The following is a 126,570-nucleotide window of genomic DNA, read 5'->3' on the forward strand; positions in this document are numbered from 1 at the left end:
ATAAAGGACACTCTTTCGAGGATGCCAATGTTCACATTTTGGACAGAGAGGACAGATGGTTTGAAAGAGGAGTGAAAGAAGCCATCTATGTCCACTGTGAGCGACCATCTTTGAACAGAGGTGGGGGTTTATGACACCAACTCTCTGCCATCTATAATCCAGTTTTGAGATCCCTTCCCAGACGCCTTAACGCCCACTCACATCCTGGGCCATCTGACCTCAGGAATTCGCATGATAAGGTGGGGCCAGGTTTCACAATGAACACACCCGAAACTCTGGCTGATTGGGACCCACACCCAGTTTCACACCTTGGCCCAGGCGATTAGAGGATCATCAGGGGGTCCTTTTGTCCCTCTGTGGGGGGATACTCCCACTAGGTTTATATCTGGGACTCTCCACCATTTGACCTTAGAACTGAAGAAGCTTCTCGGATGAGAGGTGAAACGTCTTCAAGTAACTTAAAGAAGTCCAGACGCTTTTCTTTGCAAGCTCCTTTGACTACGATGACCTGGATGACTGAGAACCTTCACAGACATAAATATTGCACAGTGGTGATAGTAGTTGTGCAATCTCTGTATAGAGTAAAGTCCTTGGATAGCAGAAATCAACTGTCGAACTGTGTCGTCAGTGCATGTGTGAGTTCAGGGTGGCCTTTGGGAAGAATGTAATTGTGAGTCTGTGGGTCTTTGTGCTGATACACCTGCAACACTTCCCTGAGGGAAGCAGGTTGAACAGGTCAAAACCAGGGTGGGAGCTGTCTTTGATGATGTTTGGTGCTCTGCTGAGGCAACGGGAGGAATAAATGTCCATCAGGGAGGGGAGAGGGCAGCTGATGATCTCCTGTGCTGCCTTGACTACACTCTAAAGCCTCGCTCCATCTGCCTTGGTGCAGATGCCGTACCATACTGTGATGCAGTATGTTAACAACTCTCAATGGAAAACATGCTTTGAAAGCTCAGGTAGAGTAGAAATGTCCTGTAACCTGTTAATTTACAAAGACAGGTGAAACCAAAGATCTCAAATTTAGACTCATCAGGCCAAAGCACAGATTTCCACTGGTCTAATTGCGTTTCTTAGCCCAAACAAATTTCTTCTGCCTGTTGCTTTTCCTTAGTATTGTTTTTGAGCCTCAATTTGACCATAAAAGGCTGTTTCACACAGTTTGCTCTGAACAGTTAATGTGGAGATGTGTCTGCTACTGTAACTATGTGTGGCATTTATCTGGGCTCTAATCTGAGGTGCTGTCAACTTGCGATTTCTGAGGCTGGTAACTCAAATTAATTTATCCTCAGCAGCAGAGGTGACTCTTAGTCTTCCTTCCCTGGGACGGTCCTCATGTGCGCCAGTTTCGTTATGGCGCTTGATGGTTTTTGCGACTGCACTTGGGGACACATTCAAAATTTTAGCGATTTAACGGACTGCCTGACTGTCAGTTCTTAAAGTAATGACGGACTGTCATTTCCCTTTACTTAGCTGATTGGTTCTTGCCATAATATGAATTCTACCTGTAAGCTGTTTACCAACCTGACTTCTACAAAAAACAACTGATGGTCCCAACCCCGTGAAGAAGGCAAGAAATTACACAAATGAACCCTGACAAAGCACACCAGTGAAGCAAAACCATTTCAGGTGACTACATCATGAAGCTCATTGAGGGAAGGCCAAAGGTTTGCAGCGCAGTCAACAAAGAAAACAGTGACTACTTTGAGGAAGCTATATTATAAGACATATTTAGAGTAATGTATAATTTTTTCTTTGCTACATAATTCCATATATCTAGCTTAATATTGTGGCATGTTGGGGGAGCAGCTCATTCTCTCCCATCATGCCTTGGGATATGTGCTGCTGTTTAGATGTTCTTGTTTTATTGTTTATGGTTACGTTACTTTTAACTGTTATCTTGAATGTTGTGTTTATACTGCGGTACAAATTCACTGACATTTATTGTTTTATAGAAAGAATGCAGTACATAAGTACATAAGTGAGTTCTGTTATGCTGTTATTGACCCTCGTAGCACCAGCAGGTTTTTAATAAAGAGCTCCACCTACCCTACCAGCTTGGGGTCAAACAGCAAGCTTAACCTCTTTGTGGAGCATCTTTGTTAAGGTTCCTCTGCATGCCACAATATGTTTGGTATCTTTTGTTTGTATCTACAATGTAGAAACTATTAAAAATAAAGAAGAGAAATGAGAAAGTGTCCAAAATTTTGACTTGTAGTGTAAACAGTGTTTTCATGCATTGGTAAAATGAGTAACATGCATTACTCATGCAAACATAAAAAACACTCACAGAGCATCCAGTATGATATGACCTCTGCCCTATACAAAATCTGAAAAAGGGACATTGCACCATATTTGTTTTTTTATGACACCTCAAGGCTTATCTTTACTGTAGAGGACAGTTTGAGCTGGAAAATGAAAGCGTCAATAGATAAAACTTTGCCATAGGCCCAAAGACACATAGTCACAGTTTCATAGTTTTGTATGCAGATTTAATAAGTCTCTAGATCAGGGGTCGGCAACCTTTCTGATGATGAGTGCCATCTAAAATTTCCTCAGAAGTCAATGTGCCATATGATTGCATTGGCAACAAATTTAATAACGCTCTATATGAACAGTTACACACTATATAGAACAACTTTATAGAATTATATTTGTTCGCAGTTAGTACTTATCAGCTATTTTGAACAATGATAATGACAATGATAAGAAAAATAGACTGGGCCAATATGGGATGTTTGTTAATACAGAGATACACATGTTAATGTGATCTCTGGTCTCCCACTCAGAGGCACAGGTCTCTGAGTGTCCAGCATTCAGACGACTACCTGAGGACACTCATATGAGAGAAAAACTGCTCACACAGATATGTAGAGCCAAATACTGTCAATAAGGCCTCTGCAATGTTCTGAAGACAGTTAACCTTGTCAGGTAGTGATGTCCAGCAGGTGAAAATGCAAACTCCATGAACACACACAGCTGCGTTCGTAGTTCTGTAAACTCTGACCCCCACAGAGTCAAGCTTTTTTTTTTCAATCAGCTGCATTTCGATGTCCAGCCAGTTAATGCGAGACAAATCCAGCTGCTCATTAAAGCTTTCTGGTTTGACCAGATGCTGCGCCGAGCTCACAGCTCCTGAAGCATTTGAAGTGTCGGAATGTGGAAATTTCAACATCGCTTGAAAAAACTGCCAGCAAGCAACGTCCCTCTTACATGTAGGCTAAGTTATTTTTAGCCAATTACAAGTTGAATGTGGTAGTTGGGGTTGTTAGCTAAGATACCATCATTAAGAAGCGACACAACTAATGTGTCTTTGTGAACTAATTTGCGATGGGCACCGCTGGCTCGACCATTTTTTTTTAATGCACCTTCTCAGATTAATTCACTGCATGTCGTGCCCAGGGCTGAACTGGGACAAAAAATTGGCCCGGCCATTTAGATTAGATACCAGCCCACCAGGTATTATAGGAGAAGCCATAAAGCCTTTGAATGAAAACAAACACTGACGTGACAGTGATCTACACTGTCTTGTTGGTATATGTAGGATTTCTATACATTTTACATCAGATAAAAACTTTGGTTGTAAGATTCGGATAATTATTTATTAAAAGCGAGACATTTTAAATGAGAATAAGAAAGAAAAGTATTTCTTTGTGCCCCCCTCTCCCTGTTAATGCCCTGCCTGGTCCCCTCGCAAAACTTTGCTAGACCCGCCCCTGCACAGTTACCACCTGTCAGCTATGTAGAAAAGGATCCTGGTGTTATTTGTCTCTCAGAAACAGTTCATAAATTCCCTTCAACTCATTCATGTCACCTAAAAGGTAAACCTGTTTCTCCATCACCTGTTCAGCTCTGATGATTCAGTAAGGACATCTCCAGGTTTCATCTTCATGTTTCCAATAAATTGAACTGTCTGACCTTTCTGTGTATACCACATCTATAACTAGATGTAAGATCACTTCAAGATGCTGCTATGCAATAGGAGAGTCAGATGCCTCTATCTCACATATAGTGAGTTAAAGAGAGAAAAAGATTTTGCTTTGTCTCTTTAACCCTGATTTGATGTTGTTACAAATACGCATAATGTTTATAGCATAAAATGGGGGGAAAAAATGGGTTCTTAATTAAACCCACCAAAAAGACAAGGATGACTTTGTCAAATGTTCTGAAACACTGGGAATTAGAGGTGGAAATTATGCTGAAATGAGCATTTATTGCCTTTATGTAGTCTCTCAAAATACAACTAACTGTGCCTCACTGAAGCCAAGCACAGAGGAGCTGAGCACCACATCAGAGCAACTAAATAATATCCTGTTTTTTACTATCATAATGTCACCAGAGCTCACTCAGCTTCTGACTTTTGCTTTTGGACCACATTTCGGTCAGAGACATGCTCAGTTTACAACTTTGCAGGTTTATTTCACTGACCACAAATATGGTTCATCTGTTTTGGAAAACAAGTAACAGAGTACCGGTTGACCACGCTGAGTCCATTTTAAAGCTGCAGGAGCTTTTTTTCTTGTAGCAACATTCATATATGTGTAAAAAGGCAAAGCAAGTGCAACTCAAAGCAGATGATTAAATACACAAACTGCAACAAAATATAAACAAGCACTTATCAGGGCTGACTGAAACTTATCTTTTTCAGTCAGCCCTGTCTGCAACCTGTAAGAAATTAAAAAGTACAGTATAAAAAACATTATTCTAAATGAACAATATTTTAAAATAAGGAAACAGTGTGTTTTACTGCATATTACACATTGAGCTTCAGGTGGCCTTTTTGATGCAAGATATTAGTTTTTCTTAGTTTATGTAGTAAAATCATTGTTTAATACTACACGTTATATCAGCATTTTATGTCAGCATTATCTAACACAAAAGCTTGGGAGTGAGTATAGCTCATGAGATGAGAAACTATAGATAATCCACTGGCATGTAATTACATGGGAGCATCTATATTATCAAACCCAAATTCATCAATCTTAATCACACATTGCTTATTATCTGAATGCAGCACATCAGGCATCACAGCCCACAGTCTTACCAACTGTATCGTAGAATAGATCCTCTGCTATAGGCTGGTAGATTCCTGCTGAAGGCATCTTTGTGTTGGTTCCTGCGTCTGATTCTTTAACAGGTGAAATTAGATATGTCATTAACCCAAGCTTTTAGTTCATTTACTTAAATAACTTGAATAAACAGTTATATCACTCAGACCAGTAGTCTCAAACAAATAGCCAGCAGGCCAGAATTGGCCCGGCAAAAGAATCCAATGTCACAGTCTGAACAGCTTTGGAAAATATGAAGGAAGGAATACATTTTTGGACTTTTAATATTTTTTTTTAAAGAATTTTATAGCTTTTCTTTCTGATAAAGACCTCACCCACAGCCATTCATTCCACACCAAAAGAGTTAAGTATTAAATTGACAATTTACTCTCTCTCCCCCCCCCCTTTTTTTTTATAGCCACAAAAAATATGTTTTGTAAATAAGGTACAGTCTGGACAGTGATCTACCAGAAATGTTTATGTAATTTTACATATTTATTATGCAAATTGAGATGTGCTGTTGAAATTGGACTTCTTTATATTATATTAAGATATCTCAGGGATTAAACATCTTTAATTTACCAGAAAGTTTCACTCATCTGGCCCACTTAAAATCAAAGTGAGCTGTATGTGGCCCTCAATGCAAAATGAGTTTGAAATCCCTGACTAAGGCAAATTACTGGGTGATGTTTTTAATATCTCAGTCCACTGATTAAAATGGCTTTGAATTAGAATCAGTCTCACCTTGTGGTTGAGTGTCCCTTATGGCGTAGATGTAGTGAACAGGTCTAGAGGGCAATAAACCATCATCTTCTGATGGGGTGGGACAGTGGAAGTGAAGGGATAGAATAAAGTTACGTTGAAACCAAACACACCATTGTTTTTCTTGTGACATTACCAATAAGTTTGATGTGTCACATGGCCCTCTTCCTATTGAAAAAACAAAAGTTGTATCCAAGATGGCCGACTTCTAAATGGCCACCATGGTCACCACCCATCTTGAGGAGTTTGCCCCCTCACATATAATAATGTGCCACAAACAGGACTTTAATATCACCAACCATTCCCATGTTATTACGGTGTATCCATATAAATGGCCCACCCTGTACATGAATGTGAGATGAAGTTACCTGGAGTTACTCATACATGTTTTAAACTAAAGATAATAAAAGCAACAAGGAGCCTTTCACAGCTCTTTGTGGGCATATGTACTACATCCACAAATCTCCCCTTTGATCATCCTTTTTTCCCCTGGCAGCTCCATGCAATATATCCACTACCCTTCCTCTGAATATGTCCAAACCATCCCAGCCTTGACTGGAAAAAAAAAAAGTCATAATTTCGTTTGATGATTATTGATTTCTGCAGCTACAGTTGGATGGTTGGGGAATAGTGAGATGCTTTTCATGTCAAAATGGACCAAAATCTCTGAGGAATGTAACAGAGGGTGCACTATTTTTTTCCCCCTAACTTTGCAGTAATTGAATCATGTCTTAATTTCAGCCCAACTCTAGAGTGCATCATGAAACATTGTTTCTTTCTTTTTTCAGTTGTGAAAAAAAAAAACAAGAAACATGTTACATGCAGTTTGTCACTGTACACATGTGGATGACACTTTTATGGATTTATCATGATTTAGGTCACATAATTAAACAATTTTAATGACTAGAAAATATTGTTTGGCATTTATTGGTGTTACGTCCCCACAAATAAGGTCTAGGGGAAGGTGTGGAGCAATAACAAACAGGAAAAAATGAAGAGGAAACCAAACAGAGGTGTTTAGCCCATATTAAGGTTTTATTTGAAATAATCTGAACACAAAGAGACTGCAACAACGCTTTATCAATAAGTCAAAAAAGGAAAATGGTCACAACAACAAAGAAAACAACAAACTAAGATGCACTTTCGAAGGCCCACAGGCCCACCCCGTCGCTAGCTGCAGCAAGCTCTACTGCTGTTGAGGCCCACAAGTAGTGAGGTGAGTAGTAATATACCTGCACTTTTTCCCCCCCACCCTGCGCGTCCATGTGAGTGCATGTACGCGTGTACTGGCTTTGCACGTGAGTTCAGGGGTCATGTGAGTTCATAAGTGTTTAATTGCGTTTTATTTAATGAAACCATTATGTGTTTTAATTAAACTGTTTTTAAGGATTGTATAGGTCTCAGCGCTCTGTTATTTAGACATAGATGATTTAATTTAACTAGTTTAGGAGCATTTCACTTTCTTTAGCGCTCTGAAAGACACAGAGGCTAATAGTTTTTAAACAGAGTACCACAAACAACATGTATTCCTTTAGAAATAAACTTTTCTTGTGATACATCTAAAACCACATATTCACACCTAGCCACACTAGCACTGTATCAACCCCCTACAATTATCTAGTAGCCACACTCTGTAACAGTAAGACTCAATTACACACAGGGGGTTACAGGTAGGGCCCCATGTGAAGCTCACCTCTCCTCTCTCTTGAATCTGGTAGAGACTGGCTTTAAATAGGGCCATCAATTTCCCTCCAATTGCCCAGCCAGTACCACTCACTCAAACTGAGGGATCTAAAACTCTACACAGATGATCTAAAAACACAAAACCTCTACACACTTCTAATATGCACATTTACACAACTAAATGGCAGTATTAACGAAAGGAAAAACATTCAACAAATCCCTTTAAACCTTAACACCAACAAAAGGAAGCATCTCTATGGAAAAAGAAACCCCTCCACTTGGTTTGACCTGCTGATGTCATATGTGACATCATCAGGACTTTAAAATGAGGAAATGCCAGGCGGGTGTTTCCCCACACCTGACCCTCATGAAGACTGAAGAGACAAACAAAGTAAGTATGAACAAATGACTTAATCTGTAACATAATAAAATATAAAGAAACATGTAACTGAGTATTTGCCTTAATTTGCAGAATGTTTGATTTGCCGGCAACAAAACGCTTACACAAACAAGCCCAGGATAGTGAGTGAAGCAATGTTATTTGACAAATAGCAAATCATAGCAAATACATAGAAACAGAATAATGTGTACAATGTGCAAAAAAAAAAAGGCAAACACATATGGGACAAATGGAGAGCATTACAACTGCTCCTCCACTTTGTCACACCCCAAAGGTCAGCAAAACAAGTCAGAAAACATTAAAAGAGGCTTCCTTATCAAGAGCATCCCAGCACACACATCCCAACTGTACCTCCATAGTTTACACCTTTTTCATTGCAAACTGCTCCTTTATCTCACCATGTCAGAGGTCAACTGAAACCATGTCCAACTGAACCTCCAAAGGGTTTTCCACCTTTTTTTCTTTACACCCTACTCTTTTATCTCTACCGGGAGACAATGACACCTCCTAGTGACTAACTGTACCTCTATAGTTTCCACCTTTTTCATTACAAACTGCTCTTTTATCTGTCAATTACACTTTCTACTGACCAACTGAACCTCCAAAGGTTTTTCCGCCTTTTTTCTTTACATCCTACTCTTTTATCTCTGCATCTCAGAGGTCAACTGAAACCAGCCCCACCTATATAAAAACACCCTAATCAGACACTGTATTTTTCCTCACTACTACAAAACAGCCCTCGCGAGCAGAACGGTCAGCAAAGCTAACAGTGGTTTTTTTTTTTTTTTTTGTTTTTAAATAGTCACCCGCTCACACAAACCAGTTTATTTCTACTATGTCTCATTGTTTTAGAAACAACCTGTTACCTGTTTCTCATATAGTAACATTTAAAATGTATGTTTCTGTCTCATTCTACAGGATCACAGGCAGGTCAAACTACACCTCTAAAAAACACAAGGTATACACAGTGTTACACACATTTTAAATATAAGTATGTTTTGTTTAAACCATGTATTAACTGTGCTTTTCCCCCGGGCACAGGGTCAATAAGCTGTCCAGAAAAACCTACAGAAGCGGGGGCGATAAGACCAAACCTTACGTTAGGTATGTATACAAGTCTCAGTATACATGTCAACCAATTTAAAGGAAAAAAGTTTAAATAATTACAAATGTTCTAATACACCAGGCCTGAGACAGAATACAGTGCGTGTCGAGAACCGGGACCATCCGGAATAACACAGACCAAAGTGTGAGTATAGTCATAAATAAATCAAAAGACCCAAGCATATCTGGTTTTTGAAATGATACTGTGTGTGTGTGTGTGTGTGTGTGTGTGTGCATATATATTTATGTTTTTAACACACGTCTATCTCCACAGCAATCACACAACCCCTTCCCATGAGGTGGACCATGAAGACCCCTTGATGCTTTTGGAATATTTACGTGATATTCAACTCCCAGAACAACAACAACAACAAGAAAAACCACAAGCTTTGTGCAACAGAGGAGACTCAGAGCCATTCTTCATCACCAGCCCGTACATACCCCCGAGTGAGTGCCTGCCTTGTGATTTCAGCGATGTTTTTGAGTACAGTCTATCAGATTTCAATATAGTTGACATACCCATCATGCCAGAATGTCTCAGAAACAACAGTGATTCAGACATAGGTTTTGAAGAAGGCTGCATAACAGACTCTCAAATATCACAGGCATATGACGCATACTTAAATGCTACAAGCACCTCTACTTCTGAACAGAGTCATTCTGCTTCAAAAAACGATATACTATCTTTGATCGATGCTCTCCAAAATCAACAAGCAGCACAGGGGGACTTGCAAGAAATAGCAGGTGCTCTAACTGGTATCACCCAGGCAATACACAATACCTGGGGTTTAGTAGTAGCAGATTTTTAAATCGTTGACTTTTAAAATCCACACCATGGACCCACTCCGTAAATTATTCAAACACAATAATGGTACCTCCACTCGGCTAAATGGTTTGACTTTGAGGCTTTTAAGCAGTGGGCTGCGCAAATAATAAACAATGCAAAATTTTGCATGCAAGACTTAGTAGTGTCGCTGTAGCAGACAGTCTTGTGTCTAACGCACGTCCTTGCCCAACTCATTCTGAACCTGATGCTGTTTATATTGATGCTGCTGATCATGTAACCGATTCACATCCGGATTTGCCTGTTGCCACGGCTTCCGCTGCTGCAGGGACTGTTGTTACTCAGGCTACCACTGACTGTCTTATTACTGAGGCTTCTGTCACACCTGATCGGGGGTGTGCACCTAGCGTACATACGTATCTGGGTGCTGCTGCAGCTGCTGCTGACGCATCACCACACAACCCCTCAAACAATGGAAATTCCTTAAGTGTTAACCATTCACAAACAGGTGCTGCAGTAGTCGAGCCCATTGTTCAGTTTGGGTCTAGCAGTCACAGTCAACTTAGCATTAGAGAGATACCTAATTTCAACGCCCGAGACTTGCGTGAGCGCCTTGATTTTAGGGACATAAGTCTTGATGATCCTGAACAAGTGCCAGAAAGAGTTAGAAACTGCTTAGCCAATGTGATAGAGCTGTGGCTGGATCTCAGCAAGGCTGTGTTCTGAATGTGGTCCTGCGTGGGCCCTCGTTGGCTTCTGATGTTCAAGCTGTTTTAAATCCTGATGATCAGTATGACCTTGACCTGTTTCTCAACCAAATAGCTCAAGTTATGCAAAGTAATGACGAATCTATCGGTGATGATGAATTAGAGTTTATTGTCACGGTTGCGCAAAACAGTAGCGATGGTGCTCGCTTAAAACTGACAAACATCCCTTATGATGAGATTCTCTCAAAGAAGGGTAAACATTTGTACACACCAAACAACACACACAACAATTTGTGCTTCTCCCTTTGCATAGCACATTCATTAAATTCAACATCCCCTGAGCATGAAAAACTTGCTACTGCTAAACAGTTAAATGCTCAAGTAGGTCTATGCACTACAGTCAGTGTCATTCTCTGATGCCGGCAAATTTGAGAAACACCTAAACATTAAGATAGTAATCTATTGTCACGCAGCAGGGCGTAAACGTCTGCATAGTTTTTCACACATGATGAGCCAAACCCAAACACTGTAATGATGTACCTGCACAATGAACATTATCACCTGATTGAAAAGCCATCAGGTTTTCTCGGGGCATCCTATGTGTGTAATTTCTGTTACAACACATAGGAAGCACCGCTCTATCACAGCTGTAAATATAGATGCAACATATGTTTCACACTCTGTCACCACCACAGCGGTCCCACCGTAAAATGCAGTGACTGTAACCACATCTGCAAATCACAACACTGTTACCAACAACACAAATTACCAGAAATAAAACACAACATGGTCCCATGTGACAATATGAAGCATTGCATGAGTTGTGGTGTCACATATAAAGAATCAAAGAAATCACCACACAGATGTGTCCAGCCTAAATGTGAGCACTGACGCGAGCCTAAATTAGCCGGGGACTCTGAGCATCAGTGTTTCATACAGCCTGTTGAACAACAGAACCCTTGTGATAAATATATTTTATATGATTTTGAGACACGGTATCACAATGGCAGACATGAGGCCAACTTTGTGTGTGTGTCTGATCTGAAGGGTAACAAGTTCACATTTAATACATTAAAATGTGTGGAGGCGTTTGTGCAGCATTACAGACGTCCAAGGTTTCGGGGGTGCACATTCATAGCACATAATGCATCTGGCTTTGATAACTACATACTTCTGGAGTACTTTGTCAAGCAGGGCATAACACCTACCGTTACAATGAGAGGGAGTCGTGTGATTTTGATGCATGACAGGGACTATGACCAGCGGTGGATTGATTCGTTCAGCTTTTTGCCCATGGGCCTTGCCAAAATACCCTCTGCTTTAAGTTTTCATGACCTGCAGAAAGGCCATTTCCCACACAGATTCAACACGAGGGATAATGAGTATTATGTTGGTCCGTACCCAGCTCCATCCTTCTATGGCTATGAGCGCATGTCTGAAAGTGGTAAGGCGAGTTTCATGGTACCAGACCGCCTCACAGAACCCCTTTGATTTTCAGGCTGAACTCAGGCGCTACTGTGTTAAAGATGTTGATGTCTTGCGTAAAGCATGCACCATATATCGTGACACTCTACTGGGTTGTACACAAGTTAATCCATTCACGTATACCACCCTGGCTGCATTCAGTATGGGTGTGTATAAAACACTGTTTCTGCCTAGAGACACGCTCGCTCTCATGTATGATGGTGCATACGCTGAGCAGAATAAGATGTTTTCAAACGTCTCTATTGAATGGCTGTCCCACACTACCAACACAGTGATAAAACATGCTCTCAGAGGAGGCAAACAGAGGGTTGGGCCGTATTTTGTGGATGGCTTTGACCCCACAAGTAACACGGCTTATGAATTTGCAGGATATTTTCACCACGGCTGTGTTAAATGCTACCCCGAGAGTGAAGCTAATCCTGTCAGCAAAGCATCCTATGGACTGCTGCATCGTATGTTTGTGACAAAGTGGATGTACTGAGATCACAACACAGTTTGAGCGTTGTCGTGATGTGGGAATGCAAATGGCTGCCTTGAAGCAGACAGACCCTGCGGTTGCGGTTTTCATGCACACATACAGAAAGCTGGAACGTCTGAATCCCCAAGACGCCCTTTTTGGCAGTCGCACAAATACTCTAAAACTGTACCACAAGGTTGCATGTGATGAAAAAATATTTTACTACGACTTCACCAGTCTCTATCCCACAGTGCAATCTAAAAAAGATTATCCTGTAGGACAACCTCAAATCACTTACATCAACTTTGACAGGCTAGAAAATTATTTTGGTTTTGTTAAATGCACAGTACTGCCTCCAAGAGGTCTTTTTCACCCCGTCCTTCCCTACAGGTGCCACGGTAAACTGATGTTTCCGCTCTGCAACATGTGCGCTGAAGACCAGAACCAGCACACAGCATGCGGGCACAGTGGGTCTCATTTGAGCTTGAAAAAGCTGTTGAGAAAGGATACCGGATTGTTTCTATTGATGAGGTGTGGCACTTCCCCAACAAGATTGACACATTGTTTAAAGACTATGTGAAAGCTTTTCTAAAACTTACACAGGAGGCCTCAGGGTATCCAGAACATGTGAAAACACCTGACGAACAGCAGAAGTTCATAGACGAGTATTATGAGAAGGAGGGAATAATGCTGGATCCGTCCAAGATATGTGTAAATAAAGCTGTTCGAAACTGTAACAAGCTGTTGCTAAACTCGCTATGGGGTCGTTTCAGTATGAGATCAAATATGGCGTCATCTGAGCTCATCACAGGCCCTTCCAGGTTTAGCCAGCTAATGTTCAGTGACCAGTACGATGTGCGGCAGTTTTGTTTCATCTCTGACGACGTCGCCATGGTGAAGTGGCGGAACGCTGATGGTAGAGCATCCCGCGTGAAGGATGTTAATGTCCTTGTGGGGGCCATGAAGACTGCACACGCCAGACTCATGCTGTATGATTTGTTAGACAACTTGCAGCAGCGTGTGCTGTATTGTGATACAGACAGCGTCATTTTCACAGCACGCCCTGGCGACTGGATGCCTCTTCTAGGCCCTTTTCTGGGGGATCTCACCAGCGAATTAGACTCTGGAAAGGGAGGTGTGGAGGATCACATAGTAGAATTTGTTTCCGGTGGGCCAAAATGCTACGCGTATCACAAATCGCTGGGCAAGACCCAGGTCAACTGTAAAGGTGTAACACTGAACGCACTAAACTCCAAAGTTGTCACCCACAAATCCTTGAAAGGTTTAGTCCACAAGTTTGTAGCCAATCAGACATCAGACGCACACCTAGTGGCTGTGTCTGATAATATCAAACGCGATAAAAAGAAGCTTCATTTGAAGAATGAAACCGTTGTGAAGAAGCTTAAAGTTGTCTACAACAAGCGCCATGTGCTCCCAGACTATACTACACAACCTTATGGATTTTAAATTAGATCAGGGGTTTGACGTCAGGTTGCAGCACCCGTTCAGCATGGTGGTCAGCGGTCCCAGTAACTGCGGCAAGACTTTTTTTTTTTTTTTTTTTTTTTTGTCAAAAATGTCATTGAAAATGCTTCCAGGATTATTTCACACAGCATTGATAACATTGTGTGTATATATACTCATGCTGGCAGCCACTATATGACCAACTTCTTAAGATAAGAGACATAAACTTTGTTAACGGTATACCTGAATCTCTGGCTGATGACACCCTTCTGCCTACAGACAAGAACAATTTGTTAATTATAGACGATGTAATGAACAATGCTGCTAACAATTTAGAAGTACAAAATGTGTTCACAAAGTATGTGCATCATAGGAATTTTAGTTGTATATATCTGGTTCAGAATTTGTTTATTCAAGGAAAATCCAGTAGAACCATTTCCTTGAACACTAACTACCTAATATTGTTTAAAAATCCTAGAGATAAATATCAAATCATGCTTTTAGGTAGACAAATGTTTCCTGGTAATACTAAATATTTTATAGAAGCGTTTAACGATGCCACATCCACAACATACGGGTATCTTTTAATAGACTATAAAGCCAACACCCCAGACTATTTAAGACTCAGAACAAATTTATTGTTGGTTGTTTATATCCCAAAACAAAAAACAGTGAAGAGGTGAAAGGATGTCATCATGCATGCGGAGGAATCTGTCTCTGTTGGAGATGATATACAAGTCTCCACCGGCTCTACGCAGAGTTATTATTAGCAATGCAAACTTGGATTTCATCAATGCATTGTGTGAGATAGCCTTTAACGTATTGCAAGGTAACATTCCACTGACAAAACAGCAGTAAACAGCTAAAAAAGAAAAGACAGCAGGCTCAGAATGACTTGGACAAGGAGATGCTTCAAGTGTTATAAGAATCAGACATAGATGTGTATGACAAAGCTAAAAAATATGGCGATATTCTCCAAAGATACCTAACACTTGTGAGACAAGGGGCCCGTGAAAAGAGTGTATTGTCTTTATCACTACCGGAACAGTTTAACACAGATGTGCAAGTCCCTCCTGCGGACACCCCTCCTGTTTATGGTGATGTTGGGGTGAAGGATTTTATTGCAGAGAATGTATTGACACACATACCTAAAAGGAGTAGGAGGAATGCAGAACTCATTCTATCAGCTCTGAACCGTTCGCCAGACTTAATTTCTTACAATGACAAAGGCAAAATTGTTGTTGATAAACCCACCATCCCGGGTTCGCACATTTATGACCTGATTAAAGCCGTCACAACCACACATACACCTTCTGAGGGTTTCAGACCCATAGGCTGGACAGAGTTTTTAAAGGCTGTTTCAGATTTAAATATACCGTTATCAGCATACCGGCATACGCAAGACCATTGCCTTGTATAAAACCGATCACACGCTGACTGAAGACCCTGTGTTTTTTTTGTTTTTTTTGTTTGTTTTGTTTTTTTAAAACACACACCAAAAAAGCACACACCGGGCATCCCACTGCATGATAGTACATTAAAGAAAAAAATAAAGAATAAAAAAATAAATTAAAGAGTGGTCCTGTTGAGTGGTTGGATTTTTGAATTCAGACTATTTCTTATCACAGCTGTAATGTTTTTTTTCTGCCAAAAATATTGACTGATTGTTGTTTTTCTACTGTAATTTTTTTTTTTCACTAACTGCTGCGGCTAGATTGTTTTCTTTTATTACAGTTAATATATGTTTGCTTTTATTACAGTTAATATATGTTTTCTTTTATTACAGGTTAATGTTTGTTTTCTTTTCAATGTTAAATATGTTTTTCTATTATTAATGTATAATGTTTGATTTCCTTATTACTCTTGAAGCATGTATGATGTGACTGTATAACATATGCAACAATTTTTGATAATAAATACCATTGACTCGATTAAATCATGCTCTCATATTGTCTTTTATTATAGCCACTAGTACATATCAGTATCCGCGTTGCGCACACACACATAATCGCTGCATACTGCCACAGGTTCTATGTTCTATGTTGTTGACAAAGCGACACACCATAGCATCGTTACAAGTTAAATTAGTAGAATACATGTTAAGCACATGTGAATAAGATACACCATTTTGGGCATTGTAGAAGGGTGAGTGTTTACAATAGCCATAGCCGGGAGTCTTTGAAGCTGTGCAAGGGGTAGCTGATCGCAGGCTAACACACCTAGAAAATTTATGTTTTTATTGATAATCCTGCCGATCACAAATGTTAGTTCTATAGTGTTCGTGACAGTCTTTGTTGTCTCAATAGTAATCCAAGAGCACCTATCTCATGTTAGATATTTCAATGACTGAATCAAATACGGAATAGCACAAGATGTTCATTGTGCGGGGTAGTGGGTTTCTGAAATGGGTTTCAAGCCTCACGTTCCCAGTTTTAATTAACGATACATTGCCTGAATGTCCTTCGTCAGCTTCCAGATTGAAACCGAATAAAGTATAACCGTTACCAAAATCGCGAGTTATGGCCAGTGGTCTGTCCTTTAAATGTCTTCCAGTGGTTTGTATCAGCTGATAGAATTCTCTGGTATACTGTTTTCTCTGGAAATTTGGCTGGAACGGTTTAGCAGGATAAGCCTGACCATCAGCATATAAAGAAATGAATTCTATACCGGTGACACTTCCTGTGTAAGCTTCGTTATCAATGAATGCAATGATGACAAATTTAGGTATAAATAAATTGTCATTAGTTGATATTCTTGCCCCAGCCAGTATGGAGAAAGTCTTTAAAGATACTGTCTATAGTGTATTTTGCGTTTGCGTGGTGCAATGCCTTGCTGTGCGCAAGTCTGACGCTCGGTGAGACGCTTACTTTTTTGACAAACAGACTGGCTGAGACAATTTTAACTCTGTACGCATTGTCATCCGCTGTCATGAGAGCAAATTCATCTTTAGAGCGCACAAATTTCAGCGACAGGTCGATTCCATTAAGTAATAGTTTTTCTTGAAAAAAACAGGTCTGCATGCACAGGCGCTATCAATTCAACAATGCTGCTTTTTGTGGTATATTTGCTCTGTTTTTACACATTCTCCAGATTGGCTGTGTAACAGTGCCATTTAGAATATGTCAAACGCTGTAGTTTTTGAATGACTGGCTCTGGGTCTTTTCACTCCGCGCGACGATGTCAGTTTGCTGGGTCTCCTGGCGGGTTTTGTGGTTTTACGCTTTTTAGACATAGTGTTTCCTGTGGGTGGGGTCTTTGAAGTATTGGGCATATACACATACACTCCGTTACCATCCTGCTTAGTGGTTGCGGGTTTGGTTATGTTGGATACGACATCAGACACTATGCCTGACGCGGCAGTTTTTAGGTGGGGTTTGACTATACTGACTCCTTTTTTTTTTTTTTAAACAGCAGTACTGCAAATCTAAACAAGCTGCGGAACAAGCCTCCCAGTCCAGCCCCATACTGCATGCTGGTGCCGATATACCCTCCAAGCTCTCCCCCAGCCTGATTCAGATAATACCGTACATATTTTGCTTCATCTGTGTTGTAGACAACCATCCTTTCTTTTTTAAAAATGCTGTCTTATCGGACGGAAGTGTAGCTTGACAAACACCTTACCGTATAAAAAGGGTATGTGTTGATTCTGGTCGTCTTTAAAATCAATTTCTATGTCGTTGATTAATGTCTTTGACACGGGTGTGTAGTGTGGGCTGTCAAATTGCAAAATGGCTACGCGCCGGTCATCGTCTGTGATATTTATAGCCCTAAATAGTCACGCATGGGCGTCACCCACAAGTTGGTAATCAGCGATATCTGCATAAATAAACATGTTGTATTTTCCGCCGTATATGTCTGCAGGATGTGGAGCGTATGTGTTTTTATAACGAAGTACAAACGGTTCTTCTGTTTTGAATCCTAGGATTTCTGCCAGTCTCCCTCTAAATGTGAGAACACTGCCTCTAGGCCCCATAACACTGACATAGTTACTAACTGGGCTGTACTGTGTTTTAATGTCACCCGCGGCTGGATGCTGTTGGCATTTAAAATTAAATTATTTTATTATCTGCTCCACAGAGGTATAATGACCCACAGACAGCTCAATCATCGTTACGGATAGGGCGTCATCTTTGACTGGATTATAAATTTCTACTCGCGAATCTGGGTGTGGAAAAGACAGCCAAGTGCGTGGGTACTGTATCTCTATAACAGCAACCTCATACAGATGATTCAAAACAATAGGTTTTGCTAGCTTTGTTATAAAATTAGATATCTTATTGCCTGGGTAAACATGAGCCGATGCATTCGAGAAGCAGCTCACATAAAAGCCTGCCTTGTTGTTCTTTTTATCCATCCTTCTTTTCTCTGTCTCTGCACTGTGCTGAATGAATGACTGCAGAGCTGTGTTGTCTGGTTAATCACGCATCGATGATGTCTTTTTCTGGAATCCATGAATTAAAGCTTGCGGGCCATCCTAACCATTTTACTAGAGCCATCTTTTTCCGGGCCACTTTTTTCTAGCCAATATGCTTTCAATTTTAAATATTTTGGTTTTATCAACAATCACGCGTTGTATTTCAGGCTCATAAAACGTACCTCTTTGTTGAGAAATGTTTGATGTTATATCGCTTCATTAGCTGTTTAAAGGTTGTATTATAAAGCTCTTTACCTTCATCTGTTTGTAGTTTCATAGGGATCCTTCCATCAGTAAGTATATCCTCAAAAGCGGCTGATACAGCAGTCCCTGTCTTGTTTGTGAGGCATCTAACCCATGCATATTTTGAGAATACATCTATACATGTTAGCAGGTATCTAACATTATCAATATCTGCCATATATTCAGACATATCAACCAGATCGGCTTGAAACTGTTTGTCGATCCCATTGACCAATACTCTATTTCTGGGAAAGTGGATCCTAACTGGTTTATGGAGTGTGTAAGTGTCATCTCGTTCTAAATAATGTTTGACCTGAGATAATGAGGGTTTTACACCTGTTGCCTCACAGGCAGCTATATGTAGCTTATTTAAACTGGCCAAGCCTGCAGGATGGGCCGGATCATGATAAATTTTAGACAAGGTGTTTTCCATGATGTATGCAAGACACAAATGACTAAAATGTTGGTGTTAACATGTCTTTTTATTTCATTCACACAGACAATGAATACTGAACAGCATACATTAAACCAGGTGTCTCCCAGCCCAGTAGTTACCAATCATGTGAAGCATGGCTGGTTTAACACAACAGGCATAACGACTTGCTTCTAGCAGTTGTGCAATACTGTCGTTAATTGTGTATACTATATGTTGTGATGATCTCAGTTCGGTCATGGTGTGTTCTGCAAGCCTGCAGAATTGTGTTCCAGTCCCATCGACTGTGTATGAGCGTACAAACAGGTGAATGGCTGGGATGAATCGGTCTGTCTGCAGCCTTATCATCACATCGTCATATTAGGTGTGAAAGAAATACTCTGGCAATTCAAGCAAGCAGCTGTGTTGCACCTGACTGGGATGAGCTGTTTGACATCCGTAGCATGTATCCTGTAGAAAGTCATTTAGCGCCAACATCAGTAGGTGGTGGGTTGCAAGCTTGATGTCGATTACTGTTTCCTCACACAGACCTGATCCTGTTGCATCCTGCAACAATTGTGGAGAGGGGGGAGGAGTTGGTGGAGTCTGGATTAGCAGCGCTGGCGGTGGGGAGTCTGGCGAGTCTGAGAGGTCCCACGTTTGCATGTCTCCCTCTGTAAAATGAAAACAATAAAAAGAGGTTATAATTTGTTGCATAGATACGCACGCACGCACGCACACACACTTAACCTACCATTTGGTTTATTTAGTTGTGAGACGGCCTTATGATTTTAGGTTTGCACAGGGTAGAAGGCAAGCCAGTCTTCGGACAAGTTGCAAAATCATCAAAAACAAGGCGTTTTCTAATACCCTCGTACACAGTGTTGAGACTATCCCTCTTGATGGTGTCGTCAATCTGGCTAAACAGATGCAGCATAGCTCTCCAGTCGCACCACTGTATAAAAAACATGTCCTTAAACCATGTAGTGCGCTCTTCTATGCTTAGAGGGTATGGATTTAACCTCCAGTTTTCAACCCCTCTGGCAGCAATAAGACTTTCCCTGTCATCACATACACTGAGAAAAATAAAGTCATCGGGCTGCGGTTGCAGCGATCAGCCTCGACCCTGTAAAGCTCAGGGCCTGTTGGACTGTTCCACTGGGAAACATACAGCATCTCTGGGAAGCCCACATTGTCCAAGTCCACACAAACAATGGTGCGAAAGAGTTTCCAGTTTTTAGTAGACATGACTTGTGATTCCACCCAAAACACTCCCTCACCACAATCTACACGAAGTATAACTGCACCGGTGGTATATTTAATGGTATACACATACCCATTACTGCCTCGATATTCTAACTTAAATTCAGTCCCATCTACGGCGTTTTCACAGCGTTACTTTTTACGATGAGGACTCCGGGTGCATACGCCTGTAGACGTACCTAGAGCGGCTGTGGCTTGGGCGATGTCCTGGCTGCTCGTCATGGTTGATACAGATCTCATCCTGAGCTCCTTAGGTCGAGCTGTTGATGTTCCAAATGGTGAAAGAGCTTTTATATGTATACACGCTAGACCAACCCACTAGGTGGTGTCATTACCATCCGGGGTTGGACATGGTTTCAGTTCACCTCTGACATGGAGAGATAAAGGCCTCGCGAGGAGTCCGTACCACTTGACTGATTCAGGCACTGGCTCGCCCGTCCGCGCCAGATTCGAAAAAAAATGATTGCCCAATCACATTGTGTTGTGGAATTGGATTATGTACGTGTTACACAGTGCTACATAGTTACTTGAGCATTTCTTCTTCGATGGAACCAGCAAGGAAGAGAAGATTTTCCCATCTGGCAACATTTTGATCTCATCTCTCCTAATAAGATATACACAAAGTTATAAATATCAAAAAATGATAGGTACCATCATATAAATAAACAACACTACAGATCCTATAATCTGATTTCTGTCTTTTAGTTTATTAAAAAGTGAAGTTTGTGTCATTATCCAGATGTACATAAGCATGATTACACAGTAACACAATCATACCAAAACTCTGTCCTGATAGTTTCCACTTTCTCTTGAATCAGACATACTGAGACAATATTTGTGATAAATAACCATGAAAACAATTTATTTATTCAGTTTACAGGTTTACACATCACATCATTATAAACACAGAGCCTTTTTCACTTGAATCGTCCACTTGATGGCGCAGTAGAGCAAATGAATCATCACAATGCTTCGAACCATGAGTCGACCAGTTGGATGGAAAGCTTCAGTTCATCACGAGGCTTCATCTCACCATCACTACTCACAAGCCCAAACTACTCACTTGAAGCAGCTACTTTCCCCACTGCTCCCACAACTCCACACTACAGGCAAGACAATCACCCTATTCCCTAGAAAGCAGTGTAAAGACACAGGACAACCACCCCGCAACACACAGTTCTTCCCCAACCTATGTAACCTCTGAGAGGTAATGTTTGGCTGGGTCCAGATGCCAAACGAGGGAAATGAGCAGCAGCTGCGTCCTGGAGAGAGAGCAGACAGAGAAGAGAGAGAGGGGTGGAGCAAGACAGAGGCAGAGAGAGAACAACACCTCACCCACACAAGGGCAATTTCAGGAGGAGCCCTGCTAGGGCCGTAACAAGTAGGCATTATTAAATTCACATATTCACACTTCGTCAGTTGTCTGGTTGACAAATGTTCCCTTTTACAATAACAATAGCGTTCAGAAACAGTCTTACAGGGATGTGAAATGAACAATTTATTTTCTGTGCTTGATTACAAAGAGTGAAATCAGGGAAAAATCTTCTTGTTTACAAATGAAGATCTGGATCAGAACAGAAAACAAATATAAATGAAAAATGTAAAACATTTCCTGTAATGCTGTGAAATGTGAGAAGCTGCTTAGCTTTTCTTTCTTTTTTTTTTTTCTTTTTTTTTTTACAGCTAACATACACATACATACACATGGATTTGCACATATTCATCAACTTTTTGAAATACAGATATCTCTCTTTGCATTCTAGCTCAAGACATTTTGAATTCTCTAACACAGGTCAAAAACCTACAGATGGTATTAGACTTATTTTTGCCATAGTGCGCCGTTGGAAATAGACCCAGATGTAAACTTACAGAAAGCTGAACTTAACTGAAACTAATCTTCATGTCAATTTTGGCAGAAATTCCATAACGCAGTTGGAAAACTGAAAACAGTGCACATGGAACGAAGACTAGAAAATAAATCAGGAAGTAAAAAAACACTGAACAGCTTTCCATGTACACTCAGTTTGCAGTATACAACAGCACCTTTACATTAAACACAGCACTGTTTCAGTTCAGTCCAACTCTTCCCCCAGCAACACATCATTTTTTTCAGGGCAGAGTTAAAGTTGCATACAATTTGCCGCTGAGAGCATATAAGTCAGGAAAACCATCAAATTATTGAACAATAAATGTTTTCTGGTTTTATTATTTCAAACAGCATTTAAACATTTTAAAAAACATCAACATGGACCACAAAGGGCATACTTTTATCCTTTCATTGCTTTATTTGTCATAATTACTGTTACATTTACACCTGGGTGAATTGTTAGCTGTTGTAGCTTTCCCAAAGTGAAGAAGTCCCACCAGCAGCAGCAGCAGCGCCACCATCACCACAGTGAACACAGTCCGTGAGATGAGGTAAATATGGCAGGCAGAGTGGTCTCTCTGAGTCTCTGTGCAGAGATGGTTACATGTGTGAGACACAGCTGAGATTAAGTCTGTTTAACGGATTTAAAAGAAAAAAAATCAAATTTGTGATTAAAATATTATCACACACAACATTTTTGTTAAAGAGCTTTCCTTCATCACCTTGGTTAATTATTGATTATGTGATTATTCACCTTCATATCTGTATATATCACCAAAAGTAATATATCTCCTCATACTGAGTCTCTAAGAAAGCATCTTCTTCTCTGCTTACGTCAACTGAAAACAGGACAACGACCGATATTTATTTAGTGGCTTATTGATTTAAAGGTCTGAACGAGTAACTGAGAAACTTTTGTCACTTTTCTATGATCTCTGTTACTGTTACTGCCTTTATGAATGAAATATAAATCTGAATACACTTGACTTTAAACTCCTTAGTGTGAAAGTGACTGTGACCAGTGAAACCTGTTTTAGTAATTTAAATGAGCAATCTTGTGGAAATACTTCAGAAATGGTACCAATAAATAGACTCAGCAGTTTTTCTTAAAGTGTGGGAAAAGTAATAATTTATATCATGCATGTACATATCTTATTTTAAACATCTTATTTGCATTTTATCACCTGTGACACATGGCAGGGAGACAGACAGCCAGCTCTCTGGTGATTCTCCACCTCCTGAGATCTTGCACTTGTAAAGTCCTTCATCTGCCTTGTAAACTCTGTGGATGGTCATGTTTCCTGTTGAGCTGTTCCCTATGTGATGCCCATATTTATAGAAATCAGCTGCAATATTGGAGGAAATCATCTTGTTTCTGCAGCGCAGCGTCACATCTTTGCCCTCCATCACAGGAACAGCAGGACTCTCCAGGATCACAGAACCAGCTGAATGACATGAGATGAGCTTTATTCGCTATGAAAGTCATTTAAAACAATCATAAAATAATTTTGTCTTCATTCAAACTTACCAGTGACAGAGATGCTGACACTGTTGCTTTTCCTCCCTCCTTCAATCTTACACCAGTGTTGTCCACCATCGTCCAAATAAAGACTTGTCATAATGCACAAGGATCCTTGTGCTGTTTTGTTACCACCGTTGTTACACTGGGATGTTTTCCCTTTTACCTTGTGTACTATGTTTCCATGAAATACTCCCTCGCAGTAAAATCTGACAGTTTCATATTCAAAGAACTGCAACTTGTTTGGAACGACACGAAGAGAAACTGCATTTAGGAAAACGAGAAAAAAAGAGTTTCAGTTTATCGTTGAGTTAGCAAACTTCTGCTCTTTACTGGAACAACAACATGGAAAATAAAAATAGTTTATATTTAGATACACAAAGAAAACATGTTTATCATAACTTTCTCATTAAAAAAGATTCAGAAAATCACAAAATAAGTCAAAATCAATCAGTTTGACTTTTTCGAAATAATTTTCTCTTTCAAACAAAAAAAGCTAACGTTCATATTAGTGAGCAAATTAGTTAAACTCACAAACTTTCCGAGCATGTGCAGACAGCAGGACCATGATGGTCATCACTGGAGAGACAAATACAAGAGACACAAATAAAAAAAAAACATATGTGACTTCACACTTTTTTGACTCGTACAGCTAAAATCTTTCTACATCTCCAAGGTGTCATCACATGTTTCCCCTACATGAAACATTCAAATCACAACATTGTTGACTCTGACAAAGTCTTTATAGTTTAACTTTAATGTAGAGATAAAGACAGTGCTCACACAGTCTGATGCAGAGAGCTCTGATCTCCATGATGTCTTCCTGCAGACTGACCAACAGACTCTTCCTTTGTGGTATATTTGAAACAGCTCTAAATAGTTTTTAGCAGAGCTGCTGTTGTGGTAAGTCACCTGACAGAAAGACAGCCTGATGCTGTTTTAATTACTATTTTTAGATAGTTAATATTCATCTTCGTATTCTTCCTTAAAACACTGATGATTCACATTATTCACACTAATCCTAACATCAGTATACTGAGTTATTTGATTCACACAACTAAATGTTTGGGCAATATTTGCATAGTAGCGTAGTTAAAAATTAAAAATTGAACACTAAAACTTCCCAACTCACTCTTGAGCGGGCATAATCAAACAGTTCATCCCCAATTTTTGATGTGGGAAGTCTTTATTTTCTCTGCCAGGGCTGTCCTTTGTCACTGATTCTGTTCGTAATTTTTTTTGGACAGAATTTCTAGGCATAGCCAAGTGGTGGAAGCCTTTTACTTGGGTGGTCTCAGAATCTCATCTCTGCTTTTCGTGGACGATGTGGTTCTTTTTGCTTCATATAGGTGGTGGCCTCCAGCTTGCACTGGAACGATTCGCTGCCGAGTGTGAAGCGGTGGGAATCAGAAACAGCACCTCGAAATCAGATGTCTCCTGGGCGCCTCGTTGGTGAGGTGTTTTGGGCATGTCCCACCGGGAGGAGGCCCCGGGGCAGACCTAGGACAGGCTGGAGAGATTATATCTCTCAGCTAGCCTGGGAACACCTCAGCATTCCCCCGGACAAGTTGGAGGAGGTGGCTGGGGAGAGGGAGGTCTGGGCTTTTCTGCCTAGGCTGCTGCTCCCAGAAGAAGATGGGGAAAAAAAACATAAAAAGATTATCAAAAAACCTAATGTGCGATATTGAAGACACATATTTCAATATAAGGTAAGTCACACGTGTTTACAAACCTCCCACAGAGTCTGTTGATAGAGAAGCATCAGTACTGTGGGTACTTTGCAGATGTTTATAAAGGCTATGCTTCCTTTGTTATATAATTTAACAAAGGAACAACAGAACTCACCAAGAACACAGAACAAGCTGAGTGAGTTATATTTGTGTTCAATGAGAAACACTTGCCCAGAAAGACAGAAAAGAACATTTAAAAAGTAGATAAATAAATATATATGGAGATTTACACAATTCCCATTCAAGTGAAATATGTTCAGTCCTTGATTTCAGAAATGTTTTCAGTTTTTTTTATTAGTATCTAGTATTTTTGTTCCAATGTTTTCAGAAGGAAATAAGACCAGCAGTTGAAATTACAAGTTACAGCACTGGACCTCCCTGTGAGACCTCCCATCAACGTGTCTTTTAGACCCCATTCCTACAAAACTGCTCAAAGAAGTCCTGCCATTAATTAATTCTTCGATCTTAAATATGATCAACCTATCTCTAATAATCGGCTATGTACCACAGGCCTTCAAGCTGGCTGTAGTTAAACCTTTACTCAAAAAGCCATCTCTAGACCCAGCAGTCTTAGCTAATTATAGGCCAATCTCCAACCTTCCTTTCATATCAAAAATCCTTGAAAGAGTAGTTGTCAAACAGCTAACAGATCATCTGCAGAGGAATGGCTTATTTGAAGAGTTTCAGTCAGGTTTCAGAGCTCATCACAGCACAGAAACAGCTTTAGTGAAGGTTACAAATGATCTTCTTATGGCCTCTGACAGTGGACTCATCTCTGTGCTTGTCCTGCTAGACCTCAGTGCAGCGTTCGATACTGTTGACCATAATATCCTATTAGAGCGATTAGAACATGCTGTAGGTATTACAGGTACTGCACTGCAGTGGTTTGTATCATATCTATCTAATAGACTCCAATTTGTGCATGTAAATGGAGAGTCCTCTTCACACACTGAGGTTAATTATGGAGTTCCACAGGGTTCAGTGCTAGGACCAATTCTGTTTACATTATACATGCTTCCCTTAGGCAGCATCATTAGAAGACATAGCATACATTTTCACTGCTATGCAGATGACACCCAGCTCTATCTGTCCATGAAGCCAGATAACACACACCAATTAGTTAAACTGCAGGAATGTCTTAAAGACATAAAGACCTGGATGGCCGCTAACTTTCTGCTTCTTAATTCAGATAAAACTGAGGTTATTGTACTCGGCCCTGAAAATCTTAGAAATATGGTATCTAACCAGATTCATACTCTGGATGGCATTACCTTGGCCTCCAGTAACGCTGTGAGGAACCTTGGAGTCATTTTTGACCAGGACATGTCCTTCAACGCACATATTAAACAAATATGTAAGACTGCTTTCTTCCATTTGCGCAACATCTCTAAAATTAGAAATATCCTGTCTCAGAGTGACGCTGAAAAACTAGTTCATGCATTTATTACTTCCAGGCTGGACTACTGTAATTCATTATTATCAGGATGTCCAAAAAACTCACTGAAAAGCCTTCAGCTAATCCAAAATGCTGCAGCAAGAGTACTGACAGGGACTAGAAGGAGAGAGCATATTTCTCCTGTTTTGGCTTCCCTTCATTGGCTTCCTGTTAAGTCCAGAATTGAATTCAAAATCCTGCTCCTCACATACAAGGTCTTAAATAATCAGGCCCCATCTTATCTTAATGACCTTGTAGTACCATATCACCCTATTAGAGCACTTCGCTCTCGCTCTGCAGGCCTACTTGTTGTTCCTAGAGTATTTAAAAGTAGAATGGGAGGCAGAGCCTTCAGTTTTCAGGCCCCTCTTCTGTGGAACCAGCTTCCAGTTTGGATTCGGGAGACAGAAACTATCTCTACTTTTAAGATTAGGCTTAAAACTTTCCTTTTTGCTAAAGCATATAGTTAGGGCTGGACCAGGTGACCCTGAATCCTCCCTTAGTTATGCTGCAATAGACGTAGGCTGCCGGGGGATTCCCATGATGCATTGAGTTTTTCCTTTCCAGTCACCTTTCTCACTCACTATGTATTAATAGACCTCTCTGCATTGAATCATATCTGTTATTAACCTCTGTCTCTCTTCCACAGCATGTCTTTTATCCTGTCTTCCTTCTCTCACCCCAACCGGTCGCAGCAGATGGCCGCCCCTCCCTGAGCCTGGTTCTGCCGGAGGTTTCTTCCTGTTAAAAGGGAGTTTTTCCTTCCCACTGTCGCCAAAGTGCTTGCTCATAGGGGGTCATATGATTGTTGGGTTTTTCTCTGTATCTATGAAGCGCCTTGAGGCGACTTTTGTTGTGATTTGGCGCTATATAAATAAAATTGAATTGAATTGAATTGAATTGAATTGAATTGAATTGAATTGAATTGAATTGAATTGAGTGCAGCCATCTGTCATCACTGTCACGGTTCTGGGTCAGTTTTCGACCCAGTATTTTGAGTTTTGATTGATTAGTTTATTTTTGAATGTTTGTGGTGGTTTTGGGCGCTATGAGTATTATAATGATTATTATTATTAGAATTCTATGTTTCTGTTTATTCATGTTTAAGGATTTGTTCTCGGTTGTAGCTCACGTTTAGTTTAGTTCAGGCTCCGTGTGTCATTCTGTCTGTCTCTCAGTGTCAGGTCTGCGTCTTGGTGTAGTGTTCTCGTTTCCTGTTTTATTGTGAAGGTCTGCGTCTCATGTGAGTGTGTTCAGTTTTACCTCTGTCTCGTCTTGTTGATTATTCCCAGCTGTGTCCACCACCTGTGTGTAATTCCCCTGTGTTTCTCTGTGTGTATTTAAGTCGTGTCCTCTGTCATTGTAGTTGCTGGTCCGTCTGTGTATTCACCATGTTTCATCCGTGTGTTCCCTGCTGTCTACCATCGTCTGCCTCTGCTCGCCCTCCTTCATATTCGTGTTCTGGTTTCTGCGCTGTAGTTCAGTTGTTTTCCAGTATAGTTTAGTTTGTCTTCGTTTGCCATATTCCCCTTGCCGTTTATGCAATAAACCACCTTCACACCTTCACGACTGCCTGCGTTTGGATCCTCCTTTTTCCTTTTCCACACGGCTCTTTTCACTCGCCGTGACAATCACAGAGTGGATGACCCCAATCGGGCCGTACAGTTTTTATACTGCGACAATAACAAGTCACTATTATATCTGTCTTCTTCCAGAACCCATCCTGATGTCTCCATAAGAATCCTCTTCATCCATAGCCGACCTCGCCTCATGTCGGCTCCTTCCTGGAATCAGAAAGACAGACACAAAAACATCTCCCCGCCTGTACTTGATCATTTTACTATTACTGCAGCTGAGATCCTTCGGGGTGAACAGGACACTCCTGAGGACGTTTTACGACACCGTGGTGGCGTCTGCTATCTTTTATGCTGTGGTCTGCTGGAGTGGTGGGATGGCAGAGAGGGACAGGGAGAAACTTGACAAACTGGTCAGGAGGGCCAGCTCTGTCCTGGACTGTCCGCTGAAGTCCATCGAGCAGGTTGGGGAGGAGAGGATGTTGTCTAAGCTAACATCCATCATGGACAACACCTCCCACCCCCTGCATGAGACTGCACGAGCACTGAGCAGCTCGTTCAGCAGTAGACTTTTACACCCACAGTGTAGGAAGGAGCGCTACCACAGGTCATTCTTACCAGCAGCTGTCAGACTCTATTTTGTTCATTGTACATTTTATACATAGCCCTGCGCATTTTCTAGATATCTCTGTGCAATTTTTCTATATACATTTCTGTACATTGTTACCTGTATATACAGACTTTAGTTGCTTATGTATACAGGACCACTTTGTGTCTTCCTTTTAGACTTTATATTCCCTTTGCTATAAGAACTGTGTAACACCAAAATTTCTCATCCGTGGGATAATAAAGGTTTATTCTATTCTATTCTATTCTATTCTATTCTATTCTATTCTACTGATTCTAAAATCTAGGTGAGGACATTATGTCTGGACTTCCTGTGGCCCAGAGAATATCCTTATAACCATTATCAAATGTGATGTGTATGCATGCTGCAAAACCCTCTGCGCTACTACATCTACCCTTCAATATTTCAGCCCAGTTATAGTGCTGGACAAAGCTTTTGACCCTCAAACACAGAGCACATATTTTCGTGTGGGTTGTGAGGTACAAAAAGTTTTGTCATTACTTACAGCAACAAAGGGGTAAGGTAACAAAGTCATTTTTTTTTCAAGCACATGTGTACTAAACCTCATTTTAATCAGCGATATCCTCAGGCTATGCAGGTATATTTCACTGTTGACCACAAAGTTGATGTTTCTGATTAGTGGACAACCTCAGTGAGTCCTTTTTAAAACTCTTTTCTTGTAACAGCATTCATACACTTGTAATAGAACAAAGCATATGGAACAAGTTGTTTTAAGTTCAGCCTATAAACAGACAGATGGCTGCTTTTGTTAACATTCAAATTTTATATGTGTTCACAATGATGTGGGTCTGGCATCCAGCTGTACTGTCACGGTTTGCCGAGGCACACTGAAGCTGAAAATGCACAGCTTGTTCAGTTACACAAACAATATGTAAAAGATCTGGGTTATCTGGGTCACTCTCTCAGATGTGACTGTCTTCAGTCTCTTTGTAACCTGTAAGGTCGCAGGAATTGGAGAATAAAAGTTTAAAAAGGGTAGAAACCATTATTTTGATGCATATTACATACTACTACTCACTTCATAGAGCAGTTTCAATTTTTGTCATGATGCATGTTCAGTCATCCAGGTGAATAAATTCCAAAAGGCTAATTCTGGTCATGGTGTTGTGCTTTCTGGATGATTTTAGTCATACCAAGGCCCTTTAGACTTTTATCAGTAATCCTCTTTTGTGTCAGGGGTTGCTGTGTGGACGTGGAGAACAGGGACCCAAACGCAGGACTAGTGGTGAGGATTAAGGGTGTTTATTGTAATTTACGAATGAAGACAGCAGGAGATGGCTGACTGAACTGAACACACGGCAATGACAACATCAATGAGAAGACTGTGAACAGAAGGAAACTAGAACATAATGCACAGAGACTGACAAAGGGCTGACATAATAAAACAGGACGTGTATATATGGGAACTAAAGGTAGAACATTACTAAACTGAAAACACTGGGTCAATGACACAGGAACCCTGACATTTTGTCTGCATCTGAGGCTGAATCTCAGGTGGTTCCTGTAATCAGCGATCTTACATGCTGTTTGTTCATACTGATGTGCCAAACTGGGTTAAAATGGACAGAATCAACCTTTTGGCATGGACATTTCTGAGGTCAGGTGGTATTGTTTCTGGTGGATCAAGCAAACAGTTTCATACTTATATCTTGGAGGCATTGTCTAATATACTGTAACGGACTGGTTTACAAGTTAGTTTTCCTGTTGTTTTGGCATTGGCTATGGCCTACAGTAGCCTTCGTTGCTGTTATTAATAAACAGCCAGTAAACACAATACCAATCGTCTCTGTCTTCTGTCGGAGGGATGCTACAAAACTGTAGTTTTGGATTTTTACAGCTCGTAAGATTGCAAATACAACTATGAGAGCTGCAGAACAACAAGAAATACAGAAAGCTGTCTAAACCTAAGGTCTTAGAAACAGCCAAGAAAAGACTCACACCCTTAGCTAACCATATAGATAGAAGCCAGGGGAATAAACTCTCTCGCTAATGAATCATCCAAGGTGTACTCTTAGTGGCAGGGGAACAATATGAGAACAGAACCAACCCAGCTGAGTAGGATCCAGTAACCATCATAGTGGAAGCTGTCCAAGAAAGAGTCAGGCAGCACCATTCCAGGCTGTTTCATTGACATGGAAGATGTTTCCAGTAATGCTAACTGTACTAGTGCAAACCCACATATGGTAGTGTTAGTGAGGGCCAAGGGTTGCACCCACTTTCTGAAACAATGTGGCGTTTAGAGGTGGATGATGGAGGTTCATCTTTAGATAACAATGGCTGGGATGCTGACTTGCTTCAAATTGTGGGTAACTGGAAGCAAAATCTTTTAAAAATACTGGATTCTTGTTCAAAGGGAACACTCTCATACAGACAGCCTAGCAGTGGTCAATATTGTCTCGACGTTGACTGTGAATGAATGATGGTAACAGTACACCTATATTTCTTGGCTGTCAAACGATTGGTGTCTTTGCTCCACCATTTGACAGCCAGAAGAGGCAGACCCAGACCAGAAGTCCACATTTTGAAAGTCTAAATGATGCTTTGAATAAAAAGAAAAATGATATGAGGGAAGAAACATAAACCACCCACATGTTCATGTTAGCTTCTTAATACTGATACATTTAAAATATAATCCAGTCTAATTTAAATTTTTAAAAAAAGTTCTAGTTTTTTAAACCAGCCATTCCAGTTTGCACAAGACAAATTACTTAGCATCCCACCCCCACATTTACAAATAAAAATTATTTGTAAAAAAATTACAAACCTATTTTAAAACATCTCATCTGCCAACAGAGAAAGTATGACAGGGCCGTTAATATAGTGGTCATTGTAGCAGACTGGCACTTAAATGATGAGAATGGAAGCGTTTTTTTAAGCATGGCAAACATCGCAAATTTACTCAGGCACATTTTGGATACCCTTTAAATTCACTTACATATTCTCATTTTCTGCTGCTACTTTAAAGAAATGCATCTCTGTAATGTCACTTTGTGTTCTGTTAACTCCCCTTGTCTACAGCATCAATATGTCAAATATAAGCTTTTTCATTATGACCCCACTCTGGTCTTTTGTGAGCTATTTCCTTTTTTTCATGTGAAAATCAATCATGATGTGGGGGTGGAAAATTGTGATGTAATAATTAAGAGTAACTAACAGTAAATTAACAGTAACAGATTGTCAAATGTTTACTGTAATTACTTAAGATCAGGCCCAGAGGAACTGAGCACCACCTTCCACCATCAAAATCAAATTCCTTTCTTGGCTTTTCATGGTTTCATTAACTCTCTTTCAGCTCTCTCATGCAGATAGTCTCACCTTTGGCTTTATTGAACAGCTGAGGTTATCTCAGTTCTGGAAGACAAAACAACCTACAACGTATTCTGTCTGTGTACTAAACCACACTTTAATTAAAGATATGCTTTATATCAAACTACAAAATCATATTTTACTCTTGACCACGCAGCTGTTTCAGAAAAGGCAACGCAACACTCAGATTAGCAGTTCACCACAGTGAGTGCCTGTGAGCTGCAACCAGTCTTTTCTTGTAACAGTGTTCATACATATGTGAAAAGACAAAGCAGAAGCCACAAGTTAGTTTTAATTAGATGTAAACGTAGAGAAAAGCAGAACAGTGTCTGTCTTGGTAACTGAATGTTCTAGGTACTTTGAACCACATGGGTCTATTTAACTGAATGCACACAAGCTATAACAGTTTATAGACATGCAAACCAAACTCAGTGTACAATGTGTACAGCTTCTTCAGTTACAAAAAACAATACAGTATAATTCTGGGTTGTTTTCACTCTCTGTTAGTTGAAATTATGTCTTTTTTCAGCTCTCTCAGCAACCTGTAGGACACACAGAAATTACAAAAAATAATATTTTATACATTTATTTTCTTTCTTTACTTTTAATGATGGAAAGAAATTGCTTTGGTGCATATTACACACCAATGTTTAACTTTAGGGTTAAAAACAGAATGAATATATTTGACCTGAAACATTAGTGTTCTTATTGTCTCTGGTGGGTCAAGCATTAATTCTGCATTTGTATTATGATAGGATCATCTTACACATGACTTCTGAAAGGATGAAACCTCACAAAGATATACAGTGGAATCCTGACTTACGAATTTCCCATTTATCAAAAAATTCAAGTTACGAAGGCACTTAACGGCAATATTTCTGCCCATTACGAAAACTTAGGAAAGACCCTCGGGAACTAATTAATTTCATAAGTCGGGGTTCCACTGTGTGTGTGTGTGTATATATATATATATATATATATATATATATATATATATATATATATATATATATATATATATATATGTAGATAGATAGATAGATAGATATATTCGTTATCTATGTTTATTAGTATTTACTGACCATTGCGCATTATCTGAATGTGACAAATCAGGAACTATTATTGCCAATCTTACCTATGATATTATAGAATAGAAGGGATCTGCTAATACAGGTTGGTTGATACATGCTGAGGGCATCCTTGTGATGGGTCCCGGTTCTGCTTCAGCAACAGATGGAATTAAATCAGTTGTTAGCCAAAATGTTTATTTCATAAAACATTTATTTCGCTATATGCAAGGGGCTGCTAACAGGGCCCTCTGCCAACAAAAAAGGGTGAATCTCTAATGGCGTTTCTGCTTTCTATTTGCCTGGCAGTTCCACTTTGATGAGAAGAAAATTCATTAGCCCAAATGGCACACTACCTGTAGGAGATGTCTTAGGGATCAGGTGTAATTTATGTTGGGAGGCGGTAAAGGGCAGTGCCCCTGGTGGTCCCTGGCTAAGGGGCCATGGAATTTCAACTCTCTGGTGGTGAAAGAGCCTGAACTAGTGTGTCAATGCACAGTTTGGGGTTTGTAACCAGTCTCCTGAAAGATGTGCTTGGCTCTGTTCCTCTGTTCCACTATGTAGTTGTCTTCAGTGAAAGGCAGTGTGGAGAGCAGAGTATTCTTTTTATCCTTCTGCCTTACTGATTATCAGAGGGTTTCTTGTTGTTTCAACTGTCATTCAATGTGTAGGTGCAGAGTACCATGCCTTCTTGAAGTTGCTTCTCCACCTGGCAATTCTATTGTCCTACTGAGAGACATCAGTTCTTGTGTGGGCAGTGAGATCTGGAGAGGCATGACTGTGACTCACTCTGAACCAGAGTGGTGTTTTGTTCATGAACTTCTGTGCAAATCACAGTTTGCCCATAAAAAAACGCCATGCTCTAGCATAAGGGATTTCATAATTTGCAGATCCGGGTCGAGACTCATGATCAATTTTTCAGTCATATGATCAGATTTGGGTCTGTATTGTCTGGAAACGTGGGTATTGAGAGAAAGCTATCAACTGATCACCACCTGGTGGTGAGTTGGATTAGTTGGTGGGAAAGGATGCTGTAAAATCCCGCTTTCAGCAGGATTTCAGGAGAAGCTGGGTACACTGAGAGTTCAGTACTTCTGTTGTTCAGGTGACTGTACATTTAATAGGTTGCTGCCCGCCGTGGTGGTAATCCCTGAATTGGGTTCACTGAGTAAGTTTTTATTTCTTTATACAATAATACTAAAAATATTGTGTGTTCTGACCTGTTTGATCCTCAATCAAACTATCTTCCTTTGCTGACTGACAGAGCGATGCTGAAACAGAAGAAGAAAGTAAACAAAAATGTATCATTATTTAGCCATAAAAAATAGATATTGTCCATAATGAATTAATAAATAAATTAGATCCAGACATTACCACACAAGAAAATAAATATTAAGAGAGAAAACACAAGCATAGAAAAGAAAACAAACAAAAAGATACAGCATAAATTACCTTTGTTTTTTCTTACAACAGCATATGTTTCTTTCACTGCATTCACTGTACTGGCTTCTGTTGAAACTGGGGGGAAAAAAAGAACATGCAACGACTATTTCTAAATCATTTAGGTTGCCCCATTTGAATTTAGCTTAAGTCACTTTAATCCCTAAAACAAACCTCTAATAGGAAATTTCAGTTTTATTCTAGATATTAAACCAGTGTGTTACTATTACTATTACAATAATATTGAAACTGTGTTTGTTTTCTTACCTGTTTGATCCTCGAATGAGTGAGAAACATCTACCTTTGTTGACTGACAGAGTGACACTGCAGTAGAAGAGGGGAAAAACAAAAAAATAAACAACAACAACAAAAAAAAACAATCCCCCCCGCGCCCCCAAATTTATCAGTACATGGCTAGGAGAAAGAGAAAGTAATATTTTCTTTTCTCTTTTTTTGAATAAACTTTAAATTAGCACATTTTCTATGTAACAATTGTTACACTGCAGTGATTCCGTCTTTCTAGTGCTTAAAATAATATACTTCTGAATGAACAGAACTGCATTGCTTGTAGCAAACCAAAAAACATGAACACAAAATTATGTGAAAGGTTTTTTTTGTTGTTTGTTTTTTTTTTTTACCTCCGCCCTGGCGACATTTACCAAAGTGATGCAGTCCCACCACCAACAACAGAGCACTCAATGAAATAGTGGCAATGATCCAAGATGTGGCACATGACGTCTCGTTGAGACTTTCTGAATGAGTTGTTGAATGTTAAAGAGTTAAAATTGTAAGGGGAACATAAACAACCCTAAATTTAATAAATATTTAATATTAAATAAATTTAAAAATTAATTAAATAAATATTTAATTAAATATTTAATAAACCCTAAATTTTCATTTATACTTCTTTATACTGCAACACTGTTTAAAATTTGACATATCTGCATTCAAAACTGAAAAAAAAAAAAACCCACAAACCTTACTTCACATTTGATAATATCAGAAGGTATATTTTGCACATTTCATAATATTTATTTTTTATATTTCATAATATTTCTAAAACATGAATAGATTCAACGGCTTTGCTTAAAAATCAATGATTGAAAATGTGTCTACATTTCAATTACATCACACGTCTGCACCAACCTTATATTAAAATGTAACACAAAAGATACCATACACGGTTCCTCCTGGCATATGACTTAGCTCAGAATTACAAAGTGATGCAGTTGTAATAGTACTGCCATTAAAAAAGAAAGAAAAAAAGATATGACCTCTTCAGGGTCTTACCTGTGACACTGAGCCAGCTCTCCGGTGACTGTCCACCTCCTGAGATGTTACACGTGTAAAGTCCCTCATCTGACTTTGAAACTCTTTGGATGGTCATATCTCCTTTGGAGCTGCTGTGAACATGAGCTCCATCTTTATAAAAATTAGAGGTGAAGTTGGAGGAAGCAGTTTTGTTTCTGCAGCGAAGAGTCACAGCTTCACCCTGCATCACAGGAACAGCAGGACTCTCCAGGATCACAGATCCAGCTGAATGACAAGAATCTGAGATTTAGTTGCTGTGAAATTTATTTAAACTAAGTTTGAAAAAAAATGTTGTCCCGGTGCAAACTTACCGGTAACAGTGATGTTGATGCTGTCGCTTCTGTTTGCTCCTTTAGTCTCACACCAGCGCTCTCCACCGTCATCTGGATACACACTTTTTATTATGCACAATGATCCTGCCTTTCCCTGGTTGGTGTGACTGCATGAGTTTATTTTCCCTTTGGAATTATGCACAACTTCCCAATAAACAGCATCCTCACAGTAAAATATCACTGATTCATATTCAAAGAACTGCAATCTGTTTGGAGCGATACGAAGAGAAACTGCATCTGTGAAAAAGAAAAAAGAAAGGTACAGTTTAGACTTGTACCAAAACTGCTGTGGTTAAACAATGAAAAAAATAACACTTGAGTAAATGAAAGCAAATTAACTGATGAAGTGACTCATGACTCAGACTGATTACATGTACCAAATGTGCAGGTTCACTAGAAACACCACAGAACATATTCTTTCCATACTTTTTATACATTGTCTGCTCCCCCAAGCAGAAAATAGTAAACATTGTTCATATAAACAAGCAAATGTATGATACACACCAACTTCCTGGTAATGTGTACACAGCAGGATCACTGAAGAGACAAAAAAAATAGTTAGAGATTACAAAAAAACTCTTGTTGGCTCCCACAGCTGCTGGCAAAGGTATCATAGCATCTCATAACTACTGTAGTTTAGTTTTTATGTGGAAATAGACGTGGTACTTACATAATTTGATGCACATAGCTCTGACCTCCATGATGCTGTGCTCCTGACTGTGTCGGCACGTGACAAATGTAAAAAGCAATAAGCAGGGGCGTTTTCCTGTGTGGCTTCTTTCTGCACTTAAAGCAATGCTAAACCTTTAAAAATAACTTTCAAAGAAGTTGTTGCCTTCAAGTTACCAGCAGTGTTTCACTTCACTATGAAAGAGGCAACAAAAACAGAATAATGCTGCGTTCAATACTTTTAATCATTTAATATGCATTTATTTTTTAATGATGTTTACTTTATACTTTTATGTATTAGCATGCTAACATACATTTAATTGTACTAAAACTAATAAGCAACTTAAGATTTGAGTAGTAGAAAAGCCATCACCAAAACTTAAGTAATAAAAATAATAATAATATAATAATAATTAGATTTACTTACCCTAACATCTGCAATAATGAGAAGCAGTGACATGAAGTTGGTTACCAACTTGCAAGGTTAACTTGGCAAGCTAATAACCAGACAGGTTCACATGAAAAAGTTTCCCAGCAGCACTGTTGGTGAATTTACAAAGGAAGATAAAACCACAATGTTACAAAAAGCTGAAGAGGTTAAACACATAATAAAAAAACAAAAGTAACACAGCCGCTGCTGTGTTAATACCACCATTTTTACTCTGCTCCGAGAGTAAAATATATATATATAAAAAGTACATACAAACATAGGCTATTCTGTTCTGAGATGTAATATTTTTTTATAAAACAATAAGATTTAGGAATCTACAGTTATTATTGATGCTCATTGGTAACAAACAAAGTCTTCAGATGTTATTATAAAATTCAGTCCCTTGTACTATCCATGCACAGAGCTATGCTGTTTTCCAGAGAAATGATTGGTCAGTAGGTGGTAATTGGATATCTGTTGATCGCTAATGGCAAACATAACTTGCTCCAGAGTAGTTTAGGATTGCAGGATAAGTTAGCATAAGGATATACCCCTGGTAAGGAGTGGACCACCTTTGAAGTAAAGAAAACGCAGGGATAACGCTGAGGTTACCATGATAAGACACAAGCCTGTTCTGTAATACAACAATGGAGGTGTGTTGATATCACTGTTTCTAAAAACCCATAACAACTAAGAATTTCCAAATCTGACTAAAACAGCATATTCATATATGTGGGATGAAGCTATTTGAATAATATGCCTATTTGTATACCCAGGACATGTGTGATTGCAGAAATAAATCCACAGTAGATGATATCAGCATGGCCACGATATAGCACTTTTGATCATAAACAAACATATGTGAGAATCCTTTTCTCTGATTACAGCTCTGGATGCAACACATTTGTCCTCAGTCAGCAAACATCTCAACTTCGGTTTTGGTTACTGTCTCTGATCAAATTGCCCACAAACAGCCATTATAAATTATAAATTATAAACTCCATTATATTTTTTTATTTTAAAAGCAAAACATCAGCTGTATTACCTACATACCAGTCTCACTTCAGTTCTGCTCAAGGCCCTCGAGGCATGACAGCATAGCTGCACAAAAGTCAAAAGGAAGAGTCTTTAGAGCGCCCCCTCCCTCTAAAGTGCATTCACTACATGCACAAATAATCTCTGCTTACCTTTCTATAAAAGTTGCCGCATGCCTCTGGTTTAAAATTGAATAGATTTATAGTAATGGCAGCACGTTTCACAACAGTCCTACTCTGCTTCCTACTCTGTGTCATAAAACGTTACACTGTGTTTTATTTTGTTTATTTTTCTTTTTTATGTTTTGTTTGTTTGTTTTTTCTTCTTTCTGGCTATAAAATAAAGTTAGAGACAGTTTACAGTGAGTACACATGCCTGATATTTTATTGGCACTAAAAGCAATACGCTTATGCAATGAAATGTATAAATGAATCATACATCCAATGTATCATACAATACATTGTATGTACGATCCTGCAGGATGTAGCAGGACTGGAAATTGAGATGGACTGACAAATATTTCATGAACTGCTGTGAGACCAGATTGGGCAATGGCATTGCGGACAAAAGGTCTTCTTGTACTTTGATAGTTCCATATCTATTCTGAGGCATACAGTTATATTAATTTATAGAATCTCATACAGTTGTGTAGATATGTGTACATATCAAAACAAGACATTTCTTGTTCCAGAATTATTCTGTAAAAATGATTGTCACAGTGTTTAGGGTAATGCTGTCACGGTTGACAATGGCCAACCGTGGGGAAATGAGGAAGGACCCAGGCACAGAGCGCTGAATATCAGCAGTGCATTTATTTACAGTGAATGGAAAATAACAATAAATGCCCGTGCTCTCCCCTGACTCCCGTGTTGTGTCTTCCCTGACAAGTCCGTGTCTTTGTGCTCTCTGCTCCCGTGTCTCAGCACTCCCCATGCTGGCTGCTGTCTGGCACGCCACACCTCACCTGGGGATACAATAGAAGCAGCCGTCAGGACACATACAACCGAGGGCATACACACACTAACTAAGCTCAACCGGAAGACTACCGTGGAGTCACACGTAATGATCCCGCGCCAGAGGAAGCTCCATCGCTCTTCTAAATAGCTCCCCCGACAAGCCCAGATCAGCAGCAGGTGTGTGGCAAGGCTTCGGGTGTGGCCAGTCCCCTAGCAGGGCCACACCCACCATGTCTGAAGGTGCCTGTAACTTGGCCACAGAAAACAGCTACAGACACATGCACACACCAACTAATAACAATAACAACAACAATGATAATAGTCCACACTTCTCACAGAGTCCTCCAGAGCTGGGTCCATGACAAATGCAGCCTCTCAAGACCACATAGAGGATAATTTAGACTTTAATTAAAAGACTTTTGAGTACATATTTGAGTACAAAAATATACAATATATATGAAATATAGAAGAAAAATATAGAATAATGTAATTATACATTTACAAGTGAAATTCATTCTAAATATTTATTTACAATTTACATATCTCCAGGGGGCAAAAACTGCAAGGACAACCCATGTTTCTACCTTACATTTTATTTCCCATTTTATTTTACAACACAAAAAATAACCATTAAAGGTAAAAAAGAAGTTAAAGAAAATCTCTGATAAATTTGCATTATACAAAACAACAAAATCCAAAAATAATAGTCAGTCAGAACAAAGTGATCAATGAGATGCAAGCATGAGAAATTCAATGTAAAAAATGTAAGTAATACTTAATATATAAGTAATAGGTAAATTATGACTTTGTAATACATGAAAAAAAATAAAATAAAATATTCTAAGAGGCTGTGACTGAAGTCATAGAGACAATAAAGGTTAAATTTCATTTCTTAGTAATTAATCTTAGTAATTATCACCAAGTTTAACTAACTAAGTTGTAATAAAATTACAAACAAGCACCAATGGAAAATTAAAAAAAAAAATGAAGTAAATAAACAGTGTACCCTACCTTTTATATAAAGAGTACGTTTAAGAAATACAGTCAATTCAGCATCACCAGATAATCACACATATCTTTGTCTGAGCTGACTGTTCATCTGGTTTAAATCATTTATACGGCCGTTCCATTATAGTTCCTCTCGTGCTGCACTTCTGACTGACTCTTTGTTTGCAGCTTTGTTAATGTTGATAGCCGCCCTGATTGCTGATTTCATTGATGTCTCAATCCAACCATGAAGGAAGGCTGTGTGCTCACCAGCAAAGTGCACCTTGCCCTCACTTTTAAAGAGCTCTGCAGCATATTCTAAGTGTTGGTAGGGTGTGAATAAAGCAAATGCACCCAAACTATAAGGATCCAAGCTCCACTTCTTCACTATGACCCCTGTGCAGAGATCCCTGACCTTCTTGCCATGAATCTTTTCCAAATCTCTCAAAGCCAGCTCTTTAAGGTCTTCATCGTTTGGACCTAGGAATAGTAGGGAGTTATCAGACCAGGTGTAGGAAGACAAGAGGACACCAATGGTCCTATTTTTTGGGAAACTGTGGCTGGGGTAGTAAATGAAACGAGATGGCCCATCTGTGATGCTCTTCCCCCCCCGGATGCCATCATCCTCCCAGAACCTGTTTTTGAAGGTGAGCAGGACTTTAGTGGAGCTGTCGTAATGGACAGACCTCATGGCGTCCATCTTTTTAATGGAGAGAGGGGGATCGAAATCTATGAAAAGAGCCGCTTTGGCTGTTGTTGTTACCAGGACAAAGTCAGCTTTAAGATCAGTAAAATTTGACTGTTGGCCTCTTTGATATGACACAGTAACTTCATCTGAATGGCTAATAAGCTTGACTGTAGAATTAAGAAGAATGGGGACATCAAGGCCATTCAGAAAAGCTTTGGGGAGAAGGTCTGACCCACCAATCACTTCATAGTACCTTTAAAAAAAAAACAGATATACATTTTAGCATGAATTCTGTAGTAATCAGAGTAGTAAATATTTTAACATTTAAGTGTCTATTTCACTGATTTAAACAATAAAATATAAAATGTACAAGCGCAAATAAAACTCTGTATTTGCCGTATTTTTCGGACCATAAGGTGCACCCGATTATAAGGCACATTAAGTAAAACAAAACAGTCAGATAAGCCAAATTCAAATAATTCTTCTTGCTTCCTCCACTTCTGTACCATTGATTCATTAATGTGGGATTCTCTTGCAGCTGCTCTGTTCCTTCAACTGCGTGACTGATAGCCTTGATTTTGAAATCCAGTTCATAAACATGTCTCTTAACAGGTGCCATTTGTGGGTCCTTATACACACACAATCAACATTATTTACAGGAAGTTTTACTCCGCGAGGCTCCTGACTACAGTAGCCGTATGCTCTGACAATCCATCAAGCGGTGCAGCTTTGTAGCTTACCAAAGTCATACTAAAACCTTTTTTAACAGATTTGAGCGCCGTGTACCATATAAAATCGTTCTGAGGTCAGTAAGCACAACCAAAATTCATACATAAGGAGCACTGTCAATTTTTGAGAAAATTTAAGTATTTTATAGGCCGAAAAAGATGTTACTGTTGACTCCTGCTGACAGCAATACAGCCTAAAGTCACATTTATTTATTTTTTTAACATAAATGACACAGACTAAAAAAGTTAAAACGAAAGTGAGCACATTCCCCAAAAAGTGCTGGTTGGTGTGCTTGGTTTTACAGGTTATTAACAAAATTTGTCCTGTTTTCGAAACAGGTATAGTCAGTTCATTTTAATATCAAGCAAATTACTTGCATTAAATATCAGTGCAATTATTACTAAATTGCATGTGGCAGTTGTTAGTAAATAATTAGCATTTTGGATTTAACCTCCTTGTACTGTTGTAGGTTAAAGTGACCCAGTTTGTTTTGTTTTATTATGAAACTTCAAGTGCAAGTGTAATAAAATGAAAATGTTTTATTTCATATATTTTCACAGTGACACATGTGACATCAAGTCAGCTTTCGAGCTGGTCATGTCCAACTCAATACACAAAATCATTCTCAAAAAGACTCATTTAAAAAGACATTGTACATATTTTGGGAGAATAATGGAACGAGCTGAATAAAATCTATTTGCATGGATTTAGATGGCTTTTTGGGTCCTCATCCTGGCCGGGGTCTGGAAGTCATTTTAACCCCCTTTGGCAAGGACTGCCGAAAAATTGTAAAGAGATGAGCACTGTCAGATGGGAGAGAGACAACCTAGATGCTATTATTATACATCATAAGAAATGCACCTCAGAAATGAACATAACAGGAGGTTTAAATATTCTCCTCCCTGTATTTTGAGCCTGGAGAAAGGAACTCCCCAAATACATTTGCAACAGTTTCAAGATTCAAGACTTTTCATTTTACATGCATTGTTATACAAGGACAACACACAGTGAAATGTGTCAAAAATGTAATGACATCATTCCTGGTTGGGCTCAAACCACCATCCTTTTTGTTAACAGCCAAACACACTAAACGATAACCCTAACCCTAAAGACAATATACAGGAGGTTGAAACTGAGCACCTTTGAGTGAACTATCCATCAACCAGCATTGCAGATTTTCTTAAATACATATTGCAAGTTAAATATATTTGGAAACACAAAGTCACAGATCACACGTGTGTCCACAAACACACCACAGAGTATATTAACAGGCATTTGAAAATGGTCCTAAAACAAACACACAAAAAAAACAGCCAGGTGACCACAGCCAACTTAGATGGCCAAAATCATCCTAAAAGGAAAATTTAAATGAAAAAAAAAAGTAAAAGTAAAGTGTAGCTTTAGCAGAGTTTCTGCAGATAAAAAAGGAGGTTTTCTTAAATACTTGAATAAATTGTACTTAATATACTATCTGACAATACGTAACTGGACAATTATCAGCTGACATTTGGATTCTCATTACTTGGACGGATTCATCATCCACTGTTTTATTGTTTGTGACATTGCAACAGCCTCAATAGGAGTATCATAACTGGTGGTTGTAGCTCCGGTTAGTGAGATCCCTGGCTGTTCCAGTCTGCATGCCAAATATTCTGACAAGATACTAATTAATACTAATAATTTGAGTATTAATGTCTGTGAATGGATAGTAATTGGATAGTAAAAAAAGTCCTGGTGTACATCGGTAAATGAGGTATGCTGTATAGAATAGAATAGAATGCATTGCATTGTCACTATACACATGTACAGGGAGTGCAGAATTATTAGGCAAATGAGTATTTTGTCCACATCATCCTCTTCATGCATGTTGTCGTACTCCAAGCTGTATAGGCTCGAAAGCCTACTACCAATTAAGCATATTAGGTGATGTGCATCTCTGTAATGAGAAGGGGTGTGGTCTTATGACATCAACACCCTATATCAGGTGTGCATAATTATTAAGCAACTTCCTTTCTTTTGGCAAAATGGGTCAAAAGAAGGACTTGACAGGCTCAGAAAAGTCAAAAATAGTGAGATATCTTGCAGAGGGATGCAGCAGTCTCAAAATTGCAAAGCTTCTGAAGCGTGATCATCGAACAATCAAGCGTTTCATTCAAAATAGTCAACAGGGTCGCAAGAAGCGTGTGGAAAAACCAAGGCGCAAAATAACTGCCCATGAACTGAGAAAAGTCAAGCGTGCAGCTGCCAAGATGCCACTTGCCACCAGTTTGGCCATATTTCAGAGCTGCAACATCACTGGAGTGCCCAAAAGCACAAGGTGTGCAATACTCAGAGACATGGCCAAGGTAAGAAAGGCTGAAAGACGACCACCACTGAACAAGACACACAAGCTGAAACGTCAAGACTGGGCCAAGAAATATCTCAAGGCTGATTTTTCTAAGGTTTTATGGACTGATGAAATGAGAGTGAGTCTTGATGGGCCAGATGGATGGGCCCGTGGCTGGATTGGTAAAGGGCAGAGAGCTCCAGTCCGACTCAGACGCCAGCAATGTGGAGGTGGAGTACTGGTTTGGGCTGGTATTATCAAAGATGAGCTTGTGGGGCCTTTTCGGGTTGAGGATGGAGTCAAGCTCAACTCCCAGTCCTACTGCCAGTTTCTGGAAGACACCTTCTTCAAGCAGTGGTACAGGAAGAAGTCTGCATCCTTCAAGAAAAACATGATTTTCATGCAGGACAATGCTCCATCACACGCGTCCAAGTGCTCCACAGCGTGGCTGGCAAGAAAGGGTATAAAAGAAGAAAAACTAATGACATGGCCTCCTTGTTCACCTGATCTGAACCCCATTGAGAACCTGTGGTCCATCATCAAATGTGAGATTTACAAGGAGGGAAAACAGTACACCTCTCTGAACAGTGTCTGGGAGGCTGTGGTTGCTGCACGCAATGTTGATGGTGAACAGATCAAAACACTGACAGAATCCATGGATGGCAGGCTTTTGAGTGTCCTTGCAAAGAAAGGTGGCTATATTGGTCGCTGATTTGTTTTTGTTTTGTTTTTGAATGTCAGAAATGTATATTTGTGAATGTGGAGATGTTATATTGGTTTCACTGGTAAAAATAAATAATTGAAATGGGTATATATTTGTTTTTTGTTAAGTTGCCTAATAATTATGCACAGTAATAGTCACCTGCACACACAGATATCCCCCTAAAATAGCTAAAACTAAAAACAAACTAAAAACTACTTCCAAAAACATTCAGCTTTGATATTAATGAGTTTTTTGGGTTCATTGAGAACATGGTTGTTGTTCAATAATAAAATTATTCCTCAAAAATACAACTTGCCTAATAATTCTGTACTCCCTGTATGTGCAATGTGCAATAATAACAGTGTGCAATACACATACACTTCTTCTTCTTTTTTATTACTAAGTTAATATACTGTGTTGTGTTGTTTGTGTTGCGTTGTGATGTGTCATATCATGTCGTGTTGTGTTATATGTAGTGCCGACAGTTTTCCAATTTCATTGTACTACCGTACTATGTATGACTGTGCAATGACAATAAAGAGTTATCTTATCTTATCTTATCTTATCCTATGTACAATGAGCTACAGAGCATCTCCTAATCAGTGAAGACATGTGGGAAAATAAATGGGCACAGTTCTGCAGCACATATACAAAAAAAATATGAAAAGTACTCAAAAAATAGCAGATGTACAAATATCCAATGAGGTTATATATTTAAAGTCTGAGTTATTGCACATAAATTAAATATTGCACAGTGGTGATAGTAGTTGTCTCTGTATAGAGCAAAGTCCTTGGATAGCAGAAAATCAATTGTGGAACTGTGTTGTCGGTGTATGTGTGAGTTCAGGGAAGAATCTATTTGCCAGTCTGTGGGTCTATTTGCTAACGATACGAATAGTAATTAGTTAGATTACTCGTTACTGAAAAAGTAACGCTGTTAGTAACGGCGTTACATGTAATGCCATTATTCCCATCACTGGTCGTCAGTGCATGTGTAAGTTCAGGGTGGTTATGGCCTTTGAGAAGAATTTATTTGTGAGTCTGAGGGCCTTTGTGCTTTGTGCTGATACACCTGTAGTACTTCCCTGAGGGAAGCAGGTTGAACAGGTCAAAACCAGGGTGGGAGCTGTCTTTGATGATGTTTGCTTATCTGCTGAGGCAACGGGAGGGATAAATGTCCATCAGGGAGGGGAGAGGGCAGCCAAAGATCTTCTGTGCTGCCTTGACTACACTCTGAAGCCTTGCTCTATCTGCCTTACTGCAGCTGCCACACCATACTGTGATGCAGTATGTTAACAACTCTTGATGGAAAAGGTGCTTTGAAAGTTCAAGTAGAGTAAGTCCTGTAACCTGTTAATTTACAAAGACAGGTGAAACCAAAGATCTCAAATTTGGACTCGCCAGACAAAGCACAGAATTCCATTGTAATTGTGTTTCTTGGCAACAAAACTTAATTCTGCTTGTTGCTTTTCCTTAGTAGTGATATTTTTAGCAGCAATTTGACCATAAAGGTCTAATTGACACAGTCTGCTCTGAGCAGAGCAGATGTATCTGCTACTGGAACTCTGTGTGGCATTTATCTGGGCTCTAATCTCAGGTGCTTTTAACCTGTGCTTGCTGAGGCTGGTGACTGATGAATTTATTCTAAGCAGCAAAGGTGACTCTTGGTCTTCCTTTCCTGGGGCGGTCCTTGTGTGAGCCAGTATTGTTATGATGCTTGATGGAAATATTAAATATATTAAAAATAGCAATTTTTAAGACTGACTAACCTTCAGTTCTTAAAGTAATGATGAACTGTCATTTCTCTCATCTTAGCTGATTGGTTCTTGTCATAAAATATATTCATAATTCATAATATGGCAATAATATGGGCGATCGTGGCTCAAGAGTTGGGAGTTCGCTTGTAATCGGAAGGTTGCCAGTTCGAGCCCCTGCTTGGACAGTCTCGGTCGTTGTGTCCTTGGGCAAGACACTTCACCCGTTGCCTACTGGTGGTGGTCAGAGGGCCCGGTGGCGCCAGCGTCCGGCTGCCTCGCCTCTGTCAGTGCGCCCCAGGGTGGCTGTGGCTACAATGTAGCTTGCCATCACCAGTGTGTGTGAATGTGTGGATGACCGGTTGTGTAAAGCGCTTTGGGGTCCTTAGGGACTAAATTAATTAATAATTAATTAAATTAATTAAAGCACTATACAAATACAGGCCATTTCATTTGTCAAATAGGGCTGTCAGCTGTGTGCCAACCTGGCTTCTGCACAACATGGTGGTCCCAAGCCCATTAAGAAGGCGAGAAATTCCACACAAGATCCCTGAAAAGGCACACCTGTGAAGCAGGTAAATAAATCATGAAGCTCATTGAGAGAAGGCCAAGGGTTTTCAATGCAGTCAACAAAGCAAGCAGTGACTACTTTGAGGAGTCCATGTTATAAGGCATATTTAGAATTATGTAATTTTTTTCTTTGCTACATAGTTCCGTATATCTAGCTTAACATATTAGGTTTGTATCTACAATGTTGAAAGTATTAAAATTAAAGAAAAACCATTAAATGAGAAAGTGTGTGCAAATTATTGACTTGTATTGTAAATAGTGTTTTCATGAATTAGTAAAATGAGTAACATGCATTACTCATTTAACAATAAAAACAGTCACAGAGCATCCAGTATGATATGACCTCTGCCCTGTTACCAGATCTGAAAAGGGGACAGTACACATGTTTTTTTTTCCTTTCATTCCTCAAGTCCTATCTTTGCTGTAGAGGACAGTTTGAGCTGGAAAATTACAGTGTCAATAGATAAAACTTTGCCACACGCCCACAGATACACACTCACAGTTTCACAGTTTTGTATGCAGATTTAATAAGACTATAGATGCCGTGCCGTTTTATAACTTTTCTGGTCACCTTGCATAGCAATACCAACAACAACCATTAGATGGGAGCAGAGCAAATGTTTTTTCTCAACTACTGATCTGTGATCTTTAACAGATTACCCGTCACCACCAAACCATCTAAAAAAAAAAAAAAGCTTTAGCATTGCGGAGCTCTGTGTGGTGTTCATGTTGTTGTTGCTACTTCTGATAGACTAAATTCTGAATGAAAGTGTAGTGGGAGAGAGTCAGCTGAATGCTGGCTGTTAGGTCTGTGTTTCGCAGGCCCCGCTGGTTTAGACTTATTCCCATGAACAAAGCAAGACAGAGCTCCATCCATTTTAACTTGCAAGGGGAGCTGATAGGACCAGGGTCTTGGAGCTGCAAGCTCCTCACCTGATCCCAGACAACTCCCAAGAGCCAGCCTCCCCTACAGCCTTTTATTAACTCTGTGGTCACACAAACATCTCATTAATCATGCAATCTGACACATCTGATGTGTGTGTCTCTATGAGCATGTGATGTGATCAGTGATATGTGTGTGTGTCTTTGTAGGAAACAGAAGTCAGCATTCATCCTAAAGATGTAATCACTCTGCTTCAAATCAGATTTTATATTCTGCACAAAAAATAACCACCATTTGTGCACCACCTCACTTATCTTCTGTATTATAACATCACTGACACCCACTCAGCTCCTGTCTTCTGTTTTCATACAGTCTGACCAAAAACATATAGAAAGGCTTCTTATTTTATTTTAGCTTTAAACAACACACCACTTTTTCACTTCAACCACATTTCAGTTACAGACTTGCACAGAGTCGTGCTTCACAGGTATATTTGACTGCTGACCACAAACTTGGTGTTTCTGTTTCGAAAAAAAAAAAAAAACTGTTTAAAAACACCTTAAGATTAGGGGTTAACCACGGTAACTGCCTTTGAGAGCTAATGCAGCTCTTTTCTTGTAACAGCAATTATACACTTGTAAAAAAAACATCTAAATAACAAACTTGTGCTTTTGTTAGTATTCAAACTTTATATATACTAAGAACCACATGGGTCTGGCTTGCACTTGTACCTAACTGAATACACACAAGCTATATCAATTTATAGACATGCACACTAAACCTGATCTGAAAACGTACTGTACAGCTTGTTCAAGTACAAGCTGGATAAACCTGGATGACTTCATTGTTTTCACTCTTGCTTATGTCATCAGTCAGTTCTCTCTCTGCTCACTGTGAGGCATAAAGGAAGGGCAAGGGAAAAAAAAGTAACTAAACTATTTTGTTTTTCAGCATGTCACACACCAACGTGCTTTTGATTTTAAACATTAGCTTTCAGAGCATCTGTTGTGCATCAGTCAGTGATTTTCTACTATGGCTTGGGCATAGTAGAAAATACACAAGCTGTGGGCAATTCTGCGATGGTTCCTGGTTCTGCTATGACAACAGGTGGAATTAAATCAGTTTACCTAATACTTTATTTTTACTTAATAAAACACTTATTTGCCTTAGATTGTTGCAAAGTACTTGGGAATGTTTCTAATATTGCTTAATATCAATGCCAGTGTTATAATAGGTTTTAATCACAGTTTAGTGTCACACAGGCCTAAAGTCTAGTTATGGATCTAGAGGACAGTCCACATTCATCTTGTGTTAAAAAGACACAGAGACGGGTAACTACAGTAACATCAGTGATGATGTTTGCTGCTCACTATAGTTATGACTAAGTCACAATTTCAGCAGATGGATTTGTTGGATTCATTTTTTGAACTAAGCTAAAAAATTATAATTTTTTGGATGAAATAAATAGATGTAAACAATCAGATCATCCACTTCTACACTGTATCTGAAATATTCACAGGTACTGAATATGTATAGTTAAGACTAACTGACTCCACATTAATGCTGCTCTTAAACCAGCAGTATCCGGCCATACTCTCAGTGAGCAAAGTCACTTTGAACATCAGTAGTTCAGTACATCAAGTCTGCATTTGGTATTTAATTAATATTAACTTTTATTAGGGTTAATCATAAAATAATGCTCTTTCTGCAAAGGTCCAAGTGGCAGAGTTGTTGATAATGTTGCTTCTTTTTCCTCCTTCAGTCTCAGTACACTCCACTGTCAATTGTACAAATATATTTGATGATGCAGGATGATCCTGCTGGTGTTGACCTATTAATTTTGCTGCAGCAGTCTGTTTTCCATTTTATGCACAATAAAGGACCCCTTCACAATAAAATGTTACTGTTACTGTATTCAAAGAACTGTAATCTGTTTGGAATGATATAAAAAGAAACTGTATCTGAAACAAAGAAGATCCTTTTTTTTTTCAATTCCTTTATTTAATCATTAAACTAAAATAAAATAAAACACTACATGTCCATGGATAACACCTATGTTGAACAAGTAAAGAAATAATAATAATGATGAGAAGAAAAAACATTACGAGATCGTACGGTTACAGTGTAACCTTGGTTCTCATGAGAGACTATCTCTGCACCGTGAGGTCGCTTTAGCTTGAATCAAAGACTAAAGAATAAACAGTTAAAAGTACTGGGCAGTTCTAACATGAAGTGGCCACCTCAGTTTTTAACCTCAGTTTTTTCAAAGTCTAGATCTTGGATTATTTAGGATCATTTCATTGGATGACCTGATAAGAGTGTGACCATGAATATTTTCAGACTGATGCAGCGGTGTCAGCCCATTCAGAATCATGATCATAAAATGAATTAATTAAATCTTTAAAAAGTGTATCCTAAAATTGACAGAAAGTCAACGAAGGGAGCCTTGAACCTCAAAAATGACTTCAAAATTATGAGGATGGAGGGTTTTGTCTTGTGAAGACCAAATGCTATGTCCTCATAAAGTACACAGACACACACCTACACACACAGTACTTGGATGCAGGGGGCACAAAAATCCGCACAGAATAAAATCAAAGTACTTCATTCATTATATTAAGTTATAATGATATTAATAGCTGATTTGTGAAATATATCATTAGCAATACATGAATTATTTTATCCACAACCATGTTTATAGTTGGACCATGCTAACAAGGTTGGAAACATGACTATTTCTTTTTTATGCCTTTACTCCACTGGGCCTCATTTGTAACTGAGAAAGAAAGCTCAAACAAATAATGTCCAGATGATTGAGCTATTATCTAATGCAATCACCTGTAACATTTGGAACTCAATTTAATTCAATTTCATTTGTGAATTGACACCAAATCTGAAGTAAATTTGTTTTCACATTTCTAATCATTGTGAATTCTTTACGTATCATTATACAGAGACCTGTAATACAGTAAGCACTTACGAATACACAATACACAGATTTTAACTGACTGCAAAATGATACACGATAAACAATACGGGATGTTTCTAAGTTACTTCCTTGTTTTCAGTCTCACTCAGTGATGGGCATGTTTTTTAATTGTAGAATAGAAAGGTTCCTCTGCCACAGGTTGGTAGATATCTTGTGAAGGTTTGTATGCAACAGCAGATTTCACTGTTTCTGCTTTGAAGAGAGATAGAATTGAATATGTTGGTTAACAAAATTGTATGTAATTCAAACAGTTATCTGCAACACTTTTCATCATATCTCTGAAATAACATTGTTCAAATTGTGATAATAGATGCAATAAACAGGGAGAACAATGTAATTACAACATAATTAATTATAACATTATTAAGGGAATTCAAAATAACAGTTTTGGATTTTAGCTGAATAATGTCAAACTGAAATGTATATGATGTGGTAATATACAATGTATAGAGAATAATTAAACAGCTGATGAGTAAGCTGACCAAAAGAATGTTAAACTGTGTTATACAGTCTGACAGCTGCTGGTAATAATGACCTGCGGTAGCGCTCCTTCCTACACTGTGGGTGTAAAAGTCTACTGCTGAACGAGCTGCTCAGTGCTCGTACAGTTTCATGCAGGGGGTGGGAGGTGTTGTCCATGATGGATGTCAGTTTAGACAACATCCTTTACTCCCCAACCTGCTCAATGGACTTCAGCGGACAGTCCAGGACAGAGCTGGCCCTTCTGACCAGTTTGTTGAGTTTCCCCATGTCCCTCTCTGCCATTCCACCACTCCAGCAGACCACAGCACAAAAGATAGCAGATGCCACCACAGTGTGGTAGAAATACTATGATAGCAACAAAAAAGTAATGTATTTGCAGTGTTTGGAAGTAAACGTTTTTGTTAGAAGGATGGTTTTGTGAAATTATGAAAATGGCTGTGCTGATCCATGTTCTGTTAGGGTCAAGAAAGTGTTTGGTGGACAGACGAAAGAAGACGATGAGACTTAATGGCGGAATGAATAAGTGTAGGTAAGCATTCAATGGAAGGGGTTAGCAAATGAGAGAGCATGAGCGGGGGGGATCGAGGAGAGTTAGTGAATCAGCAAGTACAGCGGATTAGTAAGGAAGAAATTAAAGCAGCTATGAAGATAATGAAGGGTTGAAAGATGAGTGGTACTGATGACTTAGGTTTTTCCAGGGGAGACAGCAGATTTTACTAAATGTTATGACTTATTGCTTTTCTATCACGTTATTACCAAAACAGAAATATACTATAATATCACAATGAATCTTACCAAGAGGTTGAGTGCCACCCTGGCCCAAAGAATGATAAACTGGATTAGGACACAATTCAGCTTCATCTGATGGAGACAAACAGTGGGAGTGAGGGAGCAGATAACCATAGTAAAATTCGTGATGACGACCCATGTCTGCCTTTTCTTGTATTTAACAGAACTAATGTCATGTTTTCTGATATTCCAAATTAGGAAACATAACCTCACTGCTAACAGGAAAAGCACAAGCTAGCTGTAAGCTATGTACGATTCCTAAACACACGACTAAACACTCAATACTAAATACTGCACACTGTACTTGATTTAGAGATTCACAAAAAAGTGAAATTTAATCATTTAAATTTGTTGAGTTTCCGGTGTATTACTTTAGGTCTTTACATTACAAATATAAAGTGCCTCAGGTGACTATTGCTGTGATTTGATACTTTAAAAACAAATGGAATTGAAAAGGGTGTATTTCTCCTTCACAGTTATTAAAATAAGTAAATAAATAAAAACCTTAGTCCATTTATGCAAAATGAAATGAAATAAGTTCATGTTTTTGTGTTTTTGTTTTGTTTGTTTTTTAACTTTTGGGCTTTTTAAGTAATAATTTTCAAGTATGTATAAAATCTAAAAAAATATTTCTAATTTACATTAGTTCTAATGGAAGCTGAAGGCATGCCTCGGGTTATAAAACAAGCACAACCATTCTCGCTTGTATCAGCAAACTCATGACCTTCATATTAGATACTTTATCTGAGGTGTAAGTCCAGGAAGTGAACATTCAAACATGCCTTGTTAAAATGTGATGCCTATCTGATCATTAATAATAAGAACGTGTCACATCAGATTCCACAGTATTTCTTAAAGGGTTAAAAATCCCCCAAAACTTAGGTTGGGTTTTAATAGCTTTTTATGTGATCTAAGGGGCTTAGAAAGAAAAGCGTCTGGACTTCTTTAAGTTGCTTGAAGACGTTTCACCTCTCATCCGAGTAGTTTCTTCAGTTCTAGGGTCAAATGGTGGAGAGTCCCAGATTTAAGTCCTGTGGGAGTTTCCCCCAAGAGGGACAAAAGGACCCCCTAATGATCCTCAACCTAGTCACATGAGCCAAGGTGTGAAAATAGGTGTAGGTCACAATCTGAATCTGTCATGATCTGAAGAAGCTTCACAATCAGCCAGGGTTTCCAGTGAGCTCGTTGTGAAACCTAGCCCCCCACCCTGAGTGGGCGTTAAGGCGTCTGGGAAGGGATCTCAAAACTGGATTATAGATGGCAGACAATTGGTGTCGCAAACCACCGCCTCTGTTCAAAGATGGTCGCTCACAGTGCACATAAATGGCTTCTTTCACTCCTCTTTCAAACCATCTGTCCTCTCTGTCCAAAATGTGAACATTGGCATCCTCGAAAGAGTGTCCTTTGCCTTTTAGATGCAGATGAACTGCTGAGTCTTGTCCAGTGGAGGTGGCTCTTCTATGTTGTGCCATGCGCTTGTGAAGTGGCTGTTTGGTCTCCCCAATGTAGAGGTCTGAGCATTCTTCGCTGCACTGTACAGCATACACCACATTGTTAAGTTTCTGTTTAGGAGTTTTGTCTTTAACTTCTTTAACTTCTTCACATTTGCATAGTGTTTAAAGACATCCTGGGCCATCTGACCTCAGGAAATCACATGATAGGGTGGGGGCAGGTTTCACAATGAGCTCACCCGAAACCTTGGCTGATTGTGACCTACACCCATTTTTACACCTTGGAAAACGGAAAGCTTTTCTTTCCAAGTTTCTTAGACTACGATGACCTGGGTGACTGAGAATCTTCACAGACTTTTTATGTGATCCTAATAAATGGAGGCTGGCTAGTGCCCCCTAATAGTAGATTTCTTACTGTTTGTGTTCTGTCCTGTTTGATCTTCAGTTGGGCCTGAACCATATGCCATTGACCAGTAGTAAAAAAAAGGGGGGGAAAAAGGAAAAATTACTGCAACAACAGAACTTAAAGAAACTCAAGAAACATTAGAAATTTATTTAATTAATTTTTTTTTTTACCTCTGTACCAATCTTTGTGGAAGAGATAGAGTCCCATCACCACGATAATCAGAGTGGTCAGCAAAATAGTAGCAATTATCCAGGGTGTGGAAGCTGTACAGTGAAATGGTAATTAACTTCTTCACACTTGCACATTGTTTAAAATGTTACAAATCTTGCAGTCAAGTTCTCTAAAAGATTCAAATAACATTCTTAAATAACTGAGGTTAAAGGAAACCTCAGTTACAACAACAGAACAGAAACAAAGGAAAAACAGACTCAAAAGCTGTGCTTAAAGTTTTTTTCAGGAAAAAAATAGCATCTTAAAATATTTGTATCACACGTTTGTATAAATATTTTGAAAAATTGCTGTTTCTCACCTGTGAGACATGGCGCAGAGACAGACAGCCAGCTCTCTGGGGATTCTCCACCTCCTGAGATCTTGCACTTGTAAAGTCCTTCATCAGACTTGGAAACTCTGTTGATGGTCAAGTTTCCTCTTGAGCTGCCCCCTATGTGACGCCCATATTTATAGAAATCAGCTGCGATGCTGGAGGAAAGGATCTTGTTTCTGCAGCGTAGAGTCACAGCATCTCCCTCCATCACAGGAACAGCAGAAATCTCCAGGATCACAGAACCAGCTGAACAACAAGTGAGTTAAATTTATAAAATATTGAACTTGTGTTTATTTGTGACAAAATATTACTGCCTTCATTCAATCATACCAGTGACAGTGATGTTGATATTGTTGCTTCTCTTCCCTCCTGCTGTCCCACACCAGTATTCTCCACTGTCACGTGCATGAAGAGGATTAATCGTACACTCTGAACCTGTTGTTTTCTTACTGGTTTTGTTGCATTGCTTTACTTCCTCTCTCATCTTATATAACACATGTCCATGAGAGATCTCCCCACAGTAAAAGCTGGCTGACTCCTGTTCAAAAAACTGGGATTTGTTTGGAACAATACGAAGAGAAACTGCATCTGAGAAAAAATGACCAAAAAAAACAAAACAAAAAGAGATTCAGTTTATTAATAAATTAACAAACTCCTGGGTTTTAGTTTTACAATAAAAAACCCAAAATGAAAACTATGATAGCCAATAAAATATGCAATAAAATGTGACTAAACCTAGTAGAGGTGGTGATTGACTAAAATGTTCTTTTTTGTGTTTAAATAAATCATATTTTCCACTTATAGCAAAATGATAACAAGTACACAGATATTACCCACCAACTTTCTGATCATGTGCACACTGCAGGATCAGCACAATTATCACTGAAAGGAGAAAAAATTGTTACTAACAGATGTCAAACATGCCAACTCTTAGAGTTACAGTTGCTATTCCTTATTACGTTTCTAAGGTGTCACTACATGTTTCTGCTACATGAAAGCTTTAAATCATCACAGCCTTTTAACAACATTGTTAAACTTAACAAATTCTTTATAGTTTAATTTTCATGTATAAACTGAGACAGTACTTACACAGTCTGATGCACAGAGCTCTGACCTCCATGATGTCTTGCCACAGACCAACCAATAGATGCTTCCTGTATGACCTTTGTGAATCAACTGTGTGAAAATAGTTTTCAGAGAAGCAGAGCTGTTGCTGTGGTAGGTGAAAGAGAACACAGACTGACGTTTTCAAATCTATTTGTAGCTTTTTAACATTCACCTTTGTTATACTTACATTATACCAGTGATGGCTTAGTCAGTCACAGTAATACTAACAGCTTATAACTAAATTTTCATGTAGCACTATAGGAAAGCTCAAGTTGCTTTAAGTCATTGGAAATCCTCACCAATAACAAAGCACTGACTAAATGAATATTTTGCACCGTGTAGTTGTACAGATATTAAACTGGTGGGACACCAGAGTCAACAACAGAGCTGTGTTCTCACAGTCTGACACAGAGACAAACACTAAACTCAGTGATGTTTTGCATCAGACACAAAAACAGACTTGAAACAACTCTAAATAGTTTTCAAACAACCAGAGCCGCTGTTATATAGGTTAAACCTCAGTAATTCCATTTATAACCAGAAAGTCACACTAGTGCTGCCTTCAGTACAACATGTAGTCATTTCACATTCACTTTTTTACTCTGGATTCATAGCACTGAACTAAATCAGTTGTGATCTACAGTGTTGCCAGAGTTACCAGAGTTATATTTACATGTGCATACAGGTTTATGCCTCCGACATTCTCCTAAAGAGTAGGTGTTAATATTCAGAGCAAAGCTCTATTATGGCTACGTTTACATTTGACCCCATTGTTTCAGCACTAATATTAGCCCATTGAAAATATCCTAACATTAACATGTTATCATCAGTTTTAAAAGGTAAATATGACTGGACTGCTTTAAGGATTTCTGTGAGAGATGATAAAGGTTTTGTACATGAGACAGAGTGATCTGGATGGTGCCTTCATGAGGGTTATGTTGCCAGTATTTTAAAAGAAAGATGAATATGACATGAGCTTGTTTACAGCTTGACTGCAGAACTTGATCTGCAGCACTTGCCTCCAAGGGGGTTTCCATTTCTCCTTAGCGCCATGCACCACCTAGTGACATCTTTGAGTAATGCCAAAGGAATCAGTAAATAAAGACAGAATAAAGATATGATAAAAATATTATTTGACTCATGAATTGAATTTTGAATCCCCACTTATGTTATTTATCAGTTACAATGATCTTTGAGCCTCAGTCTGCCTCTCTCTCTCTCTCTCTCTCTCTGTCTCAATCAATAGCATCATTCTAGCTTTTGATCAGCACCATGGGGAAGGTCATAGGACGAGTCACTTTATTATCATGCCTAAAGCTGAATATTTATATTTCTAAAAGAAAGTCAAATATCAAGTACATAAGCTTGAAACAAACAAGAAAAACACATTAACCACTGCATCTGACTTATTTCAGTGGACAAGCTTCTAGATATATTACACACCCATTACAGTATAAGCACATATTTTCAACATGTAGGTCATAACAGTGTTCAAATACCTTCAGAAAATCACAAATTACTCGACATGACTTCATCTTCTGCGCCTTGTGTTCAGCATCATAAACAACAATCAAAGACAACAGTGCTTAAACTGAAGGTCCTGGCAGTCTTAAATATTCTGTTCTCTTTTCTTCTTCCTCATTTGAGCACCTCTTTTTTAGCTTAATTTTAAAAAGTATAAAATAACAACAAAATAATTAAAAAGGCCACTGCCTCACCCAGTGACTGTCAACTGATTTGGGGTCATCTTGCACAAATGATTTGGGAGGCTCATTTCTATTGAGTTGCCTTCCTGGTCTCCCCGTTTCCTACACCTTCAACTAATAATTCATCACCTAAATATTTAAGGAATAGTGGTTGATGTGATTCTCTGCAAGACCGTGGTGGTATCTACTAGAAATGGACTGATCCAATATACAGTATTGCTATCAGTCTGATCCTGACCTAAGTTACTGGATCGGATATCAGGGAGAAATAAAAATGTGATCCAATCGATTAAATATCACAAAACCACCTCTGAGCATCTCTGAGCAAGGTATTAAAGCAAGTGTGTAAGTTCATCTCTGAATGTTTGTAAAGCATTCCCACAATAAGCTTAACAACCAACACTTGGACTACATCGTGAAGCTCATTGAGAGAAGGCCAAGGGTTTGCAGTGCAGTCAACAAAGCAAACAGTGACTACTTTGAGGAGTCTATGTTATAAGGCATATTTAGAATTATGTATTTTTTTCTTTGCTACATAATTCCATATATCTAGCTTAGCATATTTTGTGTCTTTAGTTTGTAGTTTGTTACAATGTTGAAAGTATTAAAAACAATTAAAAAAAACATTAAATAAGAAAGTTTCTCCAAATGATTGATTTGTTGTGTAAATAGTGTTTTCATGTATTAGTAAAATGGGTAACATGCATTACTCATGTAAAAATTAAAAAAAAAAACACTCACAGAGCATCCAGTATGATATGACCTCTGCCCTGTTACCAGATCTTAAAGGGGGACAGTGCACATGGTTTTGTTTTTTTCTGATGATACCTCAAGTCCTATCTTTACTGTAGAGGACAGTCGAGGCTGGAAAATGAAATCATCAATAGATAAAACTTTGCCACACAACCACAGACACACACTCACAGTTTCATAGTTTTGTATGCAGATTTAGTGAGTCTCTAGATGCCATACCATTTTTAATTTTTCTGGTCACCTTGCATAGCTATACCAACAATAACCATTAGATGGGAGCAGAGCAAAGGTTTTTTCTCAACTATTGATCAGTGATCGTTAACAGATTAGTGGTCAACACCAAACCAACTAAAGAAAAAATCTTTGGCATTGCAGAGCTCTATGTGGTGTTCATGTTGTTGTTACTCAGACAGAGTTTGCAGGATATATCAATACCATATTGTGGCGGGACGTGGTCTGTGATGCCGCTGCAAGTGAGATGGATACACCTGTGCGGCATCTGCAATCACGCCTCGCCGGCATAAAAAAACCTGTGGTTGTTGTTGTTGTTGGTATGTTGAGCTGGAGTGGGAGAGCTGCAGCCAACTGTGTAGACAGCAACTGTGCAGTCCGGAATAAAGATGTTGAAAAGCTTTAATCTGTCGGGTCTGCCGTGGTCATATGTGAGTAAAAAAGCTGTATGTTGTATAAATGTTAACTTCATCAAAAGTTATAGTTGTCACAAGAAGGGATTAATTCTTAACATTTCTACTTCTGATAATTTATGAATGAAAGTTTAGTGGGAGAGAGTCACCCAAATGCTGGTCATGAAGGAAGGTTCATACACATTGCAGTTCTCCTTCTTTGTTAGTTTTGGATCTAGAATAGAATTTAGATCAGGGAGTATCTCCTGAGTATCTTCTGATCTGGTAAAGATAACCGCTCCGCTCAGACTATGCACCTTTTTAGTTGTTTACTTATTTGTTGCTTTGTTATACATTCCAAAATATTCCAGTTTTATAGTTTACAACAGCACATCACTTCTCAATATTGGTAACAAGTTTGCACTTTTAAACCCTGTCCTGGCCCACTGAGATACTACGCGGCGCGGACAACAACAATGGACAGGAAGCTCACCCGAGGCGAAGGACAAAGAAGCGCCGAGGTAAACGTGCTGGCATTCGGTACAGACTGAGGCAACAGGCGCACTGTGCACCACTGCCCAGCATCCTGCTAGCTAACGTATAATTGTTGGAGAACAATCTAGACGATCTGAGGGCAACCTTTCAACGAGACATGGGGGACTGCAACATTCTGTGCTTCACTGAGACATGGCTGACTGGGCCGTAACTGCATCAGAGTCAATCTCTGTGCTCCGTGTAGACAGAACAGCAGAGTCGAACAAAGCCAAAGGTGGAGGAGTGTGTCTCATGGTAAAGCGAAAGTGGTGCGACGCCAGGAACATCTCTATACTCTCTCGAGCAGCTGCTCGCCACATCTGGAATACCTGAGAATTAAGTATTGCCTTTTTTACCTGCCCTGCGAGTTCACCTCGGTAATTGCCACAGTGGTCTACATACCACCCCAAGCGGACACAGGTATGGCTCTGTTTGAACTGCATGATGTGCTGAGTGTGTTTCTATGTATGTATGTCTGTATGTATGTTCCAGAAAGTTAAATATTGCACAGTGGTGATAGTAGTTGTGCAGTCTGTGTATAGAGGAAAGTCCTTGGATAGCAGACAATTAACTGTCAAACTGTGTCCTCAGCAGTGTTGGGCAAGTTACTTTGAAAAAGTAATTAATTATAGTTACTTCTTCAAAAATAGTAACTGAGTTAGTAATTAATACTTGAAAAGTAACAATTGCGTTACTTTAAAAAACGTTTAGCCCTCTGGGGTCCAGAGTATAATTGGCCATTTTTAACTACTTTTGATTTTCCCTCCACATTTCACCTTTAAAAACTATTTACTTTGCCTTGTTTGGTATCATCCTTTTCAGCACAACCTCACGTGTCTGAATTTATAGTTATTTTTTCAGTTTTTTACATACTGTATTAACACAATTGATCTAAAATCAGACAAAAAACATAAAATCAGAGTCGAAAAAGTTATATTTTTTACTGTAACAACCACAAACATGTTTAAATGCAAATCTAAATTGACAATTTTAAAATCCTATGCACAAGTTTTGCAAACAACAAAGTTATTTGCAGCCATTTACCTTTTACCTTGATTTTTTAAATAACCATTTCAAACAATTTACAGAACAATCAGCTGTTCTGCATTCAATAAGATGCCACACAAATTATTTGTGCCGCTCCAAAAAAATAATTTCTGTCCACTATAAAGGAGAACATCACAGCCTGATACCTGCAGGTCTGACAGCAGCAGGTGTATCACTCCTGTTCTCTACCTGGAGACAGCAGTCGCCTCATTGTTCTGACACACAACACAAAACTATCCACAACACTACACACTAACTACACACTCCAAACATGCTAAACGTCACAAATCTCTCACATCTCAAAACTCGCTCTCTCTTTTTCTGCTCTCTCTCTCTCGCCGTCACTCCTAAAACTTGCCCTGTTTTTCTTTCTCTCTCTGATAAGCAGAGAGTGCTTGCTGCGCTGTCCTTAGACAGTAGACGTGACGAAACTATTGAGGAAAAAACGCCGCGTATATATTGTTTATCATGACTCTGCTTTTACGTGGCCTATCAACACAATTTAAAAACTGGTATATATCACCTTGTTGCTTTGTCTTTAAGTGGTCATGTGATTGGCTTACCACGACTACTTTATTCTTCCTCAGTCAAACAGCAGCACTCATGCATTTGTTTTGCCCCCTTAGCTCCAGGTGTTGTGCTAGACAGTGATCGTGATTACCGTCCGCGGGAGCGCGCAGCTGCTTAAAGCTGTAGTGTCCAGATTACTTACGTAGTCAGCTACCTCCATGCAACTGATATAAGATGCAGTAAGCTGAACACAGCTTCAACCGTCTGTTTGTTGAAAAATAGTAACGGACCGCATTTCTTGTTAGTAACTGTAACGGCGTTGTAAGGATGGGAATAGTAATTAGTTAGATTACTCGTCACTGAAAAAGTAACGCCGTTATATGTAATGCCGTTATTCCCATCACTAGTCGTCAGTGCATGTGTGAGTTCAGGGTAGTTATGGCCTTTGAAAAGAATTTATTTGTGAGTCTGTGGGCCTTTGTGCTTTGTGCTGATACACCTGCAACACTTCCCTGAGGGAAGCAGGTTGAACAGGTCAAAACCAGGGTGGGAGCTGTCTTTGATGTTTGCTGCTCTGCTGAGGCAACAGGAGGAATAAATGTCCATCAGGGAGGGGAGAGGGCAGCTGATGATCTCCTGTGCTGCCTTGACTACACTCTGAATCCTTGCTCTATCTGCCTTGGAGCAGATGCGGTAACATACTGTGATGCAGTATGTTAGTGACTCTCAACGGAAAACGTGCTTTGAAAGGTCATGTAGAGTAGAAAAGTCCTGTAACCAGTCCATTTAAAAAGACAGGTAAAACCAAACTTCTCAAATTTGGACACATCAGACCAAAGTGCAGATTTCTTAGCCCAAACAAATCTCTTCTGCTTGTTGCTTTCCTTAGTAGTGTTTTTTAGCAGCAATTTGACCATAAAGGTCTGATTAACACAGTATCCTCTCAACAGCTGATGTGGAGATGTGTCTGCTACTGGAACTCTGTGTGGCATTTGTCTGGGCTCTAATCCGAGATGCTATTAACTTTAAGCTGGCCACTCGGATGAATTTATCCCCAGCAGCAGAGGTCACTCTTGGTCTTCCTCTCAAGTGCGACTGCACTTGGGGTCACATTTGAAGTTTTCCACACTGACTGACCTTCAGTTCTTAAAGTAATGATGGACTGTCATTTCTCTTTACTTAGCTGATTGGTTTGTGCCATGATATGAATTCTACCTGCTGTCAAATAAGGCTGTCAGCTGTTTACCAACCTGACTTCTGCACAACACAACTTATGGTCCCAACCAAAGCAAGAAATTCCACAAATGATCCCTGACACACCGGTGAAGTGAAAAGTATTTCAGGTGACTACGTTATGAAGCTCAATGAGAGAAGGCCAAAGGTTTGCAATGCAGTCAACAAAGCAAACAGTGACTACTTTGAGGAATCTATATTATATGACATATTTAGAGTTATGTATATATATTTTTTGCTACATAATTCCATATATCTAGCCTAATATATTTATATATTAATAATGTATTTAGTGTCTTTATTTTGTATCTACAATGTTGAAAGTATTACAAATAAAGAAAAACCATTATATGAGAAAGCGTGTCCAAATTTTTTGACTTGTAGTTTTAATAGTGTTTTCAAGCATTAGTAAAATGAGTAACATGCATTACTCATCTAAATATATATTAAAAACTCACAGAGCATTTAGTATGATATGACCTCTGCCCTGTTACCAAATCCTAAAAGGGGACAGTGCACATTGTTTTTTTTTTTCCTTTCAATGATACCTCAAGGCTTATCTTTGCTGTAGAGGACAGTTTGAGCTGGAAAATGAAAGCGTCAATAGAAACTTTGCCACACGCCCACAGACACACACTCACAGTTTCATAGTTTTTTATCCAGATTTAGTAAGTCTCTAGATACGGATGATCTGATATCCTCGTGTTGGTGTTGTTCCCAGACCATCATGAAAATGTTGTTCCAGGTTCAACATTGCAAGTGACCAATCACATTGTTGTGACGTTATTCTTTTGCGCGCCAAGCCATTCGTTCATTTATGAAATTCCAATGTCGCAAGGACAATATCAATTCTGCTTACTGTTTATTAAAGGGTTACAGTTAGGGTTAGGGTCAGGGTCCGTTGATCGGCGGACAGATGCGGTTTCACGCAGCTTAAGTACAGGTTTTTGTTTTACGCCGGTTTTTCCCGAGGTCGCAAAAGTATGACGTCACAACATTCTGATTGGTCACTTGCAATGTTGATCCTGGAACAACATTTAGTATGATGATCTGGGAACAACACCAACACGACGATATCAGATCGTGCCTCTAGATACTGTGGCACTTTTTATTTTTCTGGTCACCTTGCATAGCAATACCAACAATAGCCATTAGATGGTAGCAGAGCTGATCTGTGATCTTTACCAGATAACCCGTCACCGCCAAACCATCTAAAGAAAAAAAGCTTTAGCATTGCGGAGGTCTGTGTGTACTCAGCCAGAATATATCAATACCATATACATGTAAGTAAAAAAATCTTTATGTTGTATAAATGTTTACTTTATCAAAAGCAATGGTTGTCAGGGATTAATACTTGACATTTCTACTTTTGATAATTTATGAATGAAAGTGCAGTGGGAGAAAACACATTGCAGTTCTCCTTTTTTGTTAGTTTTGGGCCTAGGATAGAATTTAGATCAGGGAGTATCTCCTGATCAGGTTGAGTTTCTGGATGGCATCTGGGTTAAAAAGTTGAAAATCAGATTTGATATTCTTCACAAGAAATAAACACTATTTGTGCACCACCTCACTTCCTTCATTATCATAGCATCACTAACACCCACTGAGCTCTTGTCATCTGATTTCACACAGTCTGACCAAACAAATATAGAAAGTCTTTGGCTTTATTGAGTAGACGTGGCTGCAAACAAGACACCATTTTTTTAATCAACCATATTTCAGTTACAGACATGCACAGAGTCGAGCTTCACGGGTATATTTGACTGCTGACCACAAGCTTAGTGTGTCTGTTTCAGGAAAAAAACAGTTTCAAAACACTTTAAGATTAGGAGTTATCCAAAGTGAGTGTTTTTGAAAGCCAGTGCAGCTCTTTTCTTGTAACAGCATTCATACACATGTAAAAACACAAACACAGTTAAGTTCAACATCTAAATAACAGACATGTTCTTTTGTTAGCATTCAAACTTCATATACTAAGAACCACATGGCTCTGGCTTGCATCTGTAGCTAAATGAATGCACACAAGCTATATCAATTTATAGACATGCACACCAAACCTGATCTGAAAATGTACTGTACAGCTTGTTCAAGTACAAGCTGGATAAACCGCTGCACACTGTAATGTATAAAGGAAGTGCAGAACAAAAAGAAACTAAACTATTTGCTTTTCAGCATATCACAAACCAACGTGTTTTTGAATTTAAACATTAGTTTTCGGAGCGTCTGTTGTGAGTCAATTAATGATTTTCTACTATGGGTTGGTAGGGACCCGCTGAGGGGATCTCTGCGATGGTTCCTGGATCTGCTATAACAACATTAATAATAATAATATAATAATAATGGATTGGATTTATATAGCGCTTTTCAAGGCACCCAAAGCGCTTTACAATGCCACTATTCATTCACTCTCGCATTCACACACTGGTGGAGGCAGCTACAGTTGTAGCCACAGCTGCTCTGGGACAGACTGACAGAAGCGAGGCTGCCATATCGCGCCATCGGCCCCTCTGGCCAACACCAGTAGGCGGTAGGGTAAAGTGTCTTGCCCAAGGACACAACGACCAGGACAGACAGCCCAGGGATCGAACCGGCGACCTTCCGGTTACAGATACGCTTCCTAACCCCCTGAGCCACGGTCGCCCGCTAAATCAGTTGGATGCCACATTTTTTCTTAATAAAACACTCACCTTTGTTGCAAAAGTACTTGGCAAAGTTTTTAATGTTGCTTAATATAAATGTTACTATTAAAATATTTTTTAATCACAGTTGAGTGTCACGCATGGCTATGAGTCTAGAGGACAGTTCACATTCATCTTATGTTGGAAAGCTACAGAGACAGGTAACTACAGTAACATCAGTGATAATGTTTGATATGACTAAGTCACAATTTCACTGGGTGGATTTGTTGGAATCGTTTTTTGAACTAAGCTAAAAAGTTATGATTTTTTGGATGAAATAAATAAATCTAAGCATTAAGATCACCCTTTTCTACACTTTAGCTCAAATACTTACAGGTACTGAATATATATAGTTAAGATTCATTGACTCCATTTTAATGCTGTATCTGGCCATATTGTCAGTGAGCAACGTCATTTAAATTATTTTCCTTGCCCATTCTGATTCTCATTTTTGAACATCAGTAGATCAGTACACCACATGTGCATTTGATATTTAATTTATATTAACTTTTATTAGGCTTAATCATAAAATTTTCTACAAAGGTGTAATGTGATCAACAATTGGTTTGAACTGACAAATAATAGAGGATAAACAAAACCGGATAATTCTGAGTTACTTCCATGTTTTCAGTCTCACTCATACCTGAGCATGTTTTTCAAAGCTTTAAAACATAAAAACCGTATGCCATCAGTTGACAAACAGCAACTTTTAATTTCAAGTTATGATTGATAATGTAAAGTGAGATTTATCTTACAAAAGGTTGGGAGTGATTACAGTTTACAAATTTTATATTTCATTTGCATAGTGTAATTATGATTTCTTGGGCCAGCTGATGGCTTTTTATACAGGGTCTGCATGTTCTGTCTATGAACTGATTCTGAGTCTACTCTCCCAGAGTACTCAAAGCACTTTATACAACATGCGTTATTCATCCATTAGCAAAAGCACTATCTTCTATGCTTAAGTGCTTTTTTAGCATTCACACTCTGATGGATGCATCAGAGAGCAACTTGGTGTTAACATCTTGCCCAAGGATCTTTGGCATGCAGACTGGAGCCGCCAGGGATTGAACCACCAACCTTCTGGTCACTAGATGTTAATGAATCAGCCCTATTTCATCTGCTTTTACTCCTTAGTGGCTAAGGGCAGTCCTTCCAACTTGCAGGAAGCTGCCCACCTCCACTGATGAAGATGATCTCAGTCCAGGAGGGAAATACAGCATTCTGGTAAGGTGCCAAGGGCATACACAGTGGGCTGTGGTAGACTTATCCAATTTATCAAAACCCTGGTCCTGGTTTGGCCTGGGGTGTTGTTCAAGGCGGAGTTGGCGGAGATCAGTGGTTTACATGGGTATGTTCACAAATATCCCATGATGCCTCCACAAGTTGAGGACATGCTACAGACCCATGATAGACTGGCGACCTGTCCAAGGTATACCTTTCCTAGGATCGGCTCCAACCCAACAGCAACACTGAAATCAAGGAGCAGAAAAGAATGAGTGAATGAAATAAATTTAACATTTTGTTTGTTTTATATTTGAATTTTTAGTGTCTATGATACAGTTATGTTACAAAAGACTCGTGTCACATGAACTAATGCCAAGAAACATTGATATCTGTTGTAAGACAAGTTTGTTATTAAATGTTATTTTTTTGGAACAGTGAGTTCAGCTTCACTAGTCATACCCAGACATGAATATTGCCACTCTTACTGAATCAAGAAATCACTTAAAAAGAACCAGAGAAGCAGGTTAAAGAGCAACATGATCATGCCACGATTGAAAAGAAACTAAAGCATGGAGAAACAAAGTCATCTGGAAAGAGCTGCAAAACCATTTTGAAGTGAAAGACTCATTGTCAGGTATCACAAAAACGTGATTGCCAATGGTGTTGCAACCAGTGATTCATCAGTAATTCATTAGTCTCAACCATTCATCACATGTTAGGTGAATGCAGAGCATAAGGCATCACTGTTCTCAGTCTTACCTATGGTATTGTAGAATAGCAAGCATCCTCTGCCACAGCTTGGTAGATACCTGGTGAAGCCATGTATGCTACTGTGGCTTTCACTGTTTCTGTTTGAAGAGAGATGAAATTGAATATGTTGATTAACAAAATTGAATCTAATTCAATCACTTATTTACAACACTTTTCATCACATCTCAGCAATAACATTGTTTAAATTGTGATAAAAGATGCAATAAACAGGGAGAACAATTTAATACCAACATAATTATTAAAGGAGTACAAAATAACAGTTAGTCATAGTATTGTATATTTTGGCAACAATGTGATATTATGCTAGCAATAAAATGTTCATTTCTTATTTCGTATTAGGTAGAAGAATGGTTTTGTGAAACGATCAAAATGGCTGTGCTGAAACATGTTCTGTTAGGGAAAATGTCAAAGTGTTTGGTCGACAGACCAAAGAAGGTGATTAGACTTGATGGCAGAATGAATAAGTGTACAAAAGAAGGGATCAGCAAATAAGAGAGCGGGGAGGGCAGATCGAGGAAACTTAGTGAATCAGGAAGTGCAGAGCATTAGTAAGGAGGAAATGTGAAGCTGTGAAGATAATGAAGAGCTGAAAGATGAGTGGTACTGATGACACAGCTGTGGGGTTATGGAAAATTCTAGAGGGTAGAGCAGTTGTACTTTTTAACCAGATTTTACTAAATATTATGTGCAGACTTATACTATATTATCACAATGATTTTTACCTAGAGGTTGAGTGTCACCCTGGTCCAAAGAATGATAAACTGGATTAGGACACAATTCAACTTCATCTGATGGAGACAAACAGTGGGAGTGAGGGAGCAAATAACCACAGCAACATCAGTAATTACGACCCATGTCTGCCTCTCATCGTCAATAATAGGATCACACCAGATAACACAGTTATTATTAAATAAGGTAAAAAATAAAATAAAATACAGTAACAGAAAATGAAATGAAATGAAATGAAATTAAAAAACAGATTTCTTATGAGAAACTTAATCTAACGGGATGTTATTGCTGATAGTAAAGGCATTTCTTACTGTTTGTGTTCTGTCCTGTTTGATCTTCTGTTGAGCCTGAACCACATGCCATTGTTGACCAATAGACCAAAGCTGCAATAAAAAAAGGAAAAATAACTGCAATAACCAATAATCAAAACAGATGAATAGAGCAATTAAAGAAACTGAAGAAACATTAGCAACTGAAGAATAAAGCACATATATATATATATACATTTAATTATATAAAAATGTTTCCCCTTTTTTTTACCTCTGTACAAATCTTTGCGGAAGTGATAGAGTCCCACCACTGCAATCAGAGTGCTCAGTAAAATAGTGGCAACGATCCAAGGTGTAGTAGCAGCACAGTGGCTCCTCTTGTTGTGACTGTCTAGATAAGTTGTTGAATGTACATTTAGTGAGTTTGAAGAAAGATTAAGTATAAATTTCACTATTAATAATTTCAAACTTGCATGTGTAAAATGTTACAAATCCTATACCAAAGTCCTCTAAAAGGTCCAAAGAACCTTCTTCAATAACTGATGATTAACCCCACAAAGAAAAAAAACATACTGAAATGCTTTGCAAATATTTGCATCACACATATGTATAATTATTTTGAAACATTGCTGTTTCTCACCTGTGAAACATGGCAGAGAGACAGACAGCCAGCTCTTTGGTGATTCTCCAGCTCCTGCGATTTTGCACTTGCAAAGTCCTTCATCAGACTTTAAAACTCCTTGGATGGTCAGGCTTCCTGAGGAGCTGCTCCTGTTGTGAACTCCATTTTTGTAGAAATCAGCTGCGATATTGGATAAAGACGTCTTGTTTCTGCAGCGCAGAGTCACAGCTTCTCCCTCCATCACAGGAACAGCAGGACTCTCCAGGATCACAGAACCAGCTGAATGACAGGTGATTTCAAGTTATAAAATGTTGAACTTGTGTTTGTTTGTGACAAAATACTGCCTTCACTAAAACATACCAGTGACAGTGATGTTGATGTTGTTGCTTCTCTTCCCTCCTGCTGTCCCACACCAGTATTCTCCACTGTCACTTGCATAAAGAGGATGAATGGTGCACTTTGATCCTGTTGTCGTTACTGTTGTTTTCTTACTGGTTTTGTTGCATTGCTCTACTTCCTCCTTCATCTTATATAACACATCTCCATGAGAAAGCTCCTCACAGTAAAAACTAACTGACTCATATTCAAAAAACTGGGATTTGTTTGGAACAATACGAAGAGAAACTGCATCTGAGAAAAAATGACAAAATACAAAAAAAGATTCAATGTTATTGCTGAATTAACAAAGTGTTGGATTTAAGTTTCATCCAATCATTCGCTTCCACTTTCCTTTTTCAGGGTTGCGAGGGGCACTGGAACCTATCCCAGCAGTCTTAAGGCGAGAGGCGGGGTACACCCTGGACAGATCGCCAGTCTGTCACAGGGGTAACGCATAGACACAGACAACCATTTGCACTCACATTCACTCCTGCATTCACACCTATGGGCAATTTAGACTTTCCAATTAACCTATCCCCACTAAGTACAGAAGGCAGCATGGTGGCATGGTGATTACCACTGTTGCCTCAGAGCAAGAAGGTTATGAGTTCAGTTCCACCAGGCCAGGGTCTTTCTTTGTTGAGTTTGCATATTCTCCCTGTATATGCATGGGTTCTCCACGGCTTCCTCCCACAGTCCAAAGACATGGATTTAAGTTGTAAATTAAAAATGCAATAACCAATAAAATGTACATAACAACTTTTGTGATCAAACCCAGTAAAGGTGGTGATTGACCAAAATGTTCTTTTTGGTGTTTAAATAAACCATCTTTTCCTCCAATCACAAAATGATAAATAAGTAAACAGATATTACTCACCAACTTTCTGAGCATGTGCACACAGCAGAATCAGCACAGTCATCACTAAAATGACCAAAAATAGTTACTATAAGATGTACCCACATCTTCAGACCTCTTTAGACTTGCCAACTCTTAGAGTTAAAAGTGCTATTCCTTGTTAAGTTGTTGATTAGAAACATTACTTTGTACTTGTTATTTCTAAGGTGTCACCAAAGGTTTCTGCTACATGAAAGCTTTAAATAACCACAGCCTTTTAACAACATTGTTGACCTTAACAAACTCTTTATAGTTTAATTTTAATGTATAAACTGAGACAGTACTTACACAGTCTGATGCACAGAGCTCTGACCTCCATGATATCTTGCCGGAGACCAACCAATAGATGCTTCCTGTATGACCTTTGTAAAACAACTGTGTGAAAATAGTTTTCAGAGAAGCAGAGCTGTTGCTGTGGTAGGTGAGACAGAGCACATACTGATGCTTTCAAATCTATTTGTAGCCATTTAACGGTTTTTTATGCTTTCATTATACCAGTGATGGCCTAGCCAGTCACAGTAATCCTAACAGTTTATAACTAAATTTCCATGGTAGCACTAAAAAAAGCTCATGTTGCTTTAAGTCATTTGAACTGATCACCAATAACAAAGCACTGACTAAATGAATATCTTGCACCGTGTAGTTGTACAGATATTAAACTGGTGGGACACCAGCGTCAATAACAGAGCTGTGTTCTCACAGTCTGACACAGAGACAAACACAAGAGTTTCAGATTATTCAATTTACTGGTCAAAATCTACAGTTCTTCCAATTTATTGCTCCTTCCATAATTCTTCTTCTACCCCACTTCAACCTGGAAATATTAAATACTTAGGTATTAATATCTCTCCTAAGCTTGCAGATTTAACAAAGTTAAACCACATCCCACTTCTAAAGAAAGTAGAAGGTGATCTGGCTAGATGTTAATCTGTACCCATATCACTCATGGGAAGGAGCACTGCTATAAAAATGATGGTCTTGCCAAAAATAAACTATTTATTTTCAATGACCCCGAACGAACCATCACAAGATTGGTTCAGATCTCTGGATTCATATATTTCTAAATTCCTTTGGAAAGACAAACCCCCGCGTTCAGCTACAAAGGACCAAATATAAAGGAGGACTAGATCTGCCTAACTTTCAACACTACTTCTTAGCCAACAGGCTTCCATTCATGTCATACCCCCTTAGATGAGCCTTGGCTAGATGTAGAACAGGCACTATGCAATAATCTAGAGATTTCAGACTTACCATTTATCAGCTCAAACATCAAGCGACATGAATGGTTTAAAAGCATCAATGTCAGCTCTTCTTTGACAGCATGGTGGCATTAACCCAAGACAGCAGTCAAACTCATGTTTATTTTCTTCTGCAAATTAGCAAATCTAAATATAGTTTTAGTTGAACATGTGAAAATATTTTTTTGAGATGTTATGTTCTAAGTTGAAGGCATTGTATACGTTTTTGTTGTTCAAATTTAGATGATGAGGATGTAAACCTGAGGGGGTAGGGCTAAATAAGTATATACTTCTGCCTACTCCTTTTCAAACAACTGTATGGAATGATTTTATGAAACGTTGGTGAATGTATATGTTTGAAATAAAAAAAGAACTGAACTGAACTGATTCTTAAAATAACGGGTCTTCATTAACCCATGCAAATGTACAGGGGATGTGTGCATGAGGGTGGGAGTGCACGTTTGTGCCTGTGTGCACCTGTTCGTCTGTGTCTATATGTCAGGTCGATCCCAGACTCCACCTTTCTGGGAACACCACAGGCCCTCCAAAGTAGGGATGGGTACCGGTATCTGGTATCGATACCGGTGCAACCGTGCAACCTATCGCCCCCTGGTGTCTGGCTGCAGTATAGGTCATAAACCCCGCCTCCTCCATGTTAGCGGATGGGACTGGGGTAAATAAAATAATAAAATAAATTAATAATCCTCAGATAATTTTTTTCCAAAGATTCTTTCTTTTGTTATCAATAGTTCTCATCACGCTGATTGATGTCCAAGGGGTCTCCTCCATTCTAATTCCCACCCATGTTAAATTGGGGTGAAACGTCATCATAACAGCTTTGACTGGCAGCTGCAGTCATGGAGAAACTTGCGTATCTCTGTTCGGGAATAGCAGATAGAGCGTAGGCTCTGAGAGGAGGGCCAGCGTTTACGCTACGAAAACACGACTACAGTGATTGTGATTACAGGAGCTGCTCTCAGATTCAGACCTCAGCACCACCCAGTGACAGCAGACAGATCATCCAACATGTTCACATGTTAACTGCAAAATGAACTGATGAAAACAGTGCAAAGGTTAAAGTACCACATGTGCTGTAGTGAAAGCTGCAGCTGTTTTATTGATGTCAATAGAAAATTGAACTTAGTAGTCAGTATAAGCTTTTAATGATATAAGTTAACATGTGATAGAATACTACATGATGACCTTTTTATTACTTAGACTGATTGTTCACTATAAGACTTGTTCTGTTCTTTTCTTATCAGTTTCTTCCCACAGCAATAGTAAGAGCTGAACAAGCAGTTTTCACTCCCTACCAGGAAAAGGAGCTGCTTCCCACAAACCGCACACGCACACACATACACAACCACATATGCACATGCTCACGTATCAACATTCCACTGAACAAATGTATTCACGGTTGTATTACTCTTGTGTATAAATAAAGACAATTGCAAGAACAGAGCGCGCACATAAAATCTGCAGCGTGTGTGTTTCTACTCTCTGATTCTCAGCTGAAGAAGTGTCTTTTAGAATAAATCTCTTGACAATTGATAAAGTTAAAGTCAAAAAGTCAAAAGAATGAATCACCCCTGTAACTATGTCACTATATATCAGCATTAACAGGACCTCAGTTTGGTGTTTCAGAGAGCTGCTGATCTCAGACCTGCACACCTTCCATTTTAAACACTTGATGTGCTGACTGCATGAAGAGCACATGAGATTTTCTCTGACACAATTAAATAAAACCTGATGAAGGTCAAAGGTCGTCACTTGTATGTTGAACTACAAACTTGTCATCTGGAATTCTTTCACAGTTTTTTTCAGATAGTGTGTTATTTACCATAAAGTAATTCAGAGTTAATCATACCAGAGTAACCAGAGAGGATCATATATATTTTTAAATATATAACTTTCTACAGGACTGAATATAATATCTTTGTGTAAAAGTCCAGAGCCCTTTACACAAACCAAAGGTCTCCATCACAGTGTTCATGAAATGCTGGGTTTATCCATCTCCTGGGGTGGGCCTACGGAGGAGTGCTGAAGATTTCCCTGTGAGGGAGCTGCTGGTGAAGATGAGTCCTGCTTGATCAATGCGATGAGCTTCAGTCTTCCTGGTGTTTCTTAAATGATGCCTCTCTCAGTGGGTCAACAGAACTTCTGGCACAGGACAGCTGTGATGAAAGAAAGGGAAGAAGTTTCTCCAAACCTCTGGACCCAGAAACCCAGCTTGGTCCTGATGGTCTCCCTCACTAGTTTCTCTCCAGGGTGAATGTAGCTGTTGATATAATATGGACTCTATTATTAAATGAAAAGAACAAATTAGACTACATTACTGAAACGTTCTGCTGATGTTTTAAAAGTTTCCATGTTACCTGACTGTAGAGGGCCCTGAAGATTTAAACAGTTTTAGATCCATTACACTCACAGTCTTATGTTAAAATCTCAAAGGACAGCATTATATTGTTGATATTAACAGTAACTCTGGGCTTCTGTGGAGTGTGCAGAAGATCTTATCGCTGTCTAAAAATGGAAACAAATCCTAAGGAGTCCTGAATCCTTCAATAATACAGACTATTAGAGTAACAGGTGTGTAGCATCGCTAACTAGCTAGCAACAAGCCCCCAACACAGTGCGTATGCTAGCGGCTAATCTAGCAAACGAATTAACAACAGAGTGATTTCAGATGTTGTAGAACTATAAGATGATAAGCTGTGTGTCTTTTTTTTTTATTACAGTCACATTGTTGTATTTACCTTGATTGAACGACTCATCAGTCGCGGTAAACCAGCAAAAAACTCCAGCAGCCGGGCTACGTAAAAAGTGCAGAGGGGGGGGTTTGCGGTCACATCCAGCAGGTGTGTGGGCGGAGGCATTACACAGTCGCTCCACCTCAAGTCACTACTGCGCAGACTCTGGCTCCAAAAATGCAAGATGGCAGCCTCCACAAGCGGGATATTTTGGCTTCATTTTTTTACAATGGGAGGAGGCGCTGTCGCGTCGTCCATGTTTTCTACAGTCATTGGTATGGTGCGCGTGTATCAAGCAATAGTTATGGCCAGCGCTAGCGGTCCAAGTGGAGGAGCAGAGGAGTTTACGGCATTTAAGCAGCCCTTTGCTGCCCAATCCAATCGGGCTAAAGCTATTGCAAAAGCTATTGGGGTGTTTAGCTGCAGACGTATTCTGTTGTGCAAAACAAGGGGTTTAAACTATGATGAACATACTTGAGCCACGCTATGATATCCCGTTGTGCGTCCACTTTAGTGGCAAGATCGTTCCAAGCATGTATGAGCAGGAAAAGTTTAAAGTTATGGCTGAACTGTTCCAGGCATCTTCTGTTACCCTAACTACAGATGGGTAGACCTCCAAGGACACGGAAAGCTACGTGACCGTGACCGCTCGTTATATCACAGCGGAGTGCGACATAATGAGCGGTATGTATTATTGTAGGGTCTACCTTACAATATCAGTTGCCTTGAGGCGACTGTTGTTGTGATTTGACGCTTTATAAATAAAATTGAATTGAATTGAGTGGTAGATACAAAGCTCTATACTGCCCTATATTGTACCATAATTTGTTTTTATATAATTGCGTGGAATGAGTCTTGAGTTGAATGTTTTTTACAGGCAAAAAAATACTTCAATAAGTAAATGTTACATTTTTGTCTTTTTTCTTTTTTTGCTGATCCGAAAATTGATCCGATCTGTGACTTAAAACAGTGATCCGATCTGAACCGTGAGATTTTTGATCCATTGCACCACTAGTGAGAAATATAAGTCCAGACATGTGTGGTATCCACAGAAACCTCTTAATCTAAGCTAAAATCTCATAGAGACCATTTCTACAACCACCAAACTCAATGAAAACAAGCCATGATTATACGAGCAGTTATGTAAATGCGCACAAGTCCGCTAAACAAACAAGGCGAACCAGAAATTCTCCACACTTCATGTCACCAGCTAAAGATAGGCTGGTTATCTTCCAGAGCTATCACTACTTCTAAACACCAAGTTTCACCACACTGACCAAAATTCACTGAATGAGCTGCAAAAGAAGACCACAAAAACACACAGCGGCGCAAATGCGCTAAGACAGAAATTGGCTTACCGTCCAGATTTCCTCACCTACAGACACGTGACTGGACAGACGTCACATGCAGTAAATTTGGGCCCACATGGGTTTTGGCCTTGGAACGTCTGATTGGTTGAAGTAACGTGAAGGTGGTTTCGTTGCTGTGATTCTATTGGCTCAAACAATTAAAAAGAGGCGTCAATCATGCAAATTGGCCAAAAGAATCAAAAGTTACAGCCCCTCAGAGTTTAAAGGGCCAATTAAGCGCTCCATGCGCACGGCAGAAAAGGCCCATTATCATGTAAATGTGTGGTTAATTCTTCAAAAATGTATTTAAAAAAAATCATTTTTAGGCATGTTAATAAAATTAATTAATTTCTGCTCTTAAATACCTGAAAAATTCAACTGGCATGGTGTCCAATTGTGTGCCAAAATTGGACATTTTTGTACAACATCTGGATATTCATGCATTAACAGCGCTGTAATTTTTCACTGTTTCACTTTAAAAACATAAATCTTTGCACAAATGATGTTTATATGTTGGTTACTGAATTTCTGTAATGAAATGTGAACTGAGTACCGGTTTGGCACCGGTATCGGATAAAACCTAAACGATACCCATCTCTACTCCAAAGTGTGGAGGCCTATCTCCCTTCACCATACTTCCTGCCAGTGGCTGATGCCCTCAGGCGTCAGTGCGTTGGTGTTTCTTGGTGTCCAGGGCTGGGCGCTCAGGTGTGTACCGGCTCACTCCCAGTGGCAGCATGGCGGGGCCTGCCACCCGTGGCTCAGTCCTCTTCCAGGGTGTGGGGGACCCTCAGCCCTCCGGCCTCTGGGCCTGTGGCTCCCTCTTCCCTCTGGCACAGCTGGCTGCCTGCAGAGCCTGCGGGCACATCACTGCAGTCCCCTCTGGCTTCTGCTCCGTGGCTGCTGGGTGACCCCTCATCTGGGGCTCTCCTCAGCTCTTCCCAGGAGGGTGGCAAGGATGCCCCTCCGGTGGTCCTCCTTGGGCTCTTGCACTCCGGGGAGTCTGCATGTCTGGAGCCTGGATCTCCTCCATACCTGCTTCATGCCCTGGGGGACAGAGCTATGGCTCCCCACACCCTCTAGCAGATCGTTACTTGGAGAAACCTTTTGAATACAAGTGTGCTGATCCAAACAGGTGTGCACAAAGGTGTTAACAGACACAAACTACACCTTTCTTGGCTGCTACCTCAAAGCACATTATGTGCTGTCCGTCCTGCGTGCTGCACAACAACATTCAATATTTAGTATTTATTGTTATTTACTGTTATCTAGATTAATGCAATGGTGCTGTGTTTATTATGTTGCTGTCTTTTTTTGTTCTCTCTTTTTATTCTCTCTCAACAAGTGATCCAGGAGATTTTTTTTTCTTTTAAGTGTCCTTTCTCACTGTCCTCCTTCCTCTCTGTTTTTCTGTTCCATCATCTTTCTCTCTCCCTTTTCCCCCAGCCATGTCTGTCCCATCAGCAACAACTGAAAACCAAATAAAATAAATGACAACAACAAAGGTCGATCAAATGGACCAAAATGACAAGGCTGTGATGATACACTTGGCAAAGCAAGTCCGTTGGGTATATTTGTTGGCTTTCACAGATAAATTCTGACGGCTAAAAAACCAAACAGGACAGGCAAAAAATAAATAAATAAAAAAGAAGAAGAAAAAAAGAAAGGGAGACAAACACTGAGCTCAGTGATGTTTTGCATCAGACACAAAAACAGACTTGAAACAACTCTAAATAGTTTTCAAACAACCACAGCTGCTGTTATATGGGTTAAACCTCAGTAATTCCATTTATAACCAGAAAGTCACACTAGTGCTGCCTTCAACACAACTTGTAGTCATTTCACATTCACTTTTTTATGCTTGATTCATAGCAATGAACTAAATTGGTCGTAATCTGCAGTGGAAATGTAACTATATAACAACGATGAGACAAACTACAGGACAGAGGTGCAACAACTAGAGTCATGGTGCCACGACAATAACTTGGTCTTAAACACCAAAAAGACCAAGGAGATCATTGTAGATTTCCGGAGGAAGGGTCATAACAACCATCTGCCTCTCTTCATTGGCAGTGAGGCGGTGGAGAGGGTGAGTAGTTTTAAATTCTTGGGGGTAACTGTGACCGAGGACCTGTCCTGGGGCAACCATATCACCTCAGTTGCACAGAAGGCCCAACAGCGCCTCTACTACCTGAGGAGACTGCGGAGCGCACACATTCCCAGATCTCTGATGTTGAACTTCTACAACTGTGCCATCAGCAGTGTTCTGACGTATGGATTTCTAGTGTGGTTCCCCAGCTGCACCAAGGCCGATCAGCAAGCACTCCAGCGGGTGGTGAAAGAAGCTGGCAGAATTATTGGAACAAGTCTGCCAGAGATTAGTAATATCTTCCCCACACGCTGTCTGAGGAGGGTGCATTATCCTGCGGGACCAACATCACCCTGCGCGCCACCTTTTCCACCTGCTGCCCTCAGGGAGAAGGTACAGGTCTATACAGGCCAGAACATCCAGATTGGCCAACAGCCTGTATCCACAGGCTGTGAGGCTTCTGAACTCTCTGCCCCCCTCTCACGGACAATAACCATATCCAACTCTTTAATAGCACTGAGTCAGGGCACACATGAGTCAGGACACAAAAAAGGCTGCTGCCAAAGGCAAATCAGAAGTATGAGGGGAAAAAACTGAGCTCACAGACAGCTGCATGTTTGAACTCTCATGCAGCTCCTGCTCTAAAAAAAACCAAAAAAAAAAACGTGTTACTTGCTCATCAGCTTAGCACTGACCACATATTTAATTCAGCTTCTCACTCTTGTAGCTTTAGCTGTTGTATACAGGGTTTAGCTTATTAGTTGTTAGTATAGGTGTGCTCTATATCTCAACAATGTCTCATCTAGGATGACAGGTTTTCAAGCAGGTTAAGTGCCTCTATGCACTTAATTAGTTTAGATATTTTCTTTATTTTCTTCATCTCATATGTCATTATACTGAATTTGAGCAACCTTAAGCTTGATGCAGACTACTTCTAACAATTATCCACCTCACATCATAACTGACTGAGGTGCCCGTTCATATTAATATTATTTCACTATTAATGCTATTATTTTTATATAACAGCGATAGTATATTACAATATTTTATTTATATTTTATTTTGTATCCACCAAGGGCTGAGGGTGATCTGCAGTTTCACGCTTTCCCAAGCTGGAGACATTTTCCTTTTCACACACTTTCCTTGGCTGAACAATGACACAACCTTAATATACCTTATGCATCTCTCTATTTCATTTAATATGTGTTTGTGTGAATCATGTATTTTCTTTCATTCTCTTCATTCTGGGCATGATCTTCATCCCAACTATGTTTCATTGTTAATACCAGTTTACAGGTTGTTATCCTTGCTATTATTAGTTTGAATACATTACAGTTAAGCTCTAATGTAATTTAGCCTTTTGTTTATTTAACTTTATTCCTCTTGCGACCGTGGCTCAGGGGGTTGGGAAGCGTATCTGTAACCGGAAGGTCGCCGGTTCGATCCCCGGGCTCTCTGTCCTGGTCGTTGTGTCCTTGGGCAAGACACTTTACCCTACCGCCTACTGGTGTTGGCCAGAGGGGCCGATGGCGCGATATGGCAGCCTCGCTTCTGTCAGTCTGCCCCAGGGCAGCTGTGGCTACAACTGTAGCTTGCCTCCACCAGTGTGTGAATGCGAGAGTGAATGAATAGTGGCATTGTAAAGTGCTTTGGGTGCCTTGAAAAGCGCTATATAAATCCAATCCATTATTTGTATTTATATGTATTCAGTTTGGTCTGTCTCCAGCCCTTTTTAAACTTCTACTTTGATCTCTAATTTTTCACTTGGTGAGGGATTATTACATTCTTCCTGATCTGAACTGCTCTCTTCACCTGAGCTACTATCCTATTCTGAGTCACTGTCTTCTTTGTTTGTTAATGCTTTTATTCTTTTTTGCCTGTCTGCCTCTCCCTTTCATCTGCCTGGGTGGTGGCAGCCACAGTGGTTGCAGCCAGTCATTCTGTGTCGGGCGTTCTCTGTGTCTTACCATAGCTGGACTGGCCATCGGGCATACCGGGCATTTGCCCGGTGGGCCGCTGCCGATTTTTTGTTTTTATGGGCCGATCGATTTTTTTTTTTTTTTTGGAAGGGTATAAATAATGAAAGGTGTTGGATTGGCCAATTGGTCATGATCGACTCTGGGCTGGACCAATTACAGCCAAGGAGGTCGGCTGCACCCTCCCCCTTGTTTAGCAATCTTATAGACCATAGGTGTCAAACTCTGGCCCGCGGGCCAAATTTGGCCCGCAGCCTAATTACATTTGGCCCGCGAAGCCATACCAAATTACTATTAGAGCTGGCCTACTGGTATTATACAGCTAATATATATATTGTTTAGTATTAAGCTTTGCTTGTTCCATATTCAGTTTTCCAGCAAAACTTATTTGAGTCCATAAGAAAAGATTCATTCCTATATCTGGAGGAAGATTTTTTTTTTTTAATAAATATTAATGTTAGCCCGCGACTTTGTTCCAGTTTTGAATTTTGGCCCACTGTGTATTTGAGTTTGACACCCCTGTTATAGACGAACTAAAGAAAATGGAGAACAAAAAAAGGAAAGTAGGTGCAGAAAAAATTAGGGGCAAAAAGAAACAAGCCCTTCAGGCAGACGCTGCCAAATGTGTAAAAATAACTGGATTGTTTGGCGGTAGCTATGGCATAGCTTCCACAGATTTAGCAACATCAGCAAGTGGTGGAGGCCAGCAGGTGGATAAGGGAAAGGGGAGGCAAGAGCAGGAGAGACCCGAGGCGGTCATAGTGGCAGAGGAACTGAACTTCAGGTAAGAAGTTATGACCTGCTGTCTATCTGTGTCAGATATAAACCAAGTTTAGTTGTAGTTTGTTTTCGTTGTGCTGACTTTTTACAGTCGCTTAGAATAACTGGTACTGCGTACTAGCTAGCATGACGGAGTTTATATACTGCTGGGCGGGTGCTATGAAGTTACTGATAGTAAATTTTATTTTATGCTTAAGGTTAGTTTCTCAAACTCCTCAAAATCTTAACAAATTGTGCCAATCCTTGCATGTTGCACCAGGCTGATTTATCATCAAAAGTGGAGAAGTCTGTGACAGAGGAGACAGAAGAGCAGCAGAGAGAGATGGAGCAAGAGAGAGAAATAAAAGAGCAGCAGAGAGAGATGGAGAGATGACTTTATGTCATCCATGAGGGATGCATTTGACATATGTTTCACATATTATAGCCCAACAAGTTACTTATAGCAATTTAAATACGAGCAATCAGTTTTTGGCAAATACCGGAAATCAGTTTTTGGCAGACAATCACATTTTGGCACAACACCGGCTATTGCAGTTAATAATACAACAGCTTCTTGCCATTTTTTGTGTTTCTTTTTATCGCTGTGTAACTGAGTTCAATTGAAAGCCTGCATGCGCTAGTACCTCTTGCCACAAGTTCCCAGAATCCTTTGCGGTTTTACCCCTGAATGACGTCACAGTTTTGGTGGGCCGGTCTCTAGTCAAAATGCCCGGGCCGATTTTTTGTCCCAGTCCAGCCCTGTGTCTTACAGTCACGTGCAAGGCGTCCCTTTTTCCCACTCTCCCAGCATGTAGTGCTAAAGCCACTGTTTGGTGTGTGTCTAAACCTGCCTCTACCTCTTGCTCTTCCACTCTGCATTCCTCTCCCCTTCTTTTGGATTATTCCTGCTCCGGCTTGTTGTTTTTCTAACCATTCCTCATCAGGTGTTAATTTTGCTTGTTTATTCCCCCATTTTCAAAGATTTTGCTGGGCCGTCGCTGGCACGCTTGACTTCAGAGTGGTTTACTGATACGGCCTTCAACTTCACCCTAAAGGTGAAGCGGTATCAGTTTTATGAGATGAAACTCAACCGTTCTCCTTTGTCCAGTACGTGAGCCTCAGCAAAGAAAACAAAATGGAAGTAGTTCAGCAGCGTATTGTGCTGTAAAATCAACTTACTTCCAAACACATACACACATAGACATTTGCGCGCTAATTTGTCACAAACTATTTTACGGCTACTTCTAAAACTAGTCTAAACTTAGTTCTTTTTGGCAAACTTAAACCTATTTTACGCGTTTCTTTAACAATTTGTCATGAGGTAATTTCAGCTACCTCTAAAACCAGTCTAAACACAGTCCTTTTTGGCGAACTTAAACCTATTTTACGCGTTTCTGTAACAATTTTCCACGAGGTAATTTCACCTACCTCTAAAACTAGTCTAAACTTAGTTCTTTTTGGCGAACTTAACCTATTTTATCACCTTATTTCACGCATTTCTTAAAACCTTCTCGGCGGTTTTGTACATCAAAATAGTGTTTCTCACCCTCAGACGTCTCACTGGTGGTTCGGATCGCCAGACTGAATCCCACCGCCGTGGACCAGACTATAAACACCGGCCCGGACCCGAATTTACATCCCGGGGCTTTCGTCCTCGTCTAAGAGGGCTGTCAACAGACTTCAGTGCTGGCTTCCCACGGCGTCAGGAATCAGTCCTGCCAGATCCTGGAACAGAGTCACAGATAACAGTTCTGATGTTTCTGCCCCAGCTACGAAGGACCAAAATAAATGTCAAGAGATTCATTCTAAAAGACACTTCTTCAGCTCACAGAGCGCTCACATCAGAGTGGGGGCCCTGTGAAGTGTGCGCTCTGTTCTTGCACTTGTCTTTATTTATACACAAGAAAAATGAAAACATTTGTTCAGTGGAATGTTGATACGTGAGCATGTGAGTATGTGATTGTGTGTGTGTGTGTGTGTGTGTGTGTGTGTGTGTGTGTGTGTGTGTGTGTGTGTGTGCGCGCGCGAGGTCAGAACTGCTTGTTCAACTTCCCACTATCGCTGTGGGAAGATTCAGATAAAAATATCAGAACACGTTTTATAAAGAACAATCAGTTCTAAGCAAGGAAAAGGTCATCATGCAGTATTCTATCACATGTAAACTTATATCATTAAAAGCTTATACTGACTACTAAGTACAATTTTCCATTGACAATTAACCTTATGAACAAAATAAAGTTCAACATCAGTAACATAGCACCCACCCAGCTGTATAGAAGCTCTGTCATGCTAGCTAGTACCCAGTACGAAGAAGTCAGCGTAAGGAAAATAAACTACACCTAAACTTGGTTTATATCTGACCCAGATAGACTGCAGGTCATAACTTCTTACCTGAAGTTCAGTTCACCTGACACTCGGGCCGGCAGTCTCTCTTCCTCCTGCATCCCCTTTCCTTCATCCACCTGCTGGCCTCCACCACTTGCTAATGTTACTGAATCTGTGGAAGCTCCGCGATAGCCACCACACGAAGTAACAAATAACGACCCTAAATCCCAGTAACGAGTAACGCGTTCCTGATTTTGGCATAATAACTAGTTACCGTGCTTGTTACCACAATAATAACGTAGTTACTAGAACGTGTTACTTAATAACACGTTAGTCCCAACTAGGGCTGCCACGATTAGTTGACTAGTCACGATTACGTCAACTATCAAAATCGTTTGAAGCTTTGTAAGATCACAAAAGACGCAGGAATAAGTAGTAGGATTTAAGAGTGTAATAACGGACTGAAACAGAAGATGGCAGCACTGCATGTACAAGGATGCCAGCTGCCGTTAAACCCCGAAGAAAAAGAAGCTGTGTCCCAGAATTCATAGCGCAGCCCAGCTCAGTTTCCAACAATGGCCGCAGCTAGTTAGTTTTAATATTACTCTTATTATTCTTTCTGGGTCACAAAATAAACGTTTAACATGTTTTCAGGCGAGAATGTAGCTGTGTAAACCTCAAATATCTGCTCAGTTTATCAAGACACCACATATTTTCAAAAGCGCTCCGACGTTTTCGGAGACGTCTGTTACCTACTAGCTCGATAGCTAGCCGGGGGCAAGGCTCACTAGAGCCGGTGAGAACACCGGACTCCCGGCAAATCGTTTTCAAACCCACCGCCGTCTTTCGCTACTCAGGTTAAACATATACAAGTCACTTAGATAACTTAACAATGTTATTGTTTGGCTTTTTTTTTAGTATTTTATTTGTTCCTGAGTAAATCGGTTTGGCTGAGATTAAAGTTATAGTTTTTACACAGCTGAATAAACATCAGGCAGGCAACTGATTATCAGAAGTTTGAGATGCTCAAGAATATACTCCGCTGTCCTGTTATATTTTAGATAGCAAGGAGTTTATTAAACTTCACCGAAACAATCTGCAAATTTCATTAAAATTTAATAAACTATCATCTTGTCTTTATTTTTACTTAGCACATACCTTAAACACTTAAAGCTGTAAGCTAATGATAGTTATATATGAGCAGATGCTGCTGGTGTATGCTGTACGTCCAATGGATGCATGATCTGATTAGTCGACTAATCGCAAAAATAATCGGTGACTAGTCGACTATCAAAATAATCGTTTGTGGCAGCCCTAGTCCCAACACTGGTTGTGTTTACAGACAGAATGAAATGCAAATACTACCAACAAAAATGAGCTCCTTGTTGAAGGTAATAAGAAACTGCTGAAACTATTTTGTGCTTTGGTTTACACGTGATTTACACAAGTGAACCTGTCCCTGTGTTCATAGTGCTCACTGTTTACCTGATGAATAGACCAAGGAATTCTAGAAGGTGATCAGACTGGATTGTCTGGTTTTCAGTGACTCATTAATTCTTGTCTCAGTTCCTGCTCGTCTCCAGTAAGTCACTTCACTTTGACAGCGACAGTTTGGATCACTGTGTCGGAGTCTGGGGTCTTTATCTGCGGTAAGTCTATTTTTTTATTTGTTTGTTTTGTTTTTCATTTGTTTTGAGTAAGAGAACAAACAATCAAGAACACAAAACACTAAAAATTAATTTCAAAATGAAAGCTCATAGTCTAAGCTGATCTGTGTTTCTGGTGAGTGTTTGATGGGTCACCTCCAGCCTTGGCTGAGCCTTTGTGCTTTTCTTTAATGTATTTGCCAAATAGAGATAAAATACAGAGCTTACTGACTGCAGCAGCTCAAGAGCTGGAGAAGGGAAAAACGAGATTGAAGAATGTCTACAGAAAACTGAAGGACTTTCAAAGCTATCAAATGAAGGGATTCGAATAATAACAGCTGAGGATAAACAAGTGAAGACAATAAAGAGACTGAAAGATGAGAAGCAGGGAAACACAGGCACTCAGAGAGTAGCGCAGGTAGATTCCAGGAAATCTAAGATAAGGAGAATTTTCTGTTCAGCCAGAAAGACATGCCAATATCCTCCCAGCAACCAGTCTATTCATTTATGCCCTCCATAATGGGCATTTCTTGATCTATACCTTTTAAATTATTTAAGCTACCCTACTAAGTCCTGATGTACGAAATAGAGAACATCCTGGGCTTTCCATTGATATCCTGTGTTTGGGTGGTTTCTTTTAGCTGCAACGAGGCAGGAAGTCACATGAAGTTAAATGGGAATATTAATTTTCCTTTAGTTCTCAAGATGATATGTCTAAAACTGTGATCAAAAAAATAAATAAATAACCAGGGTGTTGAGGTTAAACAGACTCGAATTCAATACAGTGTAAAGTAGTAGCAGATCCTAAATAAATATTTATTTACAGAGCTTGCCTATAAAAGCTAAAAAATGATCTTCTGTGTTATTTATAAATACCTGTATTGCGAATAACGGTCTTAAATTTAACCATTGTCATTGCACCGAGCCTGTGACCCAGTGTTCATGCATTTTCAGGTTTAAATTATCCTCTGGGATTTAGTCCCTAAAAGGTTCATTCTGTTTATCTGGATGTAGCGTTTACAGTGGGAGAAATGTTTCCTCAATCTTCCACTTTCATGAGTGACTTAGATCAGAAGCTAATTTTTCCCACAGAGATTGTAACAACTATTCTGTGACCAGACCTTGTCCTTTGGTCTAACTCCTGAAAACTTGCTTACGTCGCTGAGCTGATGGTACCATGGGAGGATGCAATTAGGAAGCATTTGAGTGTAAGAAACTCCAGTATGCATACTTGGTAGCTGAGGCAGAGGACAGAGGTTGGAAGATCAAGGTCTGCCCAGTGGAAGTGGGGTGCAGGGGCTTTGTTGCCAGTACAACAGCAAAACTACTTACAGGGAGTGCAGAATTATTAGGCAAATGAGTATTTTGTCCACATCATCCTCTGCATGCATGTTGTCCTACTCCAAGCTGTATAGGCTCGAAAGCCTACTACCAATTAAGCATATTAGGTGATGTGCATCTCTCTAATGAGAAGGGGTGTGGTCTAATGACATCAACACCCTATATCAGGTGTGCATAATTATTAGGCAACTTCCTTTCCTTTGGCAAAATGGGTCAAACGAAGGACTTGACAGGCTCAGAAAAGTCAAAAATAGTGAGATATCTTGCAGAGGGATGCAGCAGTCTCAAAATTGCAAAGCTTCTGAAGCGTGATCATCGAACAATCAAGCGTTTCATTCAAAATAGTCAACAGGGTCGCAAGAAGCGTGTGGAAAAACCAAGGCGCAAAATAACTACCCATGAACTGAGAAAAGTCAAGCGTGCAGCTGCCAAGATGCCACTTGCCACCAGTTTGGCCATATTTCAGAGCTGCAACATCACTGGAGTGCCCAAAAGCACAAGGTGTGCAATACTCAGAGACATGGCCAAGGTAAGAAAGGCTGAAAGACGACCACCACTGAACAAGACACACAAGCTGAAACGTCAAGACTGGGCCAAGAAATATCTCAAGACTGATTTTTCTAAGGTTTTATGGACTGATGAAATGAGAGTGAGTCTTGATGGGCCAGATGGATGGGCCCGTGGCTGGATTGGTAAAGGGCAGAGAGCTCCAGTCCAACTCAGACGCCAGCAAGGTGGAGGTGGAGTACTGGTTTGGGCTGGTATCATCAAAGATGAGCTTGTGGGGCCTTTTCGGGTTGATGATGGAGTCAAGCTCAACTCCCAGTCCTACTGCCAGTTCCTGGAAGACACCTTCTTCAAGCAGTGGTACAGGAAGAAGTCTGCATCCTTCAAGAAAAACACGATTTTCATGCAGGACAATGCTCCATCACACGCGTCCAAGTATTCCACAGCGTGGCTGGCAAGAAAGGGTATAAAAGAAGAAAAACTAATGACATGGCCACCTTGTTCACCTGATCTGAACCCCATTGAGAACCTGTGGTCCATCATCAAATGTGAGATTTACAAGGAGGGAAAACAGTACACCTCTCTGAACAGTGTCTGGGAGGCTGTGGTTACTGCTGCACGCAATGTTGATGGTGAACAGATCAAAACACTGACAGAATCCATGGATGGCAGGCTTTTGAGTGTCCTTGCAAAGAAAGGTGGCTATATTGGTCGCTGATTTGTTTTTGTTTTGTTTTTGAATGTCAGAAATGTATATTTGTGAATGTGGAGATGTTATATTGGTTTCACTGGTAAAAATAAATAATTGAAATGGGTATATATTTGTTTTTTGTTAAGTTGCCTAATAATTATGCACAGTAATAGTCACCTGCACACACAGATATCCCCCTAAAATAGCTAAAACTAAAAACAAACTAAAAACTACTTCCAAAAACATTCAGCTTTGATATTAATGAGTTTTTTGGGTTCATTGAGAACATGGTTGTTGTTCAATAATAACATTATTCCTCAAAAATACAACTTGCCTAATAATTCTGCACTCCCTGTAGAGAGACTGGAATCAGAGGACAGGCACAAAGGCAGGCTATAAGAGAATTAAATAACACTGCTGAGAGGACCAGTCACTGGCTATGACTAAAGAGGGCTGACATCACTCGGGCAGCTAAGGTAGTCAGCTAAATGTGAGACACATGCCGAGGATTAATTGACCCATGATGGGCCTGCCTCAGTAGAGGGCGTCAAAAGGGTAGAATATCTAACACTAGAAAATTTACTGGTTGACTGATACAACTCTCTCAGGGATTCCTGGGGGCTGTGCAGTTAACCTGATGGTAGTGAAACCTAGGGATGGGTATCGTTTAGGTTTTATCCAATACCGGTGCCAAACTGGTACTTTTGAAATGGTGCCGGTGCTTAAACAGTGCTCGAACCGGTGCTTATAGAATGGAGAACACACACTTTGTCCAAAAACCTCTCATGTTCAGCTGTTTTATTGTAAAAAGATAACAATGTTAGCCTTTTCTGCAGCTATAGGGCATATATGGTATCACTCTTGGCTGGAAGCAGTGCTTAAACAATGGAAAAAACACAAACTTTGTCCAAAAACCTCTCATGTTTAGCTTTTTTCCACTTTTTCTTTGGTCATTTTGGGTGAAGGTAGTGTCTGCCATCAAACAAGAAGACAGCCGCATGTAACACATAGTTACATGCGGCTGTCTTCTTGTTTGCTAGTTCACCTTACGTGCATTAATTTAATAACATAAAAAATATATATGTTACTCTTCTCCCCTCCCCCTCTTTTTCCCTTTTCTGGGAGGCAGTGGGGAAGTAGAGCGTACAGTTCGATCCGGCAAGGAGGTGTGGGATACCAGATCAGGTGCCCCCCTTCTGGCACAGAAATAACAGTTTAACATGAATCAGTGACACTGATCAACCCTGGCAATGCCTCCTTGGATGAGGATGTCTAGTGTAAATGGCAAAACACCCAATGAATGCATTGGGTAAAAGGATTGTAACATCTCCTTTTACTGAATCAAGTAACTTCTTCAGTCTCCTCCTCCTTCAGTTTGTGATTTAGTATTGTTCATGGTTCAGTTTCCTTGTTTTTCCATGTCTCTCGTACATGTTAAGTTATGTCTCCATGATTATTCATGTCTCCCAGTTACTGTTAATCTTGCATGTCTTGAGTCTCTGTCTGTTTCCTGTTTTATTTTGACAGTCCTGTGTTCAGTGTTTCCAGTTTGCTTCCTCCTTGTCTCAATCCTTGTCAGATTTGTTCCAGCTGTGTTTTCGTCCTGTGTCTCATTCCATTGTTATTATTTGTGTATTTAGACTCTGTTATTTCCTCTGCACATTGTTGCGTTGTCCCATGTTGCTGTGTTGTTTCTCTGTGTTCCTTGTAGCTGTGAATTTCCTCCTGGTTTGTCTAGTTCTAGTTAACCAATTTCCCTGTTTTCTAGTTTTAGTTCCTTGTTTCTAGTTTGCAGTTTTGGTTTCGTGTCTCCTATTTACCGTATTTTAGGACCATAAAGAGCACCGGATTATTAAGCACGCTGCCGATGAACGGGTCTGATTTCATACATAAGGCACACCAGATTATAAGGCACATTAACCCTTTAAAACCGATCAGAGCGGGCACGCTCTGTTTTGCGTAACTATTTTTAAATCCCGGTAGCACTGCAACCACGTAAGCTGGCGCAAATTTTTTTTTTGCATATGAAACCGGAGGAGTTGTACTTACATCTTATGCCATCAGCTTGTCCTAGGTCACAGTTTCCTTCCACATATAGCTTTGCAAAAACTGCATAAAAAGCGCTTGCAGCAACAAAAACATAATATTCCAGAAACACGCTTTGCCGATCCATCAGCTGTTTGTAACACTTCCTATGTCTATCAGCGCGAACTATCGCATGTCCGCCATGACCTGCCCGAAACGATAGTGACGTCATTTTTGCGGAAATGTAGTTTTTTACCATCAGGGCCTCATGAGCCTATACTGGTGTTTTTAAAAGTTATCTTTGACTTTATGACTTTCTGTGTCGTTTCTGGGATGCTTAGGACTCATATTGCACTGCTGGAAGTAGTTTATTTTGATGCATATGCTGCTTTTTTTGCAAATTTGCATCATAATATCTATTTTCGTTTTTCCTGCGGTATATAAAAATTGGTGTATCACAAAAATAAAACTATGAAGACACTCAAAATAAATTTCCTGTGGTGGGAAACTATTTTGTGCAACTTTTTTGTATTTGCAGTTTTGAGGGATAAGCCTCTTAAATTTCTCTTACTAGAAATATATGTTAAAAAAACAAAAACGATTTTCAATTTTTTTGTAGTTTATTGCACTTTTTTGCAATTTATGTAGTTACTATGCACTTAATGCATACGCATTATTAAAACTTAGGCTGTAATGGTTGTATTGATGTATGGCAACTTGAAATGCTCCCAAAAATGGCACTACAGCATGTAAAAATATAATATAAGCTCTGGCGGACTTGGTTCTATGGTAGGTCTTAAAGGGTTAAGCAAAACAAATAAGTCAGATAAGTCAAAAAAGTTAGCATTCATCCCCCAGCTTCACTGTGTTTATGTTATGCTAACATAGCTGTCACTAGCGATCACGGAGCACATCATTATATACCAGGTAGTCCAACTTCAGTAACCCTACAAACGTCACTGCTGTTTAGTTTTCTGTCTTCATTTATGTCGAATTTATGTTGAAGTGATAGCAGAGCTGTACGTTTGAATTTTTAAGAAATCTCTTAGTCAGAACATGGTATATCATGTTTGGATGGAAACTAGTGAGCTAACTTCCTGCTAGCTTCTAACTACAGTAAATTTAATAAATTCCATTTTCATGGATGCCTAGATGTTAAACGTAATTGTTACACCCAGTAAAGCAGCAACGCTGATCATTTTATTAGAGAGGAAATAATTTAGACAGTTTTTAACTCGTTTGACTTTGGGACCTGGAGAAGACGGAGTTTGGACCCAGATTACTCCGAAAGGCTCCTGCCTACGGTAGCCGTAATGCTCCGACAATCCATCAAGTGGTGCGGCTTCCAAAGTCGTACTAAAACATTTTCTGACAGATCTTTGAGCGCCGTGTACCGCATAAGTTTGGTTCAAGGTCAGTAAGCACAACCAGAATACATATAAGGTGCACTGGATTATCAGGCGCACTGTCGATTTTTGCGAAAATTCAAGGATTTTAAGTGTGTCTTAGGGTGCAGAAATAAGGTAGTGTTGTAGTTTTTACAATGAAATTAAGCTCCTTCTTCATGTTGTTCTTATGAGTACTGAGTCCTGTTTTTGGGTCCTCATCCTGCCTTGCATAGCACATTTACATGACAACCTCACTGTTACAACATCTGCCATAAAATCCTCAAAAACACAGACACATATATGGAATAAAACATAGGTTTTGTCAGTTTTTTCATAGATAAGTAATGACTCAAATGTTTAAACTGGCATTTAAAGCATTCAAACCTTGAAAATTATTTAATGTTTGATCATTTTGAAAAGCGCTCAAGTTGGTTATTTTTGTGGAAAAGGACAGAAAAAAATATTGCTGTATTAGGATTTTATGAAAGATATTGTCAGTGTACATTTTTGTCTACAAAGGTGTTGCAACGGTGCAAAATTTGAGGAGGACATAAGGGCTAAAACAGATATTTTTGTGTCCTTTTATTTGTCTAACAAAAATGTGATAATATAAACTGTAACTGCCCACCAGAGACTAAAGACTCTCTGGCCTTAAGTACAAATTGCCTGGGTGCCTCCTCTCTGTGGAGAAATAGCTCTACACAGAGGTGGTACATAAGGCTGGAAAGAGGGTAGGACGCCCACAAAGGCAAAAGAGCCAGTAAACTCTAAATGCTCTGATATGCCATATCAAACAAGCCTCATTAAACAAGGGACAGATTGTCCTTTATCAATGATTAACAGATAAGGTTCTTCTGTAGTTGCCCCAGTTGCCTCAAGATGCTTTATATGTCTACAATTGTGATGTGAAAAGCTAAATCACAATTGTTTATAGTGGTTATTTGTATGAATAATGTTCAATTTTCTGTGCCTTTTAGGGTTTTTTCCCATATTTTTCACTTCAGTCTACATCTACAATGTTTTGCCTGAAGGATGGACGATGCTGTAAAATGCCACTTGGGGCCATCTGTGTCTTCCTTTTTCATCACTTTATTTTTTTCTTTCACTTAGCACAGTTTTGTGGAGGTAATTAAGTCTTATCGTTATGGAGTTACACAAATTATGCAACACATCTAAGTCTATTAATTACACAAATATTTCTGTTATTGATTAAATGTCAGCCATTTCATTTATGCCATAGGCTAAAACAGCAAATGTAAAACACCTGGGCTTCTGAACCTCGGTTTAATATAATCTAATCAGAAACTAATAAAACAATGTTTGGTAACTTTCTCAAAAATGACACGTATTTGTAATCTTCCTTTAGGTGTGTCTCGGGTGGTTGGTCCATCTGAGCCAGTTGTGGCAATAGTTGGTGATGACACTGTGCTACCCTGTCATCTGGATCCTGCTGTGAATGCTGCTGATATGACAGTAGAGTGGACAAGATCTGACCTCACACCTAAATTTGTCCATGTTTGGCGTGACGGCGTGGAGCTCGTGAATAAAAAAAATGAAGCCTACATGGAAAGAACGTCACTACCCATTAACAACCTGAAGCTCGGAGACATTTCACTAAAACTCTCCAAAGTGAAACTGTCAGATAGGGGATCATACAAATGCTTCAGTCCTGCGCTTAGTGGACAAGCCAGTGTTGAGCTTGTTGTTGGTAAGTGGAGATATAGTCTTTGTACAGAAAGCTCAAAATGATATCTGATGTTGGAAATCATCAGTCAATATTTAGTTTAGAAAAAAAAAAACATTGTTAGTAGTAAAAAATCATAAGGGTAAAAAATACAGAATAGTAGAATAGTGTTTTTCATGTCACTGTTAAATGGTTTAAATACAGTTGGTGTACAAGTATTCAGTGCATTTGCAATACATTTAATGGCCCTTTAGTGATGCTACTAGTTATAGTGACCAATGTGTTTTCCCTTTTCAAAATTAGGTGTAGTTTCATCACTTATCATCACTATAATGAGGAACAGTGAGGACAGCAGTAAAGTGGTGTTACAGTGTGAGTCTGCAGGCTGGTATCCAGAGCCTGAGCTGCTGTGGTTGGACGGTGAGGGAAACCTCCTCTCTGCTGGACCTACAGAGACCCTCAGAGGTCCTGATGACCTCTATACTGTCAGCAGCAGAGTGACTGTGGAGAAGAGACACAGCAACAACATCACCTGCAGAGTCCAACAGAGGAACAGCAACCAGAGCAGAGAGACACACATACATGTTCCAGGTAGAAAAACAAAGAAACAAAGTATTTAGTTATAGTTTTATGTATTTTTTGTGTAAAATTGCTGCAGCCTACATGTTGATATCCTATGTGTTCTCATTCCAGGTGATTTATTTAACCCCTCATGTAGTTCTGCTGCTCACATCACCATTGCTGTTGTTGTGACAGTCTTGCTAATTCTTGCAGTTGTCTTAGTTGTGTGGAAATATCGTTCTAAACGCCGAGGTACAGTATCTTGTTGTAAAAAGTGACAAAAAAATTATTTTCTTAAAAAAAAATTATAGGACAATAGATTTCTGTGAATTTAAATGACTTTCTTTTGTACAACAGGAAGAAACTTCACAAGAACGTCCTCTGATCACAGTGAACTTCAGCTCGACACTGAGGAGAAAGGAGAAACAAAGCATCTCACCGAAGACAGTATTGACACTGGTGACATAAATACAAAACAAGAAAATCTTGAGGCTCAAAAAGAAAAACAAGCAGTAGACAAATTTCATTTGTTAATGGCGGTTCAATTATTAATGAATCATAAATTTAATTTAAAAAAAGATATTGATGAACTTACTCCCGAAGTGCGGGAGCTAGAGAAACAGCAAAATAACAATCAGAGTCAACTGGTAACAAATATGCAACCAACAGAACAAAATAATATACAGTCTGCAAAAATAAATCAAGATGAGGAAACAAAAGCTATTTTTTGTTCAATGAAGCAAGCTCTTGATAAAAAAATACAAGAAAAGGAATCAGTATTGTATGCGGTTCAGGTAATGACAAAGAAGAAGGAAGAATTAGACAAGACTTTAGAAACAATTCTTGAACAGCTGGAGAAAATAAAGAACAGAAATGAAGTTCAAATGTAACTCCAATCAGGCAGTTCAGAGGCATAAAAGTAAAGCCTAAAACAGTCACATTATTCATTTAATGAAGAGTCTCTAACATTGACATAACCACTACAGGAAAGAGTTCATAAATAAAACAAAATCCACAGCAGCAGCTGAAGTAAAGAGAAGATGACTTTTATTTCTTCCACAGAAGAGACCCTGTCATCACCAGATAAACACAATAGAATGCATTGGTTGAGTTGCCCCACTCACACAATGTTTAAAATAACTCAGTGACCTCTAGTGGCCATAAGATTTATGACAACAGTATATGAGTACACCGATACAAGATAGAGTTGCCTGTGTCAAGGAAATGGCATTTTTGTGTGGCTTTTTTCTTTTCTTATTGGTAATGACAACCCAATACTGGTGATGACCTTAATATAAACTGAATATTAGTGCATTTTGGTGCCATGTACCAGTTCATACATTCACATTCTACATCACAGTTTCCAAATCTATTTGTTATCTGTTTGCTTTCTGTCTTTAATTTTGTCTTTCTAAAGCTAAAGTTTTGCTTTGGATGTACTGCAAGTGTGTAGTTCTCTTTTGTTTAAGAAAAAAAATGTTTTTTCACAAAGGTTGTGTCAAAATGTCAAATAAGACATTAAAACGTGTAAAATAAGTTAGTACCGTGACAGCAGAATTCACATTATCAGCAGAATGTACTACTTAATATACCATCACTATTAAATGCACCAGATATTTAAAGATAGTTATGATCTGTCACATGATGTCATGTTTTTAAGCCTGGTGTGTGTGTGTGTGGTTACAAGTGAAACTATCATTACCAGTCAGTGTATTAATAGCTCTTCATATCAGCAGCATCTTCTAGTTGACAGTAAAAGATTAAAAAAAAAAGTGGTTGAACCGTTATGCTGAATGGATATCTCTTAATAAACAAACTCTGATGAAAAGAGTAATAACCACATGAGAAAATTTCCAGTTCAGCTTATTTCCAGTTAATAGCTACTTCAATACATGGTGGCTATATAAAATACTGTAAATGTACACAGTGATGTCTTTAAAAAGTTACTGTCTTCAACAGTTTCGTAATACATTTACTGCAAGCTGAAAGTTGTACAAAGTAGGCACAAGTACCCAGTTGATACTTTACAAGTCATCTTGGAGGATGTTTTTACTGTACAGTTCTTAAACATTGCAAGCTGACAGATGTGGTAGAAAGAAAAAACACATCAAGTCTCTCCATTAACCTGATGTTTCAGTGCTTAGATCTTCATTGGATGAGACAGATGAGGTGACTTGGATATCTAATGATCTTAATTTCATTTTTCCCCTAAAATGCAACAGTTGTCAAAAAAGGTTATTTGACAGATAAAACAGTACTTCTCCGTCCATCAGCCTACGCTCTTCTTTCGACTATTCCCTTTGAGATTTGCCACAGTGGATTACTGATCTCCATCTCATCCTGTGCCTAGCTTCTTCTTCCATCACACCAGCACAGAAAATACATAGAAACACAGAAACATGTGTTTTTATGAATGTGTTTGTTAAAAGGGGGAATGAAACATGGTGTATAGAGTCCATTTACTTTTCACCATCTTTAAATCATAAAACATGTCTCACTACTACCTTGGAGTACTAAATGTTGCCCTTTAACATTGATTATCCACCTGTACTGCTAAAAAAATATTTGTGTCCTTTACGTTCTTTTGTGACTAAACAAAGGAGGTTTGTGATGTTGATGTTATCACATTCATTTTGCATGCAAAAGTTTCCTGATTTGAAACCAGGAGGTGAAAAAATACAACTTGGAGTACTTCTAGCGCTGGTCACAATGCTGAAGAAATAGCTCTGTTGTGTGAGGAAAGAATTCTGAGATTAAATACCTTACTATGTCAATTCACTATAGCAACAGAAAATAATTATATTAACCACAAATAAGTTGTTAGGCCAGTGTTTTTAATAAGAGTCCAAACCAAACATATTACAAAAAAATAGAAATGAATCAATTATTTTTATATATATATATATATATATATATATATATATATATATGAAAACAACTCACAAAACAAGCTAACAACATAATCATCTTAGATAAATTTCTTTTGTAACAAAATGCAGACTTTTTTGGATTAAATTTATTCTCCCACCTTCAACACCTTGTGTTGACAGTATCACCATCTTTACCATAAACGGATATTCTGTTGATAGCTGACACAACACTAACATTTGACACACTGTGTTGCCAAGGAAGCCACAGTGAGTATATTGAAAAATTGCAACAGTGTATTCATATCTATAATGAGGCATGAGGCAAAGCAAATAGACCTGGGCTTCACTATTTTTTAAAAAAACTGCTACCCTTTAAAATAGACATGATGATGTGAAGTGGCAGACGTTTTACTCTCAGATGAAGAATGGAGATAATTAACAAAACAAACCATGAGGGTGAGATGTTTGCAAGTTTCTATAAACAGCCATCTTTTCACCAATTAGACATTAACTGTTTATACAAAAGGAATGAAATGTGCTAATAACCACAAAAATGTTTCATTGTATTTTATATAAATGCCACTTTTTCCAAAGGAATTAAAAGGCACACTGAAGACTAGCATTCCCTTTATTTTTAGTTTTGTATTGCACAGTAAAAGTTATCTGGATCCATGCCAGTAATTCGTTGACTGGCACCTCTCTGCAACCAGCTCGCTGCTGCCAGCTCTGTTTGGAGACACAATCAATTTCAAAACAGTTGTTTATTTATTTTGAAATAACAACAGAGCTATCAGAAATTTTGGAAACTATACTTGAACCAACTAATAATTTCAAATTGTTTGCCAACTATGACAAATTAAGGCTCCAAATTTAAAACAGTGTTATCTAACTGTTTTAAATCTGATAAACCGAGGGGACTCATCAACATATTTTTCTGTCAGTTTCTTGTGTGGTTTTTTTTTTTCTGAGATCCACAAAACAAAGCTCAAAATATCAACAACATGAAACACACACGGTGTGTTTAAAAGAAATATAAATTAAAAAGAAAAAATATATAACATCACTGTCAGAAATCCCCCAAAAGCACCAAAACTAACATACATTTTAGTTGTTCTCAAAACAAAGGGGTGAGCATAAAGGATGTTAAATCTTTTCAGTGTCAATTACCTTTCACATTGCTGGGTTTTCTGACCATAGCATACGTCTCCTGGACTGATTCAAGTGCATGGTCCTCTGCAGGCATATAACAACAAAACATCATAAAAATGATTTTTCTTTTCATTACATTTAAATGTAAATTGTCCTCACTTATTTCCGGCTGTGAAAATGTGATGTGTGGACTTCTGGAAGATGTTACTTTTTATATGATAGCATATTTCTCTTCCACTAGGCATTTAAGCAATTAAGGGTATTAGAACTTCAATGTTTTCCAGTTTAGGCAAATTACCTTTGGGCATTCTTGGTTTTGTGATGAGGGAATATGTCTCATTGTTTTGTTCAGCTCTGCTTACCACTGCAGGCACTGAAATATAGAGATAAGCCAAACCTTAAACAAAGTATAAAGATATGGGCAGACAATTTAGTTACATTTTTTTAAATCTCTCATTCTAGACACTTTCTCTATATGATAACCATCTCAAAGTAAAGATAGTGAAATGAAAGAGAAATGACAAAACAAGAGTGATGGTTAAAATGTTGTGTTGTTGTTTTTGGTCAACAAGTTATTACTAAATTAAATTATATTACTTACATCTTAGGACCCTGATAGTTCTTAATTATATTAGTTATTACAATGTCATTGTCTTTCCTAGCAACCACCTACCAGTAGTGTGGCACATATTTATAGGATTTATGCTTCTACCACATGAAAACACAACACAATTTGTTTCATAACAGTAACATGCAATTTATATACAAAAAATGATAATAGCATGTTGCCTAATAAAAATAATTGACCAATCTTGCTTGTGCAGTAAGGTTATACTGGGAAATGGTAAAGCCTTTTTTTGCAGAGGGGAAGGTAGATCTAGCTCTCGTGCTCCCTGTGTCTCATGAAAATGTGACAAAATGTTAAGAGTAGATATAGAGACACATTTTATGTCAAGGAAAATAAGTTGTCTGGAGAAACACACCAGTAAAAATACTTCAAACTTTTATACTTTCTATTTCAGTCAACTGAATACATTTTTAGTCTTCTAAAGTCTTATGATATTTAGTCGACTAAAACTATGAATTTAGTTGACTAAATTATTCAACAATTTTAATCAAAAGTCTGTTATAGTATTAATCATATTCAGTCAACTAAGACAAGATTAAAATTCAAAAAATTTAGATGCCTAAATGTTATTTTATCCACAAAACAAAATAAATTAAATTAAACTAAATTAAAAGCTAAATGAAACATTTGATATCAAAATTAACACTAAAAAAAAACCTGCTGAGGGACTAAAATCACAGACTAAACAATACAATAGCAGGTGCATGTCCTAGGGTATACGGCTTACTAAAGGACTGTGTTTCTAATTTCCATGATCCTGCAGATTCGAAGTACATGTTTTTTATTCCTAAACAGATGTTGGGCTTACTGACCTGTTTGTGCAGAAGAGGGAGACCGGAAGGAGGCAGTAGAATTTTGAGCACCTGCTTATAAAAAAGACAAAATAAACAAGAAAAAAAAGTTAATTAGTGATGGCCACCAGGAATCACTAAGCATGCTTATTGTTATAAAATAAAAAGAGCATACTGTCAACATACCTGGTGTCAAAGAAGTTTCTTCTGTGTGATTTCTGATGGTTTGTTGATGTTTATTACGTTGAAACACTCCTACCAATATTAGCAGAATGACCACCAATAAAACACCCAAACCAATGCAGAGCCCCAGGTAGATCTCTAAGTAAGGCACCGTAGGATGACCTGCAAGAAAGATAATTGCAATGTGCATTAGAAAGGATTAAAATGTTTTAAATTGAACTGGGACCAAACTAAACTAAGACTTAAATCGGAAGAAACAGTGACTACGAAAACAGTGACATGAACACGGTTCTGCACAGGTGTATGTGAGAAACTATGAAGAGTTTGCATATACAAGAAGCATGAACATGAACATAACCTGAACAGAATCGTGAAAGCCTTAATCTCGCCGTGATTTGGAGGAAAGAAAAACAGATGACCTGACAAAGACTGAATGACAACACACAGACTAAATGCACACGGGAGGTAATCAGGGGAAGTAGAAACACATACTGAAACAGTTGACACAAATGAACATAACAACATTGTAGGAGAAGAGTAAAACTAAACACACTGAATAAAGAAACACAAGACTTACAAAATAAAACAGGAAACATGTAGAGACGTAGACATGATAACATGATAACACAAACTTGACAACATGAACACACAGACAAGAAACCTATGACAGACTAACACAAAAGACAGGAAAAGACACAAACACAGAGACATGGGTGAAAACACAACTAGACTAAATGTCAACTAAACCCTTACTAAGAATAACACCACGAGAACTTCAGATATTTCAATATAACCTAAAAGTTTGTTGTTAAAAAAAGAGATGTCAACAACGACCACATTTTGACTACACATACCTGTGTACAGCAATCCTATGGACGTCAACACCAGGACTATCATTAGATATTGAAATAAAGATGTTGCCATATGTTACAAAACAACCAACTTCAGAGCTGAACCTCCAAAAATGACATGTAAAGGCATCATTCTGACGTCTCTTTGAACAGTGGCTATGTTCATCATAGACCATATATTATTTCTCATTTACACACTTTATCACGAAGCTTTAAAATATAGTTTGGGTACTGTGGCACGGCTGCGAGAGAGACTGACACACCTGAGCTGCCTCAGCTTGTCACGCCTCCCCTGCGTATAAGGGTGAACTGGGTCCTGACTGTGTTGTTGTTGTGTACATGTGGCTGGCAGCTAAAAAGCTGCAGCTGTGAGTGTATGACGCAAGAAACTGAGTAAATAAAGATGCTGAAAAGCGTTCAAGTGTGGTGAGGTCAGTCTTTACTGCCACATATACAAAGTTTGTCTCCATTTTTTGGGGGAAAATATTGATGCATCTTACTTCCAACAGTTAGCCAGCTCTCTTGTGATTCTCCAGCGTCAGCAATACTACATTTGTAAAGTCCTTCATCAGATTTGGATACAGTGGGGATCATTATTTTTCCTGATGAGCTGCTCCCAATGGAGACGCCATTTTTATAGAATTTTGCAGTGTAGTTGGAGTTTGCATCCTTTTTTTTACAATGCAAGGTCACGTTTTCTCCCTGCATCACAGGTTGGGCAGGAATCTCCGGGATCACATGACTCTCTAAATTTAAATGGCAGAATGTATAACAGTTATAAAAAAAAAGTGATATTTGTTAAAATTATACATATATGGAGATCATTAATTATATTCATTCATTACTAACTATAATAGCTCACATCATTTTTAAATAGAAATCTCTTTCTACAATGCACATGCAGTAAATATATATGTATATGTGTTATTTTATTATGATTGTGATGCATTTTATGAAGAAAAATTATCCCTTAGTGTTATGAAAATATATATCAAATTTGACATTGTGCATTACTGTAAGTGATATACTTAACAGAAAAAATGGTGAATAGACTAAATATGTTAACACATAATTGCTTTTCTATGTACATACCAGTTACAGTGATGTTGACAGAGTTGCTTCTTTGTATTCCTCCATGTTCACACCAGTATTTTCCACTGTCAGTTGATGGATATGCATTAATAATTTTGCAAGGTCCAATCGATGTTTCCCAGTTTGAAGCACATGGTCTAACATCTCCATTTATCTTTTTCATCACTCTCCATCCAGTCAGCCCATTTAGCCCTTCACAGCTGATAGTGACAGGCTCTGATTGAAAGAACTGCTGCCTGTTTGGAACAACTTGAGGAAAACCTGAATCTGAGACAGAAAATCAAATAAAGACACTGCCGTCAATGTCTGAATATATAGAATAAAACTTGGATATATAGAATAAATGAACCTCATGTTGATAGTTAAGGTTTTCTGAATTATCTGCCTTTACAAAATGGCAACAGCAGAACTATTTCAGTAGTTTGAAGAGTTTGACAACTGTTTTGTGACAGCTGTTCAAACGAAGAGAAGATTTTGCACAATACTTGAGAGAAATTATCAATCAAAGATGGAGATGTCAACTGAGATAACATGTCAAGCAGAAGCTGAAGCACATGATAACACATGATACCATATCACTGAAACCGTTATACCATTTTACATCCAAGATAAGTCATAAAAATGCAAACAAATTTAATGTCACTTTTCATTAAATATATTCAGAAGATCATTCAATATATATACAAATTTCATTCCATATATTCAAATATCACACACACACACACACACACACACACACACACACACACACACACACACATATATATATATGCAACATATATATACATATACAAAGGGCTATTTCAGAACTGTTTTAGAGGTTTATGTTGTAGCACTATTTTTAGCTGGAAAACAACAACTGCATTAGTTTCATCCACATCCACACACACACAGACACTTAAAAAAACACAAAAAAACAACATGAATAATTAAAAACTTACTATGTGTTTGAGAATCACTGAATTCAGCTACTATACCGAACAGCAAAAGAACATTCAGCACTGAAAAGGTTAAGAATGAGACTTTTAATATTTAATATTTTTGTCAGTGTTTTTGATAACACTTTTTAACACAGCCAGCTAATAAAGCGCAAATACCCTGTATTTACTTGCATTTTGCAGGAATGTACTGGCAGAAGATCTAAGATGGAGAAATATAGTTGTTGGGGTTTTTTTTCCCAGGATTTTACCATGAAATCACCCAGTATTAAAATTACCTAATTAAATTTTATGTTATTATTGAAATATTTCATATTTCATATTTCATGAAATTACAGGCTACTTGTGCCTTAGTCATGCGTGCTACAGTGTAATTTTTTAATTGTTTCGGGGGTCTTGCAGGTGACTCACATTTTAGAAAGTACACAGTACTTACAATCTACTTGTTTCATCGTTGACTTCAAAACCATGAGTTGTACTTACAGTGTACTTTGTTCATTGCTTCTTGCAAAAACCTGACTTGTTGCTTGCAAACTGCATGTAAGTACGGTGTATTTGTGCCTTGTTGTCTGCAAAATGCACGTTAGAATAGGGTACTTGCACCTTATTTATGGTTCATATTATAAAGCATGACCATGTTTTTTTGGGGTTTTTTTTGCATCATTAATAATAAGTCCTATGCATTTATTAGTGAGCTGTTACAAACAGCTGTTACAAACAGCTCACCACAAAAATACATGCAAATATATGGCTGTATTTTGGATATATTAATTTGCCCTTCAGTCTATCCATGTATTTTTTTAAGACAATGTCAGTACTCACAAATTCTGATGGTGGGAAATCTGACCTCCATGCTGTCTTGCTGCTGACTGCATGAGCATCAGACTAAATTGAGGATATATTATTTTGTATGAACTTCCTCTTCCTGTGCTTCTGTGGTGACTGAGGCCCAACAGGGTTCCATTTCAAAGACATGTGATTGCATGAAAATGTCCCTACAGACTACTATTTGTTTTATGCCCTTTTATTTATTGAATTTTGTGTTTTCTCAATTTTAGATTTTGATCAGTCAGCCTACTTTTTGGCATCTGGTGAAAATTTAAAAAATAAAGTAATTGCTCAGTCATAGAAACCCATATGGAAAAGAAATAGTAAAAACGTATATGTGATTACTCATGAAAGTGGCCACTTTCATGAGTAAAACATATAAGGCTTACATGATTTACTCATGAAAGTGGCCACTTTCTCATTACTTTCATATATTGTTTTAGTAAGTATCCAAAACATACAAGTTTCATTATATAATTTTTCAAGGGATCTTATATCTGTTTTCACTCTTGTATGCTTTTCATACAAGTTTCACACAAGACAGATACAAACTTTATAAGATTTAGATCTTTTCCATATGGGAACCCACAGTGCACCGTGTTTTTTTGTTTTTGTTTTTGCTGATGGCTGATGGTAATGCCATAGTTTAAGATTTCTGCAGTTACTGAGTCAGCAGAGTTTGGGTAATAGAGAGAACTTTAAAGCACTATGGCTCTAACCACTTGGCGACCCCTGCTTTGTAACTTTTTTTCTTCCACTTTGTGGCTGAGTTACTGTGATTCCTAAAAGCCATTTTGAAATAACACAACATATGATTGTGGAATTTTCCCAGGAGCAAAAGACAAACGGTCTTGTTCCTATTGCAGTACAACCCTTTAAATCAGTGACCAGGTTTGTAGAAGCATGAATGGGTGCTTGATTTAATGAGACTAAGAACAAATCATTGCCTTGTGACCTAAAGATAAAGGTGGTTTTGGCCTTCTGGACTTCATGGACCTGAACTGTACATTTAAGGTGAAAATGTACAGCTAAAGCTATAAGCTAAAAGAATGGTTAAAATCTCCTGAATCATTATGGCATTTTAATCCACACAACATTTTTAGGAAAGATTCAGATTAAGTGGTGTGGCATAATATTTTTTCCATATAGTGCATGTTGTCCCAGGTATCCCATTATATTTTTTTAAGCTTTCATGAATAAATTATTACAAAATGGCTTTTTTTCTCCTCATGGCTCATTTGTACTGTACATATCTATTCTATGCTATACATCAAAACAGAGATGCAGTTTGGTCAAGAGGGAAACAAAATTTTATGCCAAATGCAAATATTATGAATTATGCATGTTGACTGTGCTGCTTATATGCATCCCTCCAATTTTGCACCAGTATTCTCCAATTATGTCTCTAAAATGTAAAATCTCTAAAATGTAGACTTAAAATGTGGACTTAAAATTAGATATCTAGAAAAAGCTACTCTTTCTGTAGTTGATAAAAAAAAATACATAAATAATTAAATTAATTAATTAATTTAAGAGTTAGATGGTTGGGCTCACGTCGCTAACCTGGTCACAGAGGGAATACCGGTGAGTCCTGGCTAACACTGCTAACTCCAGAACGAGCGTGACACTACCTGGATTCCAGCTGCTGCGGGCGATCAGGGCGAGAAAGAGCGGTAAGAGGAAAGGAGGGCTAGTGTTGTGAACGACAGATGGTGTAACTCTGGGAACATCACTGTGAAAGAACAACTCTGCAGCAGAGACATTGAGCTGTTAGCCGTTAGTATGTGTCCGTTCTACATCCCCAGGGTTTCTCGCATGTTATCGTGATAACAGCGTATGTCCCTCCCTTGGCCAACGTGGGTGCCGCCTGTGACGCTCTCCATACTGTGGTCAGCAGACTGCAAACACTCCTAATATTAGGGGACTTTAATCAATCCTCAATGAACTCCACACTGCCCACCTTCACCCAGTATCTGACATGCCCAACCAGAGACAGTAAAACACTGGACTTTACTCAGGCGCAGAAGAGGCATACAGTTTATTACCTGTATGCCTCTTCTGCGCCTCGGGAGCTGAAAAGGGTGCAGAGAGAACTGAAGGGACTGATAAGGAAAGGCTAGGACAGCTACAGGCAGAAGATGGAGAACCAGCTTCAAGAAAACAACGTTGGTGAAGAGAGGCCTTAGAACCATCTCGGGCCACAAAGGTCAGAACTCTGTGCCTGAGAGGGATGTGAGGTGGGCAAATGAACTGAATCATTCCTTTAATAGGTTTGATTTAGCCGTGAGGCAGTCTTCAACATCGGCTGCAGACTTACCTGCCCCCACTGCTGCTGTTCCACCTCAGATTCCTCAGCCACTTCACACCTCCTCTACTCACCCTGATCACTACTCTCCACCCCCAACCACAGCATCCAGCACGCAGCCAACACAAAGCTCCAGCCTGTCTCTCTCGAACATCCAGGTTAGGAGGGAACTGAGGAGGATCAGAGCCAGGAAGGCAGTGGGTCCAGATGGCATCAGCTCAAGGGTTGTCAAGTCCTGCGCAGATCAACTGTGTGGGATGATGGAGCGCATCTTCAACCTGAGCCAGAGGGTGGGGAGAGTCCCACAGCTCAGGAAAACCTCTTGTGTTGTACCAGTGCCAAAGACTCCACGTCCCAAGGATCTCAACAGCTACAGGCCGGTGGCTCTGACATATCCAACTGATGAATTTTATTTTATTTGTTTTATTTATTTATTTACAAAGCACATTTAATAACAACAGAGAGTTGGCCAAAGTGCTGTGCAAAGTAATAATTAAACAGTGGCATTAACATCAACAACAGGTAAGAAAATTAGGATAAAAGAATTGGTAACTCTCATGCAGTATCGAAAGCCAAAGTGAAAAAAAATATGTTTTAAAATGGGATTTAAAAAGAGTAACAGTTGGGGCCTTTCTAATGTGGAGAGGCAGATCGTTCCACATTTTCAGCGCCACAACCGCAGCCCCCTGATCCACTCTATGAACCATCCTAGACTTGTGTAAGGTAAGGAGTAAATGATCACTTGATCAAAGGGCTCTAGAGGGCGTATAATGCTGCAAAAGGTCAGACAAATAGTCTGGTGCCTGGCCACTTAGCTCTTTATAAGTCAAAAATTTAATTCTAAAATGCACTGGAAGCCAATGAAGGGAAGCAAGCACCGGAGTAATATGTTGATGTCTCTTTACACAAGTCAAAAGGCGGGCTGCAGCATTTTGTACAAGTTGGAGCCGTGCCAAGCTGGACTGACTGACACCAACGTATAGTGAATTACAGTAATCCAGTTGAGATAAGACGAATGCATGGATTGCTCATTCCAAGTTTTTAAAGGATAAAAATGATCTCACCTTGGATAGGAGCCTTAATTTAAAAAAGGACAACTGAACAACTGAATTAATTTGTTTCTCAAATGTAAGTTTGTTATCCAAGAAAACCCCCAGATGAGAAGGCTGGAGCAGCTGGTCCTGGCACGGCTTTGATCCCTGGTGAGGTGGTTCCTCTTCACCTCTTCATCTACACTGGACTTCATTTAGACTTCATCTAGACTTCTCCCACAACTCCATCCTGCAGGAGTTCTCTGATGACTCTGCAATACTCGGCCTCATCACTGATGGGGACGACAGGAAACACAGAGAACTGACCCAAGACTTTGTTGACTGGTGCCAGGAGAACTACCTCCAGATCAACACCGGAACAACCAAGGAGCTAGCGGTAGTCTTCTGCACAAACATCCTCCACTGCAACTACTAAACATCCAAGGAAAGTTTTAAGCCTTATCCTAATAGTAGAGATAGTGTCTCCCTCCCAAATCTAAAAATTTACAAGTTAACATGTTTTCATGTTAACATGTTTTCATGTTAACTAGTTAACATATACAAAGTTAACAGAGAAAATGATTTTTAGGGCCAAGTACAATAGTCTCAGTTTTACCTGAATTTAGAAGAAGAAAATTAGAGTCCATCCAGGTATTTATGTCTTTAAGACATTGCTGCAATTTAACTAATTGGTGTGTGTTATCTGGCTTCATGGATAGATTGTCACGGTGGGTGTTTGGAGGACACTGATGAGGGGGCAAAACTTTTACTGAACTCAAAGCGAGCCTTTATTAGGGACGGTAAACAGTAAAGCAAAAATAACCAAACATAAACTATGGCAATAACCCAAACAAAGAACCTAAACTGGGAAACAACTAAAGACTATCAATTACTAAGACTCTGACTTATTACTGTAACTATGAGCAATGAACACGACATGAAAAGGCAAAGAACAGAATTCTGGACTGGTACATGAAAGACTATGAAAACACAACAGGAGCAGATAACTATGAACATGACCAATAACAGAGTCTTGAGAACTATGAATTATGACGTGTAGCTAAAGTGACAGGGATGGTAACAGATGACGCGACGCAGACTGAATGAAACACAGAGGCTGTATCCCAATTCAGGGTCTGCACGCTTGAAGTACGCGCACTACGCGTACTACGTACGGTGCGTACTATAAGTACGAGAAGTGCGGAAGTGAGAGGCTTGTGAAATGGGACGGTCTAGCCTTTGTTGCGCTGTTCAGGTTGCCTAGCAACCATGATACTAACCGCGAGAAACATTACATACAGCATTGTGTGACAGAAATGAAGGAGAAAAAATGTTTTGTTGGTCATTCATTTTTGTCATGACATCACTGTGATTTGTTGAGTATCTGAGGCTGAGACCACAGGACTGTAAATCATGATTGTTGGGCTTCATTTCTGTGCTGAACAGTCATTTAAGATTAGCTAGTAAATAACAATTAGTTAATGTTGTTCATGAGACTAAAATCATCTCACTGTGGTAATGTAAGTATAATATGGACAATATATGTATTGTCAGATTATTATGATATATAGATATATATAGTGAGCTTGAACTCTTTTTTCAAGTTGCAGTTATTTATATTTCCTATCACCTTAAATCTTCACTCAAAGACAAGTGTAGATTTGACAGTGTATATACAGATGTATTATATATAAGAGACATATTGTTCGTTTAGTATGGTAAATGGTCTGTATTTGTATAGCGCTTTACTTGGTCCTAAGGACCCCAAAGCGCTTTACACTATACACAATCATCCACCCATTCACACACACATTCACACACTGGTGATGGCAAGCTACAGTGTAGCCACAGCCGCCCTGGGGCGCACTGACAGAGGCGAGGGCACTGAGACACCGGGCCCTCTGACCACCACCAGTAGGCAACGGGTGAAGTGTCTTGCCCAAGGACACAACGACCGAGAGCCGGGGTTCGAACCAGCAACCTTCCGATTACAAGACGAATGCCCAACTCTTGAGCCACGATGTTGGCATTATTACATTTGGCTCAATGCTTACATATATGTGTAAAAAGAAAATGTACGAGCTGTGATAACTGTTTCTGATAAAATGAAGAGTAGACTGATATATTAAATATTCCTTTATTGGGTGAGGAAATCAGACCATGTCATAACTGCTTTAAGTCATACAGAAAAGATATCAGAGTCTTAAACAGGCTGACTTCTGTTAAATGGGTCAAACTGGGCAGAAAGTATCCAAACACATAACATCCTTATAGAATATGATGTAACACTATAGATCAATTTACCTCAGAATATATAAAGCACATAAACAATTACAGCAATATGATGCAACAAACACAGCAGTGCTACTAATCCAAAATACTCAAAGCTTCAGAGAACTGAAACAAACATTTATTTTTAGCTCCATTCTGCTGCTGATACATACTTTAGGTTTCTGAATATTAAACTTGTTTCTGCCTTTCATAGTGTGTAACTTGAAGGCCCTGAGTACTTTCTCCCACACTGAAAACACTGGAATGATACAATTGTTTGAACATTACCTAATAAGACTGATTCAGGACAGACAATTAGTTATTTTAAACTTTTCTAGCAGTCCTTCACAAACAGGGAACAGTCTGTCTATTCTCTCCATCTGTCAGCTGCTGCTGGCTCTTCCTCCTCCTCTTCCTCACACACTGCTGAGTTTGTCCTGGTGGATCATCAGGGGTGCAAAGCCTCACAGATGATGTGCAGCAGTGGGTCCCTCAGTCTGTCCTCACTCTGGACACTTGCAGTTGTCACACATGGAAATCAAATGTGTGATAAGCTGCAGGATTCAAACACAAGTGTAACTTATAAATACATGTTCATACTTTTATTACACAATCAGAGAGAAAGAAACAGAGAGAGAGTGCAGGACAGACAGACAGGTGACAGTCTCAGGTGTATACACTGCTACAAACAGGAGGATTTAGTGTTTGTGTTATTACGAGTGCTAAACAAGAAGAGTTCCCAGATGGTACAGTGGACACATGTGTGGCAGCAATATAACATAGCTAACATTAACAGTGCAGTGGATCCTGCTTGTGCCGTGATATTCAGGACTGCAAACCGAGCAGCATCACTGACTTTCAGCTTGTTGTGTTTGTGGATATATGACTGACTTTAATTATCCATAAAATCATCACATTCTCTGTAAGATAAGATGTGATAATTATTAGGTTATCTACATTATTATGTAAATAACAAAATACCTTAAAGCAAAAATTGGGAAACGTAAAGTCCGAAGTCTTTATATTAAGGGCCATCAGTCAAACAATATTGTTTGCTCTGGGTGTACAGAGCACGTTGTGTGTGACGTCTTCTTTTGCGCATGCGGGCCGCTTTGAGCGTTCACACTAGAGTGCGTTTGCTGTCGCATTTTATTTGTAGTGTGAACAAGCAGACAAAAAAATCGGATTTGATCAAAAAATCGGAATTGAGCATTAACACCTGCAGTGTGAACGTAGCCTTGGTTCAGGGGGAGATGACAAAAAGAACTAAAAAACAAAGGACTAAAATGCAACCTAGAAATTAACTAGATGAGCTAAACTAGAACATAAATGAATACAAAAGATACATAAAAACTCAAACACTGGGTCACACGACCCAGTACCGTGACATAGATAAAGCTGTATGTCATCTGCATAGCACTGAAAATGTTTGCCATGCCTTCTGATGATACTGCCTCATTTGTAACCTTCACTAAAGCTGTTTCTATGCTGTGATGAGCTCTGAAACCTGACTGAAACTCTTCAAATAAGCCTTTGCAGATGATCTGTTAGCTGTTCGACAACACCCTTTCAAGAATTTTTGAGATGAAAGTCATGTTGCAAACATGTATTTTAGAATTACTTTACCCAATCTTCACTATTTCATATAAGACAAGTCTTGTGTTGACAATATTACCACCATTTTTCCAATCAACATTGTGTTGATGGCTTATGACATTTTAGCTTTATGTCTTAAGCTACATTTGTCATATTGTGTTGCTGCAAAGGCCACGGTGAGTATATTTTTAAAAATCTGCAACAGCACTCTCATACCTGTAATGAGGCAGAGTAAATAGAACTGTCTCTCTCTTTCATGTTCAATTTTAACACACTGCTACCTTTTAAATTAGAAGTGATGATGTGAGGTGGGTGAAGTTTCCTCTTTCATGTGAAGAATAAAGACGATGAAAAAACATGGTCTTGGGGTCATTTTTATTTCATGCAAACTGACACCATTTCATCAATTATAAATCAACACAATCACTGTTTATAGAAAAGCACAATCTAAAACATCAAAATTCTGCTAATAAACACAGAAATGTCCATTGTCTTCTCTCTAAATGCAACTCTTTTGACAGTTTTTTTCCATACATCCATAGCTTCAATAACATTAAAATTCAAAAAAGAACATTAGAGACTAATATATCCTTCATTTGTGGCTTTGGGTTGTACAAAAGAAGTGTTTCAAATCCTCTTCTGTTAAAACTGAGTTGGTACCTTCATGAACATGCCTGCTAGGGTTGATTCTCTTTTGAGTACAAATTAAATTTCAAAATATTCTTTTTTTTTTTTCTTTTAAATGAAACCTGAAGCATTCTGGGAATTATATTTGAAACAACACATGATTTATACATTGTTGCTCTTCTACATTATTTACTCTAATACGATTTGTTCATTTATGAAATGCAATTATGAATAAAATAAAATAAAATAAGGTACCAAATTTAAAAACTTCTAGTCTTTTTTTATTTCACTTGCAGACACACAACTTAAGCTGTCGAGTGGCTGAGCATGTCACCACCAGTTAAAAATATATCTTATGTGCACATTCATTATGATACTTCACAGCCTTCAAACAGCTTCTAGCTTGCTTACTTGCCATAAGTGCACTGTGCCACCTACCAAAGGAAAAAATAATGTGCATATTTCCACGAGAGAAATCCCACGCCTGGACCGTCGTTGACCGCCATGATTCTAGCCTACGTTACAGCGTCATGTGCGCTTTTTACATCCAACACAAAAACTGCAGTCGTGGTGCTTTTGATTGTACTCAGAACTCAGAAATTCTGCCTTCTGAATAGGAAGATGTAGGTAACACCAGACTGCAGATGAGCTGCATACAGGGCTGGACTGGGACAAAAAAATCAGCCCGGGCATTTTGACTATAGACCGGCCCACCATTATAGCAAAAATCATAAAGCCTTTGAATGAAAACAAACACTGTTGTGACAGTGATGTACACTGTCTTGATGGTATATATGTATCAATCTATCAATCGTTTGTTGTAAGACTCAGATAATTATTTATTAAAAGCGAGACATTTGAAATGAGAATAAGAAAGTATTTCCTTGTGCCCCCCATTCCCTGTTAATGCCCTACCTGGCCCCCCTGGCAAAACTTTGCTAGACCCGCCCCTGCACAGTTACCAGCTGTCAGCTACATAAAAAAGGATCCTGATGTTATTTATCTCTCAGAAACAGTTCATAACTTCCCTTCAACTCATTCATGTCACCTAAAAGGTAAACCTGTTTCTCCATCACCTGTTCAGCTCTGATGATTCAGTAAGGACATCTCCTGGTTTCATCTTCATGTTTCCCTCTCACCACATATCCAAACCGACATCATGACCAGCAGCTTTACAGCTGTGGCTCCAGCAAACATCAGCTGATACTAGAAAGTAATATTAAATAAATTCTAACAACAGCTGATCAAGCTTAAAAGTGCTGCTGTTGTTTAACGTGACATCCGGTGGTTTCCTCTTTCTGGCGCAAAGCGGACGATAAATAAACAAGAGGGAAAAGCCGATCAGCTGATCATTGATCAGTTTCATGATTGAAGTAGAAACAGGAGAGGGAGGGGAGAGAATGAGAGAAGAAGAGGCAGCTGTGCAGCAAAGACACAGAATAACTCCAGCTTTGTGTCTTTTTCATTGTAGCTGAAGTCCGGGACAAACTGTTCCTTTTCACCTAAATACGAAACGCGTAATATTTTCTCTGAATACGAGACGATTCCGTTTTTTAAGGAACGGTTGGCAACTCTAATAATTAACCGTATGAACAAAATAAAGTTCAACATCAGTAACATAGCACCACCCAGCTGTATAGAAACTCCGTCATGCTAGCTAGCACGCAGTACGAAAAAGTCAGCACAACGAAAATAAACTCCAACTAAACTTGGTTTATATCTGACCCAGATAGACTGCAGGTCATAACGTCTTACCTGAAGTTCAGTTCACCTGACACTTGGACGGGCGGCCGCTTCGGGTCTCTCCTCCTCCTGCCTCCCCTTTCTCTCATCCACCTGCTGGCCTCCACCACTTGCTAATGTTACTGAATCTGTGGAAGCTCCGCGATAGGCTCGTTATTCGTTACTTCGTGTGGTGGCTATCTAAATCCCAGTAACGAGTAATGCGTTCCTGATTTTGGCATAATAACTGTTATGTGACGGCTGTGTGCAGACAGGAATAGGACCCAAGGTGCAGACTCCGGAGACAAACGTGAACTCAAAACAGCTTTAATGTTAAACTCAAATATAACATAACTGGAAAAAATCAAAATAAACTTAAACCGGAGGACTGACAGAGCACACAGCTAGGTAAATGGTAGATCGCGACACAGACACAAAGAAACACAGGGCTTAAATACACAGAGGGAGCAATCAGGGAATAGGTAACAGGAGGGAAACAAACCAAACAAGGAGTCAAAAACAAAAAACAAAAAAATAATGCAAACACCGGAGCCCGGAAAGCAACATAACAAAACACAGGCTAACGACAGGCGCAGGCGGCCAGGAAAAACAGTTCACACAAAGGTCAGGGGGCCGGCCCAGAGGCTGACGGCACGATAGTCCAAACCCGGGCAGTTCAGGGGGGCGGCCCGGAGGCTGATGGCCCAAGAGCCCAGAAAACAGTTCAGGGGGCTGGGCAGGCGGGAGGCACCGGCGGCGACGGAGCAGATCAGGAGGCCGGCCGGCCGGGAGGCACCAGCGGCGACCGAGCAGGTCAGGAGGGGCGACCGAGCAGGTCAGGAGGCCGGCCGGGCGGGAGGCACCGGCGGCGACGTAGTTCAGGGGGCCGTCCATGACGGCAATGACGTCCAGTCATCTGCCTGGAAAGCGGCCGAACAGGACGTGCAGGACGAGCAGGCCGGACGGGACGAGCAGGCCGGACGGGACGAGCAGGCCGGACGGGACGTGCAGGACCAGACAGCATGGGGACCTCAGGCGCAAACAAAGCTAGACGGAGCGAGGCAGGACCAGGCGCAGCTGAAGACCCGGAGGCTGGACCAGGCGCAGCTGAAGACCGGGAGGCTGGACCAGGCGAGGCGGAAGCAGATGCTGCAGGCGGCGTGGATGTTGAGGTTGCAGGCGGTGGAGCCGGTGGTGGCTGAATGGTCTCGCCAGAACCGTCAGCAGACACTAGGATGTGCTGGCTGGGTCCTCCCGGACCCCCAGCTGATGAGGCAAGAGGCTGAACGGGCCCCTCGGACCCTCCAGCGAAGACAGGAGGCTGAACGGGCTCCTCGGACCCTCCAGCGGAGACAGGCGGCTGAACGGGCCCCTCGGACCCTCCAGCGGAGACAGGAGGCTGAACAGGCCCCTCAGACCCTCCAGCGGAGACAGGAGGCTGAACGGGCTCCTCGGGCCCCCCAGCTGACGAGGCAGGAGGCTGGACGGGCTCCTCGGACCCTCCAGCGGGAACAGACGGCTGAAGCGGTTCCTTGTTCCCTCCAGCGGGAACAGACAGCTGAAGCGGTTCTCCAGAACCCCCAGCGGGAACAACAGGTGGCAGGACAGAAAATTGAGGAGAGGAGCGACGGTGGCGTCGTTTCCTTCTGAATGAGGGAACTGAAACTGGCGGAGAAACGGAGACCTCTTCATCGTCCGACCACATAGCTGCCAGGAAAAACGCAGGCGAACGAGAACCCGGCTGGTGTGGGGAGGGAGAGGAAGTCCGTGGCAATGTTGAGACAGGAGGAGAGTGTGTATTGTCCTGGGGCAGCGGTGGGGAAGATGTAGTGAGTGAGAGAGCAAGCTCACCAGCCTTGACTTGCTCTCTCCAGGCAGTAATGGTGCCGTCCAACTTAGTGTCCTTAGCAAACTGAGAAAGCTGAGGGTTATGGCGAATGATGGCATCTACCGCACTTAGCCCGACTGCCATAGTCCGTAAATCCTGTGACTGGGCAATGCGGTCGAGCAGACTCACCATCCGCATCATCTCGCCGTTGAACTCCGAGGAAAAAGAGTCTGCAGGGTCCATGTTCTGGTCGCGATCTTCTGTTATGTGACGGCTGTGTGCAGACAGGAATAGGACCCAAGGTGCAGACTCCGGAGACAAACGTGAACTCAAAACAGCTTTAATGTTAAACTCAAATATAACATAACTGGAAAAAATCAAAATAAACTTAAACCGGAGGACTGACAGAACACACAGCTAGGTAAACGGTAGATCACGACACAGACACAAAGAAACACAGGGCTTAAATACACAGAGGGAGCAATCAGGGAATGGGTAACAGGAGGGAAACACAGCTGGGGCAAATCAGAACTGACGAGACAAGGAAGCGTAACCTGAACACACTGAGATGAGACAGAGACCTTCAAAGTAAAACAGGAAACACAAAACACAGACTGAACAAAAGACAAAGACTCACATGCAGGCACTACAGAGGGAACAGAGACGTGGGACCAGGGCAAACACAGACACTGACTGGACACGGGGATATAGCAACTAAGGATACACAGAGACGCGAACTAAACAAGGGGATATAACTGACAGGGGAGACAGAGCGACTAGAGAAGACAGAGACATAAACCAAAAGACAGAACTCTAACAAAGAAACCAAAGACTAGAATTTATAAATAATAATAAACTCAAAAACCCTGGGTCAACGACCCAGGCATCCTAACAAATAACTAGTTACCGTGCTCGTTACCACAATAATAACGTAGTTACTGTAACGCGTTACTTAATAACGCGTTAGTCCCAACACTGTTCAGCACTAGAACATCTTAAAAAAGGACAGCATGATTTTAATTTCATGAAAGTAGCATCCAATATGCATTCACAAAACCTCAACTATGTATGTCATATTATGGCATTATCATGTTAGTACCCACCTAAGAACAGACTAAAATTAAAAAACTTTAAAACTCTAAAAGAAATGTAGCATGGGCATGTATTAGTTTTTAAAATCTACTAAAAAAGGTGTAAGTCTTCATTTCTACTCTGGAGTGACATCGGAGAGGGCCAGGGCAGCCAATGCTTATGATTTGGTTTATTGGTTTCAAAGCTAAACAAGAAGTCATGTTCTATAATGGTGAGCCATACTTGGTGTCGAAGAAGTTTCTTCTATGTGACGTCTGGTGGTCTGTTGATGTTTCTGATGTTGAAATACTCCAGTCAGAAGGACCAAAATAATCACCATTAAAATACAGAAACCAATGCCGAACACAAGGTAGAGGTCTAAGCGAAGCACCTGAGGTGGAGCATCAGCTCCTAGAAAGATAATTGCATGCATTGTGTATTAGACATAATTATAATGATGTAAATTAATGTAAACAATTTATATTAATATAAAAAACCAAACACAAACCCTAAACCATCAATTTATGGTATACATTCATCAAATAATGCGTATCTGAACACATGAACTTCATGTTTATGCAAAGCTTCAAAATGCATTGTAGATAACACACACAGCTTTTAATTGTCTATAAAACTTACTTCCAACAGCTAGCCAGCTCTCTGGTGATTCTTCAGTCTTAGAAATGCCACATTTGTAGAAGCCTTCATCAGACTTGGAGACAATGGGGTTCATCATCTTTCCTGTTGAACCAATCCCAATGAAGGCACCATTTTTATAGAATTCAGCAGTGAAATTGGGGGGTGCGTGCTTCTTTTTACAGAGCAGGGTCACATTATCTCCCTCCAACAAAGGATAGGCAGGACTCTCCAGGATCACAGGACCATCTGAATGTGAATGGCACATGACTTGAAAAGTTTCTTATAGAAAACTTGATTTCTGATTAAATTATATAATCTTTCAAATACTACAGGCAATAGGTCAAAAATCATTTTTAAGAAAAAATGCATAACACATTATACAAACTTTGACGAAGATGCTTTTGTTATCAGAGTAATGCTTAATTTCCAAATATAATGTGCTGTATTTGCTACCAAAAACAACTGACCTAAAAATTGGTCATATGTCATTCCTTAAGCGAAATGTGTAAAATGATTCTTATTTACCTGTTTAAGCACACACACACACACACACACACACACACACACACACACACACACACATGCACGCAACACTGTAATTGATATATCAAACCAACAGATCTAAAAAGTGGATGGACTAAATATGTTTTTATATTTTTTTGGTGTATGTGCATACCAGTTACAGTGATATTGACAGAGTTGCTTCTTTGTGTTCTTCCCATTTCACACCAGTATTCTCCACTGTCAGTTTTCGGATATGCATTACTAATATTGCAAGGCCCAGTAGCTCTATCCCAGGTTGGAGCACATGTTCTAAGGTCTCCATTTATCTTTTTCATCACTCTCCATCCAGTCAGTCCACGTAGCCCTTCACAGCTGATTGTGATAGATTCTAATTCAAAGAACTGCTGTCTGTTTGGAACAACTTCAGGAAAACCTGAATCTAAAACAGAAAATCAAGATGAGTTATTGCTTCTGTCTTTCAAAACACAAATGGACAATATTACTATATTTACTGAAACAAATGCACATGTATGTTGTATTTTTAGGTTTTTCTTAAATACAGATTTTTTTTCAAAGTTGTATTCTAATGTAATGTTGTGTTGGAATGTATTATCCTTTTGCAGCTCTGTTGTAGCCCAAAAGTAAGTGCAATAGTTGCCGAACCTTTCAAGTTGTCATGAGACAATATTTACCTATTACATTTTTGTTATAAATAGATCAACATGAATTTTTAACTACTTACTATGTGTTTGAGAGTCACTGAATTCAGCTACTGTAACTGAGATCAACAGCACATTAATCACTGTAGGGATTAAGAATGACAGTTAAACATGTCAACTTTTTGAATATTTTTTCTTCATCATTAGTGTTGATTCCTGCATTTAGCACTGAGCAGTTACAAATTCCATAATTAATTCAACAATATTTATGAGTGTGTTTTAGATATGTTAATTTGCCCTTTAATTTCATACGTGCATTTTTTCAATAGTTGATTCAGCATGTTTGTATAGATAGACAAGGATCAGTACTCACAGACTTTGATATCAGCAACTCTGACCTCCATGTTGTCTTTCTGCTGGCTGTGTGAGTGTCAGACTGAAATGAGGATGAGTTGTTTGTAAGAACTTCCTCTTCCTGTGTTTCTGTCTAGCTCACCAACAGGTTTTAGTCTTCCTGAGACAGAGAAATGCTCTGTGTTTCAAAGAATATCTAAAAGGACATAAGCAGTGTGCATAACAGGATAAACAAGGATGTGGTTTCCACTCCATTTACATGCAATCAAATCAAAAAAGCCCCTAATTCAGTCTAAATGTGATTATTTTATGTACTGTTCTTTGTTTTACATGATTAAAAAATGTCTGTTTCTATGCAGCGTAAAAATGTATAAGATCACATAATAATCACGTATATGTAACCCTGCCAGTCCAAGGATCTCCCTCCACCCTGGACTCTGCGTTGTGTGATTTTGGTTTGGATTGGGGTGCACAGTAGAGAGACCAGTCGGGCACAGGCATTCAATATGTGGCTCGGACCACACTGCTTATTTAGACACTGGGGCATAAACAACTCCAACTCAGCTGCTGGCATCTTAACAACATTTCTTGGTTTCAGGTACGTGTATGAGGCAAAATTTACATAACAACACTACTAGCAAACTGTAGCTGAAGAACTAATTCTTCATCTTCTTCATCATTGCATCAATGAGTCCTCTGTTAGCAAGCAGAAGTGTGGCCCCAATTCGCCACAGATATTTCCAAACATAAACACACTCTCATCAGACAGTACATGAACATCTCAATAAATACAGTATATTCATAGTTTGACTGGACAATCACCATTTTACAAAGTATAATACTGATTTTTAAACTAAACTATGTGGAATGCCACAGACAGTGCTTACTTTGCAAAGTAATCACAGAAAACTCTGAGCCAAGATGGCGCCCGCACAAACAGGAAACTTGACCTAGGGTGTCCTGTAGGGGACAATTGTCAAAATTGCTCAAATCTACAGTGTATATGCAGCTCAACAGTGACACCCTGTGACTTATTATTTGTAAGTCACTACCTTACAAATACAATAAAGATCTTTTATTTTAAACATGATTATGCGTTCTATGTTAAACTTTTATCATTTCAATCCATTGAAATATAAAATGATATGGATGGATTTGTGTGTCCCAGGGATCCCAGGTGCCATGTTGTCTTTCGGACTGCCTCAAAGTAATTTTGGAAAACAGTCAGGCGACTTAGAAGGGGAAAGTGGTGCTCTACCCACACTGTGTATAGTGTGGGTGGAGTCTCGCTGTCTTCAACTCAGGATATTGTCGGATGGTGGAAGGAGTACTTGAAGTTCACTAACATGTCTTCCGTAGAGGAAGCAGAATCTCTGGATGAGGTAGATGACTCATCTACACTGAGGGTAAGGTCACTGAGGTAGTTACACAACTCCATGGTGGCAAGAGGGCTTGGTGTGGATTAGGTTTTCCGTGTGTTCCTGAAGGGCCTTTCAGTTAGACTTCTTATGTAGTGGCTTGTTTGTGTAAAGATGACCTCAGAGGCTTTGAGTCTGTGTGTATGTGAACAGGATGGGAAGGGTGAGTGAGTTACACAGCCTTTTTGAATATATTGTAAATGTACAATATATTCAATTGACTATTTTTATTGAGTATATTGTGATCAGCAAACCACAAGTTTTAAAGAGAAAAAGTAAAAGGAGATTATGTCAAAATGGATGCTCATCCGAGAGTGAACTGAGGATGAATCTAATTGAAGATAAATTCCATAAACTGAATGAAAAATGGAGTGAAGTATATTCATAAGTGACTAAATTTTCAAAAGTAATGGGATTATTGTTAATTCCATGTTAAGTAGAAAATAGAAAAGGAGAAAAAGTAATAAAGTTGTTTTAAAGTTGAAACTTTAAAGTTTCAACTTTAAATCATCTAAATGCATGTTCAATCATCCAGGTAAGGAAATCCCAAAAAGGTGATTCTGTTCAACTGGACATTTTCAGTGGGAGAAACGTTTCAGTCTCAGTTGAAGATTATGCAAATATATCGTTTATAAGGTTGGGGAAACCTGCATTCAGCTGCAAATTGATTTTATATTTTTTGTCTTTTTTTCTCTGCTCATTTTGCTGTGTTAGAATATAAACTCTAACGGATCTTGATCTTCATTGTTTACTCGAATAACTGAACTAGATCCAGTTAATCCAAGAGTTTAAAATAAATTGCTGGATAAAGGTTTCCCATTTTCCTCATGAGACAGGGTAGACACCTGAAGGGCTTCAAGGCAGGCACGATCTGATTTCCAGATCATCATACTAAATGTTGTTCAAGGATCAACATTGCAAGTGACCAATCAGAATGTTGTGACGTCATACTTTTGCGACTTCGGGAAAAAACGGCGTAAAACAAAAAACTGTACTTAAGCTGCGAGAAACCGCCTCTGTCCACCGATCAACGGACCCTGACCCTAACCCTAACCCTAACCGTAACCCTTTAATAAACAGTAAGCAGAATTGATATTGTCCTTGCAACATTGGAATTTCCTAAATGCACGAATGGCTTGGCGCGCAAAAGAATAACGTCACAACAATGTGATTGGTCACTTGCAATGTTGAACCTGGAACAACATTTTCATGATGGTCTGGGAACAACACCAACACGAGGATATCAGATCATCCTCAAGGCAGTTATAGTACTGGGTGAGTCTCCCCTTCATCTAAGCTCTGCATTGACTGCTGGGTAATACTCAGACATTAGGATTGGTTAGACAAAGAGTCGATTCAGACATGTATGGGGGTGCTGGTCCCACAGATGAACAACATGATTTAGCCAAGACACACTTATCTCTGTTGATAGAACGGGAACCAAATCCTTGGAAGTTACAATTCAACAAATATGAGTAAAGAAAACCCCCAAAAATATATAAATCCAATTAGTGCGTCCACAGTGTTTGGGTGGTGGTTAATCCTCTGTGGATTTTTGCTGTAGTTTTTAATTATGTTTTCTACTCATTGCAAGGATCTAGAGCATGTTCTGAATGTTCCTAGTAGCCCTCAGTTATACTCATTTGCCCATATGCATCACCTCCTCTTTCTCCTCCACTACTTGATGTCGATATTATAAAATTATGACATTTACATCACCCTGTTTTAAGTCACACCCTGATGCTTCTCTCACTCTCTCTGTGACTGTTTACATATATGAATTAAAGCAAAGTCCAAATATTAAAATCACTTCAGTGGTTAGATTTCCTTGTTTTCTATGTTGAACATGATCTATCATTGACTCCATCACTCAATGATTATGCTTTTCATCATGTTTCCTTCAGGTATATGTTGTTTCACTTCCTACTAACTCAGTCTAACATTACTCGCCCCTTACACACACAGCGTCTCTGAGCCTAAGGTTAGATAAATTCAAACACAAAAACACACACAGATGCATCCATCATGCATGATATTGCATGTAACCTGTCCATGAGCACAGACACAGACAAACACATATGTATTTGTGATTTGTTACTTGGGGTTCTGTTGACTGTAGCTCTCCCCCTGAGCCACAGCCAACCCCAAGTGATTAATGCAGTTCATACAAATCATCCACTAATTGGAAAGTTGGTGGTTCGATCCCTGGGTGCTCCTGTCTGTATGCCAAAATATCCTTTGGCAAGATACTGAACTCAAGTTGTTCCTCATGTGTTAATCAGAGTGTGGCTGTGGGTGTGTGAATGTTAGATAGAAAGCGCTGGTTACCAGAACATTAATGATAATAGATTTTTTTTAATAATGTGCTTGGTGACTTGGTGGCAACACTACACTGGAAAAATGACAGATCATTTCATTTTTCACCATCGATAGAGGAAATAAAAGTTTCAGTATTTGACAATGTAGTAGGAGGTTAAGGCACCATTTACAAAGACACATAACTTTGTTCAATATATAAATATATACTCACAGCACCAGTTGTAAGTGAGACAATTTTTTTGCCTTCTTACTTGTACTTGACATTGTGTTTGTGGTGTACCAAACTAATGCTTAATCTATTGTTCAGGTAAGTAGAACATTACCATTTCTCACACACTGGATAAGAACTGATATGGTTTCCGAAAGAGACTCAGGCGCAGGCCAGGGTATTCCTTTAAGCGAAGAACAGTGTGTTTATTCACAGTGAACACAATCACCAAGTGGCTATATACAACGTGCAGGGGAAACGGGTCCGGGTCGCCAGGGTCCGTGGGAAACAGGGTTAGGGGGAAGGGTGCTCCACACTTTCTGCACAAAAGTTCCTCCTCAGTCACTCCTCTCAGAATCCGGTTCCAAAAACGATCTAAACACAAAAGGTCGGGTTAGCGGGATAATAACAAAAGGCTTTCAAGATACAGGTTGGCAGATACACAAGTTTAACTAACGCTGATAGGCAAGAGAGAGAGCGAGAGAGAGCAAACAAACCACAAACATATTGCCCAATAGAGGGTCGACCAGCGGGGCACAGGGACCATGACAAGAACACCCAGTGTGTGAGTTATTTCAGCAATTCTCTTCAATAAACCACAAAATTTTAAAATTGCTGCTGATGCTGTGAGTTAGTTAAAGCTTTTTTGCCTGTGATGTTGAATGGCCAAGGTGATGATGATTGGATATGTAAAGTCCCAATGTAAATGTACTGAGAGTAGTATTTCCTACATATTTAAATCAAAGTATAGTCAATATATTTTCTACACAAAAAATTCATCGGTTAAGGTGGTTAAAATATTCATATGTTAAAAAGCAAAAAAAAGATGATATTTAATGAGTGGGGTTATATGCATACATTATGTGCAATGCAATACATAAAAAAATAGCTGAAAATAGCTGAAAAATGAATAGAACTGGTCCTGTTTGCAGAGCTAAAGTCAACAAAGAGCAGCCCGTTTTCCCCTCTTGTTGAAAATCTTGGGAATACTAACCTTAAGCAAGCATGGTTAAAGTCTGCAGCTATGATGTGCACTGCGTCAGGATAGGAGTTCTGTTCACTGCTTATTGCCTTTTGCATTTCATCCATGGCTGAGTTAGCATTAGCATCAGGTGGTACATATACGGCCATTACCATGACGACAGTAAACTCGTGAGGTACAGTGGCTTGCAAAAGTATTCGGCCCCTTGAACTTTTCCACATTTTGTCACATTACAGCCACAAACATGAATCAGTTTTATTGGAATTCCACGTGAAAGACCAATACAAAGTAGTGTACACGTGAGAAGTGGAACGAAAATCATACATGATTCCAAACATTTTTTTACAAATAAATAACTGAAAAGTGTACACTGTATGTAGATGAGTCTATATTTCACAGTAAAATATTCAAAATTTGGGGAACACTGGCTCTCTGCAGTTTTTGTATTTTTGCACCAACCGTCACTGATTTAGATGCATAAACCCCCTCCTTTGTTTTTACAGGATTGTGGGAACGGCCATGGAACATGCTAACTATTGTCTATTGAGTTAGCATGCTAACTATTTTCTAAAAGTGCGTTTTCTAAAAGGCAAAAAGATCCAATGTACCTGAGTGTGTGGGTAATTCTTTAAAAACATAATTTAAAAAACAACCATTTTTAGGCATGTATATAAAGTTCAATAATTTCTGCCGTTCAATACCAAAGAAATCTAAACTGGTAGATGGTGCCAAAATGCTCCAATGGCAACATGTCTGGCAATGAGTTTATTAAAAGTTTTATCACCTTTTACTGTTTCACTTCAGCAGCATCAATCTTTATATAATGTCCATACATCGGTTCCTGGTTTTCTGGAGTTTATTGTCTACTGAAGCATATTTTCAAAGTGGTTTTATGCAATAAAATCCCAAAATAAATTAGGAGAGGTTAATATATACTTGCTTTTTCTATGTTCCAGCCTCAGTAACATTGACACAGTAGAATCTACTATAATATTTACATCTCTGATGAAATCTCAGAAGCGATAGCTTTATTTTAATACCAAAATTGTTTACATGGAGTTTGTTATAGCAAAGAAATACTATTCACTTTGCGTGTGGTGTTTTTAAGCAGGAAGCTCAGAAAGACATTTCAGACTCAAATAATAGCCATTCATTTCTGCTGAAGATATTTGAAAGGTTAACATGTGAAAAATTAAATAAAAAGCAGCTTTTTCTAAATCAGTTTCCATGAAATATTTATATTTTTTGGAATAAACCATGGAATAAATAAAGAGTGCATAATTGGTTTCTATACATACAGTATATACACGGGTGTGTACAGTAAGGAGTATAAACAGCACACTGTGGTTCAGCAGCAGTTATGGTGGATGTTTTAAATACAGATCAGCCTGTGGAAAGAAACCGTACACATGTCAGAGGTTAGGAGCTGTTACAGTGTTCAGTGTGTGATGGGTCTGCAGTGATGATACCTGCTTGTTTCCTGATTGGAGGTCAGTTGAGCAGCAGTGATGTTTTCTGCAGACCTTGCTGTCTGCTGTGGTCTGTTCTTGTCCTATTTGGTGGCTGATTCAAAAAAGCAGTGATGGACGAGCAGAGAACAGAGAAGATTACTGCAGAGTGAAAATGGATCAACAACTCCAGCTGAAACAGTTCTCTGTCTGCTACTTCTTCATGTTGTGACCTCCTCTATCGGTTTGTTACAGAGATTTTCACCATGACGTGAAAGCAGCTCCCAGTGACTCTAATATGCAGTAGTGTTTGAACATGTGTAGCAGGGCTCTTTGACTCTGGCCGGATGCTCAGGGAATATGTGAATATTTGAGCTTCACCCTGTTTTAAAAACACTAAAACGTTTCATGTTTCCTCTCTGTGTCTCATGTTATCCTCAGGTGATCAGTTCATCTCAGCTAATTGAGTCCACTCATGACAATGGATGCCATCCTGCCATGTCATGTTGAGCCCCTGGTTGAGGACCATAAGTGGTGGAGACTGGCCCTTCCTCCTGACCCCGAAGACCCAAAGAGCCAGCACAGGCATGTGCACTGTTAAAACTGAAACCTGGGAGGATGGAGCTGTTCAAGGATGGCCTGAAAAGCTGCAACGCATTGATCAAGATCAAGAAGGTGGAGCTCTCAGGTGAAGGAATATACAGATGTTTCCTCCCAGAGTTACAGAGTCATGTTTTTTTTTCTCTCTCTGTTAATTAAAAACATTTTTTTCACAGTCAAACATTGTTAACACTGTAGTGACAACAACAGAGCTGCAATCCAGACCTCTGCAAACAGCAGCTGTGAATGAAAAATAACAAAATTAGAGGTAAAAATATTCTTTGTAAAGATCACAATAAACAGTGACCTGTTTTGTGCCTTATTCTCAAATAAGTTGGAGCTTTGTAGAAAATATAAATAAAAACAGTGATTTGCAAATCACATAAACTCATTTGATTCACAGCAGAACATAGAAAACACCAAGTGTTTAAATTGAGACCTTTTACTATTTATTGAAAAAACATCAGCTCAGTTTGAAGCTGATGGCAGCAACACAAAAAAGCTGGAGGGATAGTTTGTCACTACCTGGCAGCAGGTCAGTAACATGAAATAAAAAGAGGCAGAGCTTCACCTGTCAGCAAAAACCTGTTTCTACTAACCATGGAACAACTTCAGAATAAAAGTGCAAAGACTTTGAGTTCTCCTTCAGTAACGTCTCCTGTGTGGGATGTTCTTATTTTTAGGCGGAGGAGGACTGATCGCTGCTGCTGCTGCAGTGAGTTTCTTCATCCTGCTGATCCTGGGTGGGGCAGATGGATGCTGACTTAGACAGAGGTCAGTTTCTATCAGAGCACTTTCATCAAATATTATTGTTTCTGTTGTTCTGTCTCTGCTTTGAAGTTTCTTAAACTTGTGATATTCAGTTGTGTTTTGTTTTAAAGAGAGTGAGTCCTGCTCACACACCAGTGTAGAGGCCTTGATGAAGAGAGCCTCAGCATGTGGACACCAACAGCTGGACACAAAGAGTCAGAAGAAGAGATCCTGGAAGCTGCTGAAGAGAAAACCTGAACATTTCTTCTTCAGCAGAAGTTTGGATTTCAGCTTGAATCTCAACACCAGTCACTCATTAGAAGCTGCGAGCTGATGTCAGAGTTGGGAAATGAAGGAAGGAAACACAGAGCCTGATCTGATCACAAAGACCTCTGATGTTTGTCTTTAAAGGTCAGAAACTCTGCAGCCGACCTGGAGCTCCAGGCTGGTTCACCTGAAGACCTCAGAGGCTGAACACACAGAGCTCCAGCTGTGCTGCGTCCTTTCAGTGCAGCTGGACACTAGAGGTCACCATTTGATTTAGTGTCAAAACATTAAAAACACTGATGCTGACTTGTTCCACATATGAGTGGGAGCCTCTGCTTCCAGCATACAAAAATGTCAAAGAGTGTTTTAAAACTAATCTTATATACTTTACATCATTTTAAATATAATTATTTTCTATTTATGTGACTACATGTGTAGCATACATTTGATTTTTAGTCAAATTCATATAACATACATGATAAATATGAAGTGGAAAAAAACTTTTTGATAAGAAAAAGATTATTTAAAAACATTCAGGAACATTGTACATGTACTGTTTTGTATTTAAATGGTTGTAACCTATTACTGTAATCAGAGGTGGAAAGTAACGAATTACATTTACTTGCGTTACTGTAATTGAGTAGTTTTTTTGTGTATTTGTACGTTTTAAAGTCATTTTTCAAGTCTGTAATTTTACTTTTACTTAAGTATATTTTTTAAAAAGTATTGTAGTTCGCTACGTTTTCAATCACACCCGTTACTGAGTAAATTAAAAATTAAAAAAAAACATTGCGGTTCGGAAATACTGCAGGGAATGATGGGCAGTAGAACAAATTGGCGTTAAGGTCACGTTAAAGATGGAGTCTGACATCGGTGTTACGGATCCAGTGAAAAAAAGAAGCCCCGTCGAATTCTGCTGACCCTGAACTCGAAGAAACGGATGTGAACCCCTGGCCGTATTTAAGGGACCATTTCGGCTTCAAGTGCAAGAAAGGCAACAGCTTTATTATGCAGTGTAAGCTGTGTTTGCCCAGAGAGACCGAGTTAGCAGCTTTTAAAAATTCCACATCAAACCTGCGCAAGCATGTAGAGTTAAGTTAAATACAACTCGTACCGTTATGGTAGCAAAAAGGCTGTGTTCAAATTAATCACATTAAGTTAAGACATCTGTGAAGAACACAGATAACGTTGGTTGGTACTAGCAACTTGCTGTAATCGGGCACGTTGTTGTCCACGCAACTTACATTTTTTTTACTGGGTTGGTAAATTGCCAAAAGAAAATGTTTACCTACGTTTTTCCTGTTTGTTAATAATAATAATTTATTTTAAAAAATAGTTAAATTAAAGACAGAAGCGGCTACCCTCTTACTTAACCCACATATGTTCACACTGCAGGCAAAAGAATAACAGAGCGCTCACTTACCTTAGATTAGTCAAAGACAGCTGACTTCTGTTACTTGTTAATTAGCACTTGCAACCTCCCGTTAACTAGCCTGTTACTGTCCAATAAAAAAAAAACACGAGGTATATTGGTATAATTTACCAGCGGTAGCTATGTAATGCATTGATGTCTTAGGGACGTCAAAAAACTTTCTCTCTAACTTAACACTGGCCTGCCTGCCTCAGCTGCCTTCGAGCGTCTCTTTAGCTGTGCTGCAAAGTGAGCAAGGATGAACTCTACTAACTTTGAAAATCAACTGCTCCTCAAAATTAACAGGAAGTTCAGAGAGTAACACTCTAGGATGGATACAGGAACTTTAATCTAGAGGTACAGTAGGGCAGGGCCAAGTTTAAAAAATTAAAAAACATTTTTAAAGCAGCTGCCGTTCAGTTCAGTACTTGTTCTCTTATTTGACAGTTTAGAACACATTCTCATGTGAAAGAATGACATGGTTTTGTATTGAAAACACTGTGATACCTGACAGTTTGGTTGATTGGTTTGGTGACCATTATCCATTTTCATGTATAGACTTGCAGTTTACAAATTAAAGTGCAGTGGCAGTTAAAGTTTTTCTTTTCACTAAAAAAGAACTACTTTGAGATTTATATCCCACTGTCTTTTTTTGCACTACTCAGAAGCGGCTGTCCTCCTGCTGACAGAAAAGTAACTATGTAACTTTTACTCTGAGTACATTTTAAATGAGCTACTTTTTACTTTTACTTGACTACATTTTTAGACAGGTAATTTTACTTGTACTTGAGTAAAATTTCAGCAAAGTAATAGTACTTTTACTTGAGTAAAATATTTTAGTACTCTTTCCACCTCTGACTGTAATGAACAAAACAGAGTCGTGAAGCACGGCAACAGAATAAAGGCAACAGAATTTGAAGCATAGATGAAGTACATTTTATGAAAGTTTGACCATATTTGACCCAAAAGAA

The 126,570-nt window shown here is 39.3% G+C and overlaps 7 protein-coding genes and 2 pseudogenes across 7 annotated transcripts; 1 reads left to right on the forward strand and 8 right to left on the reverse strand.

The window, feature by feature from the left end:
- Nucleotides 1-19,729: 19,729 nt before the first annotated feature.
- Nucleotides 19,730-20,448, reverse strand: LOC146390122 (uncharacterized; annotated as a pseudogene).
- Nucleotides 20,449-22,509: 2,061 nt separating this feature from the next.
- LOC146390123 (high affinity immunoglobulin gamma Fc receptor I-like) lies at nt 22,510-39,906 on the reverse strand. The gene is made up of 7 exons (XM_084920594.1): nt 39,876-39,906; nt 39,606-39,632; nt 36,961-36,993; nt 36,436-36,693; nt 36,104-36,349; nt 23,278-23,538; nt 22,510-22,679 (listed from the first exon to the last, which is right to left on the reverse strand). The coding sequence occupies exons 1-7, from the start codon at nt 39,904-39,906 to the stop codon at nt 22,510-22,512; spliced, it is 1,026 nt and encodes a 341-aa protein (XP_084776720.1).
- A 605-nt stretch (nt 39,907-40,511) lies between these two features.
- LOC146390124 (L-amino-acid oxidase pseudogene) lies at nt 40,512-43,486 on the reverse strand (annotated as a pseudogene).
- Nucleotides 43,487-50,227: 6,741 nt separating this feature from the next.
- LOC146390125 (high affinity immunoglobulin gamma Fc receptor I-like) lies at nt 50,228-81,747 on the reverse strand. The gene is made up of 9 exons (XM_084923189.1): nt 81,638-81,747; nt 55,938-56,024; nt 55,686-55,730; nt 55,179-55,436; nt 54,834-55,094; nt 54,475-54,567; nt 54,314-54,349; nt 52,454-52,519; nt 50,228-51,367 (listed from the first exon to the last, which is right to left on the reverse strand). The coding sequence occupies exons 2-9, from the start codon at nt 55,966-55,968 to the stop codon at nt 51,261-51,263; spliced, it is 897 nt and encodes a 298-aa protein (XP_084779315.1). The 5' UTR covers nt 55,969-56,024; nt 81,638-81,747; the 3' UTR covers nt 50,228-51,260.
- On the reverse strand, nt 59,715-69,336 carry LOC146390126 (uncharacterized; the record flags this gene model as incomplete). Its single annotated transcript, XM_084920621.1, has 4 exons — nt 59,715-59,965; nt 68,307-68,426; nt 68,676-68,936; nt 69,018-69,336. Coding segments are annotated over 4 exons (951 nt in total), but the record flags the coding sequence as incomplete, so codon positions are not given.
- Nucleotides 81,748-84,008: 2,261 nt separating the features above from the next.
- LOC146390127 (butyrophilin subfamily 2 member A2-like) lies at nt 84,009-95,108 on the forward strand. Its single transcript, XM_084923185.1, has 6 exons — nt 84,009-84,065; nt 90,992-91,139; nt 91,381-91,722; nt 92,002-92,289; nt 92,392-92,511; nt 92,617-95,108. Exons 2-6 carry the CDS (start codon nt 91,031-91,033, stop codon nt 93,147-93,149), a joined length of 1,392 nt encoding a protein of 463 aa, XP_084779311.1. The 5' UTR covers nt 84,009-84,065; nt 90,992-91,030; the 3' UTR covers nt 93,150-95,108.
- A 1,180-nt stretch (nt 95,109-96,288) lies between these two features.
- Nucleotides 96,289-101,614, reverse strand: LOC146390128 (Fc receptor-like protein 5). The gene is made up of 7 exons (XM_084920632.1): nt 101,584-101,614; nt 100,765-100,824; nt 99,824-100,090; nt 99,232-99,483; nt 97,884-98,042; nt 97,719-97,769; nt 96,289-96,362 (listed from the first exon to the last, which is right to left on the reverse strand). The coding sequence occupies exons 1-7, from the start codon at nt 101,612-101,614 to the stop codon at nt 96,289-96,291; spliced, it is 894 nt and encodes a 297-aa protein (XP_084776758.1).
- A 10,040-nt stretch (nt 101,615-111,654) lies between these two features.
- Nucleotides 111,655-113,698, reverse strand: LOC146390129 (uncharacterized). Its single transcript, XM_084920645.1, has 3 exons — nt 112,748-113,698; nt 111,991-112,672; nt 111,655-111,953 (listed from the first exon to the last, which is right to left on the reverse strand). Exons 1-3 carry the CDS (start codon nt 113,210-113,212, stop codon nt 111,655-111,657), a joined length of 1,446 nt encoding a protein of 481 aa, XP_084776771.1. The 5' UTR covers nt 113,213-113,698.
- A 559-nt stretch (nt 113,699-114,257) lies between these two features.
- On the reverse strand, nt 114,258-116,246 carry LOC146390130 (low affinity immunoglobulin gamma Fc region receptor III-A-like). Its single transcript, XM_084920658.1, has 4 exons — nt 116,216-116,246; nt 115,356-115,622; nt 114,680-114,925; nt 114,258-114,451 (listed from the first exon to the last, which is right to left on the reverse strand). The coding sequence occupies exons 1-4, from the start codon at nt 116,244-116,246 to the stop codon at nt 114,258-114,260; spliced, it is 738 nt and encodes a 245-aa protein (XP_084776784.1).
- Between the last annotated feature and the right edge of the window lie 10,324 nt (nt 116,247-126,570).

Source organism: Perissodus microlepis, chromosome 3 (genome assembly GCF_051167445.1).
Source record: "Perissodus microlepis isolate ML-2025 ecotype Zambia chromosome 3, ASM5116744v1, whole genome shotgun sequence".
Lineage (NCBI taxonomy): Eukaryota > Metazoa > Chordata > Actinopteri > Cichliformes > Cichlidae > Perissodus > Perissodus microlepis.

Bases quoted from the DNA above. Each gene is read 5' to 3' on its own strand.
- LOC146390127 (XM_084923185.1), top strand. From the start codon at position 91,031: ATGTTTTGCCTGAAGGATGGACGATGCTGTAAAATGCCACTTGGGGCC. The intron at 91,723-92,001 runs GTAAGTGGAGAT...TTTCAAAATTAG, and splicing joins CAGTGTTGAGCTTGTTGTTG to GTGTAGTTTCATCACTTATC. The intron at 92,290-92,391 runs GTAGAAAAACAA...TTCTCATTCCAG, and splicing joins GACACACATACATGTTCCAG to GTGATTTATTTAACCCCTCA.
- LOC146390125 (XM_084923189.1), bottom strand. From the start codon at position 55,968: ATGGAGGTCAGAGCTCTGTGCATCAGACTGT. The intron at 55,437-55,685 runs GTGGGTAATATC...ATTTTTTCTCAG, and splicing joins TGCACATGATCAGAAAGTTG to ATGCAGTTTCTCTTCGTATT. The intron at 51,368-52,453 runs GTAAGATTCATT...CTCTCTTCAAAG, and splicing joins GGGTGGCACTCAACCTCTTG to CAGAAACAGTGAAATCTGCT.
- LOC146390129 (XM_084920645.1), bottom strand. From the start codon at position 113,212: ATGGACCCTGCAGACTCTTTTTCCTCGGAGTTCAACGGCGAGATGATG. The intron at 112,673-112,747 runs GTCCTGCCACCT...GGAGGGAACAAG, and splicing joins GCTCCTCTCCTCAATTTTCT to GAACCGCTTCAGCCGTCTGT. The intron at 111,954-111,990 runs GCCGGCCTCCTG...CCCCTCCTGACC, and splicing joins CCGCCGGTGCCTCCCGCCCG to TGCTCGGTCGCCGCTGGTGC.
- LOC146390130 (XM_084920658.1), bottom strand. From the start codon at position 116,246: ATGGAGGTCAGAGTTGCTGATATCAAAGTCT. The intron at 115,623-116,215 runs GTGAGTACTGAT...TTTCTGTTTTAG, and splicing joins AGTTGCTGATATCAAAGTCT to ATTCAGGTTTTCCTGAAGTT. The intron at 114,926-115,355 runs GTATGCACATAC...ATTCACATTCAG, and splicing joins TGTCAATATCACTGTAACTG to ATGGTCCTGTGATCCTGGAG.
- LOC146390123 (XM_084920594.1), bottom strand. From the start codon at position 39,906: ATGGACCCAGCTCTGGAGGACTCTGTGAGAA. The intron at 23,539-36,103 runs GTAAGACCCTGA...CATGTCATTCAG, and splicing joins GAGCTGGCTCAGTGTCACAG to CTGGTTCTGTGATCCTGGAG. The intron at 22,680-23,277 runs GTGATAAAATGC...ATCTCTGCACAG, and splicing joins CTCCCTGCCATGTGTCACAG to AGACTCAGAGAGACCACTCT.
- LOC146390128 (XM_084920632.1), bottom strand. From the start codon at position 101,614: ATGGAGGTCAGATTTCCCACCATCAGAATTT. The intron at 99,484-99,823 runs GTATGTACATAG...TCTGCCATTTAA, and splicing joins TGTCAACATCACTGTAACTG to ATTTAGAGAGTCATGTGATC. The intron at 98,043-99,231 runs GTAAGATGCATC...TCTTTCTTGCAG, and splicing joins GAGCTGGCTAACTGTTGGAA to GTCATCCTACGGTGCCTTAC.